Source organism: Arvicola amphibius, chromosome 13 (assembly GCF_903992535.2).
Source record: "Arvicola amphibius chromosome 13, mArvAmp1.2, whole genome shotgun sequence".
NCBI lineage: Eukaryota > Metazoa > Chordata > Mammalia > Rodentia > Cricetidae > Arvicola > Arvicola amphibius.
Window position 1 is genome coordinate 18,317,515 of NC_052059.1, and position 124,071 is coordinate 18,441,585.

The following is a 124,071-nucleotide window of genomic DNA, read 5'->3' on the forward strand; positions in this document are numbered from 1 at the left end:
TGTCCACATAGGTGTATGGATTTACATCTGGGTCTTCAATTCGATTCCATTGATCCATCTGTTTTCGTGCCAATACCATGTAGTTTTTATTACTATAGCTCCATAGTAGAGTTGAAATCAGGGATACTGATACCTTTGCATGTTCATTTATTGTAGAGGATTGTTTTAGTTATCCTAGGTTTTTTTGTTTTTCCATACAAAGTTGAGTATTGTTTTTTCATGGTTTTGTAAATAATTGTGTTGGTATTTTGATAGGGTTTGCATTGTGGTAAGTTGACTATTTTCCTTATGTTAATCCTACTGACCAATGAGCATGGGAAATTTTTCCATCTTCTCATATCTTCTCCAATTTCTTTCTTCAAAAACTTGAAGTTCTGGTCTTACAGGTTTATACACTTTCTTGGTTAGAGTTACCCCAGGATAGTTTATATTATTTATGACTATTATAATTGGTGTTGTTTTCCTAATTTCTTTCCTAGTCGATTTATTATTTTTATATAGGAGGGCTACTAATTTTTTTAAAAATAAGCTTGTATACAGTTACTTCATTAATGGTGTTTATCAGTTATAGGAGTTCCCTAGTAGAATATTTGGGGTGGCTTGTGTACACTATCATATCATCTGCAAATAATAGTTTGACTTCTTCCTTTCCAATTTGTATCTCCTTGATCTGCCTTGGTGGTCTTATTGCTCTATCTAGAAATTCAAGTACCACATTGAATAGACATGGAGAAAGTGGACAGCCTTGTCTTGTTCCTGATTTTAGTGAAATTGTTATTTGTTTCTCTCCATGTAATTTGATGTTCACTATCATCTTGCCGTATATTTTTTATTATATTTGGGTAGCATCTTCAACAAATGGGGCTGGCATAACTTAATGTCAGCATGTAGAAGAATGCAAATAGAGCCATATTTCTCATCCTGCACAAAACTCAAGCCCAAGTGAATGAAAGACCTCAACATAAATCCAGATAAACTGAACCTGATAGAAAAGAAAGTGGGAATAGCGCTGAAGACATTGGCACAGGAGACAACTTCCTGAATAGAACACCAATAGCACAGACACTCAGATAAACAGTTACTAAGTGGGACTACATAAAACTGAAAAGCTGCTATAAGGCAAAGGACACCATCAAAAGAACAAAACAGGAGCCTGCAGAATGGGGAAAAGTCCTCCCTAGCCCGACATCTGACAAAGGGCTGATTTCCAAAAGACATAAAGAACTCAAGAAACTACATATCAAAAAAAAAAATACAGGAAACAAATAATCTCATTTAAAAGGGGGTTACGTATCTAAACAGAGAATCAACAGAAGAATTTCAAAAGGCCAAGAAACACTTAAAGAAATGTTCAGCATCCTTAGGCATCAGGGAAATGCAAATCAAAACAATTCTGAAATTCCATCTTACACCAGTCAGAATAGCGAAGATCAAAAACACAAGTGACAACTCATGCTGGAGAGGATGTGGAGCAAGGGGAACACTCCTCCATTGCTGGTGAGAATGCAAACTTACATAGCCATTTTGAAAATCAATATGGCAACTTCTCAGAAAATTAGGAATTTATCTACTTCAGGACCCAGCTATATCACTCCTGGGCATACACCCAAAGGATGCTCAATCATACCATAAGGACACTGGCTCATCTATGTTCATAGCAGAACCTGAAAACAACCTAGATGGCCCTCAACAAAAGAATGAACAAAGAAAATGTGGTACATTTACATAATGGAGTCAACTGTTAAAAACAAGATTATTATTAAAAACAATAAGAAATTTGTAGGCAAATAAATGAAACTAGAAAAAAAGATCATCCTGAGTGAGGTAACTCAGACCCAGAAAGACAAACATGGTATATACTCACTTATAAATGGATATTAGCTGTAAAGGATAACTAAGCTACAATCTACAGGCCCAAAGAGGCTAGGTAACAAGAAGGGTTTGAGGTGGGGGAAACTCTAACCACCCTGGAGAGGGGAAAGAAAGGAGATTTTGTGGGCGGACTGAGGGTGAGTGGTGACAGGAACACGAGGGATCAGGTTGGCGGGAGTGGAGGGGAGAGTACTGAAAAAGATGACTGGAAAGGGGTGGAGCATCTCAGGGTCAGGTAGAAACTGGTACAAGGGAAACTACAATGATGACCTGACTAAGACTTCTAACAATAGCATATGCACAGCCTGGACTGACTAAGTCAGGCAAAACTTCCAGTGTAGGAGCTGGAACCGCAACCCAGCCATACAACCTTTGACCTACAGTTTGTCCTGCCTATGGGATGTCCTGGGGTAAGTATGGCATAAAGATTGAGGGAGTGACCAACCAATGATTGGTCCAGCCTGAGACCCATACCTCCAGAGTAAGTTCACCTCTGACACTGCCTGGAGTGCCAAGACCCAGAGTATGGATGGTCCAGAGACCTAGGATAGACCCAAACACAACTGCATGAAAAAAATTCAATGTAATGATACCTAAACATATTCTGCTATCCTTATAGATCGGTGTCTAGCCCAATTATCATCAGAGAGGCCTCATCCAGCAACTAATGGAAACAGATGCACAGACCCACAGCCAAATATTAGACTGAGCTTGGGGGACCCTGCTGAAGAGTGGGAGGAAGGACTGTAGGAGCCAGAGACATCACAAAAAACCTACAAAATTAACTAACCTAGGCTCATAGGAGCTCAAAGAGTCTGAACTGACAACCAGGAAGCCCACGTAGGACTAACCTAGGACCTCTGCAAGTATGTGGCAGTTGTATATAACTTGGTCTTTTTGTGGGACTCCTAACAGTGGGAGCAGGGGCTGTTTCTAACTCCTTTGCTGGCTTTTGGGACCCTATTCCTCATACTGGATTGCCTTGTTCAGACTTAATACAAAGGGAGGTACTTAGTCTTACTGCAATTTGATATGCTATGCTTTGTTGATATTCATGGGAGGCCAGTTCTTTCCTGAATAGAAACAGAGGAAGAGTGGAAGGGATAGCGGGGGGTGGGGAGAAGAGAGAAAAGAGGGGCAACTTTAGTGTGGATGGAAAATAAATAAATTTTAAATTAAAAAAATGTCAACCAGCTGCCTTATTCCACTTGCTTTGCCAGGTCTCCTTTTCCCACACCTCCACTCTGAATCCTCAAGGTCAAAGATCTTTGAAAATTCCATATGAATATTTAATATATTTTGTATGTGCATTATGATACAATATAAATATAAATAATAATATGTGGGGGTACACAGAGCTATTCCTTAACAGGGGACAATGCTTGCCCAGACACCATAAATAAAAAGCTCAGTGCCAAGTACAGATTACTTCTTTTTGAGTTGTTGGCCAATGAGATTCCCAAAGATGTTCACATGTTACAGGCTATTGCTATGCTGTTGATTACCCTCCATGACTTGTTATTTCTGAAAGGAAGACTCTATGGAGAAATCATGCTGGTATTGAGGTGGAAGCCTCATCCCTGCTGCTCAGCTTACATAAGGCTGGAAGTTTCTATGTACACTATCAATAAACAAAAAACTGTAGAACCCATTAACTATGGATCCCATTAATTATATAAAAGCGACTGGCCTGGCAAGATAAGCCCACTGGTACAATAGTGGCATAAAGGTTATGGGAATAACCTGCCACTTTCTGATTTAATTTATAGTCTGCCTAATTCACAAGGCAGAATTCATGCATGGCACTGTTAACTGGGCCCAAAAAAAATTGTGGCTGACTAGGTTACTGGTCTTAAGGGAGAACCCAATACCATTATTCTGCTAAGTCGACATAGTAATGAACTACATCTCTCAACCCTCATCAAAGACACTTTTTATAGCAGAGGGCAACTAATACAGAGACTCACAACTGTTCAAAGTGCAGAGACTAAGAGATGGTGAAGTACTCAGATCAGAATGGAATGGTTCTATCACATCCTCCTCACAAGGCTCAGGGGTCATGGACAAGGGCACAGAAAGATTTTAAGAATCAGGATGGTTGCTAACTACAATGTGCTAACTACAATGAAACTGTCTTCGAGACACAAGGTAGATGTGTATAAGAGCTCACAGTGATTGTGACTGTACGACTAAGACATGCATAACATCCAGCCAGCAGAAATGCCATCATGAATGGGAAGGGGATCCAGGAAGTTCCTTCCCTATCTGAGGAGCTAGTTGGTAGTTGGTGGCTGCTGGAGAAGGGATAATCAGTTTCCTTGTAGATGGAGCACCTGAGTTGCTGCCCTTCCTCCAATGTGTGGTCCTATACCTACACACATACAGGCAACAATAAGTTAACTCGATGGATTCAAAAGTAATGAGCACAAGAAGTAGGGAAGGAAAGGTGATGATAGGAATAGGGAAGAATGGAAGAGGAGAGAAAGGTGAGGTTGACCAAAATGTTTTATATGCAGATATGAAATTATTAAAAATAAAAGAGTGCTAACTGCTAAGTGGTAAGAGGAAAAGGTGGTCCTTTAAATAAGAGATGACTTTAGGAAACACATTGATACAACTGGCTTAAAGGAGGTCCATGCAAAGCCCTAGCTATGGTGAGATCAACAGACAAAGGACATAGGACGGAAAAGGGAGGATGAGTGGGAGGGTCCTGGTGAGTTTTATAGCATTTGCAGCAATAGGGGAAACTGGAAAGGACAGAAAGTGTTCAGCAGAGCAGTACATGATTGGAGGATAAATTCAGCAAGCATCTGAGCTGGGGTGGCAGACTGTAGTCATAGCAAGTGAATCCAATATCATTCATGAAATAATCTTGCTGTTTAAGTTGACTATTTAATATAATCAAGATTTCCAGTCTGTGATGAAATTTGAATCACTCAGGTACAGAGCGAAACATTTCCATGACATCACCTTCCTTCTGTGACGAAAGACCATGTGTGTAGTCCTAGTGGTGGGAAGGGTCCTTGGTGTTTATGGGAACTAGCAAGGAAGGAATATAGGGCCCTGGTTAAAGGTAATCAGATCTGTGTTACAACCCTAACTCTGCTGGGTGACCTTGACTTAACCTCAGCCCCAGGATCTGTTTAGGTAAGCTTGAATAATTCCCAGTGCTCAGAGTTTAATGTAGGTATTGAAGGTAATGGGTAGTACCATGCCTTTGTACACAGTGAGCACTCAAAAAATGGTAAGCATAGTACCATGCCTTTGTATACAGTAAACACTCAATAAATGGTAAACATTGTAGTAGTAGAAAGTATTAGAGTCAATGGAACTGAAACATGAGAACTACTTTAGAATGTAGAGTATTTAAGGATTCTATCAGGAACAGTATTACAACTTTTAGATTTTGCAATATAATTTTTCATTGTTTCTGGTGTATGAAGCTCAAACACCTCGGTGATTGTGTTTTTCTGCCCCCTAGTGGTAGGATGAGCCCACTTCAGCATAGGGTTGAAAGAAACTCCTCAGGGGCTCATTTAATGATTAGGAATGGAAAGCCTGGAGGGATACAGTGAAGGTCATAGTGTCTACAAAGCAGGGTAAGAACCTCAGTCTCAGTATTCTTCCCATCTTCGTGTTTTTTTCCCAACCAGCATAAGGACATATGGAGAAGAAAATGTAAAGATAATGTTTACTGGACAGAAAATCATGTCTTCTTGTAGTTCATCTCTTTTCAACATGGAGGGCTGTAAATGGTCAAAGCTTACAGCCTGAGATCAGAGGGGACTGAACTACCAGCAGAAAACCAAGTTGATACTTACTGAGCAGGGGCTGAAGACAAGGATCAGTGGTTAAGATCACTCCCTGCTCTTCCATAAGACCCGAGTCTGAATCAAATGGCTCACAGCTGCCTGGAACACCAGCTCCAAGGAATCATCAGCCTTGAAGGAGACACACATGTACTATGTGTGTACATGTACATAGTACATGTACTATGTACAACACACACACACACACATAGAAATAAATGATAAATGTTTTTAGATAGAAAGGAAAAAAAGGAAGGAAAGAAGGAAAAAAGGAAGGAAAGAAGAAAGGAACAGAGGGAGGGAGGGAGGCAGGGAGGGAGGGAGGCAGGGAGGGAGGGAGGCAGGGACATCCGGATTAAGGTGTCATTAAACACATGCCCGTACATGCATGTACACGCACGCACACATGGGGCACATAGGTTTCAGAAAGATGAGCTAATCTGAACCGTTCTAGGTGTCTTACTTGTTGAGATGTCTTTAAGCTCCAGAGATCGGATTCTATTTGTAAAAATCAGGTTAGAAACTTTGGATTCCTAGCCCTTTCTAAAGTCGCGACGATGGTGTGGTCATAAGATTTTGGAACTTCCTGCTGGCTGGAGAGATAGCTCAGCAGTTAAGATCACTTGCTACTCTTGCAGAGGACCAAGGTTTGATTCCAGCATAGACTCACAACCATGTGTGATTCCAGTCTCAGACTCTGATACCCTCTTCTGGCTCCTCGGGCACTGCATGCACATGATGCACAGATACATATACTCAGGCAAAGCACCCATACATACAACTATTTTCTTAAAATTCTCAAATTTTTAAAAGAAAAATATATTATAACAATAGTCAAATCTTTCTTTCTATACCATTTTCCATCTCATATTTCCCTTCTTATCACAAAACGACAGAGTGACTATGGACATTTGGGAGAACATGGCTAATGGTAGGTTTATTTAAAGATTTGTTCTTCGTGAAATGCCAGGCAGCTTTGCAGTGAATTCTGCATATTGCCAGTTTTCTTTGTACCAAAATGACTTCCAGAAAATGCCTCTCCTCCAAGCTGCTCTATCCACAATATCATCTTGTAAGATAAGGGCAGAACCAAATGAAAAGAGAATGTGGTACCCAGCATTAGAAGAGTTTAACCAGAGGAGGAAACAAAGACTCAACATAAACAAAACCAGAAGCAAGGCAGTGGGGAAACTCACAGCCTTTTAGTGAAGCAGAAGTAAGTTTAGGAAGACTCGTCTGATACTGCAATGCCTAGACATTTGCAGGGCTGAGCCCTAATGCGTGGAGCTGAAAGAAACACATCAAGCATCAATATTCTGTGCAGCCATGCTAAAAGGAAAAGCTAAATTACCTGTTGTCTCTTGGAATGCAGTGCATCACCAGAGCTGCAGAAAGAGATGATTAAAGGACTTGAAGCCAAAGTATAGGGACAACACGTGACAGCATGTTCTCACCTGCTTCAACGCTGGCGCAGTTCAACGGCACTTTTAAACGTGTGATTCCTTGAGCTTTTATTTTAAGAAATACTATCTTCCCATATAAGTTTACATTTTATTTTCTAGGAGCACTAGGCTCTGCCGGTCGGCCTCTGTCCATCTCAGTGTTTTCTTACTGGATGTCTTCAAAGCAAGTAGATGCTCCCTTCCACTTTATACACTCTTTCCTTCCCTCTCCATGGGATGCCGTTCCCATAGAAATGTACTGCCGTCACTCCCACATCTCATGAAGGTATCTGCTCAGACATCTCCACCCTCAGGAATTCTTCCGGGAAATTCCTATATTCCTAGACTCTCATTCATTCCACCCCACCTTGTCCTTTATCCACTGTACTTTGAGCAAGAATATGACATCCATGGGGCTCTCCCTCACCACCATCCATGCTCCTTTAAGACATCTTTTGTTCATCTGCATCATTGAGAGCAAGGCCTGGATGTAATGGGTCTTCAATACTCATAGGTTAAATGATAAATTCCTCTGTAATAGACGTTTTGCTTTGCCTGGTTTCACTACATATGGTCAACAATGGCCTGAAAACATTGAACAGAAATTTCAGGAAATAAGCAATGCCCGGATTTTAAATTGTTCAGATGGACATAATGAAGTCTTTCAAGACCCTGCTCCATCTATCCAGTCTATGAATCATCCCTTTGATGTATAAAACACATAAGTGCTCATCTACACTACATGGAGTAAGCCATCCTGGTAATGAGGCGCGCTGAGTAGCATAGTGCCCATAGTTGGGGCTAAGGGCTATTTGCTATTTCAGATTTCCACTTAGCTATCCAGAGAAAGACTATTGTGTGCTGTGTACAATACAACCCATATGGAGATGTTTATATATCTAGCTTCTCATTTGTGCCCAAACACGCTGTAGAGTTAACAATCTGCCTAGGAGGGATTGTCTGGACTTGGCCATGGGAATCCAAAACAACAGGAGAACCCAGCAATCATACATGCCTGTCGTTTAAATGCCTTTGCCTACTGGGTTGACTGTTTTGCTCTGGTGTTGTGGAATTTTTGTTTTCAATTTTGACCACAGGTAATTTCAACAATTATACTTATCTTTCTCAAAGACACACTAGGTTTTGCGGGGGAAGGGGAATTCTAGTATTTTTTTTTTTTTTAACCTGGGCAATGTTTCAAACCGAAGAGCCGCTGTCCTGGCGAATATTGCCTCTCCCACAAAGAAAATCAGAAAGAAATGACTGCAGCTACATCCCACCGAAATGTTGGAAGGGCATTGTGATTCCTGAGACAGCAGCCTCCATCCAAGCAGGCCTGCCCTGCTTGCTAAACCAGAACCCCTGAAGCTCAGTGCTGGCAACTAGAGGAAGAAGTTGCTGCGCTCCAGATACTGATGATTTAAATGTCCCGTTCATCCTTCAGCCGGAGTCCTGTAGGACTCAGCACTGGGGTGTGTGGACTTCTAACATGGATGACTGGAAATCCTGTCTTAAAAGTAACAGACCCTTGAAAGAAGAGGCAACGGCGGAGGGAGAGCTGTGTCTCTCCTGTGTCCACACTGCCACCTCGTGTTCGAAACGCAGAAAGGAACCGCAAATCGGCGGTATCCCAAAGAAGGGGCTTAGAAATGCTGTCGCTGAAGTGCGTGCTCCTTGATACTGACTTTCGAAAATTCTATCCCTCTCTCATCTCAGCAGCTGAATGTTTTACAAGATAGGTGAATTCACTGCCCTTCAGCAACAAGCGGTTCAGGATGAAAGCACTAATACTCATTTAATTTGTATTTACAAGTAAGAAAATTGAGGCACATGAAGGAAACCTAAGTCAGAGGAAGCCTCTAAGCCTCAGATGGGGCGACTCAAGACCCCAGTCTTAGCTCTCAGCCTGGTGTCTTTCTGACGTGATTTTTTTTTCAAAAAAAAAAAATGTGCGTGAGACACATTTGCGGAACAGAGTGTTCCTCATGGGGAAAAATAATAAAATTGAGGCAAGTCTACTTGGGTTGTCAGGAATTTTTCACATGGAGGCTAGAGTATCAGAGCTCAAGCCTCAGAACCAGGGCTTACCGTAAATAACTAAGCACCTAGTTCACTTGTTGGCTGATTCCCCAACACGTGTGAACGCCCTCCAGTGCAGTTCCCTAAGCAGAGCCTTCAAAGGGACTTAGGTTAAAAAGATGCCAGGCATTTAGCCCCACACCTATAATTCCAACACTATTGTAGTTTAGGCAAGAGAAGCTGAATTCCCGGCAACCTGAACGACAATAGAAATCCTCTCTTAAAATAAGGAAAAAGAAAAAAAACAAAACAAAACAAAATTGTAAGATGGGAAAACCACAAAATAGGGTGAAAGTATGTTGTTACCTGAGATGCCTTTACCGGTTCACTTTACTTCCAGTCTGTGTTTTGCCAGAAGCACTTGTAAATCCCATTTTTAATAATGTAGTTCAATTGCTTAGTGAAAAAAGCATATAATTCCCAATATACACATTTAATGTATTCTTTGCAAGCAACTATATATATATAATTATATATATGTGTGTGTGTATATATATAATTAAAGTAAGCTAAACATGGAAATATAAAGGGGAAAATTAAAGCAACTTTCTAAATCTGTGTGTGTTTGAGTGGCAGAGACATGCATGTGCCACCACACATTTGGAGAGCTTACACACTTGTGAGCTTGTGGGTCCTCAGAATCTGCTTTGTTTGTAACAGGGTCTTTTGTGCTGTCGGCAAGCACACACCAGGTTACATGGCTCCCAAGCTTCCTGGATTCTCCTGTCTCTGCCTCTTCCCACCACAGGAGGGCTAAGATTATAGGCATAGAGGCCCTGCCACATGCAGCAATTGTGTGGCTTCTAGGGAATCCAAACTCTGGCCCTCCGCTGCCTGCACAGCAAGTGAAAATCGGCATTTTCCGCCCAGCCAAATCTATAGCCTTTGAAAACCTTTTCAAAAGTATTGGTTGAAGATGAGAATTGTTACCTGCGAAACATTAGTTTCCTCCTAAAAACACGCCTTAACAATGGAAACGTTTTAACCATGAAATTTCAAAAGGGCCTACGCTTTTTCTCAAATAGGAATTTTTCACTCGTTTTTAAATTGGTCTTTACCTTGCAAAGAAATGATAAGTTTACTTACTTTCAGTTCATGCTAGAAAACAGAACAGCCCACTCATCGGGGAGCTGGATCAATAGCTTTAAAATGCTTTTTGTCCAAGAAAAAAAAAATGAACATTGACTTTAGCTATTGCCAAAGGAAATCATGAAAACAAAGCCTCCAGACATATATTAAGGAAAAGCATGGCCATTCCCTATCTCCCTATAAAGTGTCATTCTACTCGAGGAGGATCTGGAAAACAGGATTTTTTTTTTTCTTGGCTTTCTTCATGTGTTTCAGGGTTTTGCCTGCAAGGGGAGGCTACAGGCAGATGGCAAGATATGGCAATGGGCTTGAAGCTAAGACTAAGTGAAGGTACCACTGCTAACCCTGGACTTGAATCATTCCCACTAAACACCTTTGGGGATTTCTGGCTTAAATTTCATTGGTGATTGTTGGGGTACATGGACGCCCAGACCCTGAACTTCCTGTGATCCCCTTGCCTGCTGGAGTAAACAACGTATGCTTGTGAGCAAAACAACTTGTTTTCCTGTGCTTGCAGCTGCTCTGAGCACGAGACCCTCAGGAGTTCCTGATGGCAGGGGAGTGGTTTCTGGTGGCTTGCAGCTGAAGAATCCAGAGAGCTTGGGTGTGGCTATTGGTCAGGGAAGGCACTATATAAGCTGTCCTGGAACACAATAAAGTGAGCATTCTTGGGGAATTCAAGGATGACCCGTGTCTCTGTGTGTTTGTGTATTTTAATCTCTAGCCCCTTGACCTGCTCACGAACTGTACCGTACCACGAATAGTGTGTAGAACAGGCATAGTGTGTTAACAAGTGGAGGTCCCCAGCGAGGTTGTGTTAATGATAAAACCTAAAGTAAATGAAGCAATGCTAGTAGAATGGTAACTTTATTCTTAAAAAAAATCTTACTCCAAAATAATGATTCCATCTAAAGAGAGAGTTGCATGGTTTTGTAAATTATTTTTAATAGGGAAGTGTAGTGGCATTTTGATTGTATTTTAATCTGAAGATCTGAGTGTGAAACAGCCCCACTGGTCAGCCTTACAGACCAGGTTATGGTAACACACACCTTTAATCCCAGTAGTCACACTAGTTGCCATAGAAATCAGGCGGTGCAAACCTTTAATCCCAGCCCCAGATAGGAATATAAAATGGGAAGAGACAGCTCACAAACACAGCCTCATTCTGAGATTCTTGGAGGCAGGATCGCCATTTCAGACTGAGGTTGAGGTAAGAGCCATAGGCTGTTTTGCTTTTCGGATCTTCAGGTTGAACCCCAATTTCTCTCTCTGAGTTATTAATTGTGCTTTAGGGAAGGAATCCAGTGTTGTGTGCCTGGACATCTAGAATGTTCTCCTTTTGGTGGGCTCAGAAGGTAGTCATTTTTCTATTCATCACTGGCACATAATTTGGCAAACTGGACAAATTCAGAAGAGATGGAGTTGCCTACACTGTAAAGAAGACTTCCTGCGCTGTTATTAGCTTTCACGGTTGTTGCCTCTCCAGTCATATTCACTGGTCGAGGACTCGCCATGGTCTTTCCAATGTGGAACTACAGCCATCTCGATCTGCACAAGAACACCAAGGATGCTGGCCTACCATTTGCTGCGACATAAGGAATCCTTCAGAGAGTGTGCCACAAACCTGCACTTACACTTACTATGTGACATCCCATCCAGAGAGGATTATGCTGTGGACTTTGCAATGCACTGAGAAAACAAGATTTTTTTTTCTTGGCTTTCTTCATGTGTTTCAGGGTTTTGCCTGCAAGGGGAGGCTACAGGCAGATGGCAAGGCATGGCAATGGGCTTGAAGCTAAGACTAAGTGAAGGTACCACTGCAAACCCTGGACTTGAATCATTCCCACTCAGGCCTTGAGATGCCGCATGTTGGCCCTGCACAGGTGACAACTGGGACTGTAAAATCAAGTATTATGTCAGTTACCCCCCTATGAGACATTGGGAAATCTTAAATTCATTTCAAACATGAAAACACATGTAAAATCAGTGTTTTAATATTTAAACAACCATTGCATACCTTCCTGAAGACGGAATATCTCATGCTTCATTCTGTATCCTCAATTTGTATTCTACTACCAGAGCAGGTAAATTATAGTTCAGTAAAACAGACATCCCCGGGGTCAGGGAAAGGACTACTGCCCACTGAAAATCAAGTCTACTAAGATCATAGGTGCTGTTTCATTATCTTTAGGATATCAGCAAATATTTATAAATATGACTCCATAAACACTAGTATTTATCGTGTGTGCTCACGCTAATGTATTCCCCTTAAAGAAACAGAGCTGGGGGGGAAATATATTAGTTCATGATTTTAACTGGCAAATATCGAAGCAGCTACAGTATGCTGAATAATATCCCCCAAAGAAGTCATCCACCTAAGCTGTGGAATCCATAAATATGTTACTTCCTACAGTCGAGGCATGACTAAGGAGCTAGGCAGAGAGACACGCTCCTGGGTACCAAGTAGGACTGTTGTCACAAAGATTGCAGGGTAGGACCAAGGGGTGGAAGCTGAAGCTGACCATGGCTAGAGTGTATGGCGCACACCTGCCACCATGCTTCTAATGGGACATGGACACCCCCCCCCCCGCCTTTGGAGGGCACCATGAAGCCTCATCAGGTAGAAAGCCCAGGAGGACACTAGGAGACCCTGTGAACACCGTCCCAGAAATCACCGCTGGACCATGAGAACACACCCAGAGCTCAAGGGCTGCCCATGGTTAAGAAGAAGTAGAATACTTGTAGGAGTGATTTTAACCTGAAAAAATTGCAAGGAATAGACAAAATTATATTTGGAAATCTCCCTTTCAGAGAAAACAGATTCAGACAGATACCAAGTTCAGCCACAGAGGAGGGAAAGTAGTTAAATGTCCACACCTGTCCTTAATAGTGTGAAAATGTAATGAGCTATCCTATTTCGAACAGTCCTGGCATTTAGAGAGTCCTCGGTACTCCCTGACGTCAGCTCCATGAGCCTACTTTCATCACGTTCCTGAGACAAGGACATTCTAATGCCTGCCACTGACCTGAATTTCAAGCAGCCTCGGATGGGGCGTTACACATCTAAGACATCCTAAATTGTGTCGTAAGTGAGAAGATCTTTCGGTGACTCAAGGGCTTGAACTGGAAATCCCTTAGACCAACTCGGGAGGGCCTTTCCTGGCTGCTGTACAGCAGATCGAAGACGCAAATGAGCGTCTAAGAATAGTAAGAGAAAGTCTGTTTGAAATTGAAACTGGCAGATTAACCAGCATCTCACAGGTAGACCTATAACACAAAAATCTTTTAGAGCTAATAAAGAGCTTCACCACTTTTTAAAAAAGATCACACAAAAATATGTCATTTTGTCATCTCAATAGGCCTCTACTGTGAAAGTTTTCAGTAAATTCTATTTCTATTCTAATCGACTTTCAGTAGAAAGGAATTGGGATAATCCTCTGCAGAAATAAGTTGTGAGAAATAAATACCCATAAAGTACGTTAAGGATCTTGAAAACGTAAGCATCACAGAGCTCCATCAAGTTGGAGAGGAGAATAAGACTTAACCAGGTCACCAAACCTTATGAGATTAGACTTTAACTGTAAAAGATGAATTCTCAATCAATGTTTTGCTGTCCTGAAGTGTATATAAAAATCTTGAAGATGAAATGGTTTTTCATGCATTTTAGACCAAGTATTTGCAAAGTACCCAGGACCCTAGTTTTCACCCTGCTGTCACATGAGTCAGGCTTTCTAATTGCTAAAACACATCATTTTTACTATTTTTAAGATTTATTATATATACAACATTCTGCCTCCATGTATGCCCGCACACCAGAGGAGGGCTCCAGGTATCATTACAGATGGTTGTGAGCCACCATGTGGTTGCTGGGAACTGAACTCAGGACCTCTGGAAGAGCAGCCAGTGCTCTTAACCGCTGAGCCATCTCTCCAGCCCAAAACACATCATTTTTGACTAACGCCACCTCCACATGTGATCTTTGTCCTGTCTCCTTTTCTCTATATGTTGGTTCTTAAGAAGCCCCCTGAAATCACGGCAAGGTATTCTGAGCATTCATAAATCCAGTTATAATAACCTGCAGGGTTGACTCCCCAACACCTATTCCAGCATAACCTCCTGGATGAATAACATGGTGACATGCTGTCCCAACAGACTGCAAGGGAAGGAGTCCTGATGGGCATGAGTGTAAGACCATGCTTGGCTCAAAATAAGCAAATGACTCAAGCTCTATCCACAACTGGGGTATTTTGATGAAGTGTAATGAGAAGTCCTCCTACACAGCAGAGAGAATTAGAAAAGTTGGTCTCTTTTCAATAGGCAAGGAAGTTCAAGGCTTGTCAACTTCCATAGTATCAATTAAATGATCAGGATCAGCCTACATAGTGGATAGTCAAATAGCCAGAAATGAATGAGAAGTTCTTCTACCATTATTGAACTGTTAGATAAATCAAACTTCTTGATTACTTGTCGGGTCAGGAAATTAATTTCTTCATATTCACGTAGACTTGAGCACATAAATATAACAGACATGATGAATATCACTTCCTCCTGCTGCTTACGCCCAATCATTTATTTCCAGCTAACTATAAATACTACTACGTATTTGTCTATGCTGTCCCAAACAGAATTTGTCTCCTCTCTCAATAAGAACTGCTCTCTAAATTTCCTTTTCTCTAGGCCTATGGGTCCCAGGTGGGCTGGGTCCTCTTCATCTACCTAAGAGGACACAATTGTCTTTTATTCATTGCTTACTGTCTACCTACTATGGCATCATTCTTTCTGGGTTTTGTTTTTGGAGATAGGGTTTCTCTATGTAGCTCTGACTATTCTGGAATTCACTCTGTGGACCAGGCTAGTCTGTGTCTGCCCCCGAGTGCTGGAATTAAAGGCATATATCACCACAGTTCTAAATACTGGTGATGCAATCAAAACCAGAGAATCCCCTGACCCCATAGAACTTGCGTTCTTCTGAGGTCCAAAAAGAATTAGCAAATGAGAACAAAACTAGAGTTATCACAGGTTAAAGTCATAAAGCTGCCTCAGAGAATGACCACAGTTGGTCACCAAAACTCCTGTGAGATGCCATTTGGCAAAACACCCAAAATTAAGATAAGCCAGCTGAGTTGATCTCCTCCCTGAAAAGCGCTTCTGGAAACCTTGCTGTCCCAGGACATTTTTAATCTGGTATTTGTAAAACCATAAGACAATATTTCTCAAAGTATTTTTAGCAGTTGTGTGCTAATTATACAGATTTACAGAATACAGGTGTAACTATATATATACATATATATACATACATATATATACATATATATGTATGTATATATATATTGAACCAGGCACTGTGATTATTTTTATCTCCTTGAGACGTCACTTCCTTGTGATGTTTCAAACTCCTCTTTTTTGTTCTCTATAAAGTATGTACTAAAATTGTTTTAAACTAAGTATCCTACTGGTCTGAAGAATACTGGAAACAGCTCTCTCTCCCTCCCTCCCCCTCCCTCCCCCCCCTCTCCTCTCTCTCTCGGTACCGTGACAAATAGCTACCACTTCCTGATACATTACCCCACAGACCAGAGCTGCTCATGTGTCCATTCCTCTGCGGAACAGACCAGACGATGGATGTAAGCTTTGGGAGGAGATACAAAAGAGAGAAAACAAGTCTGCCACTAAGGCATCTCTACACCCTTAGTGAGCACAGTTCTCAGCATCTCACACGCTGCTCTCACAGCCCGGGTCTCCTTTATGGACTGACTGAATGAAGATGTGCAGATATGCATTTCAGAACTCACAAGCTGTTTTTTTTTTTAAGAAATAATCTGAAAATTGCTTTCTTGCCTCTACACATGTATTTGTGCAGATTGGTTTTTAAGGCTATACTCAGCGGCAAGAACTTGGACTTGTATGTGCATGCCTTTTAAAACCTCTTGCAAGGAAGGATGTAAAAGAGCTATTAAAAACAAAGTAAAATCCCAACAATAACACACTATTAGACACGCCTTTTAACTGTACCCATCATGGAAATTCAGACAGTTCCAGTTTTGGCACTGGGAGATTAGACTTCACTCTGACATTGAGGGAGATTTCAAGAAAAATACTAAGATTAAATTCTTAAACAGAAAAAAAAAATTAGTTTTCATGCTGCTTTCCTTCATTTAGTTCCAAAGAAGGCTCACGCTTTAATATATATACGGAGTAGAAACTTCTCTGAAAGGTCTTAGTTATATAGGTGCAAGAAATCAACTCTTGTAACTCTTGCCCACTTCTGCCCTTAAATGGAGGCATAGTACGCCCTAGTTTCTTTAGAGCAGACTGAATGTTAGAGAATGCCACTCAGACATGCTCTGCATGAATCTTGATGATTCTGCAACCTTATCTTTTGGAGTCACTTGTCCACAGACTGCATGCAACCCACACAGACGACAAAGAAATCCTACCTTTATAAGCCAGTCATGTAACTCAGAAATTGTCCAAACACAGAAAAAAACAGGGAGGGAGGGAGGTGGGGGAGGGAGGGAGGGAGGGAGGGAGGGAGAGAGGAACAAGTGTTATGGAGAATGTGGGTGAAAGGGAACTATTATGTTCTTCTGTAATGTCAGTTGAGATGCAAATTAGTCAGCCACTAGGGAAATCAGTATGGAGGCTCCTTACTCCTTAGAGAACTGAGACTAGAACTATACCACGGGACTCAACTGGTCCACTCCTGAGTTTATATCCAAAAGACATTCTAAGAAGATTCTTGCACATCGATTTTTACTGTAAGTGTGTTCAGAATGGCCAAGTTACAGAACCAGCCTAGGTGTCCACCAACTGAAGAATGAACAAAGAAAATGTGGCATACATACACAATGCAGTTTTGACTATAAAGAAAAACTAACATCATCTTAAGATAATGAACACAGGGGAAACTTAGGTAGCAAACATGCCTGCTGCCAAACCTGATGATCTGAGTTTGATTCCTGGAGCCTACATAGTGGAAGGAGAGGACCAGCTCCTGCGTGTGGTCCTCTGATCACACACACTGTGGCGCTCTCCCCCCACCACACACACACACACACACACACACACACTAAATGTAAAAGAAGATAGCTATAAATGGAAACCATCCTAGTAAAGTAAAATAACTCAAGGCCACATGTTTTCTCTCATTTGTGGATGCTATATTTTATATGCAAACAAAATCATTATAAATGACATGAAAGTAGAGGTTCTCCTGTCTGGGAAAAGGAGGGGATATTGGAGGGTGAACAACCAAAGTATGTGATGTACCCTAATAAAGATACCTTCATGAAACCCATGCCTATGTATAATAAATAAACACCAATAAAAAAGAACAGAAAAGAAACAGAGGCCTAGGAGGTGTCATTAGCAGTAGGATGCTTGAGTGGCATACCTGAAAAGGAGAGGAGAGAAGAAATGATTTTAAGAACATGAGCAGCACACAGTGGTAGCTAAGGATGCAGGATAAACATCTGTGTGCAGAATGAGTTCAAGGGCCGCTGTTCTTCACTGGGGTTTGGAGTTGGCTGCAAGCTACATTCTAAATGCTATGGAGGCATTTGGAAAAATTTCCTGAATAGGTACATATTACTTTAATAACTGGAAATAAAAATAATTGCTCAGCAACAAAAAATAACCCTGGAACTAATTTTTAATTTTCTCTCATATTAATACTTAACTACATATTTTAAGCCTTTTCTGATATACCACCTCTCATTTTATTTCCATTTTTACAAAGAATCCAAGTGTCCTTATATTTTTTACACAAATCACACTAAAGTTCTATATCACTTGTTTTTGATCTAGTTTTCTTTTCAAAAGTACTACTTTTGCTCTAGTTACTTTTCAAACTCCCTAGAGGACAAAAATAATGATTTTTAAAATCTGATCCAACAGTTCACAACTTATATATATTACCACAAAAAATTATTCAAACTTATAACATCTGAAATAAAATTTATGATTGAAATTAAACTTTTTCTGTAGAATTATCATGGCTGTAGAAATAGTTGAACAGAAATACAAATACCAAAATATGTCAAGCTATTCACATGATAGAAAGATAGATAGATGGATAGATAGATAGATAGATAGATAGATGCAATTTATGATATGTCAATTACACCTTAGTAAAGATACATAAAATGAGATATCAAGAAGGTCCACATATTGAACTATAGAGTTCAAGCACTGGAAAAGGGAACTGAGCACCAACACGGGAGGCAAGAGTTCTTGTTGCTCTTTTAGAACCCGAATTCAGCCCCCAAGACCCACGCTGGATATCTCACACCCTCCTCTGGCCTCCACAGACACCCACATGCTTGTGATACAGAGAGGGGGGCACATAGTTTTTACTTAAAAAAAAGACCCAAACTCATTAAATAAGTAAATTAATAATTCAATAAATAATTGTTTTAAAAAAAAGAGCCACTCCTTAAACGCATCACCAATTTTATTTACAAAGGCAACTGAACAGAAAAGCTCACTAGTGTCTTGAAAAACTTCCTGGTGCAAACCATGGTTATTTTTCATTGCTGGAAATAAACAGCTTCCTATTCTATTTGCTCAGCAACAACAGTCCTTGTAAGGAAAATAGAATGCCCTCTTCAAGCAAATAAAACATTCCATGAACAAAATTATTTCTCAATTGGATTATTTCTGTGTAAAGAAAGCCACAAAAAGCAAATTTATGGGTGGATTTAAATGAAAATTTTTCATATAGTTTCACATTAACTTAGAATACATTACAATAAACAGTAAACAATTACATATTTATATTAACTATTTCAAATAACGTTTCAGAACTTAATAAAAAATAAAATGCCCTCTTCAAAACACCACAAAAGGGTCAAACTGGATCACCATCGGCCTCAAAAGTATTTTTTTTTAAGTTCTTGGGGTTTTTTTCCACTTGTGCTTTTAGGATACTGAGTTCAAAGGCAAATACTGCACTTCCCCCCACACAGACAAAATTACCATCTTATAAATAAACAGCAAAAATACAAGTCCTACCAACACTACAGTGTTCCTATGTCATCTAATGAGGCAAAGGTTCTTCTGGTTTTTTTTTTAAAAAAAAAAGGGGGGGGGAGGGACATACAAGACATATTTATAGTTCTGCATCAGTGGCAACCGCCTCTTCTTCTATCTGCAACAGTGCTTTCGAATGGAGGCTTACATCACATGGCGGTTGGCCGTCCAGCTGATCAGGCAGGGAGAGAAGAGAGAAAGGTGCTCAGACTCAAAACATGTGAATATCAGCACATGGGATACATAGCAGTTGTCACTCAGAGGGGCCCAATGAGGTAGACAGAGGTGCCTGTCACTCAGTATTAGGATAAAGATAGGCAGAATGCAGCCTCTTGGGTCTAGAACTCTAACTTGCAAAACAGAGTAAAAACTAGCTGCTGAATCAGAAAACAAAAGGCCTGCAACTCTCTATTATTTGTACTGAAGGAGAGAAATGGCGTGGGCAATAGCTCCAAAAATCAGTGATATTTGGCTTTGGATTTAAAAGAGAAAAATGCACACACATACACACCACCACCCCAGATCCCATGCCCAGCCTTGATATTCTCCCAACTTCAGGGTCAATATCCAAGAGAGGCCTGGACAGCCAGTAGATAAGGCTCAGAAGCCATTGACAGATAAAAGAGAGTTGATCAGTTCAAATCATTTCCAAACACGCTTCATATAAGGGGCCATATAAATACCTCCGAGTTCAAAAGCAATAGGTTTGTAGGTACCACTTGTAACACCCTTTCACAAGGAAGAAACATGTTACCATCGTCAAGGTTCAAAATGATACACAGCAATAACTGTTGTCTTGCTGAAGCTATAACAATACACAACCAAGTTATGCTACCCTATACTTCACAAGGCTCAAACACATACTTAGAAAGGAAGTAGCATTTAAATTGTTTTTAATTCAATGACACTGAAACTCCATATAAACAGAATTAAGGCTCTCTTCTTCAAAAATGTATGGATATATGGCTACATATTATCATAAAGCAGAAAGTGATACTCTTAGGTTCAATCATTTTCAGAGTTGATTATAAGTCACATAATAAGCTCTTGTCATCAGATAATGGAAATGAGCTGACGAGAGCTGAGGCATTAATCAGAAAGCAGACTTCTCTTAACCCCTATTCTCAGCCCAGGAGTCATTAGAAGTTTCTTTTGGATCTTTGCAAACCAGAGACAATGTCCTGATTTCTGGTACAAGCCCCCTCAATTCCTCCAACCCACAATCTCCTCCTAGGTGGTTCGGATTCACTACATCCCTTCTTTGAATGGGACAGACTATGACCCCTGAGACCCACGATCCTATGGTAGTGAACCTGAGGAAGAGGTGGCTGCAGGCTCAGGAAAAGGCATAGGAGCCCGTGGTCTCCTCAAAAGACAAGAAATTTTCTCTCTGATTTGCTCTCTTACATTTGAATCGGAGATAGCAGTCATTGCAGTAGAGTTGGTTGCTTCGGATTCTGACTTCAGCTCCTGAGGAGGAACCTCCGAGGTCACGTTCGCAGGAGACACACTGACAGACCAAAGAGAACGTACAATTAGACAAGTCCAGAAAGCCTTCTGTACTCTTAGATGAGAGAAACATGGGGTAAAGAGACAGAGAAATGTGGCAAGAGGAATGTAAAAGGCAGCTCCTAAACTCATGGGTATATTATAACAAAGCAAAGCTAGGGAAGGCCAAAAGACAATTAGTGGATTAGAATCAAGCTTTCCAGATTAGACACTAAGAATTCATAAAGCTAAATTTAATAACCAAGATGATCATTCTACATATACTGGAGGTGGAGAAATAAACAATTTGCTGATTGGCTTAAAGAAATTTAGTCTTCATTACTCCAAAGAAATAAAGGCTAACTCACCACCATGTAAGAACAAGAGAAAAGTAGAATTAGGGTTTCTGACATTCTAGTCTAGCTGCTCCCAGCGTCCCTGGAGCACTGAAAGAGCAAGCATTCACGGGGTGCCTTGTGTCAAGGCTAGGGTGTTCTCTCTTTCCTCTCTATCTCTCTCTCTCTCTCTCTCTCTCTCTCTCTGTGTGTGTGTATGCGTGTATGTGCACACAAACATTATTTTGACTCATTCTGCTCTACATGGATTTATATATACAAATTTATATGCTTATGCTTAAGCAAGCTGTTAACTTTGGAACTCCAGTATCAAAACTAGGGAAGCCTCTCTATTTCTGTGGCCCAATGAAAGTTCAAGGATTAAACTGATGTGTTCAGCAGCAGATAGTGTAAAACCAAGAGTTACAGCCTGAACCCTTCCCTATATATAGGAACACTATCAGGTATAAGCAGGCTATGCAACTGTAAAAATATTTACCAGTTGTTTTCCTTCCAGACACTATTAAAAGCTATCCATTAGACACTGATAACTGCATGTCTCTATGCTAATAACACTGGTAAATTAAATTTTAAGTCTACACATGGCAGCATGCTAGAGAACACACTATGTATCATTAATTTTATTTACAGGATCCTAAGCAGATTAGAGCTACAAAAAGCACAGGACTTGCAGACTGACTTTTATAAGAAGATTCAAGGTTTGACAACCCAGTAGTAGCAAGCAATTTGTGACTCCTGATGCAGCACAGACTGACAAATAACAGCGCCAAGCTTATTAGTGGCACAACCACAACCCAGCGGCTCACAGAAGCCATGCGCTCTCCAAGCAAAGCATCGCGGCCGGCAAGCTCTTCGTCTCACGCTCACCTTAAAACAATGTAAATGATAACAAAGACCCAGGGTCTCGATGATCATAGCGGCTCCTTTGCCCAGAATGTTATTACAGTAGGAACACACACGCTTCCCACTCACTGACCTAGATGTGGAACAAGAATGGAAGGGAGGCTTTCACCTGTGCTTGGCAAGGTTGGCATTTAAAGTCACACTGTTATTGGCAGAAATGGTAACAGCTGAAGAAAGGCTCTTTACATCTGTGGGAGCAAGACTTTGAGCAGCCAACTAAATAAAGCTTGTCTTCATTATACCTTCAACTGTCATGAAGGCTCTAGGGACCTTGAAGCCTGTTCACCTAAAGGAACAATTTCAATGTGACTGGTCCACTTGGGACTTTGTAACCATTCCCCTGAGATCACATATGGACCCCATCAGTATCTCCAATCTGCTACATCTTCTTGCTCTTTCAGTTGCCTTATATATGAAATTCCACTTAAAGCATTCCACTCCCAGGTCCATCCGGATTCTGTAATTTGCCTCCTCTACTTTTCAAACTTCTTTTTCAATTTTCTGGTTAGAAACAGGAACACTTTCTTGAGTGCACTTCTGTTGAGAATGAAGTCAACATAGCTCAAGAGCTGCCAATGAGTCGGGGATGGAGATTCCTTCCCACTTCACTTTCAGACCTAAAAGGACTGGTCTCTCCTAGTGCTAAAGAGACAGGACCTTCATCTTTACTTTCTCATCCCTGCAGAAGGAATACAACACCACAAGGCCACTGGGAGTGCAGGGAGTCATGGCTATTGAGAGGCAGGTGTGACGAGAACAATCTGCTGGCCAAAGACTCTCCCTGGACAGAGAAGCCCACGACCTGTCCCTAGCTCTCCCCTGCCCTATTCTCACATATGGGGCTACAGAGGAAGAATAAGTGAATGGTGGATCCTCTCTTCTGAAAACTCCCATCTATCACCAAAAAAAAAAAAAAAACCTGACCACAATACCCTTTTCCTTTAATTCAACTCTCTAGATCTGGATAATTATAACTATTTTGATTTGAGATATCTATTCTTATCTAAGTCTATTAACAGTTCAAAATATTCAAATATGAATAGATTTCTACCTTACTCATTATGTTTATGATGGAATTTAAAACTCTCTTGGAATGAGAATAAAGGACTGACTCATGGGAACGCTGTGATGATCTAAAAACACAAACCACATTGACATCAGGGCTTCACCCCCTGGCCCGGGGCAAGGGGCCATTCAAGTTTTTCCCTAACTTTCACCCCTTCCCCAGAACATAGGAACTGCGGAAGGCAAGGAATGAAGACTGAGCAAACTGGTGGCAGATCAGGTCACAGATGAAGCGACCCAAGACTCTAGAAGCAAGATGAAACCTACAGGATTTTTTTTTAATCCAGTTTATTCAAACTGTCCAGGCTATGAAGCCTATTTATCACACCCCATTCCAATGAGTTTCTATTAGAGTACCATTAAAAGTCAGACGCTTCATAGCACTGATTGTGCTCATAAATATGAAAGCATCCGTGAGCCACTGTGTCCTTTGTGGATGCCACAGGGTGATCTATTCAGAGAAATCTTCCAGCTTAGACACTGACCAAAAGCACAGGCAACAGAGAGCCTGGCGACATGCAGACATGTTCAAAGTCTCAAATGCCTTTCCCAGACATCGGTAGACACTAGGCAGGCAGCAGACAGAGGCAGAAGAAAGCCTTCTCAATTGCTTTGATACAAGAACACCAAATTCATGCACTCAAAAGTTTTTCTTCTTCACTGGATAATTTAGGGAACATTTCAACGAAGAAACATACGTGAAATTAAGACAAGGGGACAAAGGAAAGGCCTCACCTGTTGCGGAGCTGCGAGCCCGACTGTGACACGGAAGGGGAACAGCTGCGTGGGGTAGGAGACCCTGGGGGGGCAGGGCCTGGGGTGATGGTCTTCACAGAGCCAGCTGGAGGTGGTACCGCAGAGGATGGGTTCCTCATGTAGGCACGGTTTGATGTGGACAACAGCTGTGGAGGCGGGCGACTGAAGTCTTGGACGGAGGAGGAGGCATAGACTCCTGCAGGTTGGCTGTGCCATGGGGACTGCCTCCAGGAACCGGGCCGCTGGGAGTCCAGATTGTCTAGGGACTCCCCTCTGAAACACAGGAAGAAGTCACAGGGCTAACATCAGCCGTCGGATGTACTGGACCATTGGGGGTCAATATAAGACCCATTTTATGTATTTCCTAGACTATGAGTCATCTGAATCCAGTTACATATATGATTACTTTTAATAATAAAACTGTTCTGCATCAGTGGTACTGTGCCATTTCACTCTTCAATAACTTTCTTTGGCAGGGTGCTTAGACCAAAGACCAAGAATCAAACTGGCAAAAAAAAAAAAAAAAAATCATTTAAATAAAAGTGAATACTAGAATGGTAACCAGCCATCCCTTACATCCTGAACAGTGTAGACATAGAAACCTCATTCCTTCAAAATTCAATCACAAAATGAATTTTAGGTACATAATAAGTATTAAGCTAGACATTTCCACAGACATATTTAATTTAATCTTCACAGAACTATAGAAGGTTGTTTTTAATCTCGTAGAAGTTTCAAACTAGGAGTGTGTTGGTCAGGCTCTGGCTGACTCCACTGCAACCCAGGCCTGCCTCCCAGACCTCCTCACCACCCCAGATCCAATGTCTCAACAGCTGTTCACACGACTGGCAACAGCCAATAGCCTCTTTCCTCGGACCGAAGACACCACTGAAAACCGCATTTACCTCGTCTACAAAAGCTAACTCTGAATTGTCAGGGGCTTCTTAACTGTTGATTTTGTTAGAGGTTTTAAAACTTTCTCCCTACTGGAAGCTTAAACAATATAGTTATTTTTAGCTTAGCATCATATGAATATATCATCACAGTATAACACTATGCCAAGAATGAGGCAAGCAAGGAGCTTCTGAGGGTGGGCAAGGGGTTCCTCCTTCCCTCACTTTCTATACCTTCCCTATCCCCCCCCCCCGAGTAACCACCTTTAGTTGTGAGATTTTTTTCAGATATGCAAGGAAATACTTACACATACATGCAAATTTGTATTTGTAAGTTAATACATGCTTATATGCAGAGGAGTTCACTCTAGAGCATTCTTCAGCAAATAGAAACAATATGGTTTTTATTCTTCTATAACAGTTTAAAATTATTTACTACCTAATATATATGATCTTGAATCATGTCAATGCCTCCTCATGTGATAGACTATATATACATCAATGGTCTCCACAGGACCATGCCCTTTGTATCTGCTCCCCTGCCCAGCCCCTTCTACTGACTCTGGGTTTGACCATGTGGCTACTCTGAAGAGTGGGACATCGGCCAACATGATATATACATGGAGAGCGATAGCATTTTCATGTCAGGAAATGTTATGAAAGAAACCCATTTGAATGTGAGTCCCACACCATGAGGCAGTTCCAGCAGCTACGTGGGAGGAAGATTACAAAACAAGACATCTGGCTGAGCCCCACGAGGGATCTTCTTCAGGAAGGTTACCAAAGTGGAATCTATTGCCAAGACAGGCAAGCTCATGGGCATTTTACATGTTCAGGGTCATTAAAGAAACAATAAACACATGGCAGAGACCTATGGGGGCTATCAAACCACTACTATTATCTCCTTTATTTAAAAAAAATCTTGCCAACTCCAGATCTATTGCTGCTCCAGTGCTAAAGCCAATGACAGGCGAAGAACAAAGCAGACAAACCTCACACCTGGAAGAGGAATTAGTATTTTAAATTAAGTATGTTTAAATAAAGAGCACACAAAATGTACTCCATGCTTGAATCCCAAGAGTACAGATTCCTTAACCACTAACTTCTAAGGTGGTGATTGCTCACAGTGCACCTGGCCCTCTATAATGTTTGTATTGTATTCTTACTGCTCTGCCTCTGTTAACTAGGTGTCCTGTTAAGAGTAATATTGTGCTGGGCAGTGGTGGCACATGCCTTTAATCCTAGCACTTGGGAAGCAGGCAGGTTTCTGTGAGTTCAAGGCCAACCTTGTCTATAAAATAAGTTCCAGGACAGTCAGGGCTACATGGAGAAATCATGTCTCAATAAACAAACAAACATCAAGGGAAAAAAAGCAAAAAAAGAGAGGGGAAAAGAGAAAGAACAATTTGGTGGGGGTGGGGTGGGGAGAGGTTTGGCTTTTTTCCTAATATTTCCAATATTGTGTATCTTTATCTTTCTGTGTTTATTTAATAATATCCAGAAGATGGAACTGTAGTAAGAAAACGTACACCTCTGTTTTATTTAGCATAAAAAAAAATGATTGAATCCATTGAAAAGAAGAATTCTTACTTTCCTATGCATTGCCACTACCGGGTTTAATCAATCTCTCAATGCTGTGACAATTTCATAAGCAAAGGGATAGATATATCATTGTCACTTGAGGAGTGGTGTTGATTTGTGTATACTTACTGATTTTGTTTCCTCTGAACTACCCACTCATACCGCTTGTCTAGTTTAGACGATACGGATATAGACAGAGATACACACACAGATAAAGTTCCTAAGATTCACTCCTGCATTTTAAAACACCTACTTGTGTATTAAAATAATTCTTTATCTGAAACATGTTGAAAATAAATTTCCCCAGCTCAGCAGTCAGACAGAACACGGACAGAGTAGCTGCAGTATTATTTGCCAAGATAGGTCTCCTAGCATGCCCACCCACTCACTCCAACTTGTATCTGCAGTTTTACCATCTTAAATGTTACAAAATTAGGTTTGCAGTTTTTGTGAACCTAATTATCATGACTGCAACCTAGCTGTTAATCTGATTATGAACATAATAGATTTCCTTCTCTTCAAGTTTAACACACAAAAAATAATTAAGTTCATATTTAGTTATCTGAATCCCATTTCCAAATTCCACATCCAGACTTAGAAGCTATTCATGATGTGATCTTGTCCTGCTGGCTTCCCTGTCTCACTCAACCAGTTTCTTTACACACACACACACACACACACACACACACACCAGAGTAACTGAGCCTACTTGAAAACATTGCCCCCAGTTTAAATGAGATGGTTCAGACACAAGAACTCACTGAATGTAATGATAGTTCACTGCCCCCCAAAAAGGGGGAAAGCATAGAACTGAGACATTTGCTTCAGAGCAAAGATCTCGAACGTCTCATACCGTCTCATGAGCCCAGGCAGGCAGATGGGCTCTTTGTTCACGCTCGCACTGCGCTGTCGGATCCAGCTGTTGTCATTATGGAGAGACGTTCTCTTCCTCATTTCCTGCAGGATTTGCTGTCTCTCCAGCTCTGCTTCTGAGGGGCCCTGATCCTTCCTGGAGCTCCTTTGAGAAAAGCTAGTAGTCCCGATTCGGTCAGAATACTTGCTGCCTCCTAGATGAAAAACATACCAAAAGCTTCACTACAAGTACACAAAGAAATGATGTGGATCAGCCGCCAAAGAGAGGGCAACTTCAAACCCAGCACTCTTCATGGGGGCTGACAGCATCCAGCTCCAGCAGGGGGACAAGTGTGGGAAACAGCTACTAGCCGCCTCCTATTACTGGAAATTCCAGCTCCACATGCAGAGACATCCATGAGGTACACACACACACACACACACACACACACACAAATCCCTATAGATCCCAGAAGTGTTCAGTTACAAAATGTTCATCTAATTTCTCATTCTTTAAATCAAGTGCACTCATCGCAGGCTTGCTATGAAGGCTAGGGAATTTTCTTTTACATATATTCTTTGTCCCACCCCCAGAGCAGGAAAAGACCACACAAGTGCATATATCTCTAATTGACAGGGGCTGTTCTCGTGGTCTAAGTTGTAGAAGAAGTCATGGCCACACTGTAAGATTATTCAGCCACTGACAGAGCCCTGGTGAACAATAGAAAATGATTGTTCATAATATTACCAAATCTGGTTGTTCTCGGAGATATTTACAAACTGTAATATAACTATTAAGTTTATTAGTAGTAATTAAGTCAGCTTGCATCCCGAAGGTTTGCTGACTAATTCCTATTTATGAAAAACACATACAATCTATTAGTTTAGGTTAGAAAATTTTAACTAAGGAATTTTTTTTTCTCTGAATTCATTGTTATTTCCACATATTCAGAGTATTTGGCTTGTCTAGGTACCTCTTCAGGTAAGCAATGAGCCAGGTCACAGAAGTGTGTTATTGCTGTTTAGTGCACACCTACATGTAGTATATTAATAACAATATCAACGTGCTAGTTTTAAATAAAACTTTCTTCATATTAAGAGTAGGTTGATGGTATAGCCAAATCATCCCATCAAATATGTAATAATTTCTTAATGTCTGCTAATTCAAGGAAGTGCGGCTAGCACAGGGAAGAAAGCACACACTACCAGCTATCCAGGTGGGACACAAAACAGAAGAGTGAGCAACTGTTTCAGACCATCCCAGGTGTGCACCAACAACCACGTGCTAATTCAAGGTGGTGTGGCTGGCACAGGGAAGAAAGCTATCCAGGTGGGACTCAAACAGAAGAGTGAGCGGCTGTTTGAGATTGTCGCAGGTGTGCACCAACAACCAGGTTCACTCAGGACAGAGTAAAAATACCATAGACTAAAGGTATGCCACACAAGTGTACTTAATCTGTAATTTTAACAATAGCTGGGGGTCAAATTCAAGGGGAAAGATCTGGAAAACCCAAATAGGAAAGATCCAAAGAGCAGACAGGCCACATTAGAAGTATCCTTTGAGTGGAGACAGAGAGAGGACGATTGTTTAGAGCAGTGTATCCTGAAGGAAAGGGTGGGTCCAAAATGTTGGCAAGTCAAATAGCACCATGACTGAAGATCCTTCTTACTCAATGATACTGTCACCTCTCCAAATGAAAACTTAATTCTATGAGCTTTGACCAGATACATACATATCAGCTGCTACCAGACCCAAGACAAACATAAAAGACAATGCTTTTCTTATAATGAGCTTTAAATTTTTTAAAAAATTCTCAGTAGTTTAATGATAATATACGAAATACAAACTACTACTTATTCATATTAAAAACAGAAATAGCTGGCATCAGAGATTTGAATTACCTTAGAGGTCAGTGATGGGGCCAAAGCTTGTCTGTCCATCTCGATCCCTACCTGAACATTTCTACATGTGCATAACTAACCAATAGTTTATGCAAACCCTGCATGTATGATGAAATTGCTTAGGGCTTTTTCTTTACTTATGCAATTTCAGTTATCTGGGGCTAACCAGAACCATATTTTATATCAAGTTCTGAGTTCCAAATCATTTTCATGAAGGGAAAAAAATCCCTATCACTGGGTTTTCAGATCTTTTTCCATTTGCATAAGTGACTTCACATTTATCCATAATTCTTATGTCCTCTGTATGGCCACATTATTTGGGGGTTTTTGGGGTTCTTTTTTTGAGACAAGGTTTCTCTGTAGCTTTGGTGACTGTCCTGGAACTAGCTCTTGTAGACCAGGCTGGCCTCGAACTCACAGAGATCCGCCTGGCTCTGCCTCCCGAGTGCTGGGATTAAAGGCGTGCGCCACCACCGCCCGGCCTGCGGACACATTCTTTAACTGCAAAATAAAATCTACTATGCAAAGTGTGTCAATATTTTCTTTGCAAATTTCCACATATTTCTTAGTTATTGAAATGCTCCAGTATGGTACTCTATTATAAAAAAAAGCCAAATAAATAAAAGGTAGTTTTTTTTTTTAACAGATATGCAAAGTAGCATGTTACCCATATAATATTAGTGAATCTGAAGTTTCTGGCACTTAAACTAATCATAGTATATGACCACTCAAATATGTAATTGTGCTTTTAAATAAAAGTTCAAACGCAAAAATCACACTTACCATTTTTCTCTGTGGGGGCATCATTTAGTTCCGTAGTAGATCTTGACTTACTCCTAAAACAGAATATATTAAATATGTGTTATTAACATTTTTATTTTATTCCAGAAAATACAGCTTTGTTTGTTTTTTCAAGACAAGTCTTCTCTGTATAGTCCTGGTTGTCCTGGGACTTTTTCTGTAGACTGAGCTGACCTCAAACACAGAAATCCACCTGCCTCTGTCTCCCAAGTGCTGGGATTGAAGGCATCCACCACTACACCTGGCAAAGATATGTTTCTTTAAGCAGGTATTTATTTCCTATATCTTTGGGGAGATGGTTTATTTTTGAACCAATGAAAATTTCATATTATTCAAACTAGCAGAAAACAATAAATATGCTGGAAATACACAAAATATTGGACCCTCTCTCCTTCCTAAGATGATAGACTGCTCTGCCCATGCTGACTCCTGCACCACCCACCAGCTTACTCAGAGTCAGTCTGTGCTGTGTCCTCCACACTGCCTGGCATCAAGATGTGGATATCTAAGGCACCAGGAGGCCACAGATCATTCACCCATTTGCCAAATGCTATCCTGGCATTCCATACAGGTAAGTAAGGCCTCCTGACTCTACAGGTTCCTCTGAAAATGCCATCTTCAGATCTATAAAAGGGCACAGGCTCATCTCCTCATTCTACTAACTAGCTCAACTTCAGAAAGAGTAGCGATACTATATACAGATGTGCCTATGTATATATAGTGTATATCTGCACCCTGTATATTAACCTATAATGCAGGATAAGGTGCTATAACTGGCAGACAGATACATCTGTCAGGGCATACCTGTATTTACAAAGAAAACACTTGCCCTTGGATGTTAGGCTGCACTCCCCAATGCCTATAAAGTATATACTACAAAATATAGAGAGTATTTATACATTATATATAGCACTACCTATAGTATTCTATATTGTATAGTATAATATAGAGTACATACTTCCCAATTATATAAATCCACTCATAGATTTAAAAAAAAAATAGATGCAGAGTAAGCTGGCCTTGAACTTACAGAGATACCATGCTTCTGCCTCCTCAATGCTGGAATCATAATTCTGACCTTGTGTTTTCTATCTTAGTTTACTCCCTGCATTCAAAGCAGATGAGCAATGCATGAAGTGAAAGTCAGAAAGTTGATATATTGGTAATTCCTAGCTTGTCTCATCTTGGGTCTCTTAGCCAAACGTCAACCTGTGTAAGTTTCTGTTTCATCACAGATAAAAAGGAAATAGGACTAAATATATCTTCCCATAGAGTTGTACTGAGAAACAAAGTCTGCAAAGTGAATAAAACGATGAGCAAGTGAGGGGACATTATAATGATCTCTAGTTTCTCTGGGGGACTCGCCATCATCAGGTCATTATCAGGAGGTTTTTCTCTAGCTCTTGTAGGTACAACCCCTACCTAGTTAGTCCTGTTCATCCTCCTTTCCCCTCTGAGCCCTTCACTCACCCTGGTCGCCAGTAAATGTGCCTCTTTCCTTAGATCCAATAAAGAAGACAAGTATCCCTACAGAAATTATTTCAGCTCCGCAAGCAGAAGCTAATGAACCTACAGACTAGATATTTATAGACACACCGTTCAGAAGTCCTTAGGGATTTTAAGACAGCAAAATGTTTTTGTTCAATTACCTGAAAATATTAAAGCTTGAAGCTTTAGGAAACTTTATGCTCCTTGTACCTTTTCTGATAGCTGAAAACCTGTTTTTCTTTTTGAACCCTGCTGGTGGTTCCCATTGTACTGTCTAAGAGAATGGCCACAATTCTCATCAGATGCACTAAAAACATTATTATTTTTAAGTAATTGAGCCACTCCTCATGCCTTTTTAAAGCAAATAGTCTCCTGGATAAGGCAATACACATATGTAGTACAAACAAGTGGGAAGAACGCTAGCCAGGTATATAGTGAGCACCAGTGGTACCTATTGAGACCATGTCTCAATAATTTAAACATTGTTCTGAGTGACCAAAAGGGAACAATTTTTGTCTACTTATCACCTAAAATGACTCTTACCACAAGGCAGGAGAGTAATACAGCTTTCGTTTCTCTGATTTTTTTTCTTGAGAGAAGGTTTAGCTTTGTAGCCTAGGCTGGCCTTGAGCTCATTATGTTGTTTAGGCTAGCTTGAACTCACATCAATCCTTCTATCTCAGCCATCTGAGGGCTTAGATTACAAACATATGTCACCTACACATGACTCTAGCTTGAAGCAGCCTTTGACTTTAGTTTGAACAACGGCTTAGATATCTCAGGTGTCTTGGAAACCATCTTTTGTTATTTCTATTTCTTGTCTGTCCATCCACCATGAATATAAGATTTCACCGGCTTACAGTAGCTCTCATTTCCCCAGATACATCCACCAACTCCCAAAAGCAGAGCTCTCTGGTTAACTAGCAGCCGATGTGTGACTAGAGCCCAAACAACCAAACATCTCCAAATGAGCTCAGCACAAAATGCTAATCCACAAAATCATAAGCTAAGTTTAAAGGTAATGGTTTCCACAGCAAAAACTGATAGAAAAGACAATCTTCGAATTGTTTTGTTTCTTTTGTTTTGCTCCACAAGACAAAGCGACAAAGGGCTACAGTGGCTCAACAGATCACCTAGGTGACCTGAGGAACATCCATCTGAAGTCAACTGGGATCAAATAAGTAAAACACAGTAGTTCACACACCTGTCCGAAGAAAACATCCCTGAAGATTCCTCCTCTCTCTTTGGTATATCATAGGAATCAACAGGCCTAAAAAGTAAGAATTTTTTTGTTAGAATACAAACATTTAAGACATTGCCTGACTTTAGGAATATCAAAATAGTATTCTGGTCTTTTTATGCAAATTGTCTATGGCTTTAGACAGGCATTTCAGTCAGTTGCTACTGAGAACAGACCTATGTGCATTTGCTGACCACATGCCCAGTTATCCATTCTCTGTATAAGTATATACTGCAGTAGGTGGGGACCTCCAGATCTAGGGCTACAGAAATTATTTTTTAAGTTGTAGCTTTGTACCCCCATCTTCTTGGGGCAGGCAGGCCAAGAGGACAACAATGCAGACGTGTGTGGTGTACACAGGAATGATAGAAGGCAGAATGGGGTATTCTGTAAAGGCCAAGCTGGTGATGGCAGGATAGACATTTTAAATCAGATGAGTGGGCCACATGTGTGTGGTGGCAGTCATTTCCAGAGGTAACAGAAAACACTGGTGTTGTAATATGTGAGCGGAGGGAATTAAAGTGCCAGATGCTGTCTGTTGTGGGATTTCCTTCTGCAGCCTGTGAATATGTTTGGTTGCTATTAGTTAATAAAGAAGCTGCTTTGGCCTACGGCAAGGCAGACTATAGCAAGGCAGGAAATCCAAGCAGAGCTAGAGGAGGAAAGAAGATGGAGTAAGGCAGATACCATGTAGCCACTCAAGAAGCAAGAGGTAACAAACCATTAGCCTTGTGGTAAAATATAAAAAGAAATGGGTTCAATTAAGATGTAAGAGTTAGTTTATAAGAAGCCTGAGCTAATAGACCAAATAGTGTTGTAATTGATATAGTTTCTGTGTGATTATTCGGATCTGGGCAGCCAGGAGTAAAAGAGCAGCCTCTGTTTACAGATGTTTTGTGGTTTAAAGGCTCCTTGGAACTGGTTGGTTCAGCTGTGCAAAGCAAGGATGGCAGAGGAGGGAACACATACTGGGTAGGCAAAACAAAGCCGTGGCTATTGAAACTCCTTGATACCCGCTTCAGCTATGGGGACAGACCTCCGGTATTGGTAGATCTTGACCGAAGTTTCTCGCTCCCTCTCTGCATGGTACTTCTGTATTTCAGCTTGTTTTCGTGCTTGAGCCTCGGCCTGGGCCTGGGCCTCTGCTCGGGCCTTGGCTTCCGCCTCAGCCTGTGCCTGCGCCTGGGCCTCAGCCTCCCGCTGCTTCCGAAGCTCTTCTTCCTGAGCTTCTTCCTTCCGTTTCTTCTCCTGCTCAAGCATGAGCTGCTCCTGCAGCTTCCGACTTTTGTCCTCACGAACAGCATCCTCTTCCAGCTGTCCTCTCTCCTCCTCCCCTGCTCGTGTTCCTTCCCGGTCCGAAGACTTGGACCCTTCACTCCAAGTGGATTCCCAAGTGGCAGCCACAGGCTCCCGTGTAGTCAGAGAAATGCTGTTGGATCTTAGGACCATCAGCTCCTAGGTAGCCAGTAAAAATAAATAAACAAACAGCGCCATCTGTGTCTGTCATTTCATACAGATTCAACTGTGGATGAAAATAATGGTAAGCAGCCCAGAATTCCAAGAAGATAGTGACAGCTCTTTTTTTTTTTTTAAGCCACATAAGTAACTGCAGTCTAAGGGCAGAAAGACTACTTGAAGCTGAAGTTCTAGGGAAATTTACTTGATGATACATTAGAAAAACTACAAGAGAATTTAAAATATCAAAGTAAATTTCTAACACACAAGAATTCAATGTAGTTTCCAAAGAGCTACAGAGGTGTGTGTCTAGGGAAATGGGGTGTGGCGTTTCTTGCCTAGGTTCTCCAAAACGGTACAGAGAAGGAAGGGAACAAGGCATGCTTCATGCTACCTCATCCAAGTACTTGGAATTCTCTCTCTCGGCCTCCTGTTGAGCCTTCTGCCACTCTTCCCTCAGCTTTTCTTGCTCACGTTGGTATTTTTCCTAGGGGGAATATGGAATAATAATTAATCAAGGTTGCCTTCTCACGGGAAGCAGGGTATTCAAGTAGAGTATTTTCCATTAACAATTTTGCTGGCTGTAAACTTCCAGATCAAACTTTAATGTGACCAATCAGAATTTAGTCTGAAGAAAAAAAAAGTCTTACATTAAGCTAAAATTAAGCAGATGTTTCGATGTCATAAATTTGAGGCACATGAAACAGAACCTATGCCCAAGCTGTATTGTTGATGTTACTCATCAAGGCCTCCAGCTAGGGTAAGGGAGACTGATGACCAAACAGACCTCATCTACGGCTGGCAGGGACAAGCCCTCACAGTCCAGGCCTCTCATGTCTCCAAAGTGTCTGTAGGGGTTAATGTCTGATAGTTTATATAATCATCAAAACGGGAAAGTGCTTAATGCAAGATATGTGTGCAATATGCAAAAAGGTTTGGGGGTTGCTAGTGATAAGGATGCTGGTTTGGTTCTGCCTTTTTGTAAGCTTGCTTCTCAACACTGCTTGGCACTGGCCAGAAGAGAGCACTGAAAGCTAAGCCCTCTATTCACCCAGGCTATGTGGTACTACCTGGAGTAGGCGGTCCTGCTCCTTCTGCCACCTCTCCTGTCGTTTTCGCTCCTCCTCTTGATCCCACGCCCAGCGACTTGGGACATTGAGAGTTGGAACCGGAACCTAAACAGTTTGCGGCACAGGAGATGTAAACACAGAACAACATACAATCCTTAAGCCATCTACTGAAACCCTTCGACACTCATCAATCATTCATCTTGTGTTGGCTTAAACCATCACAAGGGAAGATGTGGTCTCACATTTCAAACGTCAACCTCTTTAGCTTAGCATATTACAAACTCCACCAACCTCTACATAGTACTGTATAGAAATCCGGTCCCACCAAGCTTCCCTTATGTATTCCCATTACAAAAGTCTAATACTCACATCAGGACCCGCAGAATCGGAGCTCCCTGCATTGCAGCACGTAGGCAAGGAGGGAAGAAAAGCACAACGTGAGTCTCCATTTCCAGAAAATCATTTTTTTCAGGGAGTTAGGAGTTAGCTGTCTCTGCCAGTATGCTGAATGACAGTGTTATCGGTAACTCCATCACCTATGAATCCTTTCCCTTCAGTTCCATCTGTACTCGTCTTCTAAACTCACATTTAGTTCAGAGAGGAAACTGCTGGTGCCCTGAACTCTAAGGCACAGTGGTAACTTGGTGAGTCTTTCATAAGAGGCTTCATTGATACCAAACTGAACAGTGTCTCATAGTTTGGCTTAAAAGAGGGAACAAACACAAATGTTGCAGCATCTCCCAAGCCCAATTATTGCAAATGTTTGTCAAAAGTATGACAGCAGCCATTCTTATTTCCCAGGTCTCCTTGCTAATGCGCTGCTTTCTAATTGATATGTGGCAAAAAAAAAAAAAAGCAAAGTCAAGACCCCTTTTCTATTATTTGAAACACAGGGGTTCAAGTTTGATGTGTCAACTATCAGGCACTGTAATAATATTATATCATCATCACACCCAGGCTGAACTCAAGCCAACATTGACTCTGAACTTTTAGTCCTCCAGCCTCCATCGTCCATGTGCTAGGGTTACAGGTGTGGACCACCATGCCTGGCTAATTCTTTGATTACTATTTTGAGATACTATTGAGTCAAGGCTGGTCTTGAACTTTTAATCTTCCTGCCTAGCCTTGACATTAGAGCTGTATATAACTACACTGGTGTAATTTATTCTTTTATCATCAAGGAGCTTATAGTGATGTGTGTCAAGACATTATACAATTATCAAAAGTGAATCTTCAGAAAATATACTATTATGTAGTGTTTAGAAAGTTTCCTGAAATCTCAGCTGTCACATACACTGTTCCCTTATGTACCTATTTAAAGAAAACTGTTTTAAAACTTAGGAAAATGTTCGTCTCTAAAATAGCTTATTAAAGAAAAGTAAAATAAAACTAAAATAAAAAAGAGGAACTATTTTGTTTTAGCCAGATCAAATTAGGAGTGTGTTATCACTTCAATTGAATAGCCACAGAAAATAGTGAGTTTAGTGAAAAACTATGAATCAAAAACACCAAAGACAAGATAAACTTTTTGGTCTGAGAGGAAACTTAATCTACCTTAGGAAGAACATTAGACAGTAAATACAACAGACACAAACCCAGTAGGTATCATAAAGCAAATTTTGAAATGTTTCATTAATCCTTAAAGAATGAGGAACATTTTAGATAGCAACAGTAAATCTTCTGTGATGCTGCATCTAAAATGTTAAACATTTCTTTTAAGTTCATTGGAACAGAGCAGAGTTGGGCCCACATTCGGGAGACAGAGCGTTAGACAAATGTGAAGATAAAGAAAAGGCACATGCATCATTCCTCAAGAGGCAGCCGTGCGCAGCTACACCAACATAGATGACTTTACAATGCTCCTGTGCTCAGGTGCAACCAAATTTTCTTTATGATAAGTTTCCTTTGACATCAATAGAGTCATTGTTATCATCCCTCTATCATTCCAATAGCAACGAGCATCTCTGGGCTTCATTAGCAGTATCTCCCATGACCAAAAACAGGTTTTTGGGTTTTTTTTTTTTTTTTTTTTGTATGTTGACCAAACATATGTTGGTGTAATCTAACACTGTGCAAATAATAGGAAGCAGTAAGGCAAAAATGAAGCTCCTCATTTCTTACTGTTACCCAGTGGAAAAACACGTGTTTAATAGCATCTCACTGCTTTGATTGTTGGTTTGTTTTTTTCACAAGGTTAAAAGAGAAACACCTTGAGAGCTAGACAAAGGACACGCAAAGACCCATTACCACAGAGGTAGACCCATGAACCGTAAGAAAAGCCTGGTGATCCTGGGGAAAGAACGGAAATGGGTTATGTTGCTTGGTCATAACAGCAGCAAGATGGAAGGAGATTGGTGCCCAGAGCCACAGACCACAAGGAAAGTGAGGAGCGGGGCAAGTCCATGGGAGCCCCAGGAGGAGTGAGCATTACAATTTACCTTGTTCAAAAAATTGGGATCGCCTTTTTAAATTTCGCAAAGAAATGGATTCTGATGCTAATTGAAAAATAAGAAAATAAATACCATGTCATTCATTTTAACTTCTCACCACTGGTAAATTCAATGACACTTGAGAGACCTTTCCAATCTGTAGCAGTTATTTTTTAAGCTCAAAATTGGTAGCCGCTGAAGGTAGCGATTATTTCAAGGCAGACACACGTATTTTAGGAGTCTACACTACATTCAAGTTAGCAAGAGGAACAAACACTTTATTAATTATTTTTAGTAAATAGACCTGTATTTTCACAGCAAGGAGAGCCACATCATCATAATAGAGGTCGGTACTTCTGAGAAATAAAAACTAACACTTTCTGCTTACGTGAATCAACCTAAAATTATCTCTCCCAAAGCATTTTTACAACATGAAGGAAAATGTAAAAATATCTGGAGAAGTCATCAAAAGCAAGACAACCTAACGAATGACCAAATGAAAGCAAATGCTAAAACGAATGTGTCTTTGATTAGAATATTTTGTGGTAGTATTTAAGAATGTGTAGATGCTAGCTTATGTCTTATTATTTTTGATGTAGGTTAGCCAGAAAAAAAAAAGGAAACATAATCTGATATCTCCCACAGGCCAAAACAATGGTACAAACCATAACTATCACCTGATGCTTACTTACTAAACAATCCTGAAGTAGCAAGCCCTGCATAGAGTTGCATAAGTCACCACGTAGGTGTCTTATCCATTCACACTACTACCTGGGCCATTAGAAGAAGACAACCAGGATTCCTTAGCTTTTTAATATCAGGAAAAATAAGCAATGTTTATTTTCAAACTCAGCTGCTAAGGGAAACAACAGTCCTAGTTTGTAATTATTAGAAAAGAAGGACAAAGAGAATAATCATAGAGAAGAGGCAAATCCATAAACTTCGATCACTTTTGCTCAACATATTTACTAACTATTCAACTGTGTCGCCAAAGCAAACACAGCCCCACCACAGGAGGCCTGGCCTCGTGGTGTAAAACCTTCATCTTCTTCTGGCCTCTTTCCTGCCTGTGTGGACCTGAAAGGTCTTCCTGATGTGTCTAAGGAAGAACACACAGCACTCGGCAGCTAAAATATTTCTGAATGGTCAAAGCAAAGCAAAGAGTAGAACTCCCACAATGCCCTGGAAACTTCAGTTGCCTTCTTTTTCAAGACAAACAAAGGTGACGCTCTCAACTGTGACTGCCCTTGGCGATTCTCTGCCAGGATCAGCTCCCTGCACATTTGTCCTCTGCCAACACTCCATAGCCCAGAAGCTGCAGGCTCTAGGAAAACCTGTTCTTATTTGGCTTGGGCACGCGGGGTACCTAGAGCTCCAGAGCCTGCTGCCAAATTTGCATTTGTAGCTCCTGAACTGTCCAGGCTGGAACAGACTCCTTCCCACCTGGCCGCACCTGGATCTGCATTCTAACCTTGGTTCAACTCGTTCTTCATCCAGCTTTTGTTCACTTAAATATATTAATTTTTCTAGCAGGTCTTGAAAGCTATAACGTCCCCTGCGGGACAAACGGAAGTAATTTGAGAGTGATCTTTACCTTTTGAATCAAGGGTGTTGCTTTCTTCGTGAATTCCATTGATTTCTTTGGATTCAGTATACTGGAGAGGATAGAAATGCTAATTAACATTTTTTCTGATTAGACTTTGGGCTTAAATAATACATCTCTCACTAGGGGAAGATGTCTTTAAACAAAATGGGTTTTCCGGATATTGATTCATTACCCACAGCTTCTTATACGTACTAAATTTTTTTCATTACTCTCCAATACTTGGGAAAGGATTAATGACTAGCTATAGGCAAGAATGACCATAAGTTTAATCAGTCATTAATATTCTAAGAGGCATGGTAGATAAAACATTCATCCATTTGGGTTATATTTATGAGTATTTGGCTTAGTAGTAAAACAACCATTTATGATTCTTTAACATTTAAAGCTTTTAGATAAGTTGACACAGTTCAAAGTTTAAATTATCAATTAAAATGAACAATTCTGATTAGAAATAGAAACTAGTTTTTTTAAAAAAAACTATGAAAAATATTGCTTCAGAATTTTGAAATTTTCTGCACTGTGCTTTTTAAATCAATTCATGAAACTGATTATATCTTAATCACACATGCAATCCAATTAAAATGCATCATGAGATTTCATGGTATACAGTGACTATATTTTGCCAGCTGACGACAGAGCACAAATAGCTGTAGCATGTAATTGTTCACAATTGCTATTTCTCATTCACAACAATTGAGAGAGACGGTTGTAATAATGAAAGATTGGTGAGAAATACTTGCAGAGCAACGTTATGAAATGATGTTACCATCCATAACTCAATAATAAAAGATGGCTAATGAAAGCAGCCAGTATTTTCAAGACAACACTTTATTAAGTATAACCTAACCATTTATCTTTTATGCAGCATCGAAACTTTCCCCCACATAGCTTCTGTTGTTGCTTCTTTCTACTTACAGGACTCTGAAGGCTTTCAGAGAAATCAGTTGTTACCGACAGACTTGAGGACTGGTCCGTGGTGTAAATCCCTGAAGTCGTGTCTGTCCACTTTGTTTCGGGTGAACCTATAATTTTGGTAGCCACACTGGTAAGATTGAGGGTTTTATGCCGTATAGATGGCAGGGGAGGTTGGTCTCTGCCCCAGTCTGATTGGCACATGAAGATCAAGTAATGAAAACACATAGATGGTGAAGTGGAAAGAATAAAGTTACTGAATGCACAGATACAAAATGTACACAGACAGACGGACAGACAGACAGATGAATCAGGCAGTGTCAACGATGGGGAGACTTTAGGGCTTTTACCAGCAGATCACCTTCCCAAAACACAAAGGTTAAAAACCGTGGTAGTAAATAGACAACTAGCAAATGTGCTGATTCTTTTGCTAAACTGACTGGCACTTATGTTCTATGCCGACACCAAAAATGTGTGGATCTTAAGAGGTATAATGTCCCTTCCTAGCGAACAATCAACCCACAACACGGAAACACAATGACGTCAAAAGCAGATTATTATGCTATGGGAATAAATAGGAATATGTCCTACTGTGAGCTTGAGGACAGCTGTACAGTTAAATACTACAGAGAAAGTTAGATCATAGGGCCGTTGTTCTTTCCACTCATTTTTTTTCTTTTAGTTTTTTGAGACAGGGTTTCTGTGTAGCACCAGCTCTCCTGGAACTCACTCTGTACACCAGGCTGGCCTTGAACTCAGAGATCTGCTTGTCTCTGCATCCCAAGTGCTAGGATTAAAGGTGTGCGCCACCTCTGCCCACCTCATAGTGCCATTCTTAATGCTCGGCATTGTGGGCCCTGGGTACGGATACATTTGCTTTCAATGGGCATTTGCATTTGGCCAGATCCTTTACCTAAGCAGTCACAAAAGTGTCAGATTCAGTAGATTTGCTAGTGAAGCATTTTCAGAAGGAACAGACAGAGGGGCCGTTCGTGATTTGTCCCAACACAATGACAAAATAATTGCAAGCACAACGCTAAGAAACACGGGAGTAGGGGAGAGGATTAATAAAGCCAATGGTTACAACCACCTGCCAAAGTCGGGTTTCCCTACTCAGCCAGGCACAGAGGGAAACCAACTCACCAGACTTTCCATAGCGCCTGACATCTATTACTAAGTTTCCAGTTTCCTGGGCGCTTGCCATGGTTTCCTCCCACTTTTTTGTATCCTTATATGAAAATTTGGTGTTATTGACGGCAAGAATTTCATCATCTACCTGCAGCTGAGAAAATTCTGCTGGGCTACCTAGACAAGGTAGAGTAAAGCACATAATTAGATGATAAGGATCCCACACAGGCTGATCCCTGTTGTTTCTAAGGCAAATGACTTTCTCATCTCGACTGGTTCCTACAGTTTCCAGTAGAGAAGCAACGTTAGTATTTTTAAGTTATCTAATAGCTGAGTCCTGACACCACATGAAGTACCAGGGGCATTGTTTATTTCAGAGTCTGTTTCTCCATTTACATTGAAAGAAGAAATGGCAAGTTCAGCCAAAATAATAATAACAATAGTAATAGTAATAGTAATAATAATAATAATAACTCTCCTGAGGACAAAGAAAAAATACGATCATTTTTAAAATAAAAATGTGAAATATATTATACTTCAATGGAGCATCAGTTAGCATTCTGGGCTGGAGAGAGTAGAAGGAAAGAGTCCCTTCAAACTGCACAAAATTACCACTTAAAGTACTGTGATTACACACTAAATCTTGAAATTTAAAAGGGAGAGCCAATGTCAACACACAATTTGTATATTAAAAATCCATAAACAGGTATCTCCTCTCAAATAGGATAGATCTCATTGTAGTTACCTTGAGAGCAAATTTAGCAATTGTTGGGTTTGCCGTGGCATAACCCTGGCTGTGAGGGGAGTAATCACTCAGTAGAAGACCCAAAGCACCTTGAACATATGATAAATGACAGACAAAATAGTAACACTACTTAGAAAACATCACTCTTGGTGGGAGGTGGCCAGGGACAGAGGACCCAGCATGTATGATGCACCTGGGTTCAAGTCACTACAAACAGCAACGCCCATGTTGATAGAGCCATAAGTGTCTGCCACAAAACACAATTAACCATGGAAACTTTACACTAAGCTTTCAGATAAATACAACTTGTTAACATTTCTAGAAAGCAAGTTTTAAAAAAAAAAAATCTCTAAGGTCACAAAATAGAGACTCTTGAAAATGGAAACAAGGAAGGGAGTGTAAACAATATGTAATTTGTAACTCCAACTGCTTGTCTTAGGGAGGAGACTATGCCAACTTTCCTCCACTGAGAAGCATCTTTCCCACATGCCCCCCTATCCCTGCAGGCCAAATCAAGTGGCTTCTACTTCCCCCACACACCACAGACAAGGCAGCGCAGTGTGTATGATTTACCTTTTTCAACGGATGCCACGAAGATCCCAGAAAATTCCCATTTTATTGTAAACCCGAAGTCAGGTTGGCTCCCGGGCGTCTGGTTTATGCTGATTCTCATATCGCTGAACTGATCCTGCAAGTAAAACGTGAAACGCTGGTATCGGGTGTCCCTGGCAACCACATGGAGGAAAACCTATCCATGAAAGCCGGGAAGCTGCACCAAGGGACACCTGAGTGAGTTTAAGACAAAACAGCAGCTTCCCATTTTTTCCATGGTTTTGATAAATCTTTCACTTACATGTATATGATAGAGTACTATTTTCTCTTAAAATAAGGTAAGGGCAAATCTATTGTCAACCAGTGTTTTATTTTATTTTAATACAATCCTGTAAACAAGTTGGCCATGAATAAAGTGTAGGCTTTTCGATTGTTTTTCCTACACCCATGGTTGATTCATTTCTCTCTGTAATCTTCCTCGCTACATGTAGTGGAACAGAAATTAAATGTTCAGACTATTTTAAAAAATAAGGTCTAGGCTTTTGTTCATCATACAAACAAGCCCAATTTACAAACCACTTACTTATTCATCACCTAAGAATAAAAAGAGTAATTTAAATTATCTGTTTTAAATGACAGACAGCAGATTGAAAAGCAATCCATCTCCAACACTCAGCATTTGTAGCTGAACTGGGCCAATGGCCCGCAGATGTATAATCAGTTATCTGTAGGAGTAATCCATCTGGAATAGAACAGTCCTGTCTCCCTGTGCATATTTGCTGGCTCAACTCTCTCAGGAGGATGCAGAGGCAAATGACTTGCTAATGCCCATACTGTTAAATGCAGGATTCTGTTCCCTCATCAAAAAGAAATTGAACACAATACATCCAGAGTAACAGACTATGACTCCTTTGAAGCATCATCAGTATCCCCTAGAGGCCAAGAACAATAGCATCTTGGGAAAAGAGAGTAGAACTCTATTTCAACTCTCTTTACTATACTCAGTGAAAATAAATCCTACATTTACAAGGATACTCTGTCTCTCTCTGTGTCTCTCTATCTCTCAAATACTACTTGAAGCCAGGTGGTGGTGCTACACACCTTTAATCCCAGCACTTAGGAAGAAACAGATGGATCTCTGTGAGTTGAAGGCCAAAATGATCTACAAATTGTGTTCCAGGGTAGCCAGAGGTACTGTCACACAGAGAGACCCTGCCTTGAAAAAAAAAGTGTGTGTGTGTGTGTGTGTTGTCTTCATATACATACGTTTAATTCATGTGTGTGGTGCCCATTGAGGCCAAAAGAGGGTACTGGATCCTCTGGAATTGTAGTTACAAACAGTTGCGAGCCAAAATATGTATTCTAAGAAGTGAACCTGGGATAACTGTAACTCTTCCAAGGAGGACATGAGGGGCTTCTAAAGCAAGAAAGGGCGTAGCTAATAACACAGAGTTTCCAAGGGGAAGCCATTTGAAACAATGCAAATAGAGACATCCAGATGTCATCATGATCTGTGATCTAAATGAGCCTGCTGAATATCAAAACCCAAAGGTAATAAAAACTGACTGAGAATAGAGATAGTTACTAGTTGGTTCTACTCTTTCATCTTAAATGCCAAATTGTTGATGGATAACTATTATTTTCTCTTTTCTGGCATGGACAATTGAAACTACTTGTATAGCTTATCTCTTAGTCATCAAAAATCTAACTTTCCCTTGGGTAATATAAGTCAAAACCACCTCACATTTAAATTAGAGGCGAGTCAGTGAAGGGAGTGGTCATCTTTACCACACTCCCACACACAAAGACCTGACTTAAAGGCCGCAGAAGCACAGAATCTATTGTTATACAAGGACAGGAAGACAAACGATGGGGTAGATAATCCAGCCACTGACTGGGGTTTCATTAGTTGAAAAATACAAGATGAGATGGTGTTTTAATGAATGGTCTCGAACTCCATTTAAGAAATGTTCTGTGGGAGACAGCAATTGACACTATTCTTTCCTTCCAAATAAAAGATGAAGGAGAATGAGCTTCAACCTTAGAGGGAAGAGCTTCACTATTACAGAAAATTAGAACTGTCCCCAAAAGGCTGCTCTGAGCTTGAGGAGAAATCTCTGAATACACTAAAGGACAGATATCCACTTCTGCACCTGCTAACTGGGAAGAAGGTTTCGCTATGGCTACATGCTGGCAGACTGCCCTGTCCATCCTGGGGACACTACACAGGCAGAAAAGAGAAACACGTGGACAATTACAGGTGAATCTCTGTCAATATCTGAGTGACCTCCCACGTGGCATTGAATGGAATACTTCTCTCTCTGACATTGACTTTCAAGTTTTTCAGAGATCAAGAGTCCTTCTTCCACATGACAATCTTATATACACAGCATCCTTCCCCAAACATATAGATCTATATGTGTACATGATACACATACACAATATTAGAGTGTGCAATGGTGGCTGGAGAAGAGGGTTGTATGTCCCAGGCTCCCAGTTCCATCACCTCTTCCTTGTGGAATTCTTTAGGGCACAGGTTTAAGGTAACCTGAGAAGTGTTGTGTTTCTGTAGTACTAGATTATTTTCAAGACTTTTTCCATGCAAACATAGCTACAATTGTAATCAAACATGAACTATTCAACAATGATTTAAGGCAGGATCTCTAAATTTTGAGAGATCCTTTCTATACAAAATTTAAGTCAAATGAGTATTGGACAAAGGATCTGAGCTACAGAAGATAATTAGGGAGTTACCTTTCTGAACTAGATGGAACAAAAATATAAATTATCCAAGGAAACCTCAATTTTTGATGACTAAGAAATGAATCCAAGTAGTTTCAGTTGTCCATGCCAGAAAAGAGAAAATAATAGTTATTCATGAGCAATTCAGCATTTGATCTAAAAACAATTTCCCTTGGGCTGGCTACAATTTGAAAAGAAGTACCTACTGAAAGTATGATTTTCCTGCTCACTGCCAGGCTGATGAACCAGAAGGGGACTCTGTCTGAAGACCAAAAAAAAGGTGACCTGGTACCACAAGAGTATGAATTACTTCCCCTAGAGTTGATGGGTTAAAATTTCCATGTCACCACAGAGGGTAATTAATGAAAACCAGAATCAATCTTACACATAACCAAACTATTCCCCCTCCAATGTTCCCAACTAGACAAAGGTGTTGACTTAAGAAAGCCTTCTCATTTGATAAAACATGATACTAAGCGCAGGTTTGGGTAATGAAATCCAGAATAACATAGAAAATAATCTTCAAATTTCTGTCTGTGTGGTTCCTTAGTGCATCCCAGGGTCTCTTTGAGATAAGAATAGGAAGGAAGTGGTCTTTAAACCAAGGCCCTGCTCTGATACTGGAGCCATCTTTGCTCTCCAAAGATGTACCTAAATCTTTCTCCACCCTCAGTAGATTTACTGCTACAGAGAAGCAGGTGACCTTTCTACCCACCCCTACCAACTATACAAATCTCCCAAGATTCTTTTCTACCTACAAAATCCAACAATAAGGCACTACCAATGATTCCTCAAATTGGAGGACATTCTTCTAAGTCGTCTATCAACCCACTCTACCTTCCCCACCCCCTCAGTCTCTCTAGTCACATCTTAATCTTCTCAATGTGTCTTTTTTCTATTTCATCACATAGTTACCCAATCATTCCCCATCTTTCTAACCATATGCTTCCTAAGTTGAGCACACCAGCGTGTCTTTAACTACTAGATCAACAGCACCACAATTAAAACATCTTCCTCCCAGAGTGTTCTGCTTCCTCCTGCTTTTCACACTTTGTTACACGCATCTCTACCCAGCTAGCTATGAGACTAAGAAACGCCTCTTTTTGCTTTCTTCCCGTTTCCCTACTCACACCCTCGAGCTCACAGACTATGACCTTGAAGGAACCCATCTTCTCCATCCTTCTACAAATCTGCATCATAGTTCAGAGGCACATTTGCCCTCTCTCCTCTTATCACCTGTTTGGCTCTTGTCTCTCCAGCCCTCCTTCCCCACAACTGCCAGAAATCTACTTATAGAACACGCTGAGTACACCGCACCCCACTTTTACATTGCCAGTATCTCCCTGTGCCTGCTTGGCAGAATTCAAATTCCACATTTCTGAAATAAGTTCAGTTCAGGTGACTTTCTATAAATATATGCCACACCTTGCCTCAAAATGATTTTAAGGATAATTTCATTGTCAGGCATGGGGGTGATGTCTGTAATCTCAATTCCTAGGAGGTCAAGTTAAGAGAAATGAGAATTTGAGACCAGTTTTTGTTAACTTTATCTCTACAGGTCAGAAGATATTTTGATCTCCATTGGTAAAAAAAAAAAAAAAAAAAAAAAAAAACCTCTAAAACACAATAATGTTAAAGATAAGTCAGCAGAGGCTAAGATGGTTCAGTGGGAAGGAGTGCTTGTTTTCCTCCTAGAGGACCCAAGTTCAGTTCCCAGTATACATATATTAGGTATCTTACAACCACCTGTAACTCAGCTCTGGTTGATCCAACACCCTCTTCTGGTCTCTATGGACACCTTCACATATGTGGCATGCACACACAAACAGACACATACACACAAATAATTTTTTTAAAAACAAAAAGTCAATAAAAGACCTCTAAATGAGTCACAATGTGGTTTAAAAATGTGTGTAGGCTTGGGAGAGAGAGGAAAAAGTACAGACAGTTATAAAAAGAAAACAATCTTAAAAAAACAGTCTGTAAAGAGACAGTAAAAATAATTTAAAACAAAAAAGCCACATGAAAATATAAAATACACAGAGTTTCTGGATTATATTTATTATTATGTTTTCTTTGAATTTGTTGACTGTTAATGAGTTAACTGCAGAGAGATATTTGATTGTGGTCTGCTAAGCTAAACCAACATAAAGCTATCTTGACTTCAAAACTTGAGTCTAAGGATATGCTACTTTGGAAAAGAGGTTCTGCATTTGCTTTCACAGAGGATGGGAATCTGTAGATTCCTTCCAGGTTAATGTGGTTTGATGGAACAAGAGCCCCTGGAGTCACCACAAATCCTAAAAATATTTCACCCAATAAATAGCAGGAATGATTTGGAGAAAACTATGCCCAAATTCCCAAAATGATTGTTTATGTTTGTTTTTATTTAAAGCAGGCTGATTATAAATGGTCAATGGTCACATTCAATAGCTTTCTAAAGAAAAAAGTAATATGATATAGAAATGAATACTTTACATTGGTATGGACATTTATTTATTAATTTAAATTTATGGTCATTTTTATATGTATATTTCTACTCTTAAGATATTATGTTTATACAGTTTATTTTAAAATGTATAGTTAAAAATACAGATTAATAATAGTCATTTATAATAGTCAAACTTATAGTCATGTTAGTTTTTTTCAGATATACAGAGATATATTTCAAATGGATTGGTGAACTTCAAGGACTTCAAAGACCTAAACAATATGGCACCTGAAATGCTTTAAGAACTTAGACTTTCCTCAACAGTGATATATGTCTGATTCTGCCAGCACCAATTTACTTCAAGAGGATAATGGACATTGAAGAGGCTCCTTATGGAATTCGCTAGCTATTTGGACAAGAAAATACTCTTGCCTGGACTGTTTAATAGTATGTATGAACTCAGAAAAGTAACTGTTAAAATTGGCAAAAGATGGGATGGTCCTTCAGGGTTCCTGCTCCACCAAAGAAACTGCCAGACATTCTGCAGGACACAGAAGAAAGTGAATGAAAAGCTACCAATATAGGCAAGACATCCTTTCAAATTTCCTGCTTCATATTAAAGTCTGCCAGATACTATGGGCCTGTAGGCTAAAGGTGGATGCCCCAACATTTCAAAAGAACTGTCCAGAAAGTGGACTATCTCTGTCAATTCTAGAGTTTTGGAAGTTGCTTACAATGCACTTCCTGTTTACTTAGGTAATATTAAATTCTTCTGGGGTCTTTGATGGAGTTGAAAACAGATAGTTATAGTTTTCCTTAGTTATAGAAAAGATAAATTAGATATAAAACTTTAGACTCACAAAGATAGGATAGTTGACAGAATATTTTCTTTAATTTTTGCCAAGTACAAATAAGACTAAATATTGTAACTGTAATTCTTGCTTGATACCTGTTTTGTTATATGTAATTTTACTATGTCAAAGTTAAAACCTTCCTTTTTATTGAGACAAAAAAATGCAGATGATGTGAGATGCCCTTCTGTATATGTGTGGCTTTTATTGGCTTATGAATACAGCTGTTTCAGCCAGTGGCTTAGCAGAGTAAAACCAGGTAGGAAATCCAAACACACACACACACACACACACGGGGGGGGGGGGAGAGGGAGAAAGAGGGACAGAGAGGGAGAGAGAGAGAGAGAGGGGGGGGGAGGGAGAGGAAGAGAGAGAGGGAGGGAAAGAGGGTGGGAGAGAGAGAGGGAGGGAGGAAGAGAGAGAGAGAAGGGAGAGTTGAGGAGACACTTTGTAACCACTGAAGGAGTAACATGACACACTGGTAAACCATAGCCTCATGGCAATACACAGATTAATAGAAATGGGTTAATTTAATAGTTAGAGCTAGCCAGTAAGAAGTCTTAGACATCGGCCAAACAATTGTAACTGATAATAAGCATCAGAGTGGTTATTTCATAAATGGCTTTGGGAACAGGTGGGTGGAGAAAAACCAGTCCAGGGGGATCAGTAGGACAGAATATTTCTAGCTACAATCAGTGTCCTAAGTATATAAGGCAATCCTCAACTTTGAGCATGCCATAATGGAGGAGGAGGAGGAACTGCTCATGATTAGTGGTTAGAGTATGAGAAAACAGAGTAAGGGCTATGTATTTCATCAGCCTGGGGCAAGTCACATAACCGAACTTTCAAGTATGCCACCAGTAACAGTGGAGACAATAGCATCTACTTTCAAGGAGACTGAGAGGATTAAATCAAACATTTAAAAGGTGCCAATGCCCGTGGCTGATGCTCCAGATTTACCTTCTTCGTCTCCCATAGAAACTACATTAAACATAGCATACATGCTGATTAAGCAGTGTCCAGATGAATTAAATCAAATCCTATTTAATGTTCATAAATTTAGTTTGAAAACCAAGAGGACACAGCCATATCCAGGTCCTGGGCTAACAGGAGAAAGATCATCTGTTGGGAGCAGTGAGACCCCAGATCCTGAATTTCTTGTAATCCCCTGATCTGAGTGCCGCCTACAGCTGCTCTGAGCACGAGACCTTCAGGAGTTCCTGATGGCAGGAGAGTGGTTTCTGGTGGGTTTGGCTGGGGCGTGCCTATCTCTATATAATCTGCTCCTGAACACAATAAAGGGGGCATTCTTGGGGAATTCAAGGATGACCCGTGTCTCTGTCTCTCTGTCTGTATGTGTTTGTGTATTTTAACCTCCTGCCCCTTGCCCGAATCTCACGAACTGGGTGCTAGCGGACCAAACGCAGACACGGGGGCGCGGTGCGCGGCAATCATCTTGTTTTCCCACCTTCACAGCATGCTAGCTCTCATCGGAGGTGTAACATAGAAGGCATGGTTTTAAAGCAGAACAAGGGTTTGGATGGCAGAGTGGGGGTCTTGTAGGTTAATAGTGTCCAATGGGTGGGAATGGATATTTGCAACAAGGAGGAAGTTGGTGAGTGAAACTTTCAAGAATCGATTCAGTTCCAACCAGGAGGATGCAATACATGGACCACGAACGAAGTGGTTTTGCCTGGCTTTGAAGGACTTGAAAGGCATTAAGCAGAGTGATAAGCAGAGTGAACACCTTCAAATGGAAGAATAATAACTAACATATGATGACAAAATTGGCTTTCTTAGGAAGTTCAGGTACCTTTCCTTTCCCTTGATGTAGTAAAAGGTAGGCAATACTATGTAAAAATTTCCTGAGTTTGGCTCCTAACTCCATCACTTAGTGCTCCGGATGGTCTCGGAAAAGGAGGGTGAGCATCTATGCTTTCAATCATCTGTATGCAAGGATATAATGACGGTGATGACATCACAGGGCTGTGGTAAGAATTCTCCCATACAATACTCTGTAACGTCTGTCTTGCCTATGGTATGCACTCATTGAACATCAGTTCGTATTGAGGTGAGATCAAGGGAATCTGAACTCATTCTTGAGGAACCTCAGCAGTGCACAGAGTATCCTGAACTTCCCTAAAGGACAAAATGCTTTGGGAGACACTAGAAAACGCAAGAATTAATGAGTCCTGTGTACAAACACCTATAGCTATTTCTAACCATTTACATTGACAGAAAAATGACCTGGATGACAATATTGACCTGGATGACAAAGCTAGCAGAACATCTAGAAGTTCAGCCACTTGTGCTGTGTTTGTTTTCTATGAATATCTAGAGTTACAGAGCTTGATCGAGAATTTGGAAGAGTGACACACAAGGACCCTGTGTATCTCACTCATCACCTGTTACGCATTCATGACCTTTCTGGAGTCAGCTTCATAAACTACTCTTCTGGTAGCATAGAAATGGATAGTCCAAATAGAAACCGGCAAGGTACCATGGGAAGTACAACAGTGCTCAAGAATTCCACTAGCTCCAATGGTTAAAAGAAGCTGAATCTTCCCTGGTAGAATGGTACTTCAAGCTTGGTGAAAACAACAGAAATCTACTATGATGAAACCTGAAACAGGCCAGGTTAATTTGGGCTTCTCGAAATTGCCAGAGTATAGGACACACCCACACTCCACGCATGGCCTCTTTTTCTTAATCCAAGGGTACAGTGTGCCAGCTGCCACCCGGAAGGAGGTCCCATCATCAACAGGCAGCACATTCATCAAGCTGTTTTGTTGAGTTTGCTCTTTGAAAGGGGGAAGGCAATGTACACATCCATAGAACAGAAGACCCATTGTCTCTGCTTTCATTATTCACCTATTGGTACCTTACCTTCCCCAAGTATAGTAGAGAGGTACTGTTCTCATTTGCTGAGACCTATAATGATGACCATGCATTCCCAATTCTTTTTAAATGTATCAATATTTTATAACTGATGATTTTGGCCAGCTGAAAACTTGTTTTAGAGTATATTTGTAAATATGTATAGGAAAACTTTTATAAAACAGAAAAGAAACAAAAACTAGAAAACACCACTACCAAATAAGATCAAAACTTAAAATTACTAAGTGCTATCATTGGTTATTTCTAAATTATATATTTAGATTTCTCAAGGATATTTTTTCTTATATTTCTCAGATACAAAGAAAGTGTCTTATAGCCTGGAAGGGAGGGTTGAAATTTTTAAAAATATTCTTATATAATTAAGAAAAATTAATAAAGGTAAATAAATAAGCTATGCCAAACTATTTCACATAAATCTATTTTATTCACATATTTAAGAGACATAGTTTACCTTTTGCCTTGGAAAACTATGCTCCAGTAAGAAAACAGGGAATTATGGACCAAGTCAAAGTCCAAAAATACCTCCATGAGAAGGGGCTTACACTAGCAAGTTGCTTAACCAGAGTGTTGCTGGCTTTTGGTTTTTTAAAAAAGCTTTTCTAGCTTGACAAAGACTTTTAGTAGGCTTAGCATGTAGACGGAAAGAAAGTATATCACCTACTAATTCTCTTGAAAGCCATCTGTTAGGCTTTTAAATGGGAAAATGACAAACACTCCCATTCGTTTCTAATCTGTTGGTGTATTTTATTTGGAGTCCAAATGTTCAGATCCGCAGTTGTCAGACTGTGACTAGGTGTCATTGTTCTCGCTAAGAGACAGGGGATGACAACAAATGTACCCATTCCAAAGTAGAAATTACTATGAAAAGTCACAAGAAGATTAAAAGAAAACACAGAGCTGTGTCCCTAGAGACAAGCATCCACTCAATAGGACAGTTTCTTCCTGCAGCTGGTTAATTTCCACATAGACAGGCTTTTGCTTACTCACACATACATTAGGTCTACAGCAGAAACCAGAGAACTGTGGAGTAATAAAAACTACAGGCAAACGTCCCAGAAGACTGGTGGACCACGTCTCCCGAGACACAGCTCATGGAGGATGTCTGAGATCTACAAACTAAAAGTTGGAAAGATCTACTTCCTCCACAATCTGTTAAAAATAGACCAGTATATATTTTTGCAGAATATAAATAGCAGCCTGTACTGTACGAGCCAGAGGCTAGAACAACAGTTTCCAGATTGAAATCTTTGCGTATCTGAGACAGATGACTAAGAACCCTCCCAAACGTACCTGGGACCTTGAAACGTCCCTCAGTGGTGAGCTTCCCCCTCCTCCAGAGTGTGTGGCTTTTGAAGTGGCTGTCTGGTCTTGCAAGAGCGAAGAAAGGGGTGTGGAAGAGGACAGGCTTGCCACATCTCCTGGGGCTGCCTCCTTTTCACTGGATGAACCCAAAACAAACTGGGTGGAGTCAAGCTTCGGGGCAGGGGCTGTGACCAAATTCTGTTGAGCTCTCTTGACAATCTCAACACCGCCATTGTACTTCCAGCTGTCATCCATCTAGAGAGGAAACATTTTAAACCTCATGTTCTGCTAGCCTTAGGTTCACTTTCGAAAAGTTTTCATATTTGAAAGCTGCTAAAATAACATCCACTTGCCACAGAAAACTATTGTCAAAAGCTTGGAGTGCATTTCTTCACACCACCAGATATGCACCAGCAGAGAAACACTTTTTCTAATAAAAGCATAATTATGTATATACCACTCTGGGTCAGCAGATACAGCTCCAAGCTCGGTCTTTCCATCGCTGGAAACCCCACAGTGTGGATGTCAATCATGTATTCATTTGATACATAATGAAATTGTTAAAAGCTATCCTTCACTTCCCAAAAGCACCTATTTTAGAGCCCAGATGTTCCAAAAAAACTCACTGGGTCAGAGGATTTGTATATGTAGTATCTGTCTTATTTCTACAGAGAAAACAGCAGCCCTGTGCCCATGAGCAGAAAGACACCTGCATCTCCACCTCCTCAACAATGCATAGTTTCAGCATTTAAAATACTTGCTAGTGAGATGGCTGAGCAGTTGTTTACCTAATCCTCAGGCTCACGAGGCTACACATGCCTCTTTGTACTCTCCTTACATTCCTTTCCGTTGAATTGGCCAGCTCCTTTGCTGTGTTTCTCTCTTCTCATCAAATTAGAAAACTACTTTGCACCTTAGAATTGCCAACCCTTTATCTACAATGCAGTTTAATAATAACTGTGACTTAAATTGTCTTATATACTGCCTGCTATACAAGTTTAATTTTTATGTTGTCAAATAGGTCTATATTTTCCTTAATAGGATGGTCAGGGATTTCCTGGCTGATTTAGACAGGCTTCCTTCAGCTCAAATACTGATTTCTTAAGCCATAATTCTCATGTATATGTAAAGATTTTAAGATCTTAAGGGCTAGGTGGACAGAACTGACAGGAACATGAACATTAAATATTCAGACATTGTTTCATTTACATAATTGAGTCTAACATGTCCCACATGTGCTGAATCTTATTAGAGACACAAGTGAACATATTTCAACATATACTCAGGCATCAAGTTCTAAAGTCAGAAAGAAGAATAGAACAAATCCTTATCTATACAATCCTGAAAACATTTAAGGGGAGTCTTAAAAATGTGCTATATCATAGGTAAGAAAAGAGCTGATTGCTGGCAATTTCAAGATGTTCAACCTAAAGCTTCAGAAGAGCTCAAAAGAAAGCAAAAATATGGCAAGAAAAAAAATGTTCTATCTCAAAACATATCTTATTTCTTCTTTAAAGTTTAAAAACCCCTGTTTTTATTAAATCTAAATTTCATGAAAGTTGTTTATATACGTCATCAACATTTTACTCATCCTGTATCTGTCCAACTGAGCTTCTGCTCAAGCTCCCCAACTCATTGCTCTTGGGAACAGACTAAATGAACCTGGGACATTTTTACCGTGTAGGATCTGGGCAGTGATGAGATTCCCCTTGACTGCGTGCCAAAAGGTCTTGCTGTGACCACAGATGTTAACCTGGCTGTATCGGCTTTCTGGTAACTTCTAGGGAGAGAAGCTGAAATCCGAGTCGACTCTCCTCTTGTACTCAGCGACTGCTGAAACGAGAGCGAGACTGGACGCTGTGCTACTGAAGATAAAGAGACCTTGTGTGGCTCGGCGGAAGATAAAGAGACCTGGTGCGGTTCTGCAGAAGACAAGGGGGCCTGGTGAGGCTCTGCAGAAGACAAGAAGCCCTGGTGTGGTTCTGCAAAAGACAAGGGGGCCTGGTGTGGTTCTATAGAAGACAAGGGGGCCTGGTGCGGTTCTGCAAAAGACAAGGGGGCCTGGTGTGGTTCCGCAGAAGACAAGGGGGCCTGGTGTGGCTCCGCAGAAGACAAGGGAGCCTGGTGTGGCTCCGCAGAAGACAAGGGAGCCTGGTGTGGCTCCGCAGAAGACAAGGGGGCCTGGTGTGGTTCCGCAGCAGATAAAGGAGCCGGCCGCTGCTCTTCAGGAATATGAGAAGGATGCTGAATCTCAGCTGCTACACTGTCCTGTCTCTTTGCAAACATTGTGGAATCTTCTTTGGCCGTCTCGGCAGGATAAGCTGTTGTCTTGTCTCCCAGTCTCTCTCTCTGGTAGCTGGTTTCTGACAGAGTCAATGTAGGACGAAGTACTTCATCATCCAGGGAGTCATCGGCAGAATACATCCTCCTTGTAGAATTCAGACCTCGAGATTCCCTGAGCAGAGAATAATGCGCCATTACGATAGAATTATGCATTTGCCCCCAAATGGGGTAAGACAACAACTGATATGTAAGTGGCTACTCATAGAAAACAAGAATCAGCACAACACTAACATGAGATTATGCATAACTTTTAAGCATTTGTTAAGAGACTGACCCGATCTTTGATCAAAGAGGCTCTCAAAGGATATTTTTAATCATAAACTATTTTAATAACAAAATTAGAAAGGTCTCACATGGGAGTATTTGCAGATTCTTAGCCACAAATTTATGTCTTCCAAGATCAAAATGCTTTTAAATGGCTGGCCACCGATCTGAGTCTGACAAGTTTTGCTATATAAAATGTATAATATATTGGTAAAAAAAAAATAGCACAGAAGACTCAGGCCTTTATAGAGCACCAGTCAGTTCATGGAGCTTGACAGAATCCCCAAGGGCAATTATATAATAGATTCAAGGTTATTATCCATACTTAAAGAGCTGATGAAACAGCTTCATCCTGCAGTTAGTGGGGAGTCCCCACATCCCTGGCTAACTGCTGTACTTAAGGGAATGGAAGTCTTGAGCCTTGGCATTTCAGACACAGCAACTTTCCTTTGTGACATTATTTCTAAAGCATATTTGCTCTCTCTCTCTGATCTATCCATCTCCCCCAGGTCCACACAGTTAGCTGCTCACATGAAAGTTTAAATTTCACCTTCCTCCTGCCATTTCAACTCAAAGAATAAACCCACACATCCACACTTACATAGACTTCCTTTAAACATAATTTATTCTCTCCCACTAAAATTGAACAAACATCTCTCTTAGATTTCATAAAATTTATTTTAAAAAGTCGATTTTATTTGACTACCCTATGCTTAAACTTTAAAAGGAGAAAAATCGGTGGGTTTGAGGTTTTTATTTATTTTTGTTTTGCTATCAAATATAGCAAATAACTCATCCCCCCACAGAAGACCGTACAGTGTGAGACAAAGAGCCCTTGCTCACCAGTGCTAAGTAATATGTTCTTTTGCTGCCCAGATCAGTAATATTGTTTCAATGCTCCAGCCCGAAACCCTGGCTGCTCCGGTCCATACGTGTTTACAGTTTGAAGCTGATGGCCACATACCCCACCCCCATGCAGAGCTTCCATTTCTGACACTGGGATCTCCCAGGCCCTTTACCTGTCCTGCAGCATTTCCCTAAAGGTCTTTGAGCTTCGGTCAGACTTCTCCAGGGCTTGCTTTTCGATCTCTTCCCTCTCCTCCTTCTTCTTCTGCAGATCTGAAGTGTAACTCTTCCGACGACTTTTCCATTTTGCAAGATCCTGACAAGAAATCCCATCGGCCCGGTCATACCTGAATTTCTACACACCTTTTCCTTGCGGCAGGAGCATGCTGGGGTGTCCTATTACAAGGCTGAAAGCTCTCATGCCCACCTGTGCCAAGGTGCCCTATTTTTGCTTTTTATAGGCAGTGTTTCTGTACTAAGCCTTTATCTCATGTGCCTGACAGAAAACCCTGACCTAATAAGAGATCCCACTTTTGTTATCCAAGAAAGTATTACATCAATGTCCATTTCTCAAAGAATGCTTAAGGCTTACAATTAACTACTAGGTCAGGTTGATCAGGAAATATTTCAAACTCAAATCTCATAGCACCTCAAAAAAACCTCTGATTCACATGCTTACTGTGATGTGAGAGACAGAAGTGTCCCTGTAACAGTCCAGCTCAAGTAAATGGTTGATCTTATTAATATAGGCACACAGATACCTATAATGTGATTCCCCTCAACAAGGCAGACTATGCATAAAGGTCAGTGCCTAACGGGGGAGGTCTACTGAGAAGAACATGGGTCCTAAAGGAAAAGTGAGCTCTACCTACAGAAGGAGAGACCACAAAGCACATTGGACAGACCATGATTTCAGAGAATATAGTCCACTGGGAAGAGAACAGGGACCATCATGGTGGCACAAGCCCATACTTGCTTCCCACATCTCCAGAAATGTGTTTTAAATCAGCCTGGACAATCTGTCTGATGCAGGCATCCCTAGTTGCAGGAGCCAGTTGTGACACTCAGGGATTGAAGCATTTTGAATGCTTCAAATATTTCTCCATTTCCAAATCATAGAAATACTATACTAAGGATTTCAAAAGCAATCCCAGTTCAAAGGGAAGTATACTCAAGGTCTCAGAGATCAAACTGGACCTCACACCAGCTTTCCAGGGCTTGGAAAGCAAGTTTGCCTATAAATCTTTTGGGATACCTAGGGCCAACCCTGCTTTTCAAATGTCCTGAAACCAATAAGGACTATTTTTCCCAAAAGAAATAAATTGACACAAATGTTCATCTGCTCACACCTAATGGGTATCCCACCTTGATAATCATTTTCTTATTAAAAAAAAAAAACTCAAAAAAACTCGTTGTGTGTTTTGGGGAAGTAATACTAATTCTTTACTGGTTTTTACAGAGATTGAAGTTGGAGCATCACACACAAGGCAAGTTCTAACACCAAGCCCAAAGTGCTGTTTCTTGATCATTAAATCAGGTTTCATACTAGAGGGCACTGGAGTTTAGCAATGTAATAGCTTCAGACATTAAGACTGGCTTTTTCTGGTGCTTTGGTTCCTCTTGCCACACAACTCTCTTACCATGAAGCTGTGCTCTAACTTCTTTGGGCTTGGGAGTATGGTTTATCTTTTACAGATCCTTACATTCCTACAGCTTATAATTACCTTGTTCAGCTAAAAGACTTATACTTTCTTCTCTATGATTTGAGATAAAGGTTAAGTCTATGTCTACATAAACACGTGGATATGCCAGCTCTCTTGACACAGTTAATTTTGAATCACATTAGATACTGACTTCAGCCAAAATATTACTCTGGGTTGTATTTCATCCCAATCTCCAAGCAACTATGAGAACTCTTCATCTCTCCCCACTGATGCCAAGATCTGAGCTAGATTCTCTTCCCCTTCAATCTCAATTTTGATCAATGTTGTTTTGCTAGCAGAGGCATAATTAGTAGTCATACCCCCACTCTCCTGTGTAAGCAAGTTTACTCTCCTGCTAGGCAGTTACTTCCTACTCTTTGAGAGTTCACAGTCTCTTAGAAAAATAAGCATTTTTCTACATTTTTAGAATGGTCTTTAAGACATACAATAGTACATTTTCTATAGTACTGAATGCTAAAATGTCAAGGAAAAATGTCTCTTTGATTTCCTTTAGAGAAGCAAGAAGCGCATCATGCTCCCCCTCCCTCCCAGTACTCACATCCTGCCATTTCTGATCTTGCTCTTTCAGTTGGGATTTTATTTTCTGCATCTCTTCATACCGCAGCTGACGCAGGTTCTGAACATCCTCTGCGGTGACATCGCTCATGGACTTGCTCCTGTCACAAAAACACCTACAATCACAAAGGTTCTCGTGGCTGGACCTGAGGGTTCACATGAAGACTGGGCTTCTATTTAGAAATTCCACCTAAATATCTACTGCCCTACCCAGATGCTTTGTTGATAGTGCCCTGAAATAGCACGACACAGATAAATGGTGTTTTTCCAAAGCACAGAAACGAGAGCCTGGCATTCAACGCAGGTGTGAGATGCTTTTGTTTTTTTTTTTTCCACAAAATGGTCAAAGTAACCTTGAACAGTTCTAAAAATAATAACACAGTGCTTGTATTTAGAGGAATAATCTATAAGATTATCTTGGGGGCAGGAAACCATCCACATCACGTTACTGAACTTGTCTATGCTCCCTCCAAGATAACCTAGTAAAGTTTGCCTGTTTTTGCTACGCACTTGCTAAATAAATAATTTAGTGACTACCTGATATTTTCTCCTCAAGTTCACCACCAGGAAAAGATGTGCCGTGTCTTCTCAACAATTCTCTAAGGTCTACAGTAACACTGCGCAGCTGGACCGACTCTCAGAAGACCAGGATAATTTCCCACAGCCTGTCAGAACCACCTCAGATTCCCTCTCCTTCTTCAAGGCAGGGTTCACAGCCTAATCTGCAGCCCCATACACGGACATTCACGATCAGGAAGTAAAGCCGGAGTAGGGTTTCAAAGCAGGTTTTCCCCATTACTGTTACATATTTTAAAGGCTGTTGTAAAAACTATCTTCTAATAGACTTTGAACTCTCAAAGAGTATAAAGCTGCTTCCCAGCTGTAGAGAGGCTCATTCACTTAAATTAGCAACTAAGTTGGACTATGACTAGTGTTCCTATACAGACTACATGGATGAGAAAGACCTCCCAGAAAGGCAGAGTTCAGGTCAGCACAGAGAGCAGCAAGAGGGTGATAGATCCAGAAAGGTTCAGAGGCTAGATGAAATGTTCTTTGTTATTGCATATTACATTGTAAGTAACTATATTATTCGTTGTATTAGTGAATCCTTGGGCACCTAAGTTCTGCATTCTCCCGACAGCTCGCCATCACGTCTTATTTTTCATCAAACTTGGTGGGTTCCAGAAAGCAACTGTAGCTACCATGCAAATGCCTCTAGAGGCTACAGCCTAGGACCTGCCCTCATTGACTTGTTTCCAATTCCTCATGAATAGGCATTTATTCTTGAAAATACCCCTAAGTACCTTGACTGTAAAGCGACCTGCTGCAATGTTATCTGGAAAGGAGTTTTTTTAAACTGCACCTCAATAAAACACGATGTTATTGTTGGCGCAGCCAATCTCCATCCTGCTTTCCCTCTGTGGGGGTTAATGGTGGTACGAGCCCTCGGTCATCTGCATTTGAAACCCAAGAACCACTTTTTGCTTTTGTTTCTCTCTTCTCCTCGCTTTCAGTTAGTTATCTTCTCCTTTAATGCTGCTTTCTTTTCCATTCCGCTTGCCATCAGTCTAGATCAAGGCACAGGCAACCCTCCTCTGGATCTCCAAAAGGGCTGCTTAAATGTTCGAGCTTTCCTCAAATGCTCCCTCCAACCCAAAAGTTCTTTGCTGGTGCCTCTCTGCTTTGTAAAATGCCATTCAAAACCATGGCTAGGCTCACTCCACAGTTACTGGCTCACCATCTGTCTTCCTCAATTCAATGAAGGTCAATTCCACCCTTCAGAGTTGGGACCAAAAAAAGCTTGGAGTCACCCAGATTCCTCTCTTCTTTTCATAACACTTACACTATTCCACAACTCATCTGCTCTCTGTTTCTACATCTAACCATTCTCATCTCTTCCTCCTCCTACACCATCACATCGTCTGCTTGGAGAATCCCAAAGATCTTCCTTCTTCCACCACCCAGCTCAAAGGAGCAGCTAGAGGGACCTTTCTAAGTCTCAGCTAGGTCATGACACACCCAACTCCGGACTTGAGCTTCTTCCCATCAAAGTTCTAAGTAGATTTCTTCAACAACCTGTTAGTCTGGCATGATGTGGTTCCTTCCTGCCTCTCCATACTAATGTTTAACATTGTGTCCTGGTCTCACTCTGCCTGTCAAGTGGCTGTCTTGCACATGCTCATGCCTCTTGCTTCTCCCCTTGCTCTTCAATCTGCAATAATACTCCTTTATCCAGCAAGACAGCAAGAAGCAATGACTTTGTTCCACTTCCAAGCATCCGCTTAAATGTTATGCAGTGTTTCCAGCCTATGAGATTCTACAAATGTCTCTCTGGGCTGATCCCACCCCAAGCCTCTTTCCTTGAACGTTTATTGACATCTAGGATATTCTTACTCCCTGTTACCTGCTGAGTCCTGTAAGATTATTGGGAATTATGTCTGATTGTGTTGATATATCAGTAGGTTTAAAACAAAGACCAGCACATAATGAATACTCCATAAACGCATCCAATCGATGACCTAGATAGTGTTCTATTCCTTACAGCCTTTGTAGCTCTTACAAGGGAAAAGTGAGCTGCCCCTTCTCCCACCTGTTTAGCTAAAGCATTTTTCATGATGCTAATTCTTGACTCTATCTTTTATATGTATAAGCATGCCTAGATTGTCTCTCTCACGAGTCATATGTTATTTGGAAAGAAAATACTAGCAGAGCACCACACATGCAGATTCACTCACTTGGTATCTGTGCTAAGAGTTAGAGCACAGTTAGCCTGAACTGACCGTGTGAGAAAAGCATCACTTTTATAGCATTGCATAGGTATAGTAGGGGATCAATTACATATAGAATTATGACTATATTATGAATATGAACCCACACATGTATAATATACCTCTCAGTAGGTTTAACTATATACTAAACTAGATTGTGTGGATTTAAGACTATAAACTGACAGAAATCATGCCTACTAAGGAAAGAGGCCTTTTGAGTTCAAACAAAATTACTCAGTAAGAAATGGGAAGAAAATGTGCAGGTCCAAGACATAAGGGGAGGTTGGCTGGGTACCACATGATGTTGCACAGACTGTAAAACAAAAGGGAAGTATTAATTCATACTACTCCACTAATCTTTCCTTGGAAAGAGTTGACTCACTTCACTTTGTAGCCAGCCCAGAACCTCCTATGGCTGCTCTTCTTACTCTCTTCCTCCTGGCCTGGGAAGCACTGCTGTGGGCTTTCCCACACAGGATGCCAGTCAAAGGTCAGGCTGCCTCTCTCCACTGCCTGAGTGCTGAGCTAAGCCTAGCAGCCCAGAGGCACATGGCAAGAACAAAGGTGAGCTGAACCTGGTCTAGGATAGAAACGTCTTTTTTTTTATAGGCGAGGTTGTGAGCAGAGTTTGTTTCTGGGATATAGAAAGTTAACCCCCCCCCCCCATTAAAGCAGCAGCACCTGCCATAGGAGTCTGCGTAGACTTCAGCAAAAGACAAGAAGTCAGTCAGGGCTTCAGATCCAGCTGCAACACAGGCTTTCCCCCACTGAACAGACATCAATTAGTTCCTTTCTCAGAGCCTTGGCTCCTCATCCACTAAAGTTATGATAACTAGGTAAGGCTGTGCTGGGGTTGTATACTAATTCTTACTAAGGCAGATGTGACCAAATGGAACCACGTAGATGATAATGCTATAAACTGCTTTCACATTAGAACGGTGGCCCCAGACCACACAGATAAAATCTAGAACTTCTAGAGTACAAAGATGATGAAGTCTTTCTTTCTTTATCAGCATTAACCGCATGACATTAAAGTCCCAGGAGTTCCTTGAGTGGCAACAACACTGCCAAGCAGTCTCTGTGAGTTGCCTCAGGAGGCACAACCCCAGTCCGGTTCTACTACTTGAGAGCCTCCATCCTTGGGAAAGCTGCAATCTCTGTCTAAGGAATGCAGATAACACCCGCCTGTCTCCCTCACAGAACTGAGATAAGCACCAAAGAAAGCATCCAGGAAATTACGAAGGACATGCTCAGCACGGAAAATGAGCAGGTAAGTAACGCTGTTCTCTTAGAACTGCATGCTACAGTTCGTTATAATTCCTTCTCTTAGAACTGCCTGCTTCCGTTGGTTACAATTCCTTATTCTGAAGGCTCTAATTTACAGCTTCATTTATATTTGCAATCCAAAAATGCAGGAGTACCAAGCATCTTGACTTTTCAATTAATTTAACAGTACTGGAGGGGAGGGAGAGGAAGAAGTTTAGGAAGATCACCTGTAAATCACTGATCTCCTTGTACTTCGACTACAAGCGGTGCTCCTGGCACTTCAGATGGAAATAAGGACTATTGTCCTGAAATCCAGCTTCAGTGACCTTACAGCGGATTGTCTAGGGCAAGAGTTCTCACCTTCCTGATGCTGTGACTTTAACACAGTTCCTCATGTTGTGGCAACTCCAACCATAAAATTCTTTTTGTTGCTACTTCATAACTGTAATTTTGCTACTGTTATGAACTGTAATGCAAATATCTGTGCTTTCTAAAGGTCTTAGGCGACACCTGTGAAAATATTGTTCAAACCCCAAAGGAGTCACAACCCACAGTTAAGAACCACTGGTCTATAGAAGAAAGAGCCCAAGGAGGCAATATAAGGCACATTTTGCAGCCTTGGGTAGCAAATAGAAATTTAAAAAGAATAAGTTAAGGATTGCTACCTGTGAAAGCAATATAAATATAATAATTTATCTAACTATGTATATTTTCATTGGACCCTATACAGTTTTGTGAACAATAACCAGTGTTAGAAATCTGTGTGACACATTTTGAAATTACCATCAAATAATATAAAAGAGCATAAGAAGAAATTTTCATTTAGAGATTTGCCTACTTATTTGGGCTTTTCAGCACCAACGCTATTAACATTTCAGCCTATAAATCGTTTGCTGGAGAGAGCTACCCTGGGGTTACCCTGGGTATTGTAGGACATACACAAAAGCACTAACTGTAGATAACACACACACACACTTGGCTGCAATGTGAGACATATTCTAGATATAACTAGATGTCACCTGGGGTGGAAAAGAAAATCTGCAGAAAATAACCAAAGTCAACTTGTCTCCCTTCCTTTCTGCCTGCCTTGATGATATATCCTGATAATCCTACAAAGCCATTTGGTCAAGCTCTATAAGAAAAGTATAGCTGTTTTAGTTGTCTTTGACTGCCAATTTACATGTAATTGGTATTTATTTCCTTGTGATACTGATAAGAGGTTCAGTGGTTATCACATCACAAGATAGTTTATACAACATTTTCTTGTAAACTTTGTCAGTACCATGTTTGTATCAGACCCAACCAGTCCCAAAATTTCATAGAATCACACAAATGGAAATTCATGCAACACAAAGACACACACATGAGAACTGGAAGCCACACAGAAAGCATCGTAATAAACATAATGTGTTACATGCCGAGTAAAGCTTAATAAAACACTTACATAGCATGCATAAGCACTAAAAACCACATAAACTGCAAGCTAGGACTTATTAGGCAAAGAACCAAAATAAAATACTACACATTTCTCTTCAAAATGGTCTTTACCACAAAGAAAGTATTCACAATATGGGCAGTTAGTTTTTAATTACAAGGTATAACACACTACTGCTTTTTTATGATATTATTTTTGGAGAAAGTTCACCTAGCATAAATGTGAACTAAGTTGTACATTAAATGCCTACAAGTAATTCAATTTTAACTTATATTTTAATCTCATTGTAAGAAATCAATGTAAGGAAATCATCCATAACTATAAACGTAGGAGAAAAAGAAAAAAAGGAATAAACCTACAACTTCTCCTAAACAGAGCTGCATTTTCTAAGACACACTAAGTCTCCTTATCTCACAAGTCATGTATTATTCATTGGTCTCAATTAACCAATCATCTTGCTTTATTTGTGTAGCTACCTTAGTACTAACCCTGCATGAGAATTTTTGAAACAGCTTCTAAAGCAAACACTGTGTTATCCAAATAATCAAAAAATTACTTGGAATTGTCTAGTGGAAGCATTTGCTGCTGTCTGTTAAGGATCAGAAAAATACCTTAGCACCCTGAGGTTGAATACTAAGTTTTCATGGTGTTTGTGGTTAGGGTGGGTGCAGAGTGTTGGGGAATGAACTTACAGCCACAGGCAAGCTAGGCATGAATTCAACCATTGAGCCAGGGGTAATTCAAGTCTCATAACAACCCTTACACTATGGAAAAACAGGTAGGGTCAAGACAGAGAGGTCGTTAGTTATGTGTTTACATAGCCCAAGTACTTAGGCTCTTGGTACCTGTACCACCTTTGGAAAACTGTTCCAGGGATGTGGTTTGGCTCCAAAGTCAAACATGATTACAAATGAAAATTCCTCATGAATGTTTAGAATGCTTGAAGGCTCAAGAGGACTTTAAATCAAGTTAAAACAGCTTTCCTATGACAAGTATGATCAGATATTGGAGTGTTATACCAAAGACTGACTTCTTCACCCTTCACAGATGAGACCCTGGTGAGCAGACAAGGCTGTGGGTACAGGTGAGGAAGGGACAATGTGCCTTCACACGCCATCCGGGAAGGAGTCATTGTAACGGTTGCCCCTCACTCAATCATATTTTCGATATCTAGACTTGTGATAGTGATATCATGCTGTGATAATTCAGCCAGAATCTTGGTAGCTTCTAAATATTTCTAAACTACTGAGATTATTAAAAACTCCTAAAATAAGAGATTCTGAGAGACAAGATGAACCATGGTAAGGGGAATATACTCAAATCCCAAGACTGATTAAAATATTGGTCATGTTATATCTAACTTTCTACCTTAATCAAGAACCTTGAAAATATTTCTCCAAAAATATTAACATTCTCCACTAGCAAAACTCCTCATAAGCTGAGTACATGAGTTTTGCAAGCTGTAGGAATTCTTACATTGAGCAAGCAGTAATGTCTTTCCCTATCACAGACTTTCGCAAATGCAGTTTGTGGGGGAGACCTTCAAGAACTAGAAACCAGAAGCTTCGTGAATTTTAGGAATCCAATACCAAAATGAACATATTCTTAGGCTCTTGCTACTTTCAACCATTAAATGAGAAGTAAAAGGGATGGAGTTAAAATTTAATACAGCAAAACTGGGCGGTGGTGGCGCACGCCTTTAATCCCAGCACTCGGGAGGCAAAGGCAGGAGGATCTCTGAGTTCGAGGCCAGCCTGGTCTACAAGAGCTAGTTCCAGGACAGGCTCTAGAAACTACAGGGAAACCCTATCTCGAAAAACCAAAAAAAAAAAAAGGAAAAAATTAATACAGCAAAACTGTTATCACTTTACATAGCAGTTCATGCATGGAACTGGGCATTTAGATGCGAAAATAGTGCTAAGTGGTAGCAATGTTAATCAAAAGTAAATAAAATTCCCATGCACTGCACATTGCAGCCCATTTAGTAACATTACTAAACACAGGTGCAGCACGTCACAGGAGACGCAAGCAAATGTACACATTTGTTGTTAACGTGAACCATAAAACTTACCCATTCTCACCATAAATCTTTTGAAAGAGTCTAAGAAACCAAAAAAACCAAAGGTTAAAAGGGTCACTCTTTCCAGCTGTGTTAGTTTCTCAGCATTAAACATCTTTAACTTGAATCTAACTGGAAATGGGCGAATCTGAACAAGTCAGCCCTTAGCCCCTTCGTAATATTTCAATATTTAGTCAGTCTCCTGGGACTCGGGTCAAACAACAGCAACATTTTCTTAATGTATTCTGAGCCAACAAATTCGTAAGACAAGGCCTCCCCTTGCCAGGAACTAAGGTAGATATTTAGGGCCATTCATTATATTCAGCCTAGTCAAATTTGCCCATTCCCAGCTTATAGTGATCAGAACAGCTATCAGAAAGTTGCATGGCTTATGTTACCAAAATGGTCACAACTACAAACAGAGTTTGACAGACTCATGCATTTTAATGGTGCTTGCACTGAACATTACAGATAAAACATACTACAAATTGATAGTTCAAGAAACCTAGATCAACAAATATCAAGTTAAAATGAAATCTGCAGCGGCATATCTTAGGAAATTATTTAGCTCAATAAAAGACACTGCAAAAATAGGATAAACACATAAAACCAAACCACAGCCAGACTACTACAGAGATGCTAGACATGAGGATAAAAAACCTGCAAACACAATTAGAAAGTACTTTTATACAGTTTCACACTGGAACAAAATGGACAAATCCAAGCCAGAGACAAGCTTTGCATATACCTTCTCAAATCATCCTAAGACGTGTAAATATGGAATTGAACTTCTTCCATGAAATGACTAAAAAGTTTCTCAAAGCCAAATAATTGTTTACAGGATGCTTCAAAACGGCACACAACATGCAGAGCTGAGAAAACTGAGGCGGCTTTTTTTTTCATAAGAAAATTTACACAAGACCATCCATCACAAGCCAACTCCTTGCAGAAACACACTCTGACCTCTCAACCATCAGCCGCTTCCTGTGCCTAAGTCTGCTGGCCTCCCGGATGGCCTCCCACTTCTGCAGGTCAGCCTCGCTGCATGGGCCAGGCTTGAAGCTGACAGGAGGCACAGCAGTCCCCAGCTTCCATGACTGGATCTTGCGAGTCAACATGTCATCTCTCTTCTGTCGGTGGGAAGGGACTAAGACTCGGCAGCTACTGCTTCTTTCTTTGGGTGGGGATGTCCTTTCCAGGGCACAGAGAAATTTCGCTTGGATTTCTGGAGGTAGGGTCCAGGGTTCAGGAAAAGGGACTGGCTGGTATCTGTCGGGGGCCCCAGACAGCGGCACCTCTTTCTTCTGTGCTGGGATCCGACGAACAATCATATCATCTTTTTCTAAATCTGGAAGTAAAAGTTCACCTTCCCGACACTGCAAAATTATATCTCGTTCAACAGCATCGTCTGGCTCAGAGAACCTTCGAAAGTCTTCGAAGGCTTGAAAAACACAAGGATTTGCACGGGAAGCCCCAGTTTTTCTGACAAAGAAATCATCATTTTCTAAGTCAGGTTCCAAGGCTGTCAGCTCAAGGTCATCTGCTTGACAGCCTGGTGTGTGAGAGAGATTTTTTCTGCGAGTTATGAGCCTTGGGCCAGAGGTGGGATCGAGTCTGACATTTGTTTCCGAAGACAAGATGTCATCAGAGTATGTCTGAAGGGCCTGAAGCAATAAAAACTGACTGAAGCACAGAAAAGAAAGAGGAAGGGAGAGTTGTATTAAGTATGAGAAGAATGGTAATTAGCCAGCAAACAAACCAGTACTTATCGGAATGAATTATTAGGAGCCACAGGAGGGAGAGTAACAAACAAGACAAATACTCAGCGCTAGTCTCTGTGACTTTCCTGGGTGTTATCTAAAGAGACATCCACAGGTTGTACTTCCCAGGAAATTTGAACACTGTCAAGGACAAGAGATGGATCTATAACTCTGATCATGTGCACCTCCCTGGGATAAACATGGGTACCAGTCCCGGTACCATCTTCCTAATTCTATTCTCCATAGTGGCCTCATCCCCTCCCTAGAGAAGGATGCATGATCTTAGAAAGTGATGAGTTGGACATCACATACTTTACATGATAGTCCACATCATGGTCATAGAAATAACAGAGTGGTCGAGAGTCTTATAAAAAAGTGCCTGGGGTGTTTTTAGGTTTGGATTCTCCAGACTTACCCTTCTCGGTGTTTACCTAAAAGGATTTCCTTTCTCTTCTCACAACAGTAAATTTAAACAATTTCTTTAAAAACAGTTTTGTAACAGGGTTTCAGAAAGAATCCATGCATATAAATACTGCCTTGCACGTTATTGCATTAATAGCATGTTGATTCCTATAGCCACGTGCCAACACTCTCTCATGCAGAAGGCAGTATGTTACACACTACGCCTTTCTCCTATGTCATTAAATTTCCATGACTCAATATTTAGGGCCTAGGTTAATGTAGCAGCGGAAGCAGGCAGACAAGGTGTCCAAGGTCAGTCACAAGCAGGTAGCTCAGACAGGTGCACCTGGACTCTCTCAAAGCACCGCTGGTCCTCCTGGCTGCATGGGCATCCTGTGATCTCATGGCACGTCTGGTGGCTAGCTCCAGCAAGAGTGAAGGTCTTTGGTAGTTGCTGGCTAACCTATTCTCTGCCTTTTCTAGTCTACTAAAAAGTGTGGCGCTTCTGAGGGAGCCTGAGTCCTCATCCTCAGAGTCTGAATTCCACCTGCCATGAAGTGACGTGGAGAAAAGGAGAAAGAGAAGCAGAAAAGAAATGGAGAATGTAAGTTCTGAAATCTATGCCACGCTAAATACAAAAGGGGGCTTCTCAAAGGCTAGAATCTAAAGGTTTTTTAATCATGCGGTTGCCATTGTTGTTGTTTTAATAATAATAACATAGGTCATAGGCAGTTTATTAATAAAAAATAAAAGGTGCCCCCAGGGGTACAAGTGAGCTTAAGGTAGGTCAAAAAGCCCTCTTTTGTTTCAGAGAAGGGGTTTTATTTTGAAACCTAGGCTCCTTTCGAACATTTAATCCTCCTGCCTCAGCCTCCAGAGTACTAGGCTTCTAGGCATGTGCCCCAGTGTCCAGCCTCAGGATTAAATTTAAACATTTTTTATAATTATGAAAGTTTCACAGATGTTAGAGGGCAAATAAGCCTTTCTCTATCCCTCATTGAAGAAACAGGACACAGAATGTACCAGACTGGGGCAGAGAACAAACATCAGGCCAGGGGCATGCACAAAGACAAACCTGAATCCCTGAAACTCCTTATACCATGGCTTATAAGTCTCCCTCTTTATTTTTTTCCAGCTCATATCTTCTGGGCTCCAGCACTTGGGAAGAAACTGATCAAAAGAACCCCCTGGGCTTGGCACGACTGGACTCAACTTTCGTACATAGAGATCGTCCTTCACAAGGTTGGGTATGCGCATTATCTTTTCTTCCTCCTCTTCCAAATAACAAGAGGAGGTTGACGTTTCGTGGACTGTGTGCCAGCGCTCCATCTTGGGACCCCAAGTCCTCCTTCGGTTACTGTTCAAAATATCCAACCACGTTAAGACACTGGGTGAGCAGTTTGTGGCACAAGAACCCCAAAGGGTATTCATTCCACATTACCCCTGTCAATGAAGCAAATTAACTCCCAGGCTCCACACCACGGCTCCTAGGACCAAATTGAGATATTACAGCAGCACCTCACTCACATTAGAGAAAAGCTAGATATACAAGGCTGTGTTATGAGAAAGAAATTGCAGACAGATTGGAGGTTGCTTTCTCAATTCATTCAATAGCATGATAGACGCCCATATGCCGGACAAATATATTTCTGACCTCATCAGTGTGTGTAGCCCAGAGGCTAACATATCAGGAGAAAATGCTTGAGGACAAGAGTTGAAAGCAGTAGTTTGAGAGATGAACCTCTCGAGTCTCTTTTTCACGTGAAATTTACAATTGACTAAGTCATCCAAAACCACATCAGGCAAACCTTCGCTCATCAACAGGGTCGGAACCGCTCTCAGAACCGCACAGCACAGCATACAAAAAGACAGATTTGGAAGATCATCCTTTGCTTTTTTGATAATTTAGTAGGAAATTAAGGGTTTCTTTCCATGTCCACTCCTATCCACAGGAAAAGTAATGTAACTGAAGGAAACCTCACAATGGACCACATTATTGATCCAGTGACCAGAAATACGCCAAAAAACTGAGGGCATGCATCTAAAAGAAGGCCTACTCCTCAGATGCTGATGTTCTGAAACAGAGCAACTGTCTTCAACATATGTAAAATAGAGTGAAAATCCAGGTAGGAAAAGAAATCCCCATTAGTGATATGTGTTACCTACATGTTAGGAACCATTCCCTTAACTACATTAAATAGTGCCGCAACTTCAGAAGACATACTGAACTCCGTAACCACATCTCATGGCATTACCTTGAAAATGTCCCGTCTGAGTCTGTGTAGACTGGGCTTGCCCAGCTTCTTCTGTTATCCTCATTTTTGTCTGTCCTTTTCTTCCTCAGAGGCGCTGGCACGTAGGATGGCTGCTTACTTTTGTTGGGCAAGAAGTGATTGAATGGTAGGGCAGACTTTGGTTCAATAGCTGAAATCCTTCGATAGGACATATCATCTTTGTTATAATCCTGCATTTTGAATGTGATTTCCCAGTCTGTGTCACTTTCGAAACCTATAAAGGCACAAGGACTTGCTTTACTCGCTGCCAGCCAATTCCTGCTGAGCCCCCTCCTCCCAGCATAGCCTCTTTTCCCCTGGAAACCCTGTGCTGCTGCTAAAAGGCCTGAGTATTTTTAGAACTTTGTCAAGAAGTTGTGATAAGACCCATGGGGAAGGGCTTGCTTTCCATACTAGAGGGACATGCAGTTCAATCTGCTGTGGTACATAGTAAGCAGATAAGACCCCAGTCCTCTGCTCAGTCCCTTCCTTTCCCAACCTTCTTTGCCACAAGGATACGTTTGCTGAGGGATAACCCGTGTGATGAAATCTAGAAATCCAGTAAGTTCAGAAATGTAAGAAAAGGTGGGAAGCCCTCAGATTTATAGGAAGTGACAGGCAGTTGTAGAAACAAAAGGAAGACTGCACAAGTTTCAATAGTGACAGCTAGACCCCTGTAAGATCACTCATTCCAACAAGGACACTACACCACACAAGACAGACTAGATGAAATCTGAAATCCTAACAAAGTAAAGCTTATGCCCACACGAGACCACAGAACTAAAGATGTTCTCTTTCATAAGCTAAGGAACTATAATGGGAATCAGCAATTGTGATTTAAAATTTAGTTAAAAGCAAACTTAGCAACAACCACCACCAAAAAAAAGCCTTTTTGATACATTCCAATTAACAGACAGATATAAGTAATATATCCTCTAGTTGAAAAACAAACCCAGATGTTTTAAAACACGGTAATAGAGTGAGTAACCATATAGACCCAAATGGAGTACTCTTTCCTGCCCTTCATGTTCCCTGCATCAAGTGCATTTAAAAAACCCAGGTAGTTGGTAAGTGTTGCTTGCTTCCTCCCAGCTGCAGAGGGCAACTCCACTCATCTCATGGCTAATGACTTTTAGCATGCCTTCCAGGTTAACTTGACCTAAAGGCCACTTGCCTTTGTCACCTGCCAGGTGGGAATGTACAGTAAACAATGACAGTATGGTTCAAAGGAAGTGGTCGGTCTGACACAGCTGTGTCACAGGTCGGGTGCAGGGGCAGTGAGGGCAGAAAGGGAGAATGGCTTGACAGCCATGGCCAGGAAAGCCAGAAGGCATGAAGAAGGCATGAAGCTATTTCTGTTTTCTTCTGCTTTGCTTTTAACTCCTCCTAATTGAGAGAGAGACAGAGACAGAGAGACAGACGGGGGAGAAAGGCAAGAAGAGAGCAAGCAAACTTTTCCTTACCAAAACTGATTCAAGGAATATGAAAATCACAGACTATTTGTTAAATTTTGAACTTAGAAATCTTTTAGCTAATACAGTTTTTATTTGTACAAATATCATACTTGCTATTTTTCTATACGAAACTCACTAACTGCACAATTTCTAATCCTAAAAATATTATCCTAATTATGGTTACCACCCACTGTAATTGTGTGGGTGGCAGCATTTTAATAGAGTAATCACAGAAAAGCTTCATTCTCCTGAAACCTACTTCCCCCTCCCACCACCCTACTTATAATTGCCCAGCCCTCTACAGTCAGTAAACAAGGTCCCCTTGCTATGTGACCCTGGAGCCTCTGCTTACATCACACATCAGACATGGGCCCGTGTGTCAAAGGAGACTCAGATCTTGCTCCACAGAGTCTATATTTTGAGGACAAATCCACACAGGCCACAAACCCACAACCTTTCCTGCAGTTATTCTTCGACAGGCAAATACAAGTTCAAACACAGCATGCCTTAAGTTCCTCGGTCAGGGAAAAGGAACATAGTGGGCTGACATTTTCAGTCTCAGGTTACAACTTTAATTACTCGGATGAACTACAAACTTAGATTTATTTCCTTACAGATATGATCATTTTCATCTGAGCCCTGAAAAAGCCATACCTCGGTAGGGAACGGCCAACAAAAACAGTGGCAGTTACAAAGGTCAATTAGAAAGCCATTCACTTATTTCTACTATCTAACTAAAAGTTCAAGAATTTAGTTTTGCTGTCATGCTTCAGTGACTTTTAGAAAACAAACTTCTTATTTGTGATATCTGAGATTTTGCCTAGTAAAAGTCTTAGGTAAAATATTTCTGTCCACAATAAACCGAAAAGCCTCAAAGATGGAGCAGCACCAGCTCACAATCAGAGCTCCCATTTCGTTCCTGATAATGAGGATTTTTTTTTTTTTTTTTTTTTGGTTTTTCGAGACAGGGTTTCTCTGCGTCTTTGGAGCCTGTCCTGGAACTAGCTCTTGTAGACCAGGCTGGTCTCGAACTCACAGAGATCCGCCTGCCTCTGCCTCCCGAGTGCTGGGATTAAAGGCGTGCGCCACCACCGCCCGGCTAATGAGGATGTTTAAAGCACAGAAATGTTTTAAAAGGAAAAACCTAGTCTTGGAAGTGCTGGGGTTTAACCTTGAGAGTCTCATAGATGTTGGCCACAGGCTCTATCACTGGACCATAGCCTCCGGATTTAAAATGTTATCTGGGGTTTCTGGTAAAATTAAGACAAGAAAGAAACATACTCGGAAAGTAGACTATTCACAGACTTATGCACTTCGTGCTTAGATACATGAGGTAACAGCCTTATAAGATAGCTATTACCAAGCCTCTGTCTGAAGACTTTCTCACTGACAAAATTCAGTCACAGTGAGCCAGTGAGTTATCTCCTCACAAGTCCTGTCCAAATATAGAAGTTTAAAAGGGGGAAGGGACTGGAATTACTCTGAGGTATGAGGGAGGGAAAAGCCAAAAATAACATTTAAAAGCCACCTAAATTACTTGGATTTATTAAGATCTACATCTTGATGAATCATTGAAACAGTTTGATTCCACACTGCTATTTTCTCTTCAAATACAAACAAGCCAAATAAGCCTACATCCTAAGACACAACTCACCTTCCTTCCCACCTCTGAGCGTGAGATCTGAGGAGCAGCTGGTCAGTGACCTAGACCCCAAGGAGTCAAGGCTTTCAAAGGAATCTTCCCTCCTATGGCTACCTGGAGGGGCAGGAAATTCTCCTCTGTCGGGACTCCAGATGTCCCCGTAGCCACTGTCGCGGCCACTTCTTTTCAGGCAGCTAGAATCTTCAAGAGCCTGGAGGAGAAACATTGTACAAAGACCAGTGAGTGAACATGAACTTTCTGGGGTGCAAATGTGATGATTAATTAGGGAGAGAAGTTGACAGAATTTTCCTGTTCGACAAAAGAAAAAAAAATGTTAAAAGCACATCTTTTTTCTCCATAAACTGTACGATGGGGGGGGGGGTATTTAAAATTCCAAATAATAAGATATCTAAAATTATTTAGTAAAGTAGTTATATAATCAGTGCACAAGATAAAATACTAATAAAAACAGCCTTCAAATGCTGGTCAATGGTTTATATCTTAGGTAGAAGAGATTAAAGAAATCAAAGAGAAAGCCCTCCTAATGTAGGCACCCAAAAGGGAGACACATCTTGAAAATGTGTCATTCTCTCTCCAGGGTGTCTGAGGTGGTTTATGTTAAACATAAGACCAGATCGACATTCTGTTGTCCTATCTGCCCTCAAAAGAAATCCATTATCTTAATGAGCAGTGAGGATACCTTCGTGGAATTTCTTTATTTCACTGATTATGCAACTTAGATTGAGACACTGGCAATATTGAGTCAAGGGTAGCACACATGCTTGCTGGTATATAAAACTTTCCTTTCTTCAATGGAAAGAAAATACCTATTTGGCTCTTATATGAATAAGAAATACGTGAAAACAGGGTAAAAGATATCCCATCTACATTTATAAATTTCGTAGAGCTTTCCCAAAACATAGCTCTGAAATTTAGTGAACCTAGCAGACCTTTGAAAAATTCGGACCTAAATGAAAATCAACGAAGTTAATCTCAGGTGATGAGTAAAGAACATAAGAATAACAAAATATAACATGCAAACTTGGATTGAATCATGATTTAACTTTTAAAAACTATGAAAAATAGCTGAGTGACCACATAAAATAGATTCAATAATTTATTGAGGATTAATTTTGATGAGATTTCTCAAGTGTTATTATAGCTATGCAGAAAACTATTCTTACTCTTTAGAGATGGACTCAGTGAATACAGGGGTGAGGCAAGGCATCTCAATTCATCTTCAAATGGTTAAGTGAAAACAGGCAGCTGGGCAGACATTGTTACGGAAAGCCAACGTGGAAACACTTCATCAGGTAATAATGAGGTGAGGTTTGCAGGTTATTGTCTCGGTATTTTATCACGAACACTTTCAACAGACGAAGCAGGGCTGGCTAGTGCTCATGACAAGCAGCCAGCAGCTCTTTGAAGCAGACTTCTGCCTAAGTTAGACCCATCAGCCTGTGAGCCAATGTCCGGCAGGTGTTTGAAATGCCAAGAATAGCTAGTACAGACATTCTGTATTAGCTTTGAACTTGACATCTTGGCATGAAAATGCCAGGGTCTACCCTTTTCACCTGCCACTTGCAACCAAATGGGGAAGCCAAGCTTAGTATCAACAGGCTACATCTCAAAATATAAGATTAACATTTTAAAGTCAATTTTTAGCTCCATCGGGTCTCTTGAACACATAATTTTTGAAACCTCAGAGTTAACACAATTTGACCTCTGATATCATCAATGTTAATATGGCTGACAATGAGTCATGTGGCCTGTTATAAATAACTCAAGTCTGGTTTTTGAGGACTTCACCCTAACAGGTTCCCCACAAAGTGAGTCATCCCCAGTTTATAATCTGACTCAAATTTAGCAGTTTCTACTGAGTATTGTTTCAATGTTATTTCCAATTGGCTTCATCATTGCAAGTGAATTGTGAAAGTACACTTGACACAACACCTTCATCTAAAAAGAACTGAAGCAAAACAAATGATAGGTTCACATGCCTCTTGTGTCTACTCCCACCAGGTAAAGGAAGAATAGGACCACAACCACAATCTTATCTACAAAAAAAAAAAAAAAAAAAAAAAAAAAAGTCTTTGGACCATCCTGACTTTGATATGGACGACTGTGAACAGCCTTTAAAGAGGCATTCCTAGTACAAACTCTGCACTGCGATTGTTCATCCTGAGTCATTGCCATAAAAAGTGGGAAAGTCTATAAAGAGCACTAGTCCACAAGCCTGTGGCCCCTGTATCTTCCAACTGCAGAGTTCCTGAGTCCAAAGAGCTGTGAAGCCAGGTTTCCCTTGTACCCACAACTCCCTGCAATTCTCTCACCAGAGCCTCACCCTCTTCATGGCAGGGACTGATCTGCTTTCTAATCTAAGGCAGGTATGCTTGCTGGTAGACGTCAGTCACTCTACAACATATAGCACACTATGAATGTGTGCCACTACCTCAACTACTGTCTCAGGTAATTCATCCAAAATGGTAGATATAGAATTGCCCTTTTCTGAGTGTTCATGTACATACACTACACATGCGTGGCAGCACATATGTGTGTGAGTGTTCATGCACATGCAAGCATGTGTGTGTAGAGGTCAAGGAAGGGTCAATCTCTAGTGTTTTTTTAAGAGGCATCCACCTTGAGTTTCTTTTGTTGTTTTGTGTTTCTGAAGACTGAGATGGGGTGTCTTAGTGGTTTGTACTTTGCCAAGCAGACTATACTACCTTGCCGGGGAGCCCCAGAAATCCTCCTGTCCTTGCCTCTTCAGTGCTGGGATTACATGTGTGTATCACCACACTCCGCTTTATTGCATAGATTCGGGGGTCAGACTCATGTCCGCATGCTTACGCGAGCATTTTGCCACCTGAGCTGTCTTCCCAGACCTAAAGAGCTATCGAGTCCTTACAATTAAAGAAAATAAATGTGTAATCCCATCTCTTTATAATAATGCACATGGCCTGATGCAGGCAAAGTATTTTTAAAGACGTGGATAGATATAGGCAAAGGCAATTATTTTTATTATGTCCAAATACTTCTCTCTTCTAATCATAACTATCATTTATTTCATCCTCATTGTGAGAATGAAATGTGTCAGAAACATTCAATGTGTTTCTTATTTAATCATCAGAAAAATCTCACAAAGCAAATACTAGGTACTAATATATAGATGGTGTTTTATCATTTTGAGCACCTATCTTCTTCCAATTATTATAAATGCCCTGGTTGAATAATTACACAGAGAAATTAGTTTTCCACTAGGATCCTATAAATGAAGATTTTCTTGACCAAAACAAAAATCATTATGCTTTGTCCTCAGTGCTTGGCCCTTCTCAAATAGTCCACAAGGCTTAAAAGTCTGTTACAAAGATCCCGGGATATGAAAGAACAGAAACACACAGCAAAACAAGGGCTCTGGGCTTGGCAGTTAAGAGCACCTGCTGCTTTAGTTCAGTTCCCAGCACCCACATCAGGCAGCTTGCATTCCTACAGAACTCCAGGGCACCTGAGGGCCTATTCTGGCTACATGGAAAATATGAGAACAGATTGGGCTACATGACAGTTGCTCACCAGCATTCTTCTTGTGTGTGCGTGTGCGTGTGCGTGTGTGTGTGTGTGTGTGTGTGTGTGTGATTACAAATAAAATAACCACAAATGAAAAAACAAGGGTTCTAACTTTAAAACCTCCCTAGGAGACAATCACAACTTTTGCCTTCAAAATTCCAGCAGCTAGGAGATAGAGGCAGGAAGATCAGGAGTTCAAAGTCACCCTGGCAAAATAGCAAGTTTGGAATAGCCTAGATGACTTGAGAGTGTCTTAAAACAAAAACCAAAAAAAAAAAAAAACTATCAAGTTCCACTTAACACGTATCATTCCTCAATGAACACTGGCAGCATGGAGATATTGGAATGAGGTCACTAGATAATTACCCATGACAAGAACAGAATAATAGAAAGAAACTCAGTAACTCCTATAAACATGAATAGCCCTAAAAAATGCCTTTTTACTGCAAATTGAGTTCACAGTGAGTACAGAAACAGTTAAATTATATTGTATATAAAAAGCAATGGATGTGTCATCAAATTACCTAAAATTAAGGACATAAAATTCTTATACCTTGAACCTGCCCTGGCACAGATAACTTCTTGAAAGAAGCACATTAACCCAGAGAACAAGTAACCAACCTGCCTGCATATCCCTGTCTAGGAAGGAGCACAGGCAAGCTCCATGTCTGCTGCAGAGGCGCCTTGGGAGTGGAAGGAAAGAGCATGATGACGTCGGCGCACACGTCACATGATGACGTAGGCGCACACATCACAGTTTGTTTCATACAGGTGCCGTTGGTTTCCTTACCTTGGTTAAAGCTTGGCCCAAGAGAGTCTCAAAAGCTTTCAGATTGAGATAGGGACCATTATAGTAGGGGTTATTTTGTGCTTTTCTTCCCAGCCAGTACAAAGTTATCAAAACCTAGATGAAAAGAACAAGAACAGTGGATTGGTAACCAAGTGCCAAGTTCAACCACAGGTAAGCAAATTGTAGCTCATAAACGATACTTTAAAGTTAAAAGGCAGACTCTTAAATGTGTGATATGGAATGTAGCCATTAAAAAATCGTAATTATTCTTGATATATTTTATTATTTTAAAATGGGTTCTCAGACCAAAAGTCACAGAACTTAACAGACAATCATGCACCCTACTTTTGGGAGGAAGAAAAAAACAAGAGAAAAACATGAGGGTTGGTGACGTAACTCAGGTGGTATTATGCTTACTTAGCACGCAGAGAGTCCTGGGCTTTCCCCAGCATTGCGTGAAAATGGGCCTGGTGGTTCATAACTGCACCCTCCATCACTTGGAGGATGGAGGCAAGAGGACCAGAAGTTCAAAGGTCATATGCCTACATGGAAACTATGAGAACAGACTGGGCTACATGACAGACTGTCTGGTAAAACAGGAAAGTCTAAAGTGCAAGAGAAACTGTGTGTGTGTGTGTGTGTGTGTGTGTGTGTGTGTGTGTGTGTGTGTAAGAGAGAGAAAGAGACAAAGAGAGACAGAATGCACACAGGTTCACAGGTGTAGAGGAAAGAGGACACCTTCCAGGAGTTGACTTTCAATTTATATATAAGTATATATTTGAGGCAGGGCCTTCTCTAGTTGCTTGATGTTACACAGTGAATGCCTGGCACAAGTTTCTTTATGATTCCTCCTGTCTCTGACCCCCATCTCAGCCTGCGTGCTGCAAATACATACACACTACTGTATTCAACTTTTTCTGTGGGTTCCAGGGATCAAATTCAGACCACCTAGGCTTGCCCAGCAAGCTCCTCTACCCAGTGAGGCACCGTCCTGTGCCACAAGGGAAACTTTTTATGTCAACAGTTTCCTGATAAAACTACCTAACAAACACCTAAAGTCAAAAATTCTCAGCTTGCCTGGTGAACATATTTTTAAATAAAGCTGTTACTTTTTAGATATTCTTCTATAACTGTACAATATCAAGGACATGGTATCAGCATATACTCAATAAGCACCTAGAGTTCTTAAGCCATCATGTTGTCCCTTAATGTCTAACTTGATAATCTCCTGATTGCTCCCCTAAAACTCTGAAAGTGAGTTTGATATTTACAAATTAGAAACACAACAACCAATCTCTGAAACCTAATCTCTCTTATGCTGGAGTCAGGTCTACACAAAGTATAATACATATAACGCATGTATTGTAATAGATAGATAGATAGATAGATAGATAGATAGATAGATAGATAGATAGATAAATAGATGCTTTGTATATAATATATACATAACAACACTTAGACTCTAACTGGTTGGTTTCTAGGTAAATTTTAATCAGAAGAGATGACACAGAGTATATTCTTAGATCCACTATGATTTTACAGAACATAAAGGAAAAGCTATTTATAAAACTCTATTAAATAAAACTTACATTTTTCAATCTCCTGTCAGTCTCTTCTTGCCTGTAAAGAAAGAGAACATGTTATATCCATGAACCTTAAATTATTAACTATAAGTCAAATTCATTTTCATTATAAGGTCCATTAGTATTAAAATCATCTTGGATACTCAGAAATCTTAGAGCACAAAGAATTTTCCATAGTCATTGATCTAAATATTACAGTGAGTTTTCTTAAATGATAATAATAATAAAGCCATTTGCTCTGTTTCTTGTTTTAGCCATGATGGTCTGATGAGTTATTCAATTTTCTGTAAGTAGTATTTAAATGCAATCTGAAGGTTCTAAGCAGAAATCAAAGCGCACATAGGACAGGAAAATTGGGGAACACACAACTGGAAGGAGAAAAGCAAGCTTTGCACTGAGCTTTTCCCTCTGCTGTCCCACAGGTTTTCCCCCAAGAAAACCCTCTGAACACTGCTTAGAAAACCTAGACCTGCAGAAGATGAAAATTTCAGTTTTAAAAATGGCATGAAGCAGGAATGGGATCTGATGGCTTTGACCCCATTATTGGTAAGGGAGAAATAGGCAAATATCTGAGAGTTCAAGGTCCCTAGGTCTAGTGAATTCCAACCAGGGCTAGTGATACCTTATCTCAAAAAAATGCAGCCAGTAACTTTGACCTGAACAGTCTGAATTCTATTACAGACATGCTGGACATTTTTGCTGGCCTGTAAAAGAGAAAGATGCTTATGAAAACGTCAAAAGGAAGCAGATAGCACATCAGTTTTGAAGAGACTGAATAGTGTGTAACAGACAGATTGGGCCTCTCTCAAACACTGATGTATTTCCATCATACCAACACAGGGCATCAGTGAGAACCACACTGCAGAAAACTGAGCTAGACGGCATCTGAGATAGCTTTTCAGCATAACTGTAAGTAGCAAAGGAAAAAATATTCACATGTATTTGCTGTCAACATATATATGGAATATATTCCATACATCAAGCATGTAGCATGTTTAACAAACACCCATTCATACAGAGAAAAAGAAAAGCAGGGTGTGAGAGAATACAGAGACGAAAGCTGAACTCAGCTTTCCAGGATCTACCACAGTTCCATTTCACAGAACAAACATGAAACAAAATGAATTTATGCAACTCCTATCCCCCAAAAGAGCACTAACAGGAAAACCCATACGCCCTCACACTGCTGGTAGAAACAGCTGATGGATTTATACTGTGATCCTATTTGTTAGCATCAATTTAAAGTAAATATGTCCATAGCCCACAACCCAGTGACTCCATTTCCAGGTTTATGCTTAAGAACAGTGTTTTTATTTGTTTAGCAAAAATCATACACGGGAGACTTCCCAGCAGCCTTATGTTATGGAATATGTACACGGTGAAGCACTGGACGGTAGTAGGATTAACAGTCTGCAGTTTCATTTAACTGTATGGTTCAGTATCACAAGCAATGGGAAGAGAAGAGTACAGATAACATGGATAGATTAATATAAATGTACTAAAACAAGCAAGACAAGAAAAGTCCACTGCTAGGCTCAAGACAGTGTTGGTACCCTTGGGATAAAGAATGGGAGGGGCAGTGACAAAGAGCAAGGCTTCTCCAATACTGGGAATCTGAATTTCAGGCTGGACACTGGTTACCTGTGTTTTCCTTCCGAAGAATCTTCAACCTGTAAATTTATCCGCTTATGGGTTATTTTTTTAACATGGGTTCTAGAATCAAACTCAACTCTTCATGCTTGCAGGGCAATAAGATTACCAACTGAGCCATCTCCTGAGCCCTTGGGAGTCGAGTTGGGAGTTATACAATACATAAGTTTTTGTCTGTGTACTATACGTCAAAAAAAAAAAAAAAACTAATCTGGAGAAATTTCACAGCCGAAGTACTCAAATTATAATTTATGTCTTCAATTAAGAGAAAGTCATCTTGTAAAGATGAACAGCACTCTCTTTTGGAACTCGAAGTGGAAATATCACTACAAACTACTGTGAACTCACAGGCTTTTGTTCTAAGGCTGATCAATGTATCACTTCAAATAGGAAATTAGCCAAAGTACAGAAGTACCATGTAGTCTTAAAGATTTGTGGGTCTTGTGGTGATTCATTCAGCCAATAGCCTTGGGATGCCAGCCTTAGGGCGTGGCTTCCTGTCTACCTATGTGACCACTTAAGAGAGGAGAGAGAGGTCACACACTCTCTTGGGTTGTAAAGGCTGGGTTAGGTGGCGTGAAGCAGTATGTGATAGGTCCAAGCAAACCTAGGTAAAATAGAAGGACTCTGCGACTGGTTATACCTTGTCCTAGATCCATGAATCTGTTCCCCCATTGCACACTTAATAAATTGAAGTATATATATATTTGTGGTTCATATTACAGGGCCTCAGAGAATGATCCCACTTTTATCATAAGCACACTTGAGCATCAGGAATCAGAGCCCTTTTGAAGGCCTACCTCCTTTCAATAGCTTGCAATAATCATTTTCAATCCATCTGGCTGTGCCTTTTTTTATAATGATAAGTAATCTTTGGAAACACAAGGCAAGGCTGTTCTGTGTCCGTGTGCAGTGACCTTGCACTTCTGCCCTTCACTTTACATTCCTTTCTAAGTATGAACATTTACAACGTGCCCCAGAACACAAAGACACACAGGCCAGCCAAATTATCCTCCTATCGCTGAAACACGTAATACCAGGAATTCACATGGCCCTAGATTGCTGGAGCAGAGTTCATGCTGACACACACACACACACACCCCAGTGGCCACAAGGCACAGCCCTAGACCTTTTAAATTAACAAGTAGAGAGAGAAAGCTCAAGGTAACAAGTCACAGCCAGAAACTGAAAGTAAAGTGTGCATGCCTGAGTGGCTCCACCAGTGCAATTGTGTCTAAAGTGGACACGGCAGGACACCATGCTGAAGGAGGGAGCACTGTAGGGACAGAAGTAGGTCCCATGGGCTATGTCCACTTATTTAGACCATTTCCTCTCAGAGTTTTCATTTCTTATCGATAAGCTAAAGAGGAAATAAACAATGTAGGAATGTTAACCTCCTCAAGACTAGTCCTCGGAGGGAGGGAAGGCCCTCTTCTCTCCACTCTTCCCACAAGAGCCTCCTAGCGAAGTCCTGGGCTGCACTCAGACAACTAGCCTAACACGACACTCCCAAACTTTACCTTACCCTCTTCTTATCCTATATTTGCAGCCATCTTCAGCCTGCATGTGTATGTTTTTGCGGTGCTGAGAATCAAACTTGGGCCTTCATGAATAGGCAAGCCCTCTGCCATTGAACAGCTTCTCTAGTTCTGCATTTTTAAAAAATGTTTTTGACCAATATGAGCATAAAAAGTTCACTGATCTCTCTAGTACAGGAATAAAGGGTCTACCTACTTGAAAACGCATAAAAATATTTCATATGCTCAGCATAATGCAAGACACACAAATGTTCTCATTCGTCAAATGCATTTGTCTGACTTTGGAAAGGCAAAATGTCAAAAGGTTTAAAACAAATCCCCTCAACAGTGGTTCTCGACCTTCCTAATATTTCAACCCTTTAATAGTTTCTCGTGTCGTGGTGACCCCCTCAACCATAAAAATTTTTTTTGCTACTTCATAATTGTAATTTTACTACTGTTATGAATGTTAATGTAAATATTTGTGTTTTCCAATGGTCTTCAGTGCCCCCCCACAAAGGGTCGGGCGACCGCCAAAGGGGTTGTGACCCACAGGTTGAGAACCACTGACCTAGGCACTCTTGAATATTCATATGATGTTAAAAAAGAATCAAATTGCATCAGCTTACTTTTAACATTTATCCAATTTTACTCAGATTTCACCTCTTCTCACAGTTAGGGTTGAAGGACATATAACCATGAACACCCCTATGGAGACCATAGGAGGACACTAGGCATCTTCTGCTATGGTTCTGCACCTCACTGTCTGGAGGCAGGGTGTCTCACTGAACCCAAACCTCATTATTTAGATGAGAGCTACCTTGCCAGTAAACTCTTGGAACCAAGACTCCAAGGCTAGTGTTCCAGGCCCAAGCAGTTATGCGGATGTTTCCAGTTGGGTGCTGGGAATTCAAACTCAGGACCCCATGCTCACAGAGCTACATTGAGCCACCTCCCAGCCTCCAGGTCTCCTCTGACACTGCAGTCAAACCCAGTTCTGCAAAGCCAAGTATCAATAACCAAACCAGAAACACACAAAAACAGGAAAGCAGGCCAAAACTTGCATGGTAATAGTTGGGGGAAAAATAGACTTACACACATACATACACACACACACACACACACACACACACACAAAGATAAAGGGATAACATTCATATAATATTCAAAAATGACTATCTCAAATACACAGATATCCCTTATTTAATCCTCAGATCAGGCCCTATCTTTAAATACAACATTTAATATTCGCAAAATAGCAAGCAGAGCTAGCTGTTCCATTGTGTTAATTGAATAGTATTAAAAATCCCTTTACTGCCTGACCAAGGATTGGCACACCTTTTCTATCATGACCCTCCAAATTGTGCCAGCTGTGGGTTCACACAGCTGCCAATCATCTGACCCTAGCAGCTACATAGTATATACAGAACTTCAAAGCCATAACATTGGTCTTCTCCTTACTATTCAAAGATTTTAGCTGGGCGGTGGTGGCGCACACCTTTAATCCCAGCACTCGGGAGGCAGAGGCAGGCGGATCTCTGTGAGTTCGAGGCCAGACTGGTCTACAAGAGCTAGTTCCAGGACAGGCTCTAAAAAAGCTACAGAGAAACCCTGTCTCGAAAAACCAAAAAAAAAAAAAAAAAAAAAAAAAAAAAAAAAAAAAAAAAAAAAAAAAAAAAAAAAAAAAAACCACAAAGATTTTAAACACTGGTCTGAATCAATAAAGAAGTACATTTTAATCAGATCAGGAAAATAAAGGTCCACCCAGAAGCTCTGACTCTGCTGAAGAGCTGGGATGTGAGATCCCCCCCATGGGGTGCCAACTTGGCTCAGAAGGCCCTTTTTGGGGTACCCTTGCTCCCCTTCAATCATCTGTGAGAAACCGGTCTTGTGAGCTCACCACTGCAAATCCTTGCCTGTAAAACAGGAGCCTAGTCTCACTGGGAATCAATGAGATTCAAACTTCTTAACCCTGGCCCGGCGGGGAAATGAACATTTCAATGCTGTCCCTAATTGTCACATTTACCTCAACTGGCCTATTGGATTAGGGGTAGTAGCTGGGAGCCAGTCACCTTTTCCCTTACACAGAAGCCTCTCCCCCGCACTACGCCCTCAAAGAGACACTGTTGAATGAGACATAATTTTCAAGACTCTTTCATAGTATACTTTCTCTGACTTCTTAATATGGATATCTTTAAATGAGGATCAGAAATTACATCTAGAAGAATGTGAACACAGGGTGAGGCACTGAGGTACGACCATCATCCACGTATCTTCACTGGCACCATGCCAACCCTCTCCACCCATCCTTGGGTTACCAGAGTCTGCTGTGGCTGAATGTCCTTTAAGTTTTCCAGAACTTCATCACTGGAGGGGAGAAATATCTAGACAGCCGAGAAGCCCTCTTCCATCATATATGATAGCAGCTTGAGGGCAAAATGTTAACTGAAGAGATCATAATTTGCCAGTGGGTGCCAGCCAGTGGCATTCTACTGCTCCATCCAAAGTAGCTCTAAACATCCTTCAAAGCGTGAACTCTGGGCCCACACACTGTATATACAACAACCTTGCCTGCTCACCTCAGGGATGGGGAAACTGGAGCCAGCCCAGCACATGCTTTACCAGAGAATTCCTCATGGGACTGACAAGGACAGCATTAGAGCTTGTAGTATCTCCACTCACAGAGCTAGCCTCGCTGATTAAGGGCCAAGAGACGGCAGGAAATTACCTCACAAGTCAGGCTTCACAGCATCTGACACAGATCCCCCTTCCTCTGATTTTCTCCATGACTCAACTCGGTTTTCACTCAAGACACCACCCAATCTCACACGCTACAGAAAGACCCGATCTCCCAACATCTTAATCCCCTAAGAAATGACTCCTCCTCCCAAACCGTCTCCCCAATCCTCAACCTCCACTTTCAAGGCCAATCTCGGTTATCATTAAATGTAGCTCTGACTGTACCATTCCCCAGGGAAACATGCAACCAAAGACTTGTGCTGGAATTCATCATGCAAAGTAGGAAAAAATCCATTCCAAGGCAGAAACTTAACACAGTAGAAAGACTGGTTTAGCACCAGGGAGATAGCTCAGCAGATGAGGGCTCTTCCTGCCCAGACTGATTAACTAAACTCCATCCCTGGATTGCACAGGATGGAAGATGAGAACCAACTCCCACTTATTTCCCTCCAACCTCCATAAGCTCACCATGGTACACAAAGACCCTTCTCCATTTACATAAATTAAAAAATAAATAATTTTTAAAAATCCTGGTCCCACCTACCACCACTCAAAGCCTCCAATCCAGGCCTCTTCTGTCCAGACAAAAAGTAAATCTTGACGAATTCTTGCTGTTCTCCCGGGAGCTCCACACAGTCACATACCGGGTTCAGTCTCCTCCCTGCTACCAGAATAAGTTTCCTTGGCTTCCTCTGCTAGAAGAGTAAGTGCAGCTGATCAAATGCTTATATCCCCAGGGTATTTCCCAGAGCAAAGCCAGGAAGCTTCCTGAAGACCCAGCCCAGCCTGGCCCTGCCCTGGGTGGCACCAGCTGACCTGGGTGTTGCCTTTTGGAAAACTATGTTGACATCAGAGAAGCTGACCTCCCCTAGATACTTGGTCTCTCTCCAAACCACCAAGTAATCTCTACTTTCCAACTGCTGCTTCCAATGCTGGACACCTGTTCACCCCTTTTAAAAGAGCAATTAATAAAAAAGACAAAGAGGAATGAGGTCCTGTAGGCTGATTTCCACAGGAATCCAAAAGAAGAAAAATGGGTGCACACAGTATGTGGTTTAAACACACTAGATATGCCGGAGGTGAGGGTGGAGGCTGGTGTGTGGTGGCAGGAGACAGCAGGGACAACTCAAGCAGATGTGCTTCTAAGGATGGGGTGGCTGTGCCTGTGCCTGTTCTGTGTTCCAAGGACAGAACACAGACAGGGTCAATTATGAGTTTATTTCCTTCTGTTCTGGAGGTTTGAAAGTCTAAGGTATAGAGACCCGACATCTAGAGAGATGGAAAGTGAGAAAGAAGGGGTAGAGGAAAAGAAGAGAGGGGAACCAAGCAACTCGTTTCATCAGAACTGCTCCTACTCTCTCTAATCCACCCCAGCAATCATCACCCAACCATCCCGGAGAGCAGAGCCATGGCACCATGAGCATCCTACTCCCAAAACTACTGCTTCTGCACTGAAACTAAGTTCCCAAGAGTTTGGGAGACACATTCAAATCATAGTAAGTAACATCATTTGTGCTTGTATGTCTTTGTGTGTATATGTATGTGTGTATGTATGAGTGGTGAGTATGTGTGCATGTATAAATGGCATGTATGAGTGCATATATATGTGTGTATGTCTGTGGTATGTGTGTATGTAGGTGCAGTATGTGTATGGGTGCGAATATATACATATGGATTTATATATCGTGCATATATATGTATATGGTGTATGTTTATATGCTTGTATTTGTGTATATGAATATTTGTGTGTATACATTATGAATATATTATGTTTGTTTATATGTGTGTTATAGTATGTATTGTATTACATTTGTATGTGTTTATGTTTGTGCATATACGCTTGTGTTATATATATTATGTATATGGGCTGCATGTACTATATGTATGAGTTGTATATATTAAAATGTGTGTTTGTATGTACATGTGTTATATATATACTGTATGTATAGCATGTGTAAGTGGTACATGCTTATAAGTTCAGGAGCATATGGAGCCCAGCACAAGACCCCAGGTGTCTTCAACAATATCTCTGCCTCATTGTCTTGAGCTAAGGTCTCTGTCTTAATCTGAATTTCTATTGCTGTGAAGAGACACCACAACCACAGCAACACTTAACGGAGTGACTTACTGTTTCAGAGGTTTAGTCCCTTAGCATCCTAGTGTGTCATGACAGCATGCAGGCAGACATGATGCTGGAGAGAATCCTACATCTTGATTCCACAGGCGACAGGAAGTGAACTGAGATACTGGGTGTGGCTTGAACATATATGAGACCTCAAAGCCCACCTCCACAGTGACACACTTCCTTCAACAAAGCCACATCTCCTCATAGTGCCACTCCTTACACACTTCCTTCAACAAAGCCACACCTCCTCATAGTGCCACTCCAAATGAGCTTCTGGGCGCAAGTACATTCAAACTACCATAGCCTCTCACTGAGCCCAAAGCTCCCCTTTTCATTTAGGCTGGCTGGGAGAATTAGGGAGAATCTGCTTCTCCCTGCCCCTCAATCCTAGGGTTAGAGACATATGCAGTCATGCCCAGTTTTTTACTTGGGTGCTAGGGCTTCTAATGCAGGTCCTGATGCTTGGAGAGCCTGTGCTCTCACCAACTGAGCCCTCCCCCCAGCCAAAACATTAATATTGCACACACCACAAGTCAGTCTGTCTTCAAAGGGGAGGGAAATCTATGGATTATGTTCAACAGTGGAACACTGAAGGACTCTTTAAGAGACAAGTAAAAAATTCCCAACACTACTACCTCAAAAGAAAGGGGTCATTCCCATTAAAATGCCAGAATCCAATTAGGGACCTAGGAATCCATCAGGTTGCAGCTCCTTTTCTATTAGTGGAAATTCTAATAATGGAGCCCATCCATCTCATCATTTAAAATAGAACACACACTAGCACCTTCCACTGCGTCAAATGGAAGTGAGAACAAAAGTTAGAGATGAATTCTTAGAACATTTCACCCGTTCTTTCCTTCTCTCAAAAAAGCAAACTGCACCAAAGGAAAGCAACTCAAATTCTCCTTTCTTCCCTCCCACCTTCAAACTATAAATGGAGCTGCCTTCCCGTTGACAGCTTCCCAGTGAAGTTGGAGATCTGTGACTCATGGGTCTAGACCTGTCATTTCTACAGAGCACAGCTCTATCTGGCTAGTGCAGAACCACAAGAACACCACCAGGAAAATACCACTACGCCGGAGAGAGTGAGCACAAATACATAAGTCTAATATCAATACTTACCTATGAGAGAAAAAAAAAGAACTCTCGGAAATTCAACCGGTTTTGCCCTAGCAACACAACGCTTATTCCAATCATCTATGACTAAGTACCTTCTTTTAAAAATAACTTATTAAATTTCACATACCTCCCACACAACATAAAACAGTTTTATGTAAAGGGGAAGGGAGAAAAATCAAGCACTCAAAGACCCTTAGTACATGGTACCATTTAATACAAAGGAAGAATTCCATTTCAGGAGCTAAGAGGCGGGTTTTAGTCTAAATTCTCTGAGCCAAAGATCATGTACCTGTTCTCGTCTACTTTGTTATCATCTTGTTATGACATAAAGCCAGTGTCACAATTGAGATTATATATCATCAAATGACAAACATAAGCAGAACACAACTACTGAACACAGATTGAGAATGACTGTGTACGATCTGGTTATTAGACAGAGTTAGGACACCCAACTGTTTAAACTGTTCAGAGAGAACAGAAAATCCCCTAGCCACATCTTTTGTCCTGTACCCAACAATGCAAGGGTAGCCACAGCAACAGAGATAGTGGGTTTGAGGTTAGATATGATGGTCAAGTCATCAGGAAAAGCCGAAACACTGTAGGTCACAGGTAACACAGTCAAAGTATCAGAAATCAATGGCAGGGGGAATGTTTGGAGAGTAGCCAGCATACAAGTGAAAATATAAGTCCTACAACTGAATGGTATCACCTGAAAAATAAGTATTCACAGCGGAGACGTCAAAGTACTGAGCCCTAAAAGAGCAACATGGAAGGGTTTAGAAGAGAAATATGTCAAGTGACCAAGGGAGGACCACCCAAAGTGATAGCAGTGCCCTCTGCAGCAAAGGAAAACAAGGAAGTAAGGGCCTTGTCCTCGTCCTTAATGCTCCTGAGAGGGTTAGATGAGAGAATCTGAGGATTCCCTGGTACATTTTTATCCTTCATAGCTTACCCACATGCCCCAAACACAGTTATTACATCACTGAGAACATTGCTCAGCAAAGGGAAACATGCAGGACCAAACACTGACACCAATGGAAAGCTCATCAGAACCACTCATGGTTCTAAGACACCACTTGTTAGAACACTGAACTACAACTCTGTAGGTGTCCCTCTAGACTTGAGCCCATGCTGAAATTCAACCATGAGCTATAAATTCAAGACTTATTGTAGTTGAGCAGCAATCATGTGCCAACTGAAACATTTCCCTTCAACAGTTGTGTGTCATGAAAGAAGCACTATCATGACAGGACTTCAGGATGAAAAGAAATTAGAAAAGTATGTGCTTTGCTGTCTTCACACATGTGTGCAGAATTAAAATTGAGAAAATCTCAACCAAGAGATCTATTTTCCTCGTACTTTGAATTTTTCACTCTTTAAATGTTTTGGCATTTTTAAGACTATTACTTTTAATGAACCATCTTCCAACAGTGCTTTTTGATATACCACTTTATACTTAACTACTTAGCACACGGAATAAGAATGATGTATCTATTAAGCATTTTCATCTTACTCTGTGCTATGTCATTTAATCCACTTCAAGCTAATGATTTAGAAATTGAGAAATAGACTCCAAAAGTAAAAAATAAAATAATAAAATAAAAAAGCATTTCCAAGCTTGAACAGCTACTAAGTTATGGTGTGATTTCCAAGCGGCCTCAAGACCCTGCCTCAGTAGTCGTAAACTCTATTTTCACTTTTAAAAAATAATGATAATCAAAATGCATTTACTTCTTAATCCTGATAGGACTCTCAAAATATGGCTGTGTATTCTCAAAACATTGGGTTCAAAGCCTACACAGGTCACCATCAATCTCCTTCCTACATCTATCTTCGAAACACAAAAGACAGAAAGAAGCTCCTTAAGAGATGTATTGTACTGGCTTTTTGAGAACCTATTCTCTTTGGATGGATACTTTGCTCAGCCTAGCTCTAGTAGGGAGGGCTTTGGACCTTCCCCAAAGCAATGAGCCTTAGAGTGGATGGGGGTGGGGTGAGGGTGGTATTTGAAGGAAATGGGAGGAGGAGAGGGAGTGGGAACTTGGATTGGTATGTATAATGAAAAAATAGTTTGTTTCTTTAAAAGAGAGAGAGAGAGAGAGAGAGAGAGAGAGAGAGAGAGAGAGAGAGAGAGAGAGAGAGAGAGGTGTTTTACCACCCCGGATGTGGAGCTCATCTGAGCTTTCCACTCATGGAAAGTTCCCAAAGGTCTTCTCGAAAGACTCGTAGTAAATGAGATAGCATAATAATTATCCTAGAGATAATGCAACCGCAAAGAATTTCCTGTCCCAAGACACTGACTGGACTGAGCTCCCAAAGTCCAGATGAAGAGAAGAAGGGGGGAGAAGATGAACAAGGAAGTCAGGACCACGGGGGGAGGGGGTTGGTCCACCCACAGAGATGGTGGGACTGATCTAATGGGAGCTCACCAAAGCCAGCTGGACTGGGACTGAACGAGCATGGCATCAAACTGGACTCTAAATGTGGCTGACTATGAGGGCTGACTGAGGGGCCAAAGATAATGGCAGTGGGATTTGTCTCTACTGCCATGTACTGGCTTTTTGGGATCCTATAGTCTATTTGGATGCACACCTTTCTAAGCCCGGATGGAGTGGAGAGGGCCTTGGACTTCCCACAGGGCAGGGTACCTGGCCATCCCTGGAGGGGGAGCGGGAGGGAAGTGGGAGGAGGGAAGTGGAATTTTTGAATGGCATTATTTATAAAGTAATGGAAGGAAGGAAGGAAGGAAGGAAGGAAGGAAGGAAGGAAGGAAGGAAGGAAGGAAGGGAGGGAGGGAGGGAAAGGAAAGAGAGAGAAATTAAGAAAGAAAGAAAGAAAGAAAGAAAGAAAGAAAGAAAGAAAGAAAGAAAGAAAGAAAGAAAGGAAAGAGAAACAAAAAAACAAAGAATTTCCTGTCCCTTCCTGCTGCCAGGCCCTAAGTGTACATAGACTGAGAGAGCATGGACAACTGTAAAAAAGAAAAATCAAGGTGTAGCTCCATGCTGAAACACTTGACCAGAATATATAAAGCAATTCATCCTCAGCATTACAAAGAAAGCAAAGTATGATTACCAAAGTATACAAGTGTATGGCAACAACAACACTTAGCTTCCTAAAGAACTTTTTTTTCAGACTGGAGAGATGGCTCAGTGGGTTTAGTGCACTGGTTGCTCTTGAAGAGGGCCTGAATTCAATTCTAGGAACCCTTATGGCAACTAAAAACCATTTGTAATTCCAGTTTCAGAGGATTCTGACTTCTGAGGACAGTTCATGTAGATGGTACACAGACATAGAAGCAGATGAAACACCCAGACACACGTGTGTGTGCGTGCATGCGTGTGTGTCTTTAACAAAATATACTTTTTTCAGTCTTATGAAATGTGAGGGACTGAGGGTGTGGCTCTGTAGCAGGGTGCTTGTCTATCATGTGGAAGTTTTTAAGGTGGGAAAAGAAAGAAGGAAGGGAGGGAAGGAGAGAGAAAGGAAGGGGAGAAATGGAAGAAAGGAAGGGAGGGGGAAGGAGGGAGGGGAGAAACAGAGGAGGGAGGGAGGAAGGGAGGGAGGGAAGGAGGGAGGCTAATACCTTTAGGTTGAGAAAATTAAACAATTACTTTGTCTGCCACATAAATGAGTATTTCCTTACTGATGTACACAAAAGCTCTCTATAGAGCAGTGGTTCTCAACCTTCCTAATGTTGTGACCCTTTAATACAATTTCTCATGTTGTCGTGACCCCCTCAAACAAAATTATTTTATTGCTACTTCAGAATTATAATTTTGCTCCTGTTAACAATCATATTGCAAGTATCTGATATGCAAGATATCTGATATGTAACCACCAAAGGGTCACAAACAGGTTGAGAGCCACTGTTATAAAGCAAAATAAGATGTAAATTGTCTTCTGTAAGCTATTATATCATAACACTAATTCCTTAGCTGTAATTTAAGTGTTAAATATGTTCTTTGTAACATAAACCTTATATAATCAAAACAACACATACCAAACCATCTTTATAACACGTTTTGTATTATTCTTCCTTGCTTACAAGCAAGACTTGCTTGAAAATTTGACATCTAGGCCAAGGAGTTGGCTCTGTGGGTAAATGTGCCTGCCACGCAAGACTGATGCCCTGAGGCCTGTCCCAAGACTCCATATAAAAAGCGGGGTACCGTGACACGCACTTACAGTCTCTTTACTCCTCCTGTGAGACAGGAAGATTGCACAGTAGCTTCCTGGTGTCTAGCCTAGACTACGCAGCACAGCTGCAGGACAGAGGCCAGCCATAACATAATTGAGGGCAGGAACTGACCTCTGGTCCCTACAAATAGATAAATGAAAATCTCAAATCTCTCCTAAAAGATCTAGTCTTCAAGTTTTATGTATTAACTTATTCTGTCCTATATACCTATTCTTTGTAAGCGCCTCTTTAATGTTTACAGGAATAAGCCCTAAATAGAAAACAGAATGAGCAAAAACTGTACTCCCTATGATTTTATTTGTGCCAAGGATTAATTAGCATAACAATTTAAAGACAACGCTGGTTTCTCAGCCTTGGTAATACTAACAGTCATGCTTTATTACACAAAGCAGGGTCCTTGCATATGCTTCTACAGCAAGGAGACATACCATTTCACACACAAGGACAGCCATGTCAAGAGTCCTGGGGCAGACACTCCACCAGCCTCAGACAGCTCTGCTTCAGCTTTTCGTCTCATTACCCATAACATGAACTGTATCATTGCTCCTCCCAAATTCATTGATGGTATGTCATGCCCTGTCAAGTGTCATAAGAACCTTTCTTTGTGGGGACATAAAAAAAAAACCTCTACCCATTCCAGCCACAAACTAAAATATGATTCCTCCAAAGTCCAACTTAAAGATCCAATGAGTTTATGAGGCTTACAGAGCACTGGTGGGACTTCTTTCAGGAGACTGGATAACCCCAAATGCTGCACCATTAAAATCTCTTCCCCTAATGCTTATGGAGACTTCTGTTGTGGGAATTCATTCAGCCAATAGCCTCTTAGCTATCAGCCCATTAGGGCATAGTCTGAGGTACTATAAGCACAGACAGAAAGCATACTCAGCCCTTTTCCCTTTCGCTTGGTTGGTGGTCAGAGTTCAGTTCACACCTTCCAGTGCCCACAGAGCAGAGGAAAAATGCAGCTTTCTTCTCCCCCCCCCCCCCCCCCCCAGCAAGCTGAAGACTGAACCCAGGGCCTTGTGCTTGTTAGGCAAATGCTCTACCACCTGCAGCAATTTTCCCCAATAAACATGTTATCCTTTATTACAGGCTCTTGTGGACCTCCTTTAATTAGGCTGCATTCTAGCATCCAACATGGGGCCTGAACCCATGACTGTGAGATTAAGAGTCTCATGTTCTATCGACTAAGCTAGCCAGGCAATGTTGACGATCTTGTCAAAAGTAACATTTCCACAGTGTTCCATGTTCTTTCACTTATTTCTGTCTCTTGGTGACCAGGGCAGAGACAGAAGGCATCACCTCAATCTGAGCCTATCTGTACTTGGATGTTCAGCTTCACTTTCTAATAACTGGTTTCCTTGGCAATGTCATTACCAACTTTTTTCAAAGATAGACCCAGATTGCCAAGGCAGATGTGGTGCTGACCTCACCCTCCCCCAGTGTACCTCGAGTTCATTGCTTTTGATCTCGCTGTGGTCGAACTTGGGTGGCATGGTAGAGGTAGCTGGTGTTGGATGAACCTTGATTTGGGACAACCAAAGAAAGTAGCACTGTTGCCTCCTCCAAACTGAAAGCTGAAAAGCTCAGCAGCCATACAGCAGAGGAACACAACAGCTTTCTTACAATGAATGTTCCCCAATAAACATTCGTTATCCTTTATTACAAGCTCTCATGGACTTTCTTTAATAGTATGTATACTAAAGCAGCTCCTGAGACCATGAGACTATGTGCAATTAGGAAAGAATTGTATACAAATGTCTAGAAAGTACAGGAAGGAGAGGAAGAGGATTCTCAATTGAGGGTCCAATGGACCTCCATCCCCAAGCCTCCTTCTGTGGGAACATCAAAAATCAACATGCCCAATCTCAGGGCTCGCTCGCTCTCAAGCAGTCACAGCTCTTCTAGTTCAGAAGACAGCTGCTGCACTCAGGGATAGAGCTCTATAGTGCTATCTTACACAGGCAAAGGATAAACCCATACGTATCTTATCCTTTACTCACAGTCTATGAGCACCAAACAGTGGAAAATCAAGGCATTTACTCCCCATTCTCCATTGAACCCTCATCCAGAGCCCACGACTACCAGCAACAGCAGCTGTATTTAATTTCAGTGAAACTCAACTCAAACTATATATTGCTACTATGTTTTCACAAAAATCTATTCCACCTGGATTAGAAGGGTTTAATTGAAGACAATATTTTCCATAACAAATTGTACACACACACACACAAACATGAAAGGCAAAATAAGAAATGTGTTCTTCATAAAGATGTTTTTAAGTTTCCCAAATCTAACCTATCTCAGAAATAGAAGTAATTGACTCTCAAAGAAAAAAATGCTTTAATATTTTAATAGTTTAATATTTATTAATATTTATTACTTCATTTCTGATAATTCCTGAAAAACAATTTTCTTTGACTATCTACAGTATCTATCTTAAATACATGCGATCTTTGTATGTGTGCATGTGTGCAAATATGAACCTTCCATTTTCTACTTGGGTTTTCATCTAACATTAGGAATTTCAAGAAAGATTTAGAGTATTATCGAGTGCCCTATATAACACCACTGAAAATGAGTAAATATGCTTTAATTTAATATAACTGGCTTTCAAAATGCAGGTTAATATAACCCTGTATGTCAATCAACTTTCAAAATCAATAGACAGTGACTAAGATGCCTTTCAAATTGACGTATTTGCTGCTGTAAATTTTCTCATCTTGTTATTTTGTGGCTTGGTTCTAGGGGCTGTTTGCTTTTGAGACAGATCTTATGTGCTAACAAAACTTAGGTGTTGGGATTACAGATATGCACCACTAATTCTTGTTTTATTTATGAATAACTTTTCCAAACCTTCCCAGGATAATAAATGATTCCCCGAGCCCTTTCATTCCCATTCACCGCATCTGATCCCAACCACATTGACTACTGCTTCCCAGGAAACTTTTCTCAGTGTTCTGCTTTATAGTCTCACTGTCCTTAGCCCTGGCCATAATTTAAAATTCAACTCCTTAAGCAGCTGGACTGTCCAATCCCCAAGAATCTTCACCCTTTCACTTGTGCATCCCTGGTGAGGGGCCCCAATTCTAGCCTCAGAACCAAAAAGTTAGGGCCCAAGACAAGCACCTCATTTCTTTCCATTCCAATTTCCCCATCAGAGAAGCTTATCAATTCTAGCTCCTAAATATCACATGAAAATCTGTTCTTTCACAGATGCAATACAATATCTGCCTATAATGCCTCCTTTTTTTTTTTTTTTTTTTTTAAGACAAACCACTCTGGGATTAGAAGTCTAGTAACAGAATTTGATAAATCATCTGGATGGTTTTTATATAAGCTAAAAAGATCAAAAGATTGACATCTGGGCTGGCGAAATGGCTCCGTGGCTAAAGGTGCCTGCTACAAAAGCCTGATGCTCCCCAGACTTCGAGTCTCAGAACCCATGTAAACATGGAAGGAGAGAATCACCTCCATGAAGCCGTCCATCCTGACCTCCAGACATGTGCCATGGTGGTCCCACGCACATCATATATACACATGATATTGAGAACTGTAAAGTACCGACAGCCACTGGCATAGGAGGTGCTTCTGTCTCTGTGTTGCTTTTACTGGTTAATGAATAAAGAAACTGGCTTGGCCTATAGCAAGGTAGAAGGAAGGCGGAGTCAGGGAGAAGCCATGGAGCCACCAGAGACAGACATGCTGAAACTTTGCTGGTAGGCCACAACCTCATGCTGGTGCACAGATTAATGGAGATGGGTTAAGTTAAGATATAAGAGTTAGCCAAGAAGTAGCTAGAGCTAATAGGCCAAGCAGTGATTGAAATAATACAGTTTCTGTGTGATTATTTCGGGGCTGAGCTGCTGAGCAGCCGGGAACCAACAAGCAGCCCTCTTCACAAGAAGCCACTGCCCTAGGAAACAGCAAATTAAAGTGCCACCTGAATTCAAATGACAGCTTCATCAAGTTTGGCGACTTTTCTAAAAAAAAAAAAAAAAAAAAAAAAAAAAAAAAAAAAAAAGGAATTTAAACTGAAACATAATTCATCTAGCTTTATCCAACTGGAGTTTAAAAGTAAACAATAAAAGGCCCAAAGAACCTCAAAGTTAGTGCAAAGGCTGCAGTTGCTGCCAAGGATTTTCAAGTGTTGACTGAGAAATAAAAGAACACTCAACACAGCTCACTGTGCTTAGGCGTGCTTCAGAAAGCACCACACAAAGCTGGCACTCAAGGTACCCTGGCCCAGGGATCTGAAGGTCAGCAAAGGTCACTGAGTTGATTACTTAACACTCTATAAGCGCCAACACCCCATGGTTTCCAGGGAAGAACACCTCAGCCCAAAAAGGGAAAGGAAAAATAAAAGGCGTATCTTGAATCTTAAATCACACAGTACAAAATGCTTACCGTGCTGAGGAAACTTCTGCCGTACAATTTTTGAAAGGCTGGTCCACACCAGCCTTCACGTACTGCTTTGCAGGCATAAGACACTGCCTCCTGCATGTCATAACTTCCTAGTATATTGTATTGCTATGTTGTGTCCCTGAACACCAGTAAAAAGTATCTAGATAGAGTCTTTATACTACCTAAACTCTAATTCACTTGCTTCATGTAAGGGACGTATGGGACGCTGAACTAAATGTCAGAATTATAATATGATAAAAAAATAAGCACAAACCCAAGACATGATTATAATATCTGTGTGGTTTGAACAAACGTAATTCCTTATATATGGAGTCATAGGGCATCAAATATCCAGGAAAAGAAATTAACATTTTAAAAATAAATGCAAAACGTGGATGAAGAAACATGTACGGTGGCTGACTAAAGAATTAAATTGCCGTGGAAGGATAGATATGTGTCCTTATATTAAAAATGTGTATCTGCCCTTAAATGGAAGCCAAATATAAGAGGCTCAAGGCTCAGGGTTCAAATCACAACATACCTCCAAAGAAGAGAGAGATGGAGGAGAGAAAGTCAACTTTAAAAAGTCACAAATGAAAATTTAGGGAATTATATAAGGGTCTTCGATTGTTTTTCATTGATCCACATGTCTGTTTTTATGCCAATACTGTGCTGTCTTTATTGTTATAGTTCTATCATAGAGCTTGAACTCAGGGATCCTGCATGGGACCAATCTAGACCCTCTGCATGTGAATGACAATTGTATAACTTGGTCTGTTTGAGGGACCCCTAGCAGTGGGATCAGGACCTGTCCCTAGTGCATGAGCTGACGTTTTAGAACCTATTACCCATGCAGGGATGCCTTGCCCAGCCTTGATGCAGGGGGAGGATCTTGATCCTGCCTCAAAGTGATATGACATTCTTTGCTGACTCCCATGGAAGGCCTGCCCCTTTTTCAAGGGAGGAAGAATGGATGGGGGGAGCAATAGATGGGAGGTGGAGTAGAGGGAGGGAATGGGAAGGAAGGAGGGAAAGGAAACTATGGCTGGTATATAAAATAAATGAAAATATTTAATAAAAAATAATAATAAAATTATTTAGAGACTAGCGAGACAGCTTAGAGGTTAGGAGCACATACTGTTTTTCCTAAGGGACCCAAAAATTTAGTTTCTAGGACTGACACCAGGTAGCTAACAACCATCTCTAACTACAGTTCCAGGGAATCTCATACCCCATTGTAGAGTCCACTAAAATCACACGCAGAAACCTACACAAGACATACATGTAATTGAAAGTAAATTTATTTTTAAATTGTTTTTTAATTATAATCAATGCCATGGTCATTGATAGGAGAAAACTAGTGAGTTATTATTAAAAGCATTCATTAACAGCAATTCTAATATATCATTTTTTCCTAAAGTGAGCTTTCAGGGTAGCTAGAACGATGGATCAAAGATTAAGAGGACTTGCTGCTCTTCCAGAGGACCAGAGTTCCTGGCACCCAAATGATGGCTCAGAATTATCTGCAATTTCAGTTCCAGGAGATCCAATAACACTCTTCTTGCATCCATAGTCACAGGCAATTACATCCATGCAGATAAAAATCATATGCATAAAATAAAACCAAAAAATTTAAGTAAACTTTTAAATGCTGTAACCCCAAATTTCTCCTTAATTTGCCAATAGATCAAAAGAAAGGTGTCAACCTTCAGATTATCAGATTTACTTCAGAGTAGGCAGGAAGTATCACAAATAATAAACCAGTTTGGAAAGATAGTCCCAAAGGTGTGATAGTAGCACTTACAATTGGATGATAATCAACAGCTGTCTAATTAGCCCACTCAGCAGAAGGAAAAGCATGCCGAATACTGTTGTGCTGATGTGACTAAAAAAGCTCAATCACCAGGGAGTGGAACTGTTTGAAAGGATTAAAAGGATTAGGCGGCGTGACTTTCTTACAGTAGGTGTGGTCCTGTTGAAGACGTGTGTCACTAGGGGTGGGCTTTGAGTGTTCCAAAGGCCGCACCATGCCCACGTCCTCTCTACCTCTAGATCAGGATGTAGCTCTCGGCTACTGCTCTAGCACTGCCTGCATGCCACCCTGCCCCTCACTACTACAATAATGAAGTAAGACTCTACTGTAAGCAAGACTCGATTAAATGCTTTCTTTTATAAGAGTTGCCATGATCATGGTATCTCTTCACAGGAAGAGAACAGTGATGAAGACAACTGGAAACCCAATCAACTACTCAGGGCTAGTGAGGTCCTTAAAGAAAAACCTACTACTCATACTTGTGCAAAGCAGCATAGTTCCTAATTACATTCTAATTCTCGGGATATCCTGGACTCCACTCTATAGACCAAGTTGACCTCAAACAACAACCCATCTGCCTCTGTCTCCTGAGTGCTGTGATTAAAGGCATGCACCACCATGCCTGGCCCCCAAATATGCATCCTTATACCCACAAATAAGCATGCTGTCACTCCTCATCAGAGAAACTTCCTTTTCCAGCAGACAGAAACCATTACAGGAAGCCACAGCTGGTGAAAATGCAGAGAAGAGCAGACTATGAGGTGCTCATTCCCGTGGACACATCTACATCACATCCCTACACCTGAAACTTTTTAAAGAGCATCACAGAAGAGGAGGTAGAGAGATTCTAAAGCCAGGGGACCAGGAAGGTTGCTGTAAGGTTTTATCTTATATTGGTGAAAAAAAAAAAAAGGAAAATGAACCCATGAAATCTCAACATAAGGCTTCTTAAACAGGACCTGAAAAATGACAATATCAGTTACCATGCCACTAGAGATGGAGGAAATTTCATGGGGCCTCAGTGCTTAAAGACTGCTAAGATGGGGAGAACTGCTCTCCCCAGCAATGAGCCCCATATTGGGCTTATCCAATATCAAGTCGTCAGCCCTAAAAACATATACATATGAGTAACCTTAACTGACTCAGAATGTTATGTTTATATATTTATCTGTGTGTAGGAGAGAGAGAGAGAGAGAGAGAGAGAGAGAGAGAGAGGGAGGGAGAGAGGGAGGGAGGGAGGGAGGGAGATTACTAAGAAAACAGGTCATAAATCTGAGGGGACATGGGAAGGTTTGGAGGGAGGAAAGGGAGGGAGAAATAATGCCAATACACTATATATATATATATATATATATATATATATATATATATATATATATATATATATGTATATATATATGAAAACTTTAAAAATAAATTTAATCAAAAACCTAGAACTTACTAGCCTTCAAGGCAAAGGCTAGAGCTCAAAGGAAGAGCTCCTATTTAGCACTCGCAAAACCCTGACCACACCTCCTGTTCCCTGCACACCAAAGGAAGGATCAATGGGAATTCTTCTGTAAGCAAGGCCTTCCTGCTTCTGTCATTCTCACTCCCACCTGAATTCTAAAAGGAATTAACATTCAGAGATAATTACTCACTTCTAACTTCTTAATGATATCCTTTCTGTGTTTCTTATCTAAAATTAGAGGATGCATCGCTGTATGTAAGCTTGTCTTTGAGGAAATGGTAAAAGCAATAGTCCCAAAATGAGCTAAATGAGAATCATTGTGTTATATTCTATAATTTCATGTCCTTTTTAAAAATTTTATGGTTCTGGAGACTGCACCCAGGACCTCAAGCATTCTAGACAGGTGTTCTATCACTTTATGATACCCAAGCCCTGATTTCATTTTTGTTTAGATTTAGGATGAAGAAACAAAATCATTTCACTTTCATATTTCTTCCTAAGAAGACTGTTAAATACTGTTCTCCATAAAGTAAATTTAAATGTCCATAATTCCTCACAGTATCAAAATGGCTAAAGATTAAAGGGGAAGTGAGTTGTCTTTGAATCTACGGTTTCTGTGCCTTGTAATTTACATTTATTGGCACAAAACTCTTAGTTTACTCTCAGTAGCAAATAAGGATAATGAAAACTCACCTAAGATTATTCTGAGGTCCTTGTGGTCTTCTGTATGTTGACAGAGTCTACAGGATGGTCATCTGGTTTTGCCACCTTCCCTGAAAAAGGGAGTGGCTGGTTTGAGCCCAGTGACTGCCAGTCTCCTTCCTCCACATTTTCCTCCTCGAGACATTTATCCTCCAATGATAGTACTTTCATTTCTCTTGATCCATTCCTCTCCAGGGGTAAAATCATATCATCTAAGTGCTGTGCACCCTTTGAATTCTCTTAAAGCTACCACACTTCTAATCACCAAGGTATGAGTTCCTCTTCATAAGAAACTGTCACGTAGGTTGTATGTACTGCTCAATTTCTAGTGTTAAAAGATAATAAATTTTTGTAGGTTGTACATACTGCTGGAGTTCTAGTATTAGAAGAGAATAAATTTTTATAGAACATTTTAGTAAAACCCCTGGTATTTACTGAATATTTGTGTCTAGTTCAATATTGAGGCTCTTTGCTTATAGTAACTCATTTAATACTCACAGTGGTGCCTCTGCAGTAGGGTCTAGTGTTGCTTCTTACGTATTGTATAAGAATGAGGATAGCAAGGTGGTGTATTAGTGTTCTCTAAAGTAACAGAACTTATAGAATGAATCTCTCTTTGCATATATATATATATACACATATATAACTTATAAATGATTCTCTCTTTCTCTTTCCATATACATGGGGATTTATTAGAATGACTTACAGGCTATGGTCCAGCTAATCCGACAATGGCTGGCTATGAACAAAGAGTCCAATAATCCTGTAGTTGGTCAGTCCACAAGGCTGGATGTCCCAGCTGCTTTTAGTATATGCTGGAACCCTAAAGAAGTAGGCTATGATGCTAGTGAAGAAATGGACTGGCTAGCAAGGCAGAAGCAAAAGTTTCCCTTTTCCAGGTATAGGCTTCCTTATATCGGCACTTCTAGCAGAAGGCATAGCCCAGGTTAGAGGTGGGTTTTCCCAGCTTGAAAGGTTCTGGACTAAAGGTGTGTATTCCAGCCTCAAAGATCTGGATTAAAAGTAGATCTTCCTACTTCAAATTAAGAAAAGATCTCTCAACAGCTGTGTCCTCCATTTTGGGTTACAGTGAATTCCAGATGTAGTCAAGTTGACAACCAAGAATAGCCATCACAGATGGAAAGAAGTTTCCAGAGTCCACAGATGACAGTGGCTGAGCTAAGACTACTAACTAGTATATGGCTTTCTCTTCTAGATGGTTTTGTGAGTGAGGCCAGATAAAGCCTAATCCCAAAAATAGCTGTCTGCCCCACCCCCATTTGCTCTGTAGATTTTCCTGTAACATAAGGAAAAGTTGGATGCCACACACAGCTGCAGTTATAATGTGCACTGCCCAAGGCTACAACACTCAGTGGTGTTGTACTCTCTTCACTGAGTTTGGTATCTTACTAGATTCAGAAGAAAGGTCACTCTCTTACAGGTGTGGCATTGTCCTTGAAAGGCTAATATTCCTGCCGCCGATTACTCCAGAGAAAAATAATTCCTAAGATAGGATATCAGAACATTTCCAAAAAACACACTGAGGAGTGAATTCTTATCTATGCTTTGAACAGCAGGGGGGAGGCAAACTTCCTCACATTTCAACGGTACACCAAAAAAATAAAAAGGCAAAAATAAGTACACTGTTTCTACACATAGCGGCATGCTCTTTTAATCCTAGGACTTAGGAGGCCAAGACAGGCAGATCTCTGTGAGTTCAGTGTCAGACTGGTCTACGTAATGAATTCCGGGCCAACCAGGGATATATAGTGAGATCCTATCTTTAAATAAAGTGGAAGGTACCCCCTTACCAGTTACAGCACTCAAGAAAGTGGGCCCTACACCTCACCAGGGCAGCACAGTAGAGCTGACACTATTGGCAGAGGCACAGCTGAGCTGGCCCTCAGGATGTGTGAGTAGGGTGCCTGGCTACACACCCCCGTCTGCTGTGCAGTAGTGAAGGCTATTGTAGAACAATCTTCATAATGTACAAAAGATTGTTCTACAATAGCCATATGGTGGTGTGAGCAGGGGAGAGATGCCTTCCCCCCTCCCAGCCCGGTGCTACTTGTGGCTGGTGGGAGAGATGTCCCTGAGGGCTGAAGAACTGTCCCTGCCTCCCACCTGCTGCAGCACCTGGTAGAATGGACTCTGCACCTCACCTGGGCACTGAAGGTCAGGTGGACTGAGAGTCCAGGTGCCGGAGAACCAACCAAGAGGGCATAAAAGCAGGAGAACTGGGCCTGTCCCTTGCTCGTGGCTGCAAGGTATGAACTAGCAGGAGGCGATGCTGGGAAGCTCACCCTGGTGGTGACAACAGAGACCACCTGGCAAGCTGACCAACCCTGCAACTAACCCAGGCCCAGAACCAGGGTCATAACCCACGTCGATATCCACACCCTCTTGTGATCTGCTGGAGCACATAAAGGGACCAGCCCTGCAGATCCAAAGCTACAGGATCTCCATGGCACAGAGCAACAACAGGATATCCAAGAGGAAGCCCCTGAGAGCCCAGCATAGATATAGTGTAGCAGAAACCCGAGGCCTTGAACCAGACCAATGAACACTTGCAAGTAAAGTTATGTGGAGAAAAGGGTTTACTACTGCATGACTCATTGTAGCACACAATTTTCATGGCGAGATTTTTCCTTTTCCCCCTTTTTTTTTCCTTTCTCTTACATTTGATTCTATAAGGGGGAGGGGTTGCAAGGGACAGAGAGCAGATATGAAGGGGCAGGGAAATGAATGGGATCGAGATGCATGATGTGAAAGACACAAAGAATAAACAAAAAACATTTTTAAGTGTGTGGTAGTTATTCATGGCCTATGGACTGATGGGACTGAGTTACTGAAGTCACCCACTACAGACCGAAGCCTGTAATCGTACATTCAGGGAGGGACCTGACCACAGGGAGGCATGTGGTACCTTCTTAGGTTCTTCCATCTGGATCATTGTAACTATAATATTCGATTATCAAAATTAAGATTGTATTCACAGACAGGATGAACTTGATTTTAAGTAAATCATAGCACAACAAGGCTGGCGATTTCAGACATGTGATGACGACAAAGAGCCTCCTAGAGAAGAAAACTGCATGGAGCTGCAGCTTGGGTTTGAAGTTAATGTCACCATTTGAACCAGCAGGAAGGAACAGGCATGAGAAAAGGGTTACTATGAGGAAGTCACTGTCTAACAAAAGGAGCGAAAGAGTATTTCTCCCCAACACCTTTCTTAAACCTCACAGTAGTGTGTGACACACCCTTCCTACTGAGAGTGTGGTTTGCCAAGCTCTGCTAACAATGCGGACCTTCAGCCCCCACCCTTCCCTGCCAAGGCCCGCACCACAACAAACTCCCATGTAACAGTACATTCAAGTCTGAGAAGGGGTGGCTCAAAACGCTCACTTCTAGGTAAAGTCAGAGCCATCATTTCTTATGTGTAGCAACCAAAACATTCAAATGCCTCCTTTTATCTCCAGAACATCCATTCTACCCAAGCAAATCCGGGGAGCTCCTGCCTGATAGATACACGTTAACAGACTAGAAAATTCCTTCATTTGATTATCCTCTCTCTCACCTGAACACTCATAGAACCAGAATTTGACACTGCATGGTGTACCTGTTTGGAGTCATCGTGAAGGCTTCCAGCTGCACCGTTTACTAAGCATGCGACCTTTAGCGCCTTACATTGCCCCCCTCAGTACAATTTTGTACCTGCCAACTCAAGGAACCAGCAGACTTGAGATTCCAAACAACAAAGCAAAATGTCACTATTTCAAATCTCCACACCTACCAGCCATACTTTTTCCTTCCTTTGTATATGTATTAATAGTAACCAAAAAGCCCAAGACAATTTCATTATCAAATCTCACCTATCCAATAGCTATCTAAAGAAATATTTTTATTTTTCTGCTATGTTCTCACCTTGGGCTACTCTTCTCTCTGTGACTTTGGTCATCTAAAACATTGACAAAGGAAAAGTCCCATAAAGATTTCTTCCTGCTACTGAGTGTCATTCACACAGAACTTAGAAATAGTTTGTAAGGGCTTGGTGGTAAAGAGGAGCTAGCTCCCTGTAAGGAAGGAGTTCAGAGCCTGACTCAGTCCCTGGACTTTGCTCTTTTGAGTCACTGTCTGACCCCACCCACTCCCCCCTGGCCACCCCAGCAACCAAGGAAGAGTTTCCTCTTACTGGAATTACATGGTGCTATTTATTGTTAAACTTGATGCTCTCTTCTGTGCACCTGTTCCAAACTGCAGTGGCTCCAGGAATAGCAGGGCTTAGGGACAGCATACTGTAGTAATTTTTTGCTTCTTTAAGCCAGTAAAATAGAAAATATAACTTAGCTTTTCTTTACAATTGGGGTTTTATCTTTTCCTTAGAATTTGAATTTTAGAATAGTTCCAATTTGGTAATCACTAAAAGCTTTGTATAAATTTTTTATAGATACAAGTAATGACAAAAATAATAGCTTGTGTTATATTTCCTTACTGAAAGACCACTTGAAGTTAAGGATGAAAGCAATTGCAACTTGTAATGTTTCAAAGACTAAACAAAATAAAATGTGAGGAACTGGTAAACAAGGAGGAGAACTGCTTGTTGGTTCCTGGCCACTTAGCCCCAAAATAACTACACAGATACTGTATTAAACTAAATCACTGCTTGGCCCATTAGCTCCAGCTTCTTTTTGGCTAACTCTTACATCTGAATTTAACCCATTTCTAGTAATCTGTTTATAGCCACGTGGCTGTGTATTACCGGGTAGAGTTCTGTCCTGCTCTGAAGCTACATGGCTTCTCTATGACTCCACCCTTCTTTCTCCCAGCATTCAGTTTAGTTTTCCCTGCCTACCTCTATTCTTTTGCCCTATCAGGCCAAACCAATTTTCTTTATTAATTAACCAATCATATTCACAGCATACTAAAAGGAATCCAACATCAGAACTATCTAAATAAAACGTATGTATTAGTATTTATTTTTAGACAAGTTCCATGACAGTCTATAAAGGTCAAAGTGTAGCAGTGTGATCCCTAGCAATTTAGATTAGCAAAGTTTTATAACCCTTATCTTTTAACAGGTCTGCTCCATTATCATGACAAATATTATTGAATGCCTATTAAATATCTGCTCAAAATCTACAAGTTTATAAAGGTATTTATGTATAACTATAATAAAATTCAAATAATTATTTCTTGACTATGGTTCATCTAGTCTAAAACACATGTTTAGCATTCCTACAATGAGAAAATCCTACAGATCTATGATCTCTGATTTGATGGCATTTTAATCCACCACCTCGAAGAAAGTTAAAAACAAAGCAGGAAGAGAATCTGAAGATCAGAACACGCGGGAGTTTGCCAGTCATCAAACACGGTAGTGTCAACAGTATATACAAATTCCCTTCAGGGTAAAGCTGGCATGGTTAAAAATAGACCTTTGACAATGTCAGGCACACAGCACAAGAAATAGAGGTCCAATGCTATTTAAGTCTGTTTAGGCAACAAGGCAAAAGGAGACATCCCTTGACTGAAAATCTAAACTCTGATTATGTGCCCAAGGTCACCCAGCCAAGGAAGTTTTTCTTCTCTCTGCTTCACTTCACCTCAGGCATCTGGAGCAAAGTGAAAATGCCTGGCTGTGCTGTTTCTAATTTAGAAGTAAGTTCAGTAAGACACCTGACAGAGTCTGATAACCCTTAGCCAGTACGTCTAAACCTGAGTAAGTGACAGGGATATTTCCGAGGTGCTCGGGGCTGCTCACAGATTTTCTAATCTCACTGCTATACCTCTCTCCAATCCAGCATTTGCCTTAGCGTCAACAGCTATGAATCACTACAATGCTCAAAACCCACAACCAAAAATTAATTTTTTCCTCTTCTTTGCTCAAGGTAGAAGACAGGTGGGTCTTGTTTTCCTTATCTATCCATAGGTTTGGAGTTAATGAATGTTAAATATTCATTAGACGTTGTTGAAAAGGTCCATAGGCAAGGAAGCCTCAGCCAGCACCCCTACCTATGCCTCACCACAAATCCACCCTGGCCCAGCAGTCCATCAAAGCTACTACTTTTATCTACCCTGAAAATAGTTATATCCAAACCTGATGGCCTACAGCTTAAGCCAATGGTGTTAGAGTCTTTAATAAAGTAGACACCGTCCCCACCGTTTCTTTATTAGTCACACAAAAACAAGGAGGGGACGTTGAACTTTCTCAGACATCTGGGATAGCACATGTTCTGGCTACCTACAGGTAACGATCATGTCGCTCAAACTGTCTCTGGTGGTTTGAGTGAGAATGGCACCCAGAAACCCCCATTTGAATGCTTGGCCAGCCACCAGGGAATGGCACTATTGGGAAGGAGGTGTGGCCTTGCTGGAGGAAATAAATCACTGCAGGTGGGCTTTCAGGTTTTCAAAAACCCAATCCAAGCCCAGTAGCTCTCTTTCTGCCGCTTATGGATATGGATATAGAACTCTCAGCTTCTTCTCCAAGACCATGTCTGCCAAGCTTCCCTCCTTGCTGACAATGGACGAAACCTCTGAATTTTTAAGCAAGTCCCAATTAAGTACTTTCTTTTGTAAGAGTTACCATAGTCATGGTTTCTCCTCAGAGCCATAGAAGAGTGACTAAGACACTCTCTGGTCCCAGACACAAACCACACCCCTGTGGAAAAGGAAATTTACCTACAATTATCATCTTGGGCTCCACTCTTTGAAGACCCAGAAATCTGTGGTTTGAGCTGTTTGGTGGCATTTTATATGTAAAGACACTTTTTTAGCAATTGTCCCTCCAAGTATGAAATTAGAGAGGCCTAGTAACAAGCCAGCCAAATGGCTTAACCACATCCACCAAACACCAAATCCTTGGAGGATAATTTCCATATCTCAGTAAACCGAAGAACAAAAATACAAAGCAGAAGCATTTGGGGCTGGCAGCTGTCGATATTGTTGCAAAGAAATGAAACAGAAGAAATTCTGATACTTGATATTTTGTTTAGAAAAATCTCCCCCAAACTGTTCTGAGCCCTCTGAGCCAACTCTTGGTAAATTTGGGATTTAAGCTGTGTTAATGCAAACAGCACTTAATTCAAAGCAGGTGCTTCTCTGGGGGTCACTAAATCCTTCTTGATTTCCTGTAAAGCTTAAGAAAAACAGGCTAACCTGGGTTGTGTTGGTCCAAAGTATGTTTTAAATTTGCCTTTTGGATGATAATATTATAAAAATCATACTGATCACATTAAAGAATATTATGTGCGCCACTTAGATTTATATGACAGGTTTCTCCTTCCAAGTCTCTCCAGTGAGACTGGGGCTGTTTGCCTGGGTTACTGTGCCTGTTTGCTCAGTGGTTTCCGAGGCAACAGCACTAAGCTTTTTGGAAGATAGAGAGACGACTTGTAAATCTTACACCCGATTTAGGAGAGGCACGAAAAAAGTGTATGTGTCTGAGAAACAAAGGCTGGAGCCTTGATCACCAATGTCACCTAGCATTTGAGCTCAGAATGCTAGAATTTACACCAGGCAATTTCCCCTGAACTTTTACTGTTTCATTAGCCTAAACTTACCAGAAGCAAATGACAACCAATAAACAATTTCTATGTCTGTTCTATTAAATACTTAGTCAGGTTCTACTTTAAAAAAAGAAGAAAAAACCCTACCAGATTGAAATGTATTTTAAAACACATCAATAGAAAACTACATTTCCTACTTTTTTTACTTTCTTCATATTCAAGTAAAACTGGAGAGAGGAGCCACACTTACTCACCCTATTACCATTTAAAGTACTGATGCCTAAAGTAGGCATCATACTTCTGATGATAATATAATCAACCCCCTTTTGATGCTTCGATGGCGTGGCCCAGAGGAGAATTAAGTCTGTTGTCGGTGGCAACAAGGCTTGCAATGCGCACTTGCGCTCAGCCAGGATCATGAACTCATTCCCTGAGGAAAGAGAACCCAAGTCCTCCACATCCTTTCCCATACCAGCTTCTGACCTCATCTGCGACCTCTCTGTCATGGAAATGACAATTCACAGAACTAGAAGGGAAGGGGGGGCAATGCTGAAAATAAGCCACTAAGTAATGCAGAGGCTTGGGTTTGAAGCTGCGGTAAATGGCATCGTCAGAATTTGGGAAGGGTTTCTGGTTTGCTCTTTTTTAAAATGGGGAAGCTGTTGAGGTAAATCAATTCAAATTAAAATCTTGACATTTTCAGGAAATACAGTGGAAAAAAAAGAATTTTTCAGAAGTTTGTTAAAAAGCATCACATGTAACATGGTGGAAGCAGACAACCGTCTTCCTAGCCTAGTTTTCTTATTTTAACAAAATTAATTCTATCAAGTTGATTGACTATAAATTATTTGTTTAAACATTAATTTAAAGGGGCAGGAGAAAATATGTGCTGTTCTTGTAAAGCTGTGGAATCCGGTTCTCAGCACCCACATAGGATCGCCCACAGCCACCTGAAGGACGGGCTTCAGAAGGATCCACCCTGCTGGCTTCTGCGGACACCTACACTAACATGCACATACCTACACCTATACGCAGAATTAAAAATAAAATATTTTACAAAACACGTCTAGTCAAGCATCTAATCCCAGCAAAAAGAAGGGTTGAGTCCCAAATGCACTAAATCCAGAAAAATAAAGCCCTGCCGCTGATAAACGCAATTTAAGTAGACAGAAGTAACTTTCTCTAAGGCACATGCAGGACCCAAAAACAGGATTATGCATATGCTCACAATAGCACATTAGTATTTATTGAGCACTTACTAAATGCTGATTTAGTACACACTTGCATGCTGATTTCATGCTGATTTCCCTTGACCCACCCAATACTCTCAGGAGCCTGGGTACCATCCAAGTTATAGCACCTTCTAGATTTCAGGCAAGCAAAAGCCACCTGTGCCATAGTGAGTGGTCAGGTCCAAGAGCTTCGCAGGGAGCATGAGTCAGAGCAAGCCAAGAATTACCATTTGCCATGATGTGAAGCCCACAGAGAAGACAGTCCATCCCAAAGAAGAAACATGAGCTGGCTGAGGTCATGTGCCACCAAAATACAGAGGACAGGAGTCAGTCCAATTTAGAAGACACCAAAATCAAAGAATCTTTATCCGCAGCAAGTCACAACACTCACTCAAATTTCTTTTGCTGGATCCCAGAGAAAAGTGAGCAAAACTCAGAGGTTGAGTAGGGTTTCGTGGAAACAGTTAAAACAAACAGCTAGGGAATGATCAGTTTTTTTTTTTTTTTAAATGCTCACAGCCTCCAAAATTCTATCAGAGTCAGCATGGCTGGGGCGGGGGACACCCTGAACTTTAATGCAGCAGACTGGTAGGTGGACCCAGAGAGGAGGCTTGCCAGTGTGCTGCCAGCTTTGAGAGGAGACCTACTGTAGTTGTTGACAATAGTGACTGTCCAGAGACATTCCCTCACCAGAAGTTTCTGCTTTTCAAAACTCTTGCCCTTGCCTTTAGGCTTTACAGGAAAAGTTCACACCAGACATGACCGCCTTATTTTTCACCCCAAAACTCTTAAATGTGTATCTTAGATTTCACGAGCTAGAGAATGGTACATAATGATAATATAAACACATAGAACTGTGGCTAATATTTCATGTAAATACACGGGTGTAAAAATGTAATTGTTTAGCGATGTAAATATGTATTATTTGTACAACTGTCGAAGAATTTACTGAAACTTCCACCAACCACTTTGAAAGACTCAATGGTCCAAAGTTCCCATCTGGCTTTGTTTCCTCTTTGTGAGCGAGTGATAAATGTGCCCTTTTTGATGTTGCACAGGTTTCAGAAAGTGTTGTAATAGACCGTATCATTATCCTGCGGTGATAAGTCTAAGGCAATTGAAACCACAAGTTCAATGACTGCTTTGCCAGATCAGCTTCGAGGGCGAGGAGAGCAAAGACAGGAAGACGGGACAATGGAAAGACGAGCCCTCCCCCACGTTCGGAGTGTGATTTTGAAGTGCCCAGGAAATGACTATAATTAAAATCCAATTTCCAAATCAGCGTTTACACCAGGTACCAGAAGATAAAAGAAATAATATATGCTCCTTTGTTTTTAAATAGTTTTGTGAGTTGGCCGAAGTTACATGTAGATGAATAAGAACTTAAAAAACCCAAATGGAAAATCTGTGCCCCCTCCAGTTAGAAGAGCTCCCTGATTTAAAAGCTCAAGTGATTGTACATTCTTATCGTAAAGAACATTTTTCCTCCTTGCTGGGCATGAGGAGGGCAGGGTCTCAGGTTGCTCAGGCTAACCTTGTTCTCACTATGAGAAAAGAAAATGATCTTGAATTTCCAACCTTCTGTCTCTGCCTTCCACCGTACTGAAATCACAGACATACCTAGTGCATGTCTGTCTTCACCTCCCTGAGACTGTAGACATACAGCACTATACCCAGTTTATGGGGATTCAAACCTAGAATTATGTGTATGCTGAACGAGTGCTCTACCCACTGACTTACACACCCAGCCTCCTGTGGGTTCATCTTGACACATTGTATTCCAACTATGAATTTACAAGACTGTCAAATTGCCAAGCAAATCCCATCAGATTACGGGTACCTGACAGAAAATCCTGTATCAATCTTTTAATATGATAACCAAGTAAACTACTCCTCTAAAACAAAATTTCCTCTTCCTCGATGAAGTTGTCTTTTTCACTCTGAGATTAATTCAAGCACACATACTTTTGCCCTCATGTCAAAGACCGGTTAAAACAGGCCAGAATATAGCAAGCAACTCAGAAACACAAGACCTCATGCTGGTAGCTCGCACTGTCAAAAACAAACTAGGAGGGACTGGAGAGATGGCTCAGCACCTGTTGCACTTGCAGATAACCTGGGTTTGGTTGCCAGCACTGGCAAGGTAAGTTCATAACCGTCTGTAATTTCGGGAGATCCAGCACTCCTTTCTGATCTCCACGGGAACCAGACATACACGCAAGCAAAGCATTCGTTCGCATAAAAGTAAATCTAAAAGAAGTGGATAGCTAAGCAAACAGCTGGGAGACTACAGATGTGCTCGGGCATGTGATTTTGAGGAGGGACTCATTGAGCAGAGGTGGCCCACCAGACAACGATTAGAAAGACTGATGAATGTCTTTCAGAAAAATGCCTGTCTCTCGGCATTTTTATGAGACAAATGCTATCTGATGGGGGTAGCAATGAACTGTCAAACCCCCATGGGCTGATTCATGTCAGCTGCTACTCAGCTCAGCCACGGAGTGAGACACTTTGAAGCGTGAATATAGGTGAGGTTGCTTGTGAAGATAAGGACCCTGGCCAGCCTGGCGTGTGAAATCACAGCCATCAGGCCAAAGCAGAATCAGGCCCTGTGGTATGTTTAGATTTGAAGTAGGGAAAGCTAAGGACGAGCTGACACCCAGAAGCCTTTGATTCTGGGAAGCAGATTAAGAACTAGAAACTGAAAAACCAAGATAAATAGAAGCTCCATTCTGCTTGGACTTAACCTCTTGACTAGGCTCGTATTCCCTGAGCATTTTCTGGGGCAAAAACTTTGCCAGTGAAAGGCATGCACCAACTTCACCTGATGGCTTCTGTGAGCGCCTCAGAGCTCGCAGAGCAGCTAATGTCCCCCCTCCCCCTGGAAGTTCCAGTCCCGGAAGAATGGTCCAAGGAGAAGCAGATGGACGCAGCACAATGGACTTCCTTTCTGCCCTCTGGGAGTCAATAGGGAGGGAACGTTTAAAATAGTAACACATAGTGGCAGGTGAAAGTCTCCAAGCTCAAGTGACAGAGCCAAGTTGAGAGGACTAAGCTTACTTTAAATAAAGATGAAGATCGCGATACACTCATTTAAAAGATGAACTTGCAATAAAAGATCTAAAACCAGCCTTAAATTTTAAAAAAAAATCATTAATGGGGGCTGGTCAAATGGCTCCATGGTTAAGAGCACTCACTGCTCTCAGGGGACTTGAGTTTGGTCCCCAGCACTCAATGTTAAGAAAGTCCTATCCAGATACCTGTAAGCCCAGCTCTAGGGTATCCAACACCCTCAACTGACTGCTGAGAGCACCCATACACTTGGTATATGCTCATAGAGACACATACACGCACACACAAACACTTAAAAAAAGCATAACAATAATCTTAATAAAGAAAGTACTCAAAATAAATTATTTTTGCCTACATGATAAAACTACAAATCAACACTTATACACACAAGAAACCCACTTGAGCTCCATTTGACAGACGTCCAAGCACAGCACCATCTGGGAACATGAAGGACTTCACAATGTGGGTACAAAAATCATGCTGGCTTCTGAAGCCACAGAGAAATGTCATTTGAGCTTTCCATCATTTTCACGATGGAGCAATAGTAACACCAATTTTACTTCTAACCACTCTTCCTTTGCAACTAGCAGGTGCAAAAGAAAAAAAACTTAGTTTCTGTATCCTTAAAATACATAAGATGAGAAATCCAGAAACACAGCACCATTTAAAGTTGTATATTCTACTTAAAAGGTTACTAACCCAAACAATGCAGCTCTAAGCCAGTAGTAGAAAATAACTTCTCTTCGTGACAGAAATGTTCTGTTCAAAAGCACTACCATTCTGTAATTATCTTATGCACAGAATTCATCTGAAGGAGTGTTCAAATCTGGATTGGAGTGCTGAGGGGGCGGGGGGAACAAACATGTTTACAGTCTGTTCAAATCTGCAGTTTCAAATGTTTGATAGACATGTTTGGAATAGGCTGCGGAGATGGCTCGGTAGGTGAAGTACTTTCTGGGCAAACTGTGAGGACCTGAGTTAGAATCCTGAGCATGTGCTTACAGGCATGTGGTCCTGCGCCTGGCTCTTAGCTTGTAACGGCCGCACTCAGGGTGGAGATGCGCAGATGCTGGGGCCTCACCAGCCATCCAGACTAGCCTACGCAGCAAGTTTCGGGACAGTAAGAGAGCTGTCTCAAAAACTCCAGTGAAAACCGATAGAAGACACCAACACCTCTAGACTCCACATGCGCATGCACAGGTGGGTGCGCCTGCACACACGCAGGCATACACTCTACCCCCTCCCACACACACACAAAGAAAAAGCTGTTTTAAGCAACGCTTTAAATATTTTTTTAGTTTATAAATCAGAACTTATTAAACATATACTGTTAAAACTTTTAGTGATCAGTCGGTCCTGGCACCAACTCTAAGTCCCATAAGACAGCATCTAAGACTTCTCTGATGAGCTGATTTCTAATATAATCAGTCACCCTGTGCCTCTATTTCTGACCAGATACCATCACAAGGACCTTGACACTTGCTGTCGGGGAGTTCCAAGTGTACTGTGGCGTGCCTCTGTGGTCACTAGGCAGGGAGTGTCCCACCGCTCATCTCCCATGGATTACGTGTGTCCAGTTCAGTGTGGGTGCTCACTAAAATGTTAACGTCATGTTAGCTAAATCTCCTGGCCACGTACTGGGTTATCCCTCCACCTGACATTCACAGAGACAGGATTTTAAGTTTATTTACTAACCCTCTGGGAAGAAAAAGTAAATATAAGTGGAGCCTACTGATTTGTGAATAAGACCCAATACCAAAATAAACAGAATCATTCAAATGTACTTGAAAAACTTCAAACTACAAAGTTTCTCCCTGCAAAGCAAAACAACCCAGGAAACTAGATCGTATATGACTGTGTGCAGTTACAAAAACAGAGTACTGTAGTTCTGTTTCGTTGGTGGACATGGATTGTAATTAAATTTTAAGTTCCAGATCACTACAATGTACTAGGATCTGAGTCCCTATAGTCGCTCACTGCCGGCAGCTCCTTAACCGTTCCTGTTCTCACTGTTCACTGTCAAACGCTCAGTTCTCCCACACTCAGTGTACCCCGTAATATGTCTTCTCCTCCCACCAACAAAAACACCTCCTGTTCCACAACACAGAGTATGTGAGCTGCTCCTCTTTTCTTTTGGTATCCCATGGCTACCTTGCATGAGAAGCAAGGCCAGCATAGGTCTGTAAGCAATCAGATGCAGCCTGAGTGGTTCAGCAATGGCGGCGCACTTCAAATAATCAAATTGCTTACTACGGCTTTGTTAAATTGAATGTTTACAGACGAGCCAAACGGTCTCAGAGTACCACATGCTTTCACACTCTCATACAAGTCACCAGGAGCCTGGCCACTGAAGCAAACACACATCACCGAAGTGGTGTAATTAGACAATACACATGAAGTGACATCACAGTGTCACAGGTCTGTCCACTCAGTCTTTCACTTCCCCATGACCATTTTGCTGGCAGATAGGGCCTTCCATGTCTACATCAGGATTTCTGAACCCCAGTAGTGTTACTGGCTAGAAGAGGAAAACCCTCCCTTGTTGAAACTCTTCTATGGGCTATGGGGCACTTAGCGTCACCGCGACCCACTCAGTAGATGCCGATGGCATCCCATACCAACTACGACAGTCAAAAATGTCTCCACATACATTGCCAAATGTCCACAGGGGGGATGGGGAAACTACCTCCACAAGAGAACCACCGATCTAATCGATGCCAAGTCCTTTCATCTACAATAATGACAGGGCAAGAGTTGAGCTACAAGAATCTGCACATTACGTAAGAGCTTGAACTAAGAGTTCACAGCCACACTTCTCTTTGCTGAGCAATTATTTGCCTTCCTTTAAACCTGCTTCCTTTAATGAAAAGTTCCTTCTCAAAGCGCAAGGGAAGTCAGTTGCCAGTGATCTTCAATCTTTTCCGGGAGGGACCAAGCCTCCCACTGCAGTACACCCAGCAAAGACACAAGCATGGAACGTTCTCAAGCAGAACCAGAGCTGCGGATCTGGCTCTCTCACCCTGACCGAGGCACACCTTGCTCTGACAGGCTTGTGGTTTCCACTCAAACAAGTTGTTGCGCCGGCCTCGCGCAATCCCAGTTTCACTTTGTCGGTAATTTAATTTCACAGGAGGCTGAGCCCAGATACGGATTTCTTGTCAACATTTTAGACCCAGCCACTCCTGAAAGTGGCTCCAGGCAAGCCCTATATGCAACACCCTGGAAATTAGGGGCCGACAAACATGTTTCGCCTAGCTCTCAAGTACAGGCTGCATAGGTTCAAAGTGATACGGCTGTAGAGGGAAAGGCGCGTTAGCCCTAATTCACACGACCCCTGAAGGGAAGAACAGCTTGGAGGCCTAAAGGTCTTAGGAATGGAAATTAAACAAACGTATTTTTGAGTAGAAGTTAAAAGGACCCTACATACGGCAGAAGTAAATATTTTCAGCAATAAAACTTGGGATTTGCGCTTTCTTTCAAGTCAACAGAAACGTGGACAGACTCCCTTCAAGGGACATGTCACTGCTGTGGAGTTTGGGAAAACACCAGAGAGAGAGAGAGATGGGTCGATGTGGCACAGGTTGTTCCTTTGAAATATTTACTGTTAGATTTTAAAGCCACTCGTGTTGTTTGAGGCTTTAGGTTGGACGACCAGGAAACAGCACAAACTCTCGTAAACATCTGTGGGATTGTTTTCCTTCGTGACACGGTGGCACCGTTTAAGATTTTCCTCATTGATTTTAATAATGACTGAAGCTTCGGTGCTTGGATAAGGACATAATCTTTATCTGAAGCATAGACAGGGTTTTCCATTTTCAGATTTCTACAGATAGAAGAAGCATTTATTTCCTCACTCGGAAAAAAAACGTTAATTAGGTTCAAGAGCCTAGATAAGGCGGGGGCCATTATTTCAAAATTATATAACTTTCCTGTCACATTTACCTGGCACCGCAACTGTACCAGTGATTTCCTGGATGCAGCTTAGGCTTGTAGGAAAAAAAACCAACCTTGTCACAACTTAAAACCATCGTCCTGGAACCATTCACGCACACGTTCACACCACTGCCCACATAAACTCCAACGGAATAGCCACAGATGTGTGTTCACGTCCCCGTCTGCCTTCTTGTCCAAAGTATTGTAACAGTGGGAGAAGGTTCACTGTTTGAAAGGTGACTACAATCATCGAAGCTGTAAGGTCCTAGACGCAGGGACCTTCCAAATGTTGACAAGTGCCTTTCACCGCTTGTCTCTTGTCATTTTTCTGTTAACGATCATGTCCTATTTCCAAGTACCTAAAAAGTGCTTTAAACTGACTATTTTTTTTACCTTAAATTACAGTAATAGCCTCTAAAGTCACTTCATAATTATAATGAATAAATATCCTTACCATTAGCAGCCAGACACTATCATGCTGGAAAACATTAAAATATAAACCGCCACTCGGGTCAGCATAGAGATTTACAACAAGAGTCTGACACGGAATCAATTACAGTTGGCTTCTCACTCTCAGTCCCCAAGCCATTTTTTAAAGAGTCTATTTTAGAACGAGACATACAGAGGAGAGAATGCTCCATAGTCACAAAATCTCCCAGCAATTATTTTCACTTAAGCGGCAAGCCTTCAGTTTAAAAAAATACATACCTATTCATTACATTTATACATGGCATATTTATTATCCGTGGAAAACACACCAGGGAACTTACTTGACAGTGACTCGGTTTGATAAATCCTGTAGATCCCCAGGATGGAAAAGCTGGGCTTCTTTCAATCCAATCTGTTCACAAGCTTTCAAAAAAACGTTTATATTATCCTGTGAAAAGAATTAGAAAGTGATTGTTTAGCTGAGCTTGCTCTCAGACAAAGGTTACCAATTTTTATGATACAACTTCCCAGCTTCAAAGTCCAATTATAGTCAGCAAAAGAGGCGGTGGCAAGAACAACGCGTAAGTGTATTTGAACGAGGAAAAAAAAAAAGTCCGTGGACACGTATAGCCTTTCAGTCTTCCGGAGCATAAAAGGTGGTGCTACCTTCTGCCCGAGCGTACACTGTTTCTGTGATCTTTGTGACTGGCACGTTAAACATTACCTGTTATAGGACAAGCGCCTGGCCAGTGAGCAGTAATCTACACTTTGATGTCAGCTCTGCTCTGCAAACAAACGCCCTCTTCCCAGCTTCGCACGACAAGCTTCACCTCTTTAAAAATAACTCCAGCTACTGACATTCACCCACCCAGAAACTGTTGGCAGGGAAGAAATAAGAGGAGGAACATTCTGTTTCTATGATTACAAATTACAGAACGGCTGTGGAATACCACACCTGGAATCTGGGTTTGGTTGCTGAGCCAGCTCGTGACAGGCACAGGGACCATGCTATAGGACCAAGGAGAAGCCTGGCGCTTATTGGCTGAATCATACCACTGGGGAGGGGCATAGTCCTCATTCCCTGCACCTGTCTGAAGGACTGCCTCCCAAAACACTGAAAAGCCATCCCCCTCCTCCAAGCCGGCCCTCCTATCTAATTTCAAAAGCCCAATCCTCCATTCACACAAGCCAACGCTTACCATTATGCTAAGCTGCTACAAGACCACGATATAGTCTATGTTCAGGGAGCCGCATTGCAACCACACACATTGGTTCCTAGGATTAGCTTTGGCATCACCCCTTCCTGCTCTTGAAAAAGAAAAGTACTTTGTGTAGCTGAGTCCCTGGTGACTCCATGTGGACTCCTTTGCTTTGCTAGGATTGTGCGTAGAGAGGAATGTTTTGCTTGCATGCTAGCACACGCTTGTCCACTTAAGTTGGCTGGCAACTCTGCCTCTGTGGTGTGGGCCTCCCTGGAGCCACACCCATCTCCCTCCCAAGTTGAGGTCCACAGAGCAGAAGGCAATCTCCCACTTGGAGAAGGCAGTGCTTCCTATGCGTAGGCAGCAAAGTCGGGATGAGAGGGAATATCAGACAAAAAAAAAAGATGATTGGCGGCCAAGTCAGCAGCTTATTCTCAGAGCATAAGAGGACTTCGGGAAAGTGCAAGAGAAAGTGTGACCAGTGAAAAGCAACAATGACTGCCAAGGAAGGGGGGGGGGGACACAAAAAAAACAAAAACTCTCTGTGGAAGTGGGAGGTTGGTCCAGGAAGCTCTCAGCAAATGACATTGTGCACTAACCAGCTAGGAACTGAAATGTTTGTATAATTTCACATAAGTTGATCTTAACAATTACAGAAATTTCTAGGGGGTAATAGAGTGAAGAAAAACTGAAGAAGACACCCCAAATTGACCTCTGATCTCTCTATTTATCCATTCACATATACATATATCCATGCATACATGAACATGTACAAACATACACACGCACATCTTATTGGCAGAATTCCAGGAGAAACACGATAATTTCACTGTTAAGCTTACAATTTCTAAATGCTATATGATGTGCAATTATTTGAAAACACAAATAGTTTTAATAATGTCCCCTCAGCAGACAACAAAAATGACTCAGGAAGCCAATATCCCACACCTGACAGGAAGCAAAAATCAAATAAAAAGAAAAAAACTAAACTGTTAAGCATTTCCTATCTGTGCCTAACTTAGTTCTGAATGCTTAAAGTCACATGAACCATCAGCTGAGAATATATGGCAGCAAAAGAATGCTTGCCTAGCAAACACAAGGCCCCGAGCAGGGTGCCTGGAACTACACATAAACAAATAAATTACAAACTCCTGAAACAACAATCAAACAGAATAAACTTACGGAACTAAGAGTTAACAAAACAACCAGCATATTTTACAGAAACATAATGGCACTCACCTGGTGAACAAAATGTACAAGCTGATAAGAGAAACCACACATTCCACAAAACCCATCCAAGTATTTAGAGAGAAACCACTTCAAATCGAAAGTGACTATACTCCATCAGGCACAAAGTTCAAGGAAACATACAAGTGATGTGACTAAATCTTAGTCCTGAGGATAGCCTTTTTATCAACCCCAAGGCAGAATTCTGTTTTAAAAGCTTAATGGTACTCGGTTTTAGAGCAGAAGAGCATACCATATAAATCCAAACATGGCCTATGCACTGGGAGTGGGTTCTACTCCAGTCAGCATTGTAAACTACATCGTGCCTCTTGGACTGGAGCCTACTGGTAATTTATTTCCTGCAATTTCAAAGGACCCAGTCAGAGCATTGCCTCAAGGGATATACAAAATTATAAAATTTTCATGTCTGTTCCAACATCGAGTAGCCACACCCAGCTCAGCATAATAAAAAGAAAGTATTTAGCCCTTACTGGATGAAATTATTTTCCTTTGAAACTACCAGAAAGGGGGAGGGGTGCAAAACAAAACAATAACAAAGACAAAGCAAAAATGGAAATCAACCTCAGCTAATTGGCCCGGGAGCCAGGGCTGGCTTTACAAAGATTAGTTCTGCTCTCTGGCCCCTTTTTCCTTATCCCTGCAGTGAGTCGCATACAGACCAGCAACCATTACAACAGCTAGGCAACTCTCCCTGCAAGAACAGGGGCGCCCAGACCTCCAATTCCTCACACAAATATTCCATAGCTCAATTGTTAGAAACAACTTCCTGTCAAAAAGAGCCTTCCTTAAACACACACAATCCCCCTACACCTTCAGTGCCAACGGTAACTTCTCAAAGCAAAAATAATAGTAATAATGATGATAAACCCTAATTGATGTCCTCATTCAGTGTCTGTATGGGGACGAAGAAAGGCAAACACTACAGAGAAAGAAAGTCTTGATATTTTTATACTCTTCAGCCCCCCCTTCCACCTGATTAATCATCAGGAAAAGATGCTTACTAAGACACTAGGATAAAAATGCCAGAAAGATCTACACAAGTTCTCCAGTGTGTATTCTTTGCTTACAGGAACTCTATTAGTTAAACGATGCTGCAGAACAAATGATCCCAAAACAGCGGTGTAAGAGACCACGACTTCTGGTGACTTTGCGGTGTTTGGAACGTGGGAGAGCCTTCACGAGGTGCTTCTGACTTGGAGGACCCCTCTCATCGAACTCTAAGAAGTCAGCCCAGTCTGCAGTCATCCGAAGGCTTTCCTGGTTTTGTGGCTGTAACCAAGGTGACGGACTCATGTGCTTGGCAAATCAGGGTAAATAGATGTTTCCATAGGACTACCTGATAGAACCAGCAATGAGAGAGGCTAAGTGAAGCCGCACTTCCCGGCTTCCAAAGTCTTGTTCCATCGTTTCTCTAAGATTCTACTGTTAGACCACTGTTGTTCAGTCAAGACTTCACAGGGACATAAAGCGTATGTGAGGATCATCAGGCCATGCTGGACTATTGGCGCCACTACTTCATTGTCTGGAGACTAGTGCTTCATACCTCACTCATGTAAAAAAGTATTCACACACTCTCTCCCAAGGCCTCCGAAACGCAGTTTATTAACATATTTGTTTAGTCTGTGTATTTGGAGGATGTGTGTGCCTAGCGTGTATGCGTGTGTGTGTGGCGTGTGTGTGCTAGTATGGATGCATGCACATCTCGGCACATGTGTGGAGGTTAGAGAACCACTTTCAGGAGTCAAATTTTTGCATTCCACCATGGGTTTCTAGGAATCAAACTCGAGTTGCCAGCTTTGTGTGACAGATACCTTTACCCCCCCCCCACCCCCATCTTAGTCAGGGTCGCTATTGCTACGATGAGACATCATGACCAAAGAAAGTTGGGGAGAAAAGGGTTTATTTGGCTCACACATCCATGTTATAGTCCATCACGGAAGGAAGTCAGGATAGGAACTCAAGGTGGGAACCTGGAGGCAGCCATTAAAGCAGAGGCCTTGGAGAGGTACTGCTTTTTGGCTTGCTCAGCCTCCTTTCTTATTAAATCCATGACCACCAGGCCAGGGCTGGCACTACATACATGCAGTGGGTTTCCTCACCACTACCAACACCATCAATCACTAAGAAAATGTCCTACAGACTTACCTACAACCTGATTTTATAGAGGCATTTTCTTAATTGAGGTTTTCCTCCTCTCAGATAACTTTAGTTTGTGTCTAGTAAAAATATCCAGCACACCCAGTGAGCAATCTCACTGGACATAACCCCCAAATTCTTATTTCTTATCAAGGTGAAATCAAAACATGGCATGTCATCAAAATCAGCTCCAGATATGCGCAAGGTTGTGCAAGTTCCACCCTGAAGTAGAGCCGTTGAGTAGAGTTCCTCTCACCCCACCTGCTTGTGAATGACCAGGAAGTTACCGCTCCTCTTGCGCAGAAAGCCTCCTTAAAATACATGTAATACCTACACTTTCAGGGCCAAAGTTGACATCTCAAAAACAAACAAAAAATGATAACCCCTAATGGTATCTAAATAACTCCTTTTTGTTTACAGTGTTGCTATGGGGATAAATGAAGGCTAACACAACAGGAGCAGGAGGCTTCCGTTGGTGGGGAAACACATGATGCATAAGCATTCTCCACTCTCGAGGTCAAGGTGTGGAGAAAGTCAAGGCACAGAAGAATCACCCGTCCCTAGAAAAGCTGGCTGTCTCTCTCCATTAGGACCCAAAGTCAGGGGATGGTCGTCACAGTTTCTGGCTCCTCCCTCTGGAATCTTCAGGTCATCTTATACCTCATCTTCCGTTTTCCTTGCAAAGTAACCTGTGTGAGCAGTTGTGATACTCTCTCAGCTGACAGCCCATCTTGCCTGTAGACATTTGGGGCAACTAAATATTCCGGTCTTTTCATGTAGGCTGGCAATGCTTCTGTGAATGCAGTTGTCAAAGGCAAGGCAGCTCTGATCTGAATCTGACCAGGTTTCACTTCCTTCACAGAGAGTCACTCCTGTTGACCTTACGCAAACCTTCTCAGAGGTACCTCAGGAGCCCGACTGCTGGGCTGGACCGTTCCAGGCACTACCTTCTATCTTTCTAGGGACTCAGAGGATTTTATAGCCACACCCTCAGCTTCATCACTAGCCTTCTTTTTCTGAATTCAACCTAGGCCTGAAAACTATCTCCCGATTCTAGCAGCATTTACTGACTCAAGATTCTAGACCGTTGTCAATACTGGTGATGCCGGTGCCCTTCACATTTATTACACCATTCTTCTGCTCCTCTCTCCCCTGGGATTTTGTTATAATCAGAAAGCAGACTCTAGACTGGACCTCAGCACTCTGGAATTTTCACTACAACAGTGAAAACTATGTTCTGGACCACCTGGCTAATTTATAATTCCCCGGTACACCGGAGTGACCTATCAGAAGGGGAGAACGGCCCTGGAAGCTGGCCATCGGAATAGTTTCACAGTGAGGAACATAGACTGTCACTAATTTGGAACATAAAAGTGTACAGCCATACTGAACTTCTGATGCCCTGGTCAGGATATCCAGCTGACAATAAATCAGTTTCAGAGCCCATGAGAAATAGTTGATCTTAAGACATAAATTAAGGAGAGCTGGAAAGATGACTCAGAGGTTAAGAGCCCTGACTGCTCTTTCAGAGGACGTGGGTTTGGTTCCCAGAGCCAACATGGCACCTCACAACCATCTGTAACTCCATTTTAAGGGATCTGATGCCTACCACTGAATTTCCGAGGACATTGCACACACAGTGTGCACAAAAACACATGTGAGCTAAATGCCTTTACGCATAAAAATAAATCAGAAAAAATAAGCTGTTCAAAAATATGGCTTATGGAGTCAGACATGCTTTATCAGTAGTTGAACTCAGTGTTGTAGATGAGCCTTCCTGGAAAAGGAAGATCACAAGCTGGAGATCAACCTGGGTTACATGGTGATCCCTGTCTCCAAAATGAAAATGGAAAATAAAAGAAAATAAAACACTAGGGTGTATCTCAGTAGTAGAGCACCTGGACAGCATCACAAGGCCCCGGACTGGATTTGCAGAACCTGAAAGGGAATGAGGGAGGAAGAAGGAAGAGGGGAGGGAAAGAGGGAGAAAAGAGGGAGACAGAGAGAGGGAGAAAAGAGGGAGACAGAGAGAGGGAGAAAAGAGGGAGACAGAGAGAGGGAGAAAAGAGGGAGACAGAGAGAGGGAGAAAAGAGGG

At 41.2% G+C, this 124,071-nt stretch overlaps 1 protein-coding gene across 5 annotated transcripts; it reads right to left on the reverse strand.

Annotated features, from left to right (window-relative positions):
• Positions 1–18,725: 18,725 nt before the first annotated feature.
• Positions 18,726–118,074, reverse strand: Lmo7 (LIM domain 7). Of its 5 annotated transcripts, XM_038310719.1 has the most exons (29): positions 118,056–118,074; positions 117,731–117,837; positions 79,502–79,532; positions 77,913–78,026; positions 73,571–73,769; positions 70,445–70,697; positions 69,265–69,546; positions 66,991–67,710; positions 66,040–66,069; positions 58,483–58,600; positions 56,394–56,536; positions 54,445–55,222; positions 52,756–53,022; positions 42,565–42,679; positions 41,262–41,423; positions 40,122–40,228; positions 39,195–39,255; positions 37,610–37,666; positions 35,541–35,566; positions 35,172–35,276; positions 34,496–34,588; positions 33,683–34,101; positions 32,611–32,676; positions 29,901–29,953; positions 27,217–27,430; positions 23,869–24,162; positions 22,033–22,141; positions 20,729–20,831; positions 18,726–19,493 (listed from the first exon to the last, which is right to left on the reverse strand). In XM_038310719.1, the coding sequence occupies exons 6-29, from the start codon at positions 70,657–70,659 to the stop codon at positions 19,471–19,473; spliced, it is 4,560 nt and encodes a 1,519-aa protein (XP_038166647.1). In that variant the 5' UTR covers positions 70,660–70,697; positions 73,571–73,769; positions 77,913–78,026; positions 79,502–79,532; positions 117,731–117,837; positions 118,056–118,074; the 3' UTR covers positions 18,726–19,470. The 5 variants fall into 5 exon arrangements, with proteins under 5 accessions (XP_038166647.1, XP_038166648.1, XP_038166646.1 ...); XM_038310720.1 differs by lacking the exons at positions 66,991–67,710; positions 69,265–69,546; XM_038310718.1 differs by lacking the exons at positions 66,991–67,710; positions 69,265–69,546 and having other exon boundaries at positions 18,726–20,831; positions 40,122–40,309.
• Between the last annotated feature and the right edge of the window lie 5,997 nt (positions 118,075–124,071).

Bases quoted from the DNA above. Each gene is read 5' to 3' on its own strand.
- Lmo7 (XM_038310719.1), bottom strand. From the start codon at position 70,659: ATGCAGGATTATAACAAAGATGATATGTCCTATCGAAGGATTTCAGCT. The intron at 35,567-37,609 runs GTAAATTGTAAT...GCTGCAATGCAG, and splicing joins ATCCCAATTTTTTGAACAAG to GGAGCTCCGATTCTGCGGGT. The intron at 24,163-27,216 runs GTATGAGACGTT...CCTGTGTTTCAG, and splicing joins CTGCCTGGGCTCATGAGACG to AGGGGAGTCCCTAGACAATC.